Source organism: Talpa occidentalis, unplaced genomic scaffold (genome assembly GCF_014898055.3).
Source record: "Talpa occidentalis isolate TD23 unplaced genomic scaffold, MPIMG_talOcc4v2.1 talOcc4.4, whole genome shotgun sequence".
Taxonomy (NCBI): Eukaryota; Metazoa; Chordata; class Mammalia; order Eulipotyphla; family Talpidae; genus Talpa; species Talpa occidentalis.
Window position 1 is genome coordinate 38,810,491 of NW_023604295.1, and position 144,179 is coordinate 38,954,669.

General features: G+C 37.9%; 2 protein-coding genes, 1 long non-coding RNA gene and 1 pseudogene across 7 annotated transcripts in view; 3 read left to right on the forward strand and 1 right to left on the reverse strand.

The window, feature by feature from the left end:
• The window catches only part of ATP13A4 (ATPase 13A4), a 176,703-nt gene extending 168,607 nt beyond the window's left edge, over nt 1-8,096 (reverse strand). Inside the window, exon 1 of the mRNA XM_054700455.1 lies at nt 7,932-8,096. Coding sequence (XP_054556430.1) covers nt 7,932-7,994 — 63 coding nt within the window. The 5' untranslated portion in view covers nt 7,995-8,096. The remainder of the gene's footprint in view (nt 1-7,931) is intronic.
• Nucleotides 912-8,762, forward strand: LOC119257402 (uncharacterized). Of its 2 annotated transcripts, none has more exons than XR_005128025.2 (3): nt 912-1,043; nt 3,803-3,946; nt 8,289-8,762. It is a non-coding gene; the product is annotated as an uncharacterized LOC119257402 (long non-coding RNA). The 2 variants fall into 2 exon arrangements; XR_005128024.2 differs by lacking the exon at nt 8,289-8,762 and adding an exon at nt 5,250-5,560.
• Nucleotides 8,763-36,269: 27,507 nt separating this feature from the next.
• On the forward strand, nt 36,270-119,377 carry OPA1 (OPA1 mitochondrial dynamin like GTPase). 4 transcript variants are annotated; one of them, XM_037525299.2, is made up of 31 exons: nt 36,270-36,487; nt 43,994-44,312; nt 44,934-45,030; nt 47,140-47,247; nt 48,040-48,093; nt 48,767-48,834; nt 55,699-55,809; nt 60,532-60,585; nt 64,129-64,233; nt 72,113-72,199; nt 72,784-72,897; nt 75,663-75,743; nt 75,869-75,943; nt 76,507-76,578; nt 76,662-76,761; nt 77,097-77,227; nt 79,879-79,951; nt 80,040-80,112; nt 80,993-81,108; nt 81,961-82,025; nt 83,061-83,137; nt 85,281-85,446; nt 87,696-87,848; nt 89,173-89,281; nt 89,724-89,803; nt 92,958-93,098; nt 94,933-95,049; nt 96,624-96,717; nt 97,209-97,319; nt 116,713-116,786; nt 118,936-119,377. In XM_037525299.2, exons 1-30 carry the CDS (start codon nt 36,456-36,458, stop codon nt 116,775-116,777), a joined length of 3,048 nt encoding a protein of 1,015 aa, XP_037381196.1. In that variant the 5' UTR covers nt 36,270-36,455; the 3' UTR covers nt 116,778-116,786; nt 118,936-119,377. The 4 variants fall into 4 exon arrangements, with proteins under 4 accessions (XP_037381196.1, XP_037381198.1, XP_037381197.1 ...); XM_037525301.2 differs by lacking the exon at nt 55,699-55,809 and having other exon boundaries at nt 36,271-36,487; XM_037525300.2 differs by lacking the exon at nt 48,040-48,093 and having other exon boundaries at nt 36,271-36,487.
• Nucleotides 119,378-123,641: 4,264 nt separating this feature from the next.
• Nucleotides 123,642-125,288, forward strand: LOC119256795 (nucleophosmin-like; annotated as a pseudogene).
• Nucleotides 125,289-144,179: the final 18,891 nt, after the last annotated feature.

The following is a 144,179-nucleotide window of genomic DNA, read 5'->3' on the forward strand; positions in this document are numbered from 1 at the left end:
CTACTTTAAAACCTAGTGGACCTCACTATAACAAGAATTCAAACCTAATCCAGACAAGGCAGTGATTGAGTGATACAGGGTTATTAAGGTTGATATAGGGATCTCAGATGGCTTGATGAAGGGGTTTCAAGGCTTGGATGAGATGGGTTTCAATAGATGAACCAGATTCTGGTAGTCAAGTATCAGGGTAAAATACACGTGGTTAAAAACACCTACTATATTCTGGGAAGAACAAGTAGACCACATTTGGGTGATCATAGAAAACAGTAAATGGGAAAAAAAAAAGATCTCTTAGAATTGGCCAAAGAAACACCCACTTAGGGTGACATGGCCTCCAAGCTGAAAGATCCTTTCATACTTGATGATACCAAGATGAAGGCGAGCAAAGTTGACAGTAAATGTGTACCATAAAAATCATTTCTAGCGGGCCTCCCCTGGTGGTGCAGTGGTTGAGGGGTGGGCTGCAAAGCTGCCTGCAGCCTCTGCAGGGCCGGTTCGATCCCCGGCCACCGGCAAGGGTCCCACATGGCGTGCAGGCCTCTCCTGCCACCAGCTGCTCCCCTCAGCAGTGTATTTCATCAGTCTGCCTGTTCTGTTCCCCGCTGTGGCTCTGGTGAATTCTCTCACCCTCCCGCGCTTCTGACTGTACCCAGTGCTTGTATAAATACATAAATAAATCTTTAAAAAAAAATCAGTTCTAGCTTACCATTGAAAAAACAAGTAGAAGTAACCAAATATATTTAGGTTTCTGGATCTTTCTATCTACACAAACTTAATTTTGGAGCATTTTGTTTGGGTGGAACTGGTCTCAAAACATTGATTTTTTCCTCATAAACAGAGGTGACCATAATTTGCTTTAAGGTTCTAAGAATAAATAATGGCCAAGTCAACATCACAATGCTGGTCTCCAACCTTCTAATGTGCTTCTTTCAGTCACATGATGATATTTTTGCCACCCTTAACATCTGAAGCAGTCATCTAGAAGTCAGCAAAAGCAGGAAGGCATAAGCCACTATTTAAAGCAAGGACTTCCATCTCAGCCTGTAAGTTACTTAGCCAAATGAATCTGACAGTTCACTTAAACTCTCTATGCCTTAAAGTCCTCAAGTGAGACAATACCCTACAGGATTGCTAAAAGGAGTGAAAAAGTTATTATATGTAAAGTCCTTGGTTCAGAGAAGTTACCATGTAAATGTTTGCTATTACTATTGCTAGCCCCACTCCAAGTTGTTCCTACCTTTCCCTTGGGATAAACTTGTAACCCCATCTTCTCCCACTGGACAAACTAGGAAGTTTAGAGACATGTTTAATAACCACCACCCTGCTTATCTTTCTCTCTTATTCACAGTCTATGGATTATAAAGTCTTTTTAATTCTAATTTCTAAATCTCTCTCAAATTCATTCTCTACTCAACACCCTCTCTGACAAAATTAGTTTCACTCTAGTCCTCTGACCTGAACTATTTCCAACATATCTTTCTTGTCTCTCCTTCTCCAGTGAAATTTCCTCACCTCTTGACATAACATCCCTCAAGACTAGCCCTACCAAATCTTGTCTTGTTTCATATCTTCCCCTGTGGTTTCCCTTTTGCATCTGCTGGGCAAGCACCACAGTAATTCTGACCTAGTCCAGCTCCATCATTAAAGATTCTAATTCAGTAAGTCTGGAGCCAGGTCTAGGAATAAATTTTTATATACTCCCCAGCTTGATTGTGGTACAGTTTTTTCATGGACCAAACATTGAGAATCATTGCAAAAGAGATATAAAAGTATATTCACTAGGGTGTGTTATAAAGTCCTTCACAATCTGGCCCTCACTTGTTTCTACAAGGAAATGAAATACCTCCTTTCCCTTTGCAGTTCTCTTTAACCAAGTGTCCCCTTCTGGGCTCCCACATCTCTGGATGCATCACTCCACAATGACACCTATTTCATCTCAGGTTCATTATTTCTGCCCCCAGCCCCTCACGTGTAGGGTCAGCATGAAGGGCACACAGCCTGTGCAGTCACACAGGGCCTTGCTTTCAGAAAAGCCCTGAACATGGTTTCATGCTCTGTTAGAGCCACTGTGATAATAACCATTGAACAAGAGGCAACTCATTTTCATTTTGCACTGGGCCGGACAAATTATGTACGTGGTCCTGCCCACTCGACGATGAACTCCCTGAAAAGGGAAGTTGTTTGTTATTCACTTAAAATTCTCCTTGGCCAGCACAGAGGACTCCTGGCACAGAGTAGGAGTTTGGTAAATATTTGTTGAACTCACACATGAACAGACAAAAGGATAGAATAAAGTACCTCATAGAAAAATAGCATATTACGGCTAAATACTGAAGATTATGCTTGGGAGAGACAGAAGTCAGTTGATAAATCCACAAAATGATCAAGTAGTTCAAGCAAATAACATGAATGTTCCTAGGTTTTTGTTAAATTGTTCAAATTTCTATTTCTCTTCCTAAGCTCTGCTGCCTCCCTGTTCTTTTCAGAATGCAAAATTGTAGGTTAATGGAGCTTGTAGTTGTGCTATCAAATATGACCCAAGAGCTTGTGCCAAGCGCTGTGCTATATTCTGGGGGTAGTAGAAGAGGGTCATGGGGTGCTGTAGAAAGGTGAACCAAGCAGGGTCTCTGTCCTCAAGAGGGAAATAAATCAAAGATGAGTTGACTTCATGGGAGTTCTGTAGCAATGAATCAAGAATAAAGACACTCAGTTTGGCCAGTGGCCCAGCTTCCTGAACATTTCAACTCACAAAACATCTCAGTCTGAACACAATTCCTCCACTATGAGATCTGTGGGTTCACTAGTTAACATTGAAAACCAACTCGGAGGTGCTCAAGAAGCATAATAAATAAGTGGCTATTGAGGTGGGGGGCGGTGCTTTTGCTCCCTGGTGTTAGAGAAGAAAAGACAAACATTAGCTATCAAAGTGAGCCAAATAATTGAGGAGGACAGATGTCCCTAGCTCACGCTGGAGGCACGACAGGATTTTCAATGTGGCAAAGACCACACACCACCCTACTGTCACATTATGTGCCTGTAGCAATGCTAACTTCTTGTTCTCAGAAAATGCATGAACGTTGAAAAAGTTTCTCTTGCTTTTCACATTCACTAATTTTCAATTACCCGGCCTACAAGTTGACAGAACATCAGTGACAACATTAAGAGATTCCAACCAAAATATATACAAATGCCAAAAACATGTAGAGATGTGTTCAACTTCAAATCAGGGAAATGCAAAATTAATACAGTTGTAAAGTATCATTTTCACATATCAGATGAGCCAAAGTTAAAAATGTAATAATGCTCAACATTGGCAAGTATAGCAGAGAAAGCAAGTATTCTTAAAAAGGATTGCTAGTCTGAATATAAATTGGTACAACCACCACCTGGCAACGTGGCATTAAGTACCAATCAAAATTTAAAATATACATTCCTTTGATGCAGCAGGGCCATTTCTAGGGCTTCCACCTTTGGAAATAATTTGACAAATATGTAAAAATACACACACAAAGTCGTCCATCATAGTTAAAGAGATTTAGAAATAATAGAAATGTTCAACAGGGGAGATGTGCTTACCACAGCATAGTTCATCCAAACACAATTCAAATTTAAAATGGCTATGTGGAACTGTAATTATCTAAAAAAAATATTTATAATATACTTTTAGGTGTAATATAAAAGACCAGTCTTAAACAAAATATATAGATGGAATAATTTCATTTTTGTTTAAAAACTCCATAAATGCATATATGTGTGCATTCTTTAGAGAACAGATTGTGATCATTTTACTTCGCTTTGGCAGGATACAGTGTAAACAAATGACTGATATCTAAATCCAATATCCTTATTGTATTTGGACACAAAAGGAGAAAAACAGGAAAGTCTTAAGGAATTCATATATTCAATGGTGTTGCTGATAAGTATTGAAGAATACCCTTCAGATAGGGTAAGATGGAAGTCCCATGTAGCATTTACAGATTTCTATGGCATAAAATCCCCAACCTTATTCATTTTAAGCTATTATGTAAAGAAATATGCCATGGAAACCATTACTGAGTATTTCCAAGATACACATACACAGATCTAAATAATCTCAAATGATATTAAAATGTAGTAAAATGATATTAAAATGTTATAAAAATAATTGCAATAGGATAGGCTTTGTTTATGCATTTTTTATAAGTCTGAAAGGAGAGTCACCAAAATAATAATATTGATTGTGTTTGGGCAGAAAGCTCATGAATTGCATTTATTTCATTCTTTATACCTTTATGTGTCAGTTTTTCAATATTTTTACAACAAACATGTTAATTTTATAAATAGAAAAAAATTCAAGGTTTTGTTTTGTTTTTTTTTTTTTTTTTGGTAAAACCTGGGAGAGTTAAAAACAAATCAGGAAATATTATTTTAAAACATGGCTCCCTGAAACAAATGCTTCCCCCCAAAAGAGTATGACTTCATGAGGATGTACTTAAAGAGGTTACATAATGCTCAAACTAAACTATGAAATCTTTCCTGTGTCATGGTTAGGAAATGGGCATCAGTGTTTCCAGAGCCTTTCAAAATATTAATATATAGCATCAGAATTCAAAGGGATTTGAGTTTTTAGTCCATCTGTATCTCCCATTTTACAAATGAGAAAATAAAGTCCCAAGACACAAAATATTGTACTAAAGTAAGTACTACATGGCAGGAAGTAGGTAACTAGGCGCCTCTCCATTTATAAATGGGCTCTACCGCTTGTGGATAAAAGTATTTATTCTTCCTTGTCATTATTTAATGACAAGATCTGATGTTGAGTAGTCTTCATCCCATCAGCTATTTTTACGAAGCCCTGACTCTGCCTATCTTTGTTTAGGTAACAGTTGCTGACACTCCCCAGAATTTTATACTTCTCAAAAACTCCCACAGAGATTAGCTCAGTTAACCATCTTAAGAGCCCTGTGGGACAGGTCAGGTAAAAAGCGCTCCTCTTATCTTCCAAGTACAAAAGCTGAGCCTGGTGCAAGCTAGGGACTAGCCAAAGCTGATGGGAGCGGGACCTGGGGTCCTGTGCTGTGTGGGAGTCATTCTCCTCTGAGACAGCCATCTGGGTGAATGTTCTCTAAAGGTCACTTTCTTCACTTTTCTACCTTTTTCTTCCAATAAAATTCTTTCTCCCTTTGGCTCCTGTCTCATTTTGTGCTTAACAATATTACCTGCAGTTCTCCTTAGGGCTGCTCATTTAGTTCCTGTTTCTTTTATTCTAGAATGAAAAACATGTCAGGAATCTTTAGACCAGGAAACAGTTCTTCATGATTTGACATGAAAATTATACCTAAAATGCTGAGTCTCTTGAAATCTGAAAACATCTTTATCTTTTGAGGGATGGCTTCCTCTAAGGTCCAAACTTTGGATAAAATAAACCAAGAAATTGTAAATACTTTGATGTAACACATTTCTAGACAATTTTGGTTTTCGAAAGGTGATTAACATTAAAGTCAATGAAGAAAGACTTGTCTGGAAAATATACATCACAAACAACAAAACAGATCCCAGAGAATATTAAGAATATTAGATGTTGTCTTAACTTTTGTTTCAGTAAGAAAAGAAGTGTGTTCTCCTGTTAAGAGCACGATGACTTTAGGAAGAAATGGGTGCTATTGGAGCCTCCATGGTGGAGCAAGGGGCTAAGATGCAAGCTGTGAAGCTATCTGCAGCCACTGCAGCACAAGTTTGATCCCTGTCCAGGGAGCTACCCAAATGGCACAGCAGATCTCTCCTGACTCGCCCACGGCTCCCCTCAGCAGTATATTTCAGTTGGTCTGCCTGTTCTGTTCCCCACTCTGTCTCTGGTGAATCCTCTCACCACCACCCCCACCTCTGGCCTGTACCCCAGCTCTTGTATGCATAAATAAATAAATCTTAAAAAAAAAAAAAAGAAATGGGTGATATTCACATCCAAAGACAAAGAAGCTACCAACTCAAACTAACTTCCTTAGAGTTTCAGCTCCTGGACTTACTGGCTGATGCAAATTAGACAAGCAAATTCTGTCTCCAACAGTTTATTCAGCATCATGACACTGACTTAACAGGAAGTGGTAAAAACTAAATTAGTCATCTGCCAAGAAAATACTTTGTAAACTAAAAGTCACTATGAAAATATGTGAGGTACATTTAAGATATCTTTAATAAATTTTGAGGTTTACTGCTCTGAGTGAGGAGAATGGAGTTGTGAGTTCAAAGAGGACAGAGTGTCAGATGCAGCAACAGGCAGGTGGCCAGATTTCTCGGGCAGAACAGAATGGAGAGATCAAGAGTGCATACTAATTACTGCACCTCCACTGAGACTACTGGCCAAAGGACTCCTCTCCAGAACACACAGCGTTCCTTTCTAGTCAAAGAGGCCTTCGTAAGAGGGTTTTCAGCTGCATACAAAACCAAGTCAATACCTTGATGTGTTATAAAGATATTAACAGTATTGCTTTACTGGAAGGTGTAGGCTGGAGAAGGCGTTGTTTCCTAGAACTAGGAAAGTCAGCTCCCAAGAAGATGGAGCTTAATGACTCGCGAATGACAAGTGGTCGAAATGCAAAAATGAGTGTTTGGGAAAGAGTAGGTGTGTTTCCAAGTGAGGATGTGAGGGAGGGTCAAAAAAAAAAAAAAAAAAACAAAAACACCATTAGAAAGAAAGAGACCCTGCCTTCTGGTGAAAAGATACCAGATGAGGAGAATTTTTAAAATTAATTTAGAGAGCAGTGGAACATTCCCTGTCTAAAGATAACACTTGGGAGAAATAAGGATGCTATCCAACATGGGGGTCAAAAGGTCACTTCTGGTGATGGTGACATTGTGTCTGGTCTGAAAGCTCTTGTTATTTGGTGGTCAAATCTGAGAGAATTAAGGAGCCTACTAAAAAGGTCATCTAATTTTGAGTGCCTTTTATTTCCTTATAATGTTTCAGCTTTGATATAAAAAGGGATCTACTCTTGAAGGTCCAAAAAATGTTGTTGCTATAGGAACAGGTAAGCAGATTAGACTTGCAAAACCAGTTTAGGAACAAAGAATTTAATAGTCAGGGCTAAAGCAATTAGCCAAGTAAACAGTCTAAATATCTTTTGGGTTTGTTATTTATATATTAATTTCAGGAAGATAAAATGTTATTATGGAATGAAAGCATCACATTTTAACATTTTAATTACACCATTACTGGCATAAAAGACTATGCTTACACAATTAGCTGAAAGGCTTTATTAAATAGAAGTACACATTTCTAACTCTCTCTTGATTACATTGTAATTGAGAAATAAAGCTTTGAATTCAGTAAGAGCATAAAAATCATCTTTGATTTTCCTACAGCTCCCCAGGTGGGAACACATCCAAAATATAAAGGAGAGTAAGCACAGAAAGTTTTCTGACACCAATCTCTACAACTAGGGCACTACAAATACAATTCTAAAAGTAAAAAAAGAAATGCGTATGGGCTGATAATTGTTCATATTTTATAGGTTTTCCTCATCCAAAAGTCTTTGTGAACAAAAATATGATAAGGTCAAAGACCCAAATGCACTGCTACTGAACCACTGATGTCCCATCATCCTATCAGAGAATATTCTGCTCCCCAATTAGGGATTGGCTGAAATTATTATACATTTTAAACAGAACTTGCTGTGGGAGAATGAGAGTCTTCCTTTCTGATTTATTTTAGAAAAAAACTTTCTTGATAAAAGGAATACAATATTTTCAGCCTAGAAAAATGCTGCTGTCAGAAGTTACATTTATGGGATGGAGAGGTTTCTTGACCTTTACCTTTCCTCACATGATACCACAGTCAAATCACAGAGAAGCATGGTGTTTGTGTGAGAGACAGGAGGCGAGGGAGAAGAGCTGGGGATATAAGTGGGGAGGGGATATTTGGAAAGGCAAAGAGGGGAATGTAGCTGGAGTCTTACCATCTCATTCTCTTCTCCTTCATTGAGCAAAGCCTGCTGTCCCTTCTCAAAGCAGTCCCCCATGAAAAAGTTATTCTACTCCTCCTCCCTGACCTTCCAGAGCAGATGTTTCCAGGACAAACTTGCCCAGCCACTGCCGGAGGCCAGCTGACTGAAAGAGTTAATGATCCTCCAGGTTACAACTCCTTCTTGAGCGTACACCTTCTCTCAGCAAATGACAATACTTAGCAAACTGAACTCCTCCCACGAGTCACCCAGGCTAGGAATTTCTGCCTGCGCCCTGCTTACTGCATTCTCCCAGAGCAGCTATCCCAAAGAGGCTGCTCCCATGCTGATCTTTTTGTGCCCAACTTACAGGAAAAGAACTCATTGCCTGCCCAGTGCCTGTCAGCATAAGACATCTGACTGCAAATCTAAGAGGACAATGAAGAGTTGGCAGGACCCTTCCGAGGAGTGGGAACAGCCACATGCACTCCCAGATCACTGTTTTATTCACAGAGACTAAGGAATCAGGGGAAGAGGGTGCTAACAGAACTGCAGATTTTACTTGGTTAATATAAACCCAAATCCATCAGCATTTAATAGTACCCTCATTCCTTTTGCTTACAAAGATACAAATTATGACTAATCCTCTCCGAAAGGTATTTGTAATCATATTGTTTTGTGTATGCAAAAAAAAAATTCTACTTAATGTGTATGGGGAATTAAGTTTACAAATTTGAAAAACATGTAGAGAAAAAGTTATAATCCAACTATTCTATGTTGTCTCCTTTCACAAAGGCACTGGTGCTTAAACTTTTAAGGGAGTCTAGCAATAAAATACTTAGTGACTATTTGGCGAGACTTTTTTATTTCTTCAAACATTCATTACATACACCTTGAACCTAAGGAAAACATATAAATCAAGTTATATTTGCTACCCTTATACCCATAGGGATTCAAACATACAAAAAAAATAGGGTAGGAAGTGATTGGCTATTATGAGACCTGGAGCAGAAGTCTAAGCTAAGTGCCGAAGTCTCAGTGGGGTGCTAGTGAACTCACATCCATTCACCTTAGCTGTGGACTCTGCTGCTCCTCTGTGCTGGCCTAGTTCACTGATCCAGCCTGCAGGAGCTGGCTCTTCTCGTCGGGTAACAGGAGGATCTGAATGAGGACTTGTGACAGCATATTGCACAGCCCTGTTCAAGGGCTAAAGGAAACATGGCACTAACAGCAAGGTCAAAGGCATGTGCTCTGGATCTGGAGGTCCTCCATTCAAATTTGGACTTTGTTCGTTATGCAACCTTGGGAAAACACACATTTCATAAATTCCAGAAGTCTCCATTGGCTCACATGTTAAAATAAAGTTGATGATAATAGAACTTTCCTTCTAAAACTGGAGTCTCAGGGCTAGTGCCTGGGAAACAGTATTTGTTTGATAAAGGAGAGCTAGTTTTACCTTTACTGGGCCCACACACTGTCCTTCAGGCTAGATCCACCTTGTGGGTACTAATATCCTTGACCTGATACAAGACTAAACTCTGAATAGGAGTGGATGTGTGTGTGTGAATCCCTGAGCAAATGGTAATTTAGAAATAAGATAAACACTAAAAAGTAAGCTATTACAATATTAATTATAAATGTATGTTCATTTCTCTGATTTTCTAAAAACTATTAGCACCATTTAACCAAATAAGTAAAACTAAAGATAACTTTTTAATCACAAGATGAAATGAGGTTATGAAATGGAGTGTTGTGTTTCTTCTAATGTTTATAGGAAATGTTATGTACATAGGTTTAAAATTAGCCAGCCTTTCTAGATAATATTACAAGTTTATCCCTGGTTTTCTTAAACCCCTAAGTTAAGTCTTCTATTTCCTTTGGAATGTTATCTGAAATGAATGTGAAAATGTTCTGGAGTTAGGTAGTGGTTATGGTTGCACAATTTTGAGAATAAACTGAAATTCTCTCAAGCATATGCTTTACAGACGGTGAATTTTATGAATATATTGGTTATTTCTCAATAAAATACATCTCAAAAATAATAACATTTGGGGTCCAATAGGCAGTCAATTAAATATTTAGCAGAGAAAGAAATAAAGACAAGAAAATGTCAATCTCTGTCTCAGCTGATGGGGGTTGGGGAGGTTGGTTTGTGACATGGGAAAGCTGGTGTGCAATGGGAGAAGAGCATTTCCTTCTACTGTCTGCTGTTGGTGACATTTGCACTGTTTCCTTCTGGCCACTTTCCTGAATACACTTGGCAACTCATGACCATTGAACAGGGAAGGTTAGTGTGTAGTTGGTTAAGATTTATAGGAAAAGCTTCCCACAAAACCACCTCACTAAACAGTTCCGGTTATGCTCTAATAATATTTAAACCAAACTTGAATAGCAAAATAAATCCTTAAGAACATAGAAAACTTTTGTGAAAGTTCATAAAAATTTTCATTTTCAACAATATGGTCCATAAGAATTGAGGACTTGGAAATAGTGAGAGGCCCCTCATGTTCCCCAGGGAGTTCTAATGATAAATCACTCAAATGCTTCTAGGACAATGTACCTGTGGACAGTGCTCTCCCTCTTTTAACACTTTTGGCCTATAGGCAAGACCATATCCAGAAATGGACTAGATTGTGTGGGAACATTTCCTGAATACTTCCTATATTTGACCCAGCTGTAAGACGTTTATGCACTTCAGGTTTATCATAGCACAGCCTTTACAACAGCTTCCGAGGTTGGTGTTACGATCATCCCCACTTTGCACACAAGTTAATGCAGCTGCAGAAAGTAAGTCATTTACCTAAACTCAAACATTTAGTGAAATGAGTGTTTGGATAAGGCAAGGAATGCTCCCAATCCATGGTCATAGTTACTGTCACCACATCTACAGTTTCACTGACCATATCTAATGTGCTGTGCATTACATTATATGACTGGCAAAGTCTCTTTGTGGAGGAAGCATTTGGGACAGAAAAAGTCTTCACTAGGTGGAGATGCTGCACCCAGATTGGTAATGAGGTCATAGGAAAGAGTATTTGATTGGAAGAGACACAGAGTTTTTCCTTTTGTTCAGAGTAAGTCCATCATCACCTTAGTAGCAGTAGGGTTTATGTGAAGGAATAAGAGGGGAACAAGATGTGGCAGGAAAAACAGATCAACACCATTCCATAAATGTCTTGAATCTGAGATCTGCATCTGGCCTTGCAATGAGTAATGATGGCAATGAAGGAAAACTGATGTCATAAGTGGGGGTATTTTTCTGATCGGTCTATGCTTAAATATTATAGGAAATATTATATACACAGGTTTAAAATTAGCCAGCCTAAGTTGAGTCTTCTATTTCCTTTGGAATGCTATCTGAAAGCATTTTTTGTAAAAAAAAAAAAAAAAAAAAAAAATTTAATACACTTTCACTTTTAGAACTTAGATTCACACCAAAATTAAGTGGATGGTACAGAGATTTCTCATGTACCCCTTGCATATATGTATCCACCCCCACAGCAGCATCCCCCACCAGAAAAGCACATTTATTTCAATTGATGAACCTATATTGACATATCATTATCACCAATGTCCATAGTTTACATTAAGGTTCACTCTTGGTATTGTACATTTTACATACATATTGACATAGATATAATGTAATGACATGTACCCACCATTATATTATCATACAGAGTAGTTTCAGACCTGAACATTCTGCTCTTCTTATTCACCCCTACTCTAACTTTCCTAACTATTAACCACTGGTTTTTACTGTCTCCATAGTTTGCCTTTCCAGAATGGCTTATAGTTAGAATCACATAGTATGCTGTCTTTTCAGATTGACTTATTTTTACTTAGTAATATGCATATAAATTTCCTCCATGTCTTTTTGTAGCTTGATGACACATTTGTTCTTTAGAACTGAGTAACACTCCATTATTCAGGTATATGTTCTGTACATACTACAGTTTATTTATCCATTCACCTACAAAAAGACATCTTGGTTATTTCCAAGTTTTGGCAGTTATATATAAAACTGCTATAAACATTAATGTGCAGGGTTTTGTATTGACATGTATCTTCAATTCATTGATAATGTCACTAGGGAGTTGCAAATTAAACCACTATACATCTATTAAAATAGTCAAAATCCAAAATACTGACAATATCAAATACTGCAAGGATATAAAACAACAAGAACTCTCACTCATTACTGATAGGAATTCAAAATGTACAGTCCCTTTGGAAGACAGTTTTGCAAAATTAAACATCTGATCCAGCAATTGCTCACCTTGGTATTTACCTGAAAGAGTTGGATTTCTTTTCTTTAAATCAACTCCTCTTTCCCTTATTTTTTTTACCTGTTTATTATTTCTTTTCTGCACTACATATGTCATACAGGGTGTGAGATGGTGTGATGGGAATAGCAGAGGTGAATTTAATGCTGTCTGAATTCAAATCTTGACATTCTGCTGACAGAGTCCATTCATTCCTTTATTAAACATTTACTTTTTTAACTTCAGTGCCAAGACCTGTACCAAATGAAGACTATACCTTAATAAAATAAGCCCTGAAAGAGTTAAGTCTGTGAGGAAGCAAGATCAACACCAAAATATAAATTCCAAAACATGTACTGATTACAAAAGAATGACAGAGGAAGTTTAGGTAAGGGGTTAGACCAGAAGACTTCATAGAGTAGGGAGGGTGTTGGTCTACATAAATGGATCTAGATGCAGAAAAGATTATTGACAAAGAAAACTGAAAGCAAAGGCACAGAAGACCATCTGCATACGAGCCCGTTCTCAAGACTATGCATTACACACATATATTGATAACTTAGAAAGGAATGTTCAAGAGGAAAAGTCATTTCAGTCACTCCCTGATTCTCTCTCTGCACTCATTTCCTTTTGTAACAGGGTGGTCCCCAGGAAAGGGGGAGGTTCCTTGCCCCACCCAAGGGAGGGTGGAGCTGAGCAGGAAGAGGAGAAGGAGAAGAGACTGAGGAAGGAAGGAGCAGGATGGAGCCAGAAGACCTGAAGGAGGTGCATGGAGCCTAGAGACACGTGAAGAAGCTGCGCTTGTCTTTTGGTCGTGGACTGGGTGACACAGATGTGGGTGAGACCCGTGGGGAGGTGACCATGGCAGCTTTTATCTTGATGTTGATTTTGCTCTTTTCCTTCCGGGCTTGTCCAGTTGTTTGTGACCCTTTTCTGTGGGTCCCCACTGGAAGATGCTTTAGACTTGTGGCAGGCTTTGGGGCCTTGCTCTGGGCCAATCCCATTTGGATGGACTTTTACCCACGAGGGGATGGGTAACTTTAGGTGCTTCATTTAGAAACTAGACTCTTTGCCTTACCTGTATTGTTTCCTAGTTTTATTAAAGTTCCTTCCCATTAAAGCGTCATATGTTTTGTGTTGATGCGGCGGATGGCAGAACCCATGTAGAATAGGCAGGTTTGCAGGGTTTGGGCTGACCCTCTCCCTGTCCTATAACACTTTCAAATGTACTATCTCAAATAAAAGAAATGGAAAAAGAAGAAAATAAAAATTAGCTACCTCTTTGTTGTTCTGGTATCTCAGCTTGCTTTCATTTATCCCCAAAGCACGTCTGTGCGCTGAGTAATCCTCAACCTCTTTGGGTGGGTATAATAGATGTTAAATAGAAATAATGGCAGTCCTGGTTTCTGCCAGGACTGTGGAGATGCTATACTTCACTTGCCTAACCCATTTAGATGGTGTAAAGATAAGTGGTAATAATGTTTCATCATATATTAATTTCCACCTTTCATCTGAGAACACCACAGCATATTACAAACATTATTCCTTGCAACATCTCTGTGAAGTAGGAAGGTGACTAATATTATTGCCCCCACTTGAGAGCTGCAGGAATTGAGTCACAAAGGGGTCACGAGGGAACTATTCACGTTTGCTGTGTCCTCATCATGGAGTGAAACCCAAAACAAGTGCAATATTTCTGTCTTGTCATCATTGGCAATGAGTTGCCTCAAGCTCACTCTTCAGTACTCATTACCCAAATCTGATATTTGTAAAGTACTTAAGTACTTTAGTTACTGAACTTTATCTAAACTTGACTGTTATTATTAATTATCCTAATCTACATTAATGCATTATTTGTGGATGATACTGGAGCAACCAAACATGGGATGTCCCAAAGAGGAATTATCTGCCTCAAGGTCGTGATGTGAGGTTAATTGAATTAATTAATGTCTGTAAAATATTTAGCAACCCTTGGATTAAAAGGTCCAATACAAAGACACAAGATCTCCTTAATAATTACAAAAGAAAAGAGCAGGCTAATGGCTATTTCTACTTCTCAAAGGATTTGCTTTCAACTATCCCTACTCAACACTGACCTTCTTTGAGGAGACTTGGGGTGAACCATTGCTCCTCCTCCCCCACCCAACATCCCTGGTAGCACAGGGGTTAAAGTCTCAGCACTATCACCAGGCACTGCAGCAAGAGTTCAATCCTAGGCAGGGAGCTGACCTACATAGCACGGCAGACCTCTCCTGCCTCACCCGCTGCTCCCCTCAGCAGTGTATTTCAGTCAGTCTGCCTTTTCTGCTCCCAACTCTGTCTCTAGTGAATCCTCTCACCGCCCCTCTTCTGCACCTCTGGCCTACACCCCAGTTCTTGTATGCATAAATAAAAAAATCTTCAAAATAACTCCCTCTTGGAGTCCAACAGATGCCTGAAGACTGAAGCTATAAATCTTTCATGTATTTACAACCAAATTATATGTAAATAAAGACAATAGTCCTTGGATGACTGACGACCATTGTATTCATAAACACTTCAGAAAGGGTAGGAAAGACTGAAATTTAAATATGTTTGGAGGTTACGGGGGCAGCACAACCCAAGAGATAGGCAGCTGAGATAGAGATCTATCTATTATTGTTAACTGAAGGGCTCACACCCACATTGGAACTTTCGCACCTTGAAACTGCCCTGGAGAGAGGGACACACATAGTCAGTGTGCAAGAGGGAAGTCTCTACCTGTGGAGAACAGCAAGGGAAAGGGAGCAGAGACTCAGGACAGAAGGTTGCAGTAGTAGATCAGTGTCTGGGAAGGGAGACTATACTGCTTAATAGCAACTAAGCTGCCAAAGCCTGAGAGTGAAACACGCTGTATCCCTAAATAGAGGAGTTGAGGACAGTAGATAGCCTTGATGACTGCCAGTGTGGGGTCTGTGTAAGGTGGCAGCTTACACAGCTTGAGCTTGTGGCTCCCAGATATGAAAAACTAAATTCCAAATTGGTAGGGAAGCTTAGATTGGCTCATTTATGCCCCCATAGGAAGAGGCTACTTTCTATAACTGGTAGTAATGTTATACAAAAAACTGCCTCATCCTCATCCCAGACCAAACCCAAGATAACAACTACATAGGGCACACACTGTCATTAACCGGAGTTCAAAGTACCTTGACCCTAGCAACAGGAGCAAACACCTCATGGCAAAGCACCTCATGGCAATGCTCTGTACTTGAAAGGCAAAGGGAACAAATACCTTGACTATATCCCAGCCATAGCCCCTCCAAGTGCCACAAGTATTGAGAGAAGTCTGCAGGGGAGTGAGTCTTTTGTGGAAACACATGCAAACCTTGAGAAACACACAGCCTTCATTTGCTTATGGCCAGAACCAGGACAATAGCCTGCCTGCAGTGAGAACAAGCAGCTCTCATATCATTCCACATCGGCACACAACTATTGTCCAAATCTACTGGCCACAGAACCCATATTCCAGAGTTGAGTGACAGATGGGTGTTTGAGTCCACGATTATTTGAGATGCTTTAGTTGAGGAACTAAATTCTCTAGAGGCGAGGGTCACATCCTCCCTCACCTTGCCTCAATTTCAGGAGGCTTGAATTCTTGCTACTCTCTAGCTGCAATCTCCTGATACCCTGCTGCCTTGGCTGTGGTCTCCCACCTCCTGCTGGCATAGAGCTCTAGTCATCTGAACAGGTGTAGAGGCATCAATCTATAAGCAACAGACATCTAGATCCCAGGTAAACAACCCAGGATTATATCCTGCAATCTGTAAACGTAACTCAAGGCCAATTAACCAAGAGAGAAAGAAATCCTTATCTCAACCCATGAAAGCAAAAATGAGACAGAGAAACATATCACAAATGATGGGGGTGGGGGGAACCTAAGAGATATTTGAATCCAGCAGAACTACATAACTTGACTGATGAGGAATTTAAAGTAACAGCCATCCTGTGGAAATAAGAAAAACAATGAATGAACCAAAGTAGGAATAGAAGGACAGAGAAAATATGAGGTTGCAGCAAAAGGTATCAATAGACTAAAAAAATAACAAAACTGAACTAAAAAATTTGGTAAAGGATCTCCATAGTAGATACACACAAGTAGCTAATAGAATCAGCAAGTTTGGGGTTTTTTTAAAGACTTATTTTATTTACTTATGCATACAAGAGCTGGGGTGTAGGCCAGAGATGCAGGGGGATGAGAGGATTCATCAGAGACAGAGTGGGGAGCAGAACAGACAGATCCACTGAAATATCCTGCTGAAGGGAGCAGTGGGTGAGACAGGAGAGGTCTGCTGGGTCATGTGGGTTAGCTCCCTAGCCGGGGATCCAACTTGTGCTGCAGTGGCTGCAGATAGCTTCACAGTGCTGAGACTTAACCCCTTGTGCCACCAGGGAGGCCCAGGGAAGTCCATGGAAAGGAACCAGATATCCTGATCCGAGAAAACCAAAGAGTACCAAACAGAATAATTCCACACAGACCCCAAGACACATTGCTAAAAACAGTTGACAAGGCAAGAAAAGAGCACTGAGATCATCCAGAAAAAGAAGAGTTACATACAAGGAACACCTATTAAACTATCCATTAAACTTAATGAAAACCTTACAGGCAAAAAGGAATGGCAGGAAATATTTAAAGACTTCAGAAAAGTATTTCTAACCTAGAATAACTTTATCTGGCCAGACTATTATTCAAGACTGAAGGAGGTATAGGAATTTTATAGAAAAATATAAGTAATAGAATACATCACCACTAAGGCATCCTTGAAAGAAATATTAAACATACTATTACAAATAACAAGTTTCTTCTACAAGTAATAGACACCAAAATTATACAATATGGAGGAAGAGGAGGAGATTAAAAATGTGCACTATTAGAATTAGTTAATATAAAGCAATTCAATAGGTCACAAACATTGAACATCACATATAAATCTCAGTATAAAGAAATGGATTGGGGTCCTCCCTGGTGGTGCAGACAGTTGAGCACCGCACTGAGAAGCTGTCCGCAGCCTCTGGGGCGCCAGTTCGCTCCTGACCAGCCATTGAGAAACCCACATGGCACAGCTGACCTCTCTTGTCTCACCCGCTGCTTCCCTCAGCAGTGTATTTCAGTCAGTCTGCCTGTTCTGTTCTCCGCTCTGTCTCTGGTGAATTCTCTCACCCTCCCCCACATCTGGCCTGTACCCTGGTTATTATATAAATAAATAAATCTTTTTTTAAAAAAAAAAGTGGATTGGATTGGAAAAGAAGTTAAACTATCATTATTTACAGGCAATATGATATTCTATAGAGAAAATCCTAAAAAGTCTACCAAAATTCTTGTAGAAACAATAAATGAATATTGTAAAGTGGCAAATTACAAAATTAATTCACAAAACCTCTTGCACTTTTACATACAAATAATGTAAAGAAAATTAAGAAAACAATCCCATGTACAGTCACATCAAAAAGAATTACTAACCAGAAATGAATTAAGGAAGTGGAATGGAAACCACAAGACAGTAGTAAAAAATATTGAACAAGACATAAAGAGATGGAAAAATATTCCATATTCATAGATGGGGAAAATTAATATGGTAACTATTTTACCAGAAACGATATATAGATTTTACACAATGACCATTGAAATTCTAATGACATTCTTCAAGGAAATAGAACCAAAAATACCAAAATTTATATGAAATGATGAAAGACCACAAAGCAATCTTGAGGAAAAAAGAAGAAAAATGGAAGCATCATGTTACCTAATTTTACATTATATTATAAAGCATTATATTAAAAGCATTGAGGTAAAAATAGATATAGGGATCAATGGAACAGAATTAAAAGCCCAGAAATAAATCCACACATATCAATACTTAATTTATGACATTACAGGCAGGACCATACAGTAGAGAAAGGACAATCTTTTTGAAAATTGGGGCTGGGGAAACTGGATGGACACATGTAAAAGAATGAAATTGGATTACTCTCTTAACTCCATACACAAAAACAATTTCAAAATGGATTAGAGACATAGGTATAAGACCTGCAACAATAAAACACATAGAAGAAAGCCTTGGTGATATGTTTCATGACATCAATGATAGAGATGTCTTTGGGGACTCAACCACTACAATAGGACATGAAAGCAAAAATAAACAATTGAGACACCTCAAATTAAAAGTCTTTTACACAGCAAAAGAAAATATTAGCAGGTTAAAAAATCTTCCTTCTGAATGGGAGATATTTACATATCACACAATTGAAAACGAGTTAACATCCAAGATACACAAAGAACTAACCTTAACAATAGCAACAACAACAAAGAAGCAATCCAATTGAAAAATGGGCAACAGAACTGAATAGACAATTACCAAAGAGGATATACAGAGAGCCAAAAAATATATGAAAAAGTCTCATCATCACTTTTAATAAGGGAGTTGCAAGACAAAACCACTACTAGATGTCATCTCACACCTGTGAGAATAGCTTACATCAAAAAGACCTCCAGGGCCTCCCTGGTGGCACAAGGGTTTAAGCACAACACTGTGAAACTATCCGCAGCCTTTGTAGCACCAATTTTATCCCTGGCTGGCCAGGGAACTACTCATATGGCACAGCAGACCTCTCTTGTCTTGCCAGCGGCTCCCCTCAGCAGTGTACTTCAGTCAGTCTTCCTGTTCTGCTCCCCACTCTGTCTCTGGTGAATCCTCTCAGCTCCCACACCTCTGGCCTGTACCCCAGTTCTTGTATGCATAAATAAATAAATTCTTTTTTTAAAAAAATGACCTCCAACAAATGCTGAAAAGGATGTGAAAAAGAGGAACCCTAATATCAACTAGTGTTGTTACAGGGCAGGGAGAGGGGCACCCCAGTGTGGAACCAAGCATAAGTATTCTTAGCCATTGCTTTGTCATTTTGTGTGTGTGTAACTGCCATTTTAGAATTTCAGGTCTTGCAGGTCTTGCTGTCCTGGGAAGAACTGCATTCCAGAGATAGATAGTTTCGACCCTCACTCCACCCTTCACCAATGAGGGTGAACTTGCTGTAATTGGAGCTGCAGGTTGGAGCTGCATCTTGGCCTGGCCAGTCAGCTTAGAATGATAGCCTGTCAAAGTTGGAGAACGCATCCTTGTAGCCAATGAGTAACAGCCAGCATAATTTAACCTTATTAAAAGACCCCTGCTTCCTTTGTTTGGGGCTCTCGGGATCTGCCACTGCATTGGTAGGTCCCATGAGCCCGCACTGGAGTCTGAAAATAAACTCCCTTTTGTGTTTGCATCAGCTGTCTTTGGATTCTTGGAGGCTATGCTCGCCGAGTCTGCTAACCCTGGGCACAACACCCAGACCTTGCAAACCTGTCTGCTCTAAACAGGTTCTGCTATCCACCACATCAACACAAAACATATGCAACTTTAATGAAAAGGAACTTTAATACAATTTGTAAACAATACAGGAGAGGCAAAGAATATAGTTTCTAAATCAGGCACCCAAAGTTACCCATCCCCTCATGAGTAAAAGTCCACCCAAACGGGATTGGCCCAGAGTAAGGCCCCAAAGCCTGCCCAAAGCCCACCTTCCAGTGGGGACCCACAGAAAAGGATCAGTAACAACCAGACAAGTCCGAGAGGAAAGGAGCAAAATCAAACTCAAGATAAAAGCTGCCATTTTTACCCTCCCCATGCATCTCTCACCCACATCTGTTTCAATCAGTCCTGGACCAAAAGGCAAGCGCAGTTTCTTCACATGTCTCTCTGCTCCATGTGCCTCCTCCAGGTCTCCTTCTGGCTCTCCATTCTGCTTCCTTCCTCAGTCTCCTCTGCAGCTTCTTCTTCTCCCTGCTCAGCTCCACTCTCCCTGGGGTGGGCCAGGAAACCTCCAACCTCCCCCTTTCCTGGGGACCATCCTGTTACAGAGTAACCATCTTATAAAGCAGCCTCCACCTTCAAAACCTAAAGGAAAAACCCATATGATGCAATAGTCCCACTATTGGGTATCTATCCAGAGGACAGGAAATCATCAACTCAAAATACGATATGCTCTACAATGTTTATTGCCGCATTATTTACAATAACTAGGATTTGGAAACAAATAAGGGCCCACTGACAGAGGAGTGGATAAGGAAGTTGTGGTATATACATACAATGGGATACTATTCAGCTCTGAGAAAAGAGGAAATGTTACCATTTACCAACAGAATGCATGGAACTCAGGGGATTGTAAGAAGCAAAGCAAGCCAAATATTGGATGATCTCACATAGAGAAGTATTATAAGGAAACAAAGCAGTTGAACTGATAAAGAAAAATAATTATAAACTAGCAGACACTGATTTTCATACTGAGATTTTTGAGGTTAAGAGTAAGGAGGAGGGAGAAAGCATCAAAGGAGTATGAGGGGTAGTGGTGGAAGAAAAAAAAGATAATGGAAAATTTCACTGAGAATATTATTTGTAATGAGGATATCAATGAATTGTACCCTATTTATTTGATTGGTATAGATACAGACTAAATAAATATTCGTGATAATTAAAAAAAAAAGAAAACAGAAAAACTCCCTTCCTCCATTTTCTGTTACTTTGAAAAATTAAATATAAAAAATTCCTCTCTGGAGATAAGGGAGCTCTCCATCTGTGAAACTGCCCTTCAACTCCAGGTCACTAAGGTCAGTCTATAAAAACAAAGCCAAATGAGTAAATCCCAGGCAGAAAGTGCATGCAAACGTACTTAATTTTGAGAACTTTTAACCTGAATATTTCAATATACAAAATAATACATGTTACAGTGTAACGATTAAGAGTCACAGACTGCTACAGCTAACTAGGCAGGACCTTAGAAATTTGACTGCAGAATGGAGGTCACTACAGGGAGGTGGGAACTAAGCGGGTAGGGACCCCATAGTATACAATGAAAGGATATGGGTGCTCTGGGGTGGGTGGGGTGCAGTGATGCACATTGAGGAAGTATGAACCTAGTTCCTGAATCATATTCAGTGATGTAATCCAATGTTACCACAATTAATTAATTAAAATTAAATAAAATATAAATTGCTATCAATATTTAAAAAGTAAGAAATTGCTAAATTATCCTCCTTGTTTCTCAGGTGAAGAAAAACTTCCTTTTAGAATGACTGTATAATGATTGTCCAAGCTCACACAATCTGTGAGAGCTGGGACTCAAATTAAGGACTCAAGTCTTTTATGATATACTTTACAAAGCACCAACTTTGTGAAGCACTCAGAGTAAGATTCTTTGAAATATTCTCTCTAGAATAGTTTAAAAAAGAATTTTATCTGGAAAGTTTGATTTAAACAGAACTTTTCCAGAACCCACCAATTGTGTAAAACCATGGCCATATCAGAATTGTCAGTCATAGACTTCGGTGGATGGGGAGACCTTGAAATGTGCTGTTCGACAAGCCCACCGAGGTCAAAATCTACCCTGGGGGAACTGATGAAATGGCAGGTGCTATTTACAAAGCAAGTTAGCAGGTGGTGCAGTTTACTGCAATCTTTACATAAACAACTCAAAAAAGCAGTTGGCCAAGGAGGGAAGGGAAGTTTAAACATTTCCATGAAGCAGTTAAAATCCAATGATGAGGAACATAGGGAGGTCATACCTGGAAATCCAGACAGGAAGCTGGCTCCAGCAGCCTGTCGTCTAGTGGCCAAACCCAGCGATTCTCTCTGAGCCTGGGGCAGTGTTCTGGGCTGAAGCCTGGCAAAAGAAAAACTAGTCTTCACTTCTAAGCTAGAGGCAGGCTGCCAGACAGGAGTTTGGGTACAGTAGTTGCAACCAGGGGCCTTGGGCTGGGATGAGGCAGGAGCCCAATTAGCAGCATCTACCTCCCTTCCCCGCCCGCCCCCCCCCCCCCCCCGCACCATGTCACCAGACTGCTCAGAGCATGACTTGGTGCAGAGAGGTGGAAAGTGAGGCTGGGCTGGATTCAATCCCCTTGCCTTGTGTCTGGGATGGCCTGGAACTGGACTCCCTTTGGTGGGAGTTGTAGGGTAAGGAAAAATGTCAGGCTTTTCTGCCCTCCCGCTATCAGGATAGAAGATGGATCCTTTCGGTCCTGAATGCATGCCTGATGGCGGGCACCTGGAATAGGGTGTGGGCATAGGTAGATGGGATTCACCTGGGCTGAGACTGGGCTTTTAAGGGCAGCGTCATGGAGTCGCCAGCAGAAGCCTAAAGAGAAGCCGAGAAAGCAGCAGCAGAATCTGAGAGAGAAAGAGAGAACTCCGGAGAACCCAGATAGAGTGAAGACTTGCTGGGGGCTGGGAGGCCTGCCAGCCTCCCGGGCCCCCAGCACCCCTGCCTGCTGTGTACCTGGTAATCCCAATAAAAAGACCTGCAAAAAGCCACTAAGGACTCTGACTCCTCCTTTACCCGATCTGCATGGGATCAGAAAACCTGTCCTGTGTCCAGTCCTGTCCTCTACAATTGGCGTAAGTCGGCAGGATGATCCATGCAGACGGGTATTGGAGCCCTCCGAAGACCTGGAGGGACTAAGGAGTAACAGACTGTGTTTGACTGTGACAACCTGGAGACGCCATGGCAGCACAGAAGGTGGACACCATCTGGGAGCTGCAGGACAAGACCTCATCTGGAGGAGGAGACGCCCAAGAGGACCAGCCAACTACCCCAGAGGCAGCAAGAATCATCGGGAAGAGAGGGCCACGATTTGGAGCTCACCAGTGCTGATGGCAGGGAGAGGTCTAATGGACTAATGGACTTGGATTTGGACTAATGGACTTGGACTGAAAATCCCACCAGAAGGCGGAGGACCTTGGCGGTTTATGTCTTTTGGGAATCTGGGGGTGGCCAGTGGGATGGCCAAAAGCAGCCTGTGTATGCCCAGCAGCTAGGCGGAGGAGAAAAGCCAACTGAGTAGGCAAAAGCTGGTGCTGATGCTAAGTTGAGAAGCCCTGAGTGGCTATTAAGCAGCCTAAGAATGCTGAAGACCAGTAAGTCTCTTAAAATCACCTGTGGGTGATGCCCTGCTCATTCTTGAGTGAGGGTGAGGAGCTGAGGAACCCGTCCTTGGGGGATGGGTGGGGAACGTGGCTTGGGGTGGAGCCCAAGCCGAATGCAGAGTTTGGATCCCCGACCCATGTGCTTGTGCAGTGGGTTGGCCTGAGTGCAGGGGTCTGCGAGTCGCATTGGTGGCTATGAAGGCCGAGTGTTGGAGCAACTGCAGACAGAAACCCTGAGGGTTGGCGATTACCCCCAACAGAATAGAATCGCCAATCCCAGAGTGAGTGCATCTTGGGGGTGGATGCGGTGTGTGCCTTGTAGCTGAGACTACAGCCAGAGAAAGTCAGGAAGCCTGAGGGCTCCTGGCGTGTGTTCCTCGTACGAGCAGTGCCTTCGGCAGCAGATTTGGTGGCTCATCTGCTGGTACCAATAATTGTCTTTTGCCACTAGGTTGGTGCCCTGCCTGGACTTATTTGTGTTCTGTTGCATTTTGTTATGTATTTTCTTTTGTGGGCCATGGCTGCATTGTTTATGTTTGTTAAGAAAATTGTATATATGAAGACTATATGGCAGAAAACTCTGAGGGGGTGGACTGTAGGGTAAGGAAAATGTCAGGCTTTTCTGCCCTCCTGCCATCAGGATATATGATGGATCCTTTCGGTCCTGAATGCATGCCTGATGGCGGGTACCTGGAATAGGGTGTGGGCATAGGTAGATGGGATTCACCTGGGCTAAGACTGTGCTTTTAAGGGCAGCGTCATGGAGTCGCCAGCAGAAGCCTAAAGAGAAGCCGAGAAAGCAGCAGCAGAATCTGAGAGAGAGAGAGAGAGAACTCCGGAGAGCCCAGATAGAGTGAAGACTTGCTGGGGGCTGGGAGGCCTGCCAGCCTCCCGGCCCCCCAGCACCCCTGCCTGCTGTGTACCTGATAATCCCAAAAAAAAGACCTGCAAAAAGCCACTAAGGATTCTGACTCCTCCTTTACACGGTCTGCATGGGATCAGAAAACCTGCACTGTGTCCTTTCCTGCCTCTTGCAGGAGTCAAGAACAAGTCCTGGTTGGATATGGAGGAGAATGGGGGTGGGGGAAGGGGTAAGGTGGAGAAAAAACTGGGACGGACTATTGGGCCTCCTTGTTTATCACTCTTACTGTGGGAGGATTTATGCTAGTTATCTGTTTCATCAGCAAGTAAGATACTGCACATAAGGGATGAGAAGTTCAAGTGGCTCTGTCAATGATACTTGGGAAGGAGAAGGGACTGAAATGAATGACTAATGAAGTTTTAGCATGTTTATTTGCTCATGTTGGCACATGTCTTTCAATGCCCTAAACAAATGGGTAATGGGAGATGTTACTTTCTGAAAAAAGAATGTAAAGTGGAACTAATGCACTCCCAGTGTTCAGATCTTCCCAGTTAGTGTAGTACCAAAGGGGGCTCTGGGATCTAAGTCTCCCACCTCCTCCATTAACTCTGCAAAACACCTTGAGTTAACAATCTAAGTGAAAACCAAGTTTGCCATGCAAATGCAGTTTTAACCCAAGTCCCCCAGCTTCCAGCCCCACCTCTCTTCTTCATGTCCTTCCAACCTTCTCTGCCACGGCCCTCCACCCTCCCCACTCCCGTTCCTGCACAGGGCATCATCCCAGGTGGGCACTCTCTGCTGGCATCTAACAGGTGGGAGCTCACATACAAAACACTATTCAATAGTCAAGTTTTTGGAATAAGAGGTGGAAAACACATTCATTCACTTGCTGTTGGAGTAGTCTGCTGTGTGATCTTTAACAAATTGCTTTAGTGCTCTGAGTATGAAATCACATTTCATCCATCCTTGTGACACTGTGAAGCACTTAGAAGTGCTCAGCAGGGAGTTAAGTGCTTGTGAATGTCAGGTCAGGAGACTGTCCTGAGTGAGCATCCTGCCAGGTAGCAGAGGTAAAAGCATAGATGGCAGTGTCCATGTCCTGCACACTGGACAACTCACAAGCCTATGTAGTTGCTGAAAGGAACAAACAAACCTAAGTGCTTTCTTCCCCTCTAGGTCACAGATGCATTTTAGACAAAGATGTATGGTTCTCTGCAGGCAATGCACCTGCCTTTGTTCTTGTAAACTGCTCTTTTTGCTCTAAATTCCAGTTTTATTTATTGAAATTTAACACCTCAGTGATTATCCTTAATTTTGGATCACCAGGCTTTTCTTTGATCTTTTAAACCCCAATAATAGAACAGATGGTCTCCAGCTTATACCTTCTCTACATCTAAACACTCCATGAGTCTGGAAAGCAGCTGGCCTGTCTCCTTCCTTAAAGCACTGGTGACCCTCTCGGCCTGTATTTTGCCTTCAATAATCTGGGATCACTCCTGGATGTGCAGCCCAAACCTGTTCTGCTGAAGCAATAGTTTCTTCTTTCTAGGGGAAGGAGGGAGGAAGGAATAAAGGTACATGCAAAATCTTTCATCCAATTGCAGGCAAAAATGGGCCCTCTTCTTCCATTTTAGCTACCATTTCTATTTCTGGATACATTGAAAGGAGCATGGATTTGTAGTCACCCCAAATCTAGACCTGAGGCCAGGCTCTACAATTAGTTGAGGAAGCTTGGGCAAGACTGCAAAGGCTGCTCATCTGTAAGATAGGACAAATAACTACACAGGGCTGTTGGAAGAACAAAAGTGTATAAACTGTGATATAAACTGTGTGCATAAACCTAGAGCCCACCTCTCTCTTCCTAACACTACTCTCTGCTAAAAGGAACCAGGGCTCTTTGAGGGGGTGGGCAGGGAAAATTGTCAATTCCAGGATGATGGCAACAAAAATGCAAGATAAGCCTAGACCTTTTATGGACTTACCACAAAGTAAGAAAGCACACAAAAATAAAACAATAGTGGGGTGGAATCAAAAAGCACTGGAGCAACTGGAAGAGGCCCCAATGGCCAAACTAAAACAATCTGAGTCACAAATTTAAAAATGGATTTGGATTTTAACCCCAACTGTAAAATAACTACCCACATCCCCATGGATATAAAGAACAGAGTAAATAAATGGTAGAGACAAATCTCCTGGGCAGAAGAATCCAGATGCCCCTTGAGGAGTTACCCAGCTGGCCACTTCTTAAGAGTGAACTACTCCCAGTGACCTCCTTTCAAAGAGTGTGGTTTGGGAAGGGGAGAGAAAAGAGGAACTTTGCGGTGACAAATCCTGAGAAGCACTACCTAGCCAGGTGATCAAAGTCAACCACAACAGTCATAAAATCCTATTGATAATATGTGCCCTTAATATGATGAGATGAGAATGAGAAATTATTGCTGTTCCAATCTACGAAGGAGAAAAACATCAACACAGCCCAATGGAAGGATGCTACAGAATAACAGATTTGTATTTATCAAAATAACCCCTTCGCCTAAAATAAGGAAAGTTTCAGCAAATGTCACAGACAAGAGGAGACAAAGAAGCCATGACAGCTCAGTGTGATGTGATATCCTGAAACTAATACAGAACAGTGGGTTACAACTAAGAAAATCTGAATAAACTATACACCTTAACTTCTAACTTTTAGTTCATTAGTTGTGATAAAATACCACACCAAGGTAACATGTTAGCAATAGGAGAGACTGGGTTTGCATCATATAGGAACTCCCTGTGCTATTCTCATGATTCTTTCAATAAATCTAAAGCTATCCTAAAATAAAAAAGTATATATTCTTTCAAAAAATACTGTGAATTCAACGTGTTACCGTGATTGAGAACTGCCTGTTTTAAATTTATAGCGTCTCTGTCTTTTTTATTACCTTGTTAAAATAATTGAAGCCACCTTGATGGCAATGTCAGAGTTGAGATCTAGATTGATGGCACTATAAACTGGCTTTGGCTTTAAAAAAAAATTTTTTTAAGTAAAAATAAACACCTTGGTTTAGTGAGATAACTCTGCCCCCTAGTGGCTTAACATATAATCTTTATATAATGGCAAAGGACAGCCTTCATGCTCCAGTCACTTTTAATGTTTTACGGCCCAGACAAAAGTCAATATACACTCAGAATATTTGATCTGCTGGGACCGTACCCCACTTTGTTCAAATACACAAAACTTTACAATCCCCGGTGGTCTCTAAAGAAAGAAAATCCATGTGAGGGAACCATGGGCAGGTGGGAACATAAACAACATAGCTAAATGGGGGTAGTTTGACAATGTGAATGAGAAGACTGAAAAATATTTACACAGGGAACTAAAGGATATTATTCTAAGTGAAATAACCCAGATGGAGAAAAACAAACAGCATGATTTCACTCATATGTGGTGGATAAAGAAATAAAACAAATGAACAAACTAAATAAAACAAAAATAAACTCTTAGACTATAACAACAAAATAGTGGTTTCCAGAAGGGAACAGTAAGATAGGGTGACAGGGGTCAACTGCATGGTGATGGATAGAAACCAGAATTCTGGTGGGAAACATAATGTGATACATTCAGACCTTAATCTACAGACCTGAAACCCAATAATGTTATAAACCAATGTTACTTCAACTTAAAAAATGTAAAATACCACACTAATATCTTTTCTAATTAATTGTACATTGAAATGATATTTTACATGCATAGGATTAAAAAAACATTATTAATGTTTTTAAACTATACTCCTTCACCCGGTGATTTCACTTTTGGCAACTGTTCCTCAAAGAACAATTTTATATTTAAAATATAAAATAAAATGTTAAATTTAACAGTGAAAAGTTAGAAACAAAGTTAACAATCAGAGAATTGTGGAAGAAAAGAGAGAAGTAGGAAAAGAAAGGAGGGAGGGAGAGGGGAGAAAGAAGAAGGAAAACTATGGCCATCCTTAGACAATTATGAAGTCAATAAAGGTGTTTCCCAAAAAAGAATATTTGGTGGTTAAACTGCTCCTGATATAATATTTAGTAAAACTATAAACAGTGTAGTTAAACTTTTGGAACTAATATAGATGAACATAGGTATACATACACATCAACAAAAATATAGATTTAGTCACAGTGTGCAGAAAATGTAATTTTATATTTCAAATTGATATTTGTTTTAATCCCTCATATTGTCTGATGGTAGAAAATAAATCTAGTCAACTATGAATTAGCTCAGTCACCTCAGAGGATTAAACAGCCAGTGAAGGATTTCCCCCTGCTCCCTTCCCCCTAATAGACTGGAGTCAATGTCCAATGTCATTGCAACAGTGAGGAAAAGCTTCACTCAGTCCTTCCCTCACGTGAGCTTTCACTTGTCATTGCTTATCTGGTCATTTGCATGCCATGTGCTTGCATCTGTTGAGTCATCCGGCTCGCCTTGGCTTTTATTTCAGCTTCCTCTCAGTCCTTCTACACCACCTTTGGGGGACTGGAAACTTTAAGGCATGTTCCCAAGTCCTCTGAGCCACAAGCAACCTGGGGTGTGCTCTCTTCCCAGACTTGCCCTGCTTTGCCCATTTCTTCTCCCCTGTTGCTGTGACATGTTAGCACCGGAGCCTTTTCTGTGAACACCACTTCCCCCTCGGTTTTCCCCTGGACTCAGGACATAGCTCTATGCTTGAATCCCCCATCGTAATAACCGCTCTGGGACTTGTATCTCCCTCCACAAGGTCTGGGGGTGTTGGAGACCTACTCGGGCACTGAACCCCATCAGATGTCCCAAATCTTTCTTCTGTGGAAGCTTTATCAAATCCATGTCAGGGAAACTGACTTTTCATTATTCATTCTGCCAAAGTCTATTATTTATAGAATAAAATTTAGCTTTTGTACACAAAATCAGACTTTGAGACTCAAAAAAAAAAAATATTCTTTCTTCCTAAGTCATGTCTCTTTCAGGAATCAATCCTGGAAAGTCAGATGCTGGTAATCGTGTCATTTCTTTCATGTTGCATTTCTGATATCACCTTATTCTGAGTATGTGTGGAGAAAAGTGTTGCCAGTGATTGAACATCAAGGAAGTATTGGAGTAAAAGGAATGAGCATCTGTGCATGTGCAGAGACATAGACATGCTGAGGGCTCTGGGTGTGGTGTTGATCCCAAAGATAGAGGATATCAGGATATAGAAAACTTCAAATGAAAGAAAAAACTAAATGGCAAAAAATTTCAATAATAGCAAGGTAAAAATAGAGTGAAGAAAAGCAGTAGTGTGCTGGTAAATATTTAACAGCTGGCTCTATGAAAATAATATGAAGCAAGATGTAAAAGTTCATTATAAATTTTACTATGAACAAGAACCTAATTATTACAATTATCTACTTCAGTAAAAAAAAAACACAACTTGTTCACATCATTGACCTATACATTTAGATCTGAGTATTAGTTGATGTTTTCCTACACATTAACAAATGAAAGAAAAATGAAACAGCAAAGACATATGTCAGAACTTCAAAAATTTGTGATAATGTGCAAGGCTTCTTTATTTATTTTTATAACTGTGTATTATCCCATAATATAGTATTCCATTATGTAGTATTCCATTATATTCCATCATTATTCCATTATGTATATCTCACAGCTTCCTAGTCCATTCATCTGTGTTTGGCCACCTAAGTTGTTCCTACAACCTGATTATTGTAATAAGATCTTCTGAAGGGGGGTGGTCCTATACCTCTAAATTGTATACAATTTACATGCATGGGATTACCTCAATAAACCATGTTACCTCAATAAAAATAAGTGAAAGAATGAATTTTCTATTACAATAGTAATAATTTAAGAAAAAAAAAACTTCTTTGCCGAACTAGATAATGGTTTTGAAATATGGAAAGACTATTTCTTTAATTTTTTGTGCCACTCCCAATGAAGAGCAACAGACATAAGACTCATGTAAATGTAACCTGCAGGATGGAAATGGAGGGGAGGATGATAAGTGAGAGAAGTCAGTAGGAGGAAGACATACCTAATGATTTCACTCATATGTGGAAATACAGTGGAACAAAAAGGAACTGACAAAACTAAACCAAAACAAAGCCTAGAAGCATGACTGCAGAATTGAGGCTGTTGGAAGGGGAGAAGGGTGGGGAGTGAGGACCAAGCAGGGAGGGTGCTCGGTGGTCATAGGGACTACAGGTGTGTGGGTGGGGGGTTGATGTGGTGACTTACATCTGAGCAGGTGTGAACCTGTTCCTGTAAATCATGTACAATGTTAGAAAACAATGTTTCTGAAATTTTTTAAAATTAAAAAAAATTTAATTTAAACCAAACAATCAACAAAACAATAAACCAATCCCAGATTTGTAGTGTTTGCTGATTTCTATGGTATATATACAGTCACCATAAATAATTTCAAGCTTCCAACAAGATGTCACTGGAAACAGAATTTGGAAGACATGCATGGGAGCACGCTACTGTGTATTATCCCACCATACAAATGTAATAAACAAACATATGTATCCTACTGTGAATGGGTATTTTTTTTTTCATTTAGTTTTCAGATTGTGTTAGTTTCCTGTGGCTGCTATAACAAATGATCAAAAACTGGGTGGTTTAAAAGAACAGCAAACTATTCTTTCACTGGTGTGGTGATCAGTTGTGCACAGACAGTGGTGTGAGGCTGAGGTGACAATATCGACAGGGCTGTGCTGGCAAATGGAGGCGCTAAGAGGAGTCACTCCTGATTCTTCCTTCTGGTGATCACTTGTGTTCTAGCTTCACTCCAATCCCTGTCCATCTTTGCATTATCTTCTCCCCTGTGTGCATTCAGGGTCCAGCAAAGACACTTTTTCCAAACAAGGTAACATTGAAGAACTACAAGGATTAGGATCCACTATCTACACAGGTATTTTTGTAACTATATAGAAATGTAACTTTTTAATTGGGTTTGTGCCCTGAGACTTTCCTGAATTCAATTAATTCTAGTAATTTATTATTGGTTTCTTGGGGTTTTCAATGTAAACAATCATGTCATCTGAAAATGTTGTATCTTATATGTCCTTTTCTTACATTATTGCACTACATAATATTTTGTCTTAAAATATAAACATTATAAAATGATGTGAATTTAATCATTTTCAAATAATTTCAAATTATTGCAGTTTCACAAAGGTTGACGTAACTCAGGATCACCTTTTATACAGACAACTCTCAATTTTTTTTAGGATTTATTTATTTATACAAGAACTGGGGTACAGGCCAGATGAGCAGGAGGGTGAGAGGATTCACCAGAGAGAGTGGGGAACAGAACAGGCAGACTGATGAAATACACTGCTGAGGGGAGCAGCAGGTGCGACAAGAAAGGTCTGCTCACCATGTGGGACCCTCACTGGCCATCTAGGATCGAACCCGCGCTGCAGAGGCTGCGCACAGCTTCACAGTGCAGTGCCCAACCGCCTGCGCCACCAGGGGAAGCCCACAACTCTCAATTTTTTATTGCAAGTGCCACCTCCTAGAATTTCATCTGGGTAGCTCATTATAGCACTGCATCAATCATCAACACAAAGCCAAGATTGTAGTGTCCCCTCCAAATCAACTTCCCTAGGTCTGTGACTATCATTAGCATTGTTGATTCACTATGACTTAAAATAGCAATCATCTTTGATTCCTCTCATTAATTCCTCCATTAAATTTTCCATTGCTTTAAACACTCCAAAATGTCCTTTCAAATGACATTTTGTACTGTAGCTCAGACCCCTTACAGATGACATTCTCAGTAACCATGTAATCTTCTTGACCTCAGTGTCTCTTCCTTACAAATACATCTTTTTCTGGTTTTTCAGAATTGTATTTCTTAAGCTCACTTGATGATGTGAAAATTCTGTGTTATAGCAGAACTGTGTGCTGTCTTACGTGTTCCACGGCTTATAATCCTTCATATTATTTTTTTACATATGTGTCTGTCTCCTAACACAGACCAAAGCTACTTGAGAGCAGGAACTGGGCTTTACTCTTTATACACCAAGACCAAAGTTCACAGGAAATACATTTATAAATGTTTGTTGATTGGGGATTATGACTTTTTTCTGAGGTGTAGGGAAAGTTTGCTAATAATTTTGTTACAAATATGTGTGGTTTAGCTAGTTTCTCTCTCCATGAAACAGCCAAGGGAGATTGCAGAGTCAGGAATTTGTGGCATCTTCTGTTGTAAACATTTCAAAACAAAACTTAAGAAAACAATGCAAATATTTCGGTTTCCATAAACATTATTCATTATCTCCAAGAATATGAGCTATATATGGTAGGCCAAGGCCTGCTGGTCAGATTCTTCTCTGTGTTCCTTTGCTTCTATATAACATGGCAAACATTTATTTACCAAATACTTGTTTTTCCCACCTTCCTTTAAATTATCTTCTTCCCATTTTAATTTTTAGACCAGGAAATAACCTAGATGGTAGAGGAAAAATTTCTCCTTTCCGGGCCTCCCTGGTGCTGCAGGCGGTCGAGTGCAGCACTGTGAACCTGTCTGCAGCCTCTGCAGTGCATGTTTGAGCCCAGCCAGCCAGGGAGATACCCACATGGAGCAGCAGAACTCTCTTGTCTCACCCGCTGTTCCCCTCAGCAGTGTATTTCAGTCATTCTGCCTGTTCTGTTCCCCACTCTGTCTCTGGTAAATCCTCTCACCCTCACGCACATCTGGCCTGTACCCCGGTTCTTGTATGCGTAAATAAATCAATCTTCAAAAAAAAAATTTTCTTCTTTCCAACATAGCAAATCTCCCTTCCATTCATGACCCATCCACAACTCAAGTCCTTCCTTGGACCCCTCTTGTGTGACTACGCTCAATGATCGCTGAGCACTCTACTCTACTTTGGATACTTCTGCTCAAAGTATGATGTATGTATATTGGGAAGTGGGAGGGAGGTTCCCACACACACAACAGTCCTCAGATTCTCCAGACACATCTGGGTATCCCTCAACTTAATTCAATTCTGAAAATAGCTGCTCGGAGATCATGACAGATCCTATAAGTTAATGCCTCTGTCCCATGAGACTCCCTCACTTCATTTCCAATCACAAATTCATGTTGTTACCTGTGCTTCAGATTGACTGGCTATAAAATCAAAGGTGCCATGGTCCCCTTCTTCAGATTTGATTAATTTGCTATAATAGCTCCAGGACTCAGGAAAACAGTAATCTTACCAGATTACCACTTTATTACAAAGGTTGTTAAAGGATATGAATAAACACCCAAATGAAGAAATAAGTCAAAAGGAAAAAGATAAATAGTGGATGGTTTCACTTATATGTGGAATATAGAGAAACCAAATAATAGGTCAAGAAAAAGACAAAACTAGCAAGCCAACCATAGATCTGAGGCATATAGCAGGGAGGAGAGGGGGGCAAAACAAGGGAGGGAAGAGCATAAAGAAGATCTACAGGTACTACACCCCTTAATTGGAGAGAAACCAATTACTGTACAAAAAATGAACAACAATATAAGAAAATAAAATAAATTTAAAGAGATACTTTCCTGAGGCACAGAAGATGAATGAGTAGCACAGGTGTGTTTGTTGTATAATGCCATCTTAAATTGCATCCTTTCAACATCACATAATTTACTTGCATAGTTATGATCTTGACTTCTGCAACTAAAAAATTCTCTTGATTCTCTTTTTGCTGTTTTGGAAACACCTGACCCTCTTAGTCGGTCACTTCTCAATTTTGATATAGTTTTCCCCTTCCTCTGATTTTACTAAGGAAAATAAATAGTAATTGATGTCCTCTTCAATCTCAAGAAGAGACTTTAGGTAGGAATGTGAACAGCTGGACAGGACATGCATGTTTGAAGGATAGAACCACAACTTGACTCCGTGTTCCAAATGATTTCTTAAATCAAGGCCTGATGTTGTTAGAATTTTTGATATTTTAAGAGAATCTGTTAGTGGGTAGGGTGAGGGGCACTCCAGGACCCCCAAAGCTGCCTGCTGTAAATGGGTTCTGCCATCCACCACATAAAAACTATACATACCATTAGTGTGTAAAACCCTCACTAGAAAAGAGCTTTAATAGAAATAGTGTGCAATAGATGGAAGAGAAAGAATATAGTTAAAATAGTTTCCAATTACACACCCAAAGTTGGGGCCTCCCTGGTGGCACAAGGGGTTAAGTCTGAGCACTATGAAGCTATTGGCAGCCACTGCAGCACAAGTTTGATCCCTGCCCAGGGAGCTAACCCACACTGCGTAGCAGACTGCTCCTGTCTTGCCCACTGCTACCCTTAGCTGTGTATTTCAGTCAATCTTCCTGTTCTGCTCCCCAGTTCTGTCTCTGGTGAATCAACTCATCCTGCCCTCTCACCCCACCCCTACCTCTGGCTTACCCCCCAGTTTTTGTATTGCATGCATAACAAATATATCTTCAAACACCCAAAGTTACTCATCCCCTTGTGGGGAAGTGCCCAGCCAAACAGGGCTGGCCCAGAGCAGGGCCATGATACCCAAAAGTTTGCTCCAGAGCTAAGGGACCCATAGGAAAGGGGCAGAAGGGACCAGATAATTCTGGAAGGAAAAGAACAAAATCAAAATACAAATCAAGGGCCTCCCTGGTGGCGCAGCGGTTGAGTGCTGGGTTGAGAAACTGCCTGCAGCCTCTGCAGCGCCCATTGATCCCCAGCTGTTCCCCGCCCACCGGAGGAGGGTCCCACATGGTGCGCAGACCTCTCCTGCCGCCCACTACTCCCCTCAGTAGTGTACTTCAGCCCTTCTGCCTGTTCTGCTCCCTACTCTGGCTCTGGTGAATTCTCACTCTCCTGCGCTTCTAACTGTACCCAGTGCTTGTATAAATAAATAGATCTTTAAAAATATATAAATAGGGCCTCCCTGGTGGCGTAGCGGTTGAGCGCTGGGTTGCGAAGCTGCCCGCGGCCTCTGCAGCGCCTGTTCCATCCCCGGCTGCTCCCCAGCCGGAGGAGGGTCCCACATGGGCCGCAGACCTCTCCTGCCGCCCGCTGCTCCCCTCAGCAGTGTACTTTGGTCCTTCTGCCTGCTCTGCTCCCCGCTCTGGCTCTGGTGAATTCTCTCACCCTCCTGCGCTTCTGACTGTACCCAGTGCTTGTATAAATAAATAAACAAATCTTTAAAAAAAAAAAATAAACAAAATACAAATCAAGATTTGTACAAATCAAGCCTCCTCAAGTGTCTCTTTCCATGTTCCCCAGGTCCCTGGTGCAAGGTCAAGCAAGGGCAGTTTCTTTCTCACACTGTTACAATACCAGAATAATGATTTGGTTTTTAAATGTCAAGTCCAATATTATTTTTAAAACACTTGTTAGGGCAATTCAAGCTGAGCAAAACATAGAGCTGACTTGATTAATTAGAAGAAAATTAAGATGCAGAAGGGAACGAGTCCAAAATGGTTGACACCCTCCAACATTGAGACGTTTGGGAAAGAAAGAACCAGTGAAGGAGACTGGGGAGCAATAGTTTCTGAAGTAAAAAGAGAATGTGATGTCTTGAAAACTAAGAGAGGGATGTAGACTAAGAAGGGGAGTGCCCTACTTTCTGAGCTGAATGCTGTGAGGTCCTTATCAATATGGAACTGTTAAAGACCTTGACAAGGACATTTGAACAAATTGTTGATATGAAAAACCAGATGAGTGCAGTGAATGTACAAAGTCATTCTGACACCTTTGTAAAAGGTTAGTCTGCAGCTTCCACAGCCTAACTGACCTGGGCTCCTTTCAAATCTAATCTGAGATTCTAAAACACTTAAGCTGTCCTTGACTCTTCCTACCTTCCAAGATTGCTCTATGGATATAAAGTGCTTTGTAAACAATCACTTGTTAAGACAAAAGGTTGGGACAATGGGGCAACCATTGGGTTTTCATTACTTCATTCTATTACTAGATTACTGCACTCCTTTTATACTTTCTTAATTCCCTCAATGCTCCCTCAATGCTGAATTTTTCTTAAATTGGTAGCCACATAGAAAGTATTTATAAATACGATTTTTCAAATCCTTCACCCCACCAGTTCCAGAACAACGCTCCACTCCCCCCCTCTCCAAGACTTCAACCTCGGAGAACGGAGTTCAGAATTCCAACCCGGAAACAAAAAGAGTGGGGCGGGGTGGGAGGAGAGAGTCTATTTGTGTTCCCTCTAGGCTCTAAGCGCATGCGTCAGTCTTCCTCAGAGCGGACCGTTTGTGCTGCCGGCCTAGGAAGGGGGGGGGGTTATTTGCTTGACGGACTGACTACGGGTGCCGTGCGGGCTCTTGCGGAAGTCCGTGCGCCATAGGGAGGGCCGCAGTGGCTGCTCGGTGCCCTTGTTATCGAGGGCCTGTTCCTAGGTCATTCCTGGAGCGGGAACTGGAGTGGAGCTGACACCGGGGGCCTGCGCGTGGCCGTCTCGGTGCCTGCGTGGCCTCGTCGCTGGCGGGATGTGGCGCCTACGCCGGGCCGGTGTGGCCTGGTAAGTGCGGGTTGCGACCTGGCCCCGTTATTTTGGGGGCTTCTGGATAACTGTGTTGTGTCATCACTACCTCCAGAATATGCAGATAAGTCTCAGGCCAGGCAGAAGGCGATTGAAGGATTCTGGGATATTTTTAAGTACTTGGAGTGACATAGGCCCTGACTGGGCTTACCTGGGGTGCCGGCTTTGGTACTAGCCCTTGTGTCTGTTCCAGTGTCGCTGGAAGATTCTGAGCGCCTTTCAGTCTTGGCCTATTGTCCTTTTGACCCTGCCCCTTTCACCTTTTTACCCGTGCTATTAAGTCTCTGGTTGCTTTTTGTTTCAGCCTCTCCTCCCCCACCTCTGGCTATAAGTGTTGCCCTTCCCACGTCTTTCTTAACTCTTTGTTGTCTTTTTTCACTTCTGCCTCCGCTGTAGTTGTACATTGCTCCCGCAGCTACTCCCTCTTCTCCGGGAGTGAAGGGGACTCTGCCTCCTTCCCCAGTCTGTTAAATGAAAGTGATTGGCAGTTGGGACTGGACTAGTGAAGCATACGGTGTCAGATATGGTGATTAGAGATAACCTGTTAATTGCAGCTTTATTTTTATTTGTTTTATTTTTGCAGTGTGTAGGGAGGGAGACTTGCTTTTGAATACTAAGTGGTGAATGTGGCACCAGCTTTCAAATCATATTGCTATTGTTGCCCTGTCCTTGTTTAGTCCTAACTAGAAAATCAAAGAATATTTTCATTTCTACGGGTTACTATATGCATTTTAATGAGGTTACATTGGGCTTTAGCTATACACCTAGCTGCATTCCACTATCTTCAGATATTTTCAGGCTTAACTCACTGTTGCTGACATTTGGTAAGAAGTAGTACGCATCAGGCAAAGTTCGGTAAACTTGATCTTGATTCACTCCTAAATGCCCATCTTGATTTTATTTTTCAGCGTGTTTTAAATGGTGTAGATCATTTGTAGCTTTTATAAGAAATTGTATATATTTGTTTTATGAAGGTTAGCAAGTTAAATTCAGAACTGAATGACATATAATAGTTATAGTTTTAGTCAATTGGAATCATTATTTCTAGTGTCATGAGATTTTATTGTCTGAGTAAATCAACAGCCTTTGGCATTGAAATAGGTTATTCACAATCTTTTTATTTCTACTCTTAAGTTTTTTACTGAGGAAATGTATTTATTCCATTTAAATAAAAAGAGAAAAGACATTGCAGAAAACAGCAACTTTGTTGGAACAATTAATATATGAAGGAAAGACTTTAAACATTGAATTTAAAAAAAGAAACTGATTGGTAACTGCTATTAGTTTATTCAGTTGGATGCTGCTGGGCTAAATTGTTTCTAAAGTTATTGTAAATTCCAGCGTCATGACTTAGAAGTGTCTACCTTTAGGTTAACTACCTTCAGAAGTAGATATGTGGAAGATCAGGAGCTTGAAGCTTTGAAATTTGTCTTTTACTATAGTTCCTCTGCATGTTATGGGAAGGAGTATATTTAAAAGTTCATATTCTTTAATAGATGGTAATATAAATATTTCTGACATGCGTATCTAAATACATGCTGTTAGATATATAAGAAGACCAATGACCAACATTTATTTAGATGCAATGAATGTGTAACATTGTTGGAAAAATAATTATACACTAGGAAGTGGTATATAGGCTAATAGAGATGGTAAATGGGAGAGACTAGATGATTTCAGTGGTGAGACCTTGTTTTGTGTCACATTGATTTTTAGTTTGACTATATGGAAATCTGGTCCAAAAAATTCTTTCAGAACTGTGAAGGCATTGCTACATTTTTTTCTAGCATCCTTTGTTACAAACTCTGAGGACAATAAAATTTTTGTATTTTTGTGAATATCCTGTTTTTCCCTTTGTGGAAGCTTTTATGATCTTGACTTCATCTTTTAAAAAAAAAAAAAAGATTTATTTATTTATTTATACAAGCACTGTTGAGGGGAGCAGTGGGCGTGGCAGGAGAGGTCTGCACGCCATGGGAGACCCTCACCCATGGGCCAGGGAACAACTGGGGAACGAACTAGCGCTGCAGAGGCTGTGGGCAGCTTCGCAAACCAACGCTCAACCGCTGCGCCACCAGGGAGGCCCTTGGCTTCATCTTACATCTCAGATTTTGTCCAGGTTTTGGCCTCCTCTCTCCCACCCCTTCCATCATCTGGTGTAGCACTTAGTAGGCCTTTCTGTTAAAAAGATTCTTTTTTCAGCTCTGAGAAATACTTCTCTTATTTTCTTCCTTTCATTTTTTTGTTCTTTTTCTTTTTAGATGCCTTTTAGTTGAATATTGATCTACTTAGATTGATACTGTATGTCCATGATTTCCAAAATTTCTTTTATCTTCACCTGCTTTTAAAAAAAAAATGCATATACCGGGATCTCCCCTGGTGGCGCAGGCGGTTGTGCGCAGCGTTGTGAAGCTCTCCTCAGCCTCTGCAGTGTGGGCTTGATCCTGGACGGCTGGCGAGAATCCCCCATGGGGCGGCAAACCTCTCCTGTCTCGCCCACTGCTTCCCTCAGCAGTGTATTTCAGTCATTCTGCCTGTTCTGATCCCCGTTCTGTCTCTGGTGAGTCCTCTCACCCTCCTGCACATCTGGACTGTACCCTGGTTCTTGTATGCATGAATAAATAAATCTTTTTAAAAAATGCATATACCACAATATATGTAAATGCATACTTATTTTTAAATTATAAATATATATATAAAACACACACACACACACACACACACACACACGGTTTAAATCTTCCCTTCCAGATTGCTCAGCCTGGGAGCAAGTGCTGCTCTACTCTTTGTATTGGAATGGGGTGGAGAGTGACCCAATCAGTAAATCACTTCTCAGTTGCTTTTGTCTTCACTCTCTCATCTGTATCTCAAAAGGACTGTAGTGAGGGCCTCCCCGGTGGTGCAGCGGTTGAGCGCTGGGTTGCGAAGCTGCCCGCGGCCTCTGCGGCGCCGGTTCGATCCCCGGCTGCTCCCCGGCCACCGGAGGAGGGTCCCACATGGCGCGCAGACCTCTCCTGCCGCCCGCTGCTCCCCTCAGCAGTGTACTTCTGTCCTTCTGCCTGCTCTGCTCCCCATTCTGGCTCTGGTGAATTCTCTCACCCTCCCGCGCTTCTGACTGTACCCAGTGCATGTATAAACAAAACAAACAAACAAACAAATAAATAAATAAAACATGCCTCTATAAATAAAAAAAAAAAAAAAAAAAAGGACTGTAGTGAGAAAAAAATCTCTCCTGTGCATCACAGTGAATTGGAAATTCGACAAGTATATTCCTTGAGGATGCATTTCTCTACTAGGATTTTGCTTTGAGACAGTTACCTTTTCTTTTTTAAAGATTCTCTTTTTTTTTTTTTATTATTATTTATGCATACAAGAGCTGGGGTGCAGTCCAGAGATGCAGGACAGGGGGTGGGGGTGGTGAGAGGATTCACCAGAGACAAAGTGGGGAACAGGCAGACTGACTGAAATACACTGCTGAGGGGAGCAGCGGGTGAGACAGGAGAGGTCTGCTTCGCCATGTGGGTTTCTCTCTGGCCGACTAGGGATCAAACTCGTGCTGCAGAGGCTGCGGATTGCTTCATAGTGCGGTGCTTAACCCCATGAGCCACCAGGGAGGCCTGAGACAGTTACCTTTTCTGTGAGACTAGTTGAAGAACATCTTACATGTTGTTCCTGACTTGGACATTCATGTGTTCTGTCTCTGTCCTTGCCCTTACCTGCACCTATTGCTGCCACCATTGTGGAAACAGGAACTTTAGGGGGTTGGAAGTAAAAGAGAAAGAAAGTAATGAAAAGCAAAACCACCTTAGGGATATGACCACTCACACCTGGAGTTCATCTAGTTGGATATATATTTGGATTAATTCCTATTAAAAAAAGAAAGAAAGGAGAGTTAGAGTATTTGTAAAATGAATTATTAAAGCTATAAACCAGGGAATCTAAGGTGAGATAGTAAATGTGGTAGAGATTAATGAGGAAAAGACAGAAAAGTATTTGTAGCTTGTGTCTGTCCTGATAGGGACAGGATGGTTATAGTGAAATGGGGTTATGGACATATGAATAAGATACTTAAATTCATAATTATTGAAAATAACTCAACTATAGCACTTACCTTATTTTTAACAGATTTTTTAAAAAACTGGGACTTTAGTAAATTCATAATTTGTCCTTGATTGCAGAGATAACAAGCTATGAAATGGTGATTACATCCAAAGTTTGACCCCAAAGACTTAAGTGGATGTAGGGATAGTGTTGAAAAAAGTTTAAGTATGTTATGAGGCCAAATGATTCCCTGGAAATAGTGCATAGAATCAGAGAAGTGGATTTAAAAATCAAGCCTGATGGCCTCCCAGCATTTAGAATCCTCTAGTTAATGTGCACTTGTGTAAGCTTTATGCCTGTGATTACATTAGTTATTCAGGTAAAACCTCATGATTATTACTCTTCTTTTCCCTTGCCGCCCATGCCTAGTCAGTCATTCTGGTGTCTACCTTTCCCTTTTCCATTCTCACTGCTGTTTCCTCACTTCAGTCTCTTTATCTCATATTTGGGCCTCTGAAATAAGATCACCTTTTCTCTCACCTGTGATCTGCTTTACCAAACATTGTGTCTTTGTCATTTTGGGCTTCTATATCAAATTACCATACACTGGGTGGCTTAAAAAGCAAGCATTTATTTCTCAGTTCAGAGGCCGGGAAGTCCAAGTTCAAGACACCAGCAGGTTTGGGGTCTAGTGAAGGCCAACTTCCTTGTTCGGAGATGACCATCTTGCTGTGTCCTCAACCGGCAGAGAGACAGAAACAGATTGACTGACTTCTGGGCCTTGTATTCCATAGTAAGGGCAACAGTCCCATCACAGAGCTCTATCCCAAGACCATGCGCAAACCCTATTACCTCCAAAGGCCCCACCTCCAAATATAAAATCACACTGGAAATTAGGCTACAACATATCGATTTAGGGTAGGGGTGGGACCACAGATTTAGAGTTCATGGCACCTTCCCTTAATGTCTTCTTTAATTGTTCACTAGAATCTAATGCTAGTCAGAAACTTTTGCTGGCTCCCTTTTGCCTACAAAATTAAGTTCACTGTCAGCCTGATAGTGCCTCTGGAATTTCTTCTTAGACCTCTTTCCAATTTCATCTCCTACAGTGAACCTTCTTGGCCAACTCACTGGATTTCTTGCCCTTTCCTTGTCTCACCACTGTACATTTCTCCCTAACTGCAATTTCTTCCCCCATTTTTAACTCTTCCCACCCTTAAGTTTTACTTTATCTGGGAAATTTTCACTGAACAATTTCACTCCGTTACCTCTTTTTTTTTTTTTTTTTTTTGTGGGACCCTCGCTGGCGACCGGGGAACGAACTGGCGCTGCAGAGGCTGTGGGCAGCCTCGCAGCCCAGCGCTCAACCGCTGCACCACCAGGGGAGGCCCACTCTCCGTTACCTCTTGTATCACTTAACACTTGTCTCTTGCTTTTTGGCATGCATGTGTTTCCTGTGTTAGTGATTTTCTTCTGTGTATTATGCCTGGGGTAGAGGCCATTTTAAAGCTAAGATGAGAACTTTGCTTTTTGTATTTGCTAAGTTTGTGGTCAGAAGAAATTAATTTCTTAGTTAATAAAAGAAGACAGAAACTTGCTTTTTTTTTTTTTTTGGTGGGACCCTCGCCAGTGGCCGGGGATCGAACAGGCCCTGCAGAGGCTGTGGGCAGCCTCGCAACCCAGCCCTCAACCACTGTGCCACCAGGGGAGGCCCGAAACTTGCTTTTTTGATGATGAGGAAGTTATGACTTATCTTAGACATAGATTTTTTTAAAAGATATATAGAATATTTACCAACTTGTGAAAGGAAGATGACAATGTTTTTATGGCTAGAGTAACTTGTACTTGTGCTATCACAAATGGTCAGTGTGCCTAAATCCAGATTTTGTATTTTCTTCTACATTTAAAACCCCTTTGTCAAAGATTTCCTGAGGTCAGAGCAAGCCCCACTGTCATCTTGAGGGTTCCAGAACAGGTGGCAGGTACTGTAGAATATCTTTTTAGTCCCTGTAGAAGTACTCTTCCCCTCCTCCCCACGCCTTGCTTCCCACACTCTTACCCACTAGTGTCTTGTAGAAAGAATTTGGAATTTACTGTCAGGTTGACCTGACTTTCAATCCATCTTCCACTTCTTAGTAGTCGTTCCACCTCAGGCAAGACAGTTAAAAAAAGAAAATTGGTAAAATAAGGATGCTTGCCTTTTTGGGTGTTCCTGAGCATTTGTGAGAACATCTAGCTTAGTGCCTAAGATACCCCACTAAGCTTTATCACAACATTGTTTCTGTGCTCCTTGAATCCCTTTTCTTAAGGTTTTTGTATTATGTAACTGAATTAATTTTTTAGGATTACTTTGAGCAAGGCTTACCCATAGTAAGCACCATGAATGTTTGGAATAAGATAATCAGGCATGGTTGTTGCTGCTGAACTTTCATTTGCTCCCAAACAGAAGAGGGAAGAGCTCAGACAGTAGTGTGTACATTTAGATTCTTTTCCTGTTGGGGTTTTGTTTGGTTGTTTTTTTGTTATTGTTGCTATTTTCATTTTTCTGGGAATCTAGGTGACTGAGATGTTAATGTTTTTTTTCCTCTTAATTTCCACTCCTGGGGGCCTTCCTAGTGGCACAGGGGGTTGTCTCAACACTGGGAAGTTATCCCCAGCCACTGCAGCATGAGTTTGATTACCTGGCCTGGGAGCTAACCCACATATGGTGCAGCAGACCTCTCCTGTCTCGCCAGCTGTTCCCCTCAGCAGTGTATTTCAGTCAGTCTGCCTGACCTGTTCCCCACTCTGTCTCTGGTGACTCCTTTCACCGCCTCCCCTCTCTCTGGCCTGCACTCCAGCTCTTGTATGCATAAATAAATAAATCTTAAAATAATTTCCGCTCCTGGGCTATCAGGATTCTGAGACACAGATGAAGGGGGTAAAGAAAGCTGTTGTAAGCTGCAGCAATATTTTTGCTTGGAAGCAAAAGTGTGTATGCATTTTGTTTTCAACTTTCTAGACAGTGAGTAGCAGTTCATAAAATAAGTACCTGCATTTTTTTTGTTGGGGGGGGGGTGTTCAGTTTCAGGTTCTTAAATCAGGATTATAACCCACATGTATTGAATTAAAGGACAGGCACTTTTGTCTCACTTCTTGAGTTTGAATCCATTTTTACTCCTGACATTAGTGTACATTTCCACAGGTTTCTTAGGTCTGTGTACTGCTTTTCCCTTGTCTGTAAAATGGGGATAATACTAGTGCTTTCATCATAGGATTATTAGCAGGATTAAATAACACATGCTGCAGCTATGCCTGGGTACAGTAAATAGTAACTGTGAGCTGTTGTATGACGCATGTTAGTTATATGTGCACATGTATTTTCTCTTTAGTAGATATTGCTCTTTTAATTTCCTTTGCATTGTTACCTGTCTGATGTTTTCCCCACGCCCATTTTTCTTTCAGTGAGGTCTGCCAATCTTTAGTGAAACATAATTCTGGAGTAAAAGGAAACTTACCACTACAAAAACTACATCTGGTTTCACGAAGTATTTATCATTCTCATCATCCTACCTTAAAACTTCCAAGACCTCAATTAAGGACATCATTTCAGCAGTTCTCCTCTCTCACTAACCCTCCTTTACGTAAATTGAAACTTTCTCCAATTAAATATGGCTACCAGCCCCGCAGGAATTTTTGGCCAGCAAGATTAGCTGCAAGACTCTTAAAACTTCGATATCTCATACTAGGATCTGCTGTTGGAGGTGGCTATACAGCCAAAAAGGTGGGTTTAACATCTTTTTTCTTTTTCAATTATACCAGCATGATTAATTTAAGGCTCTATAGCTCAAATTATTTTTCTTTAATGCTGTAGAATGTATGTAGTTGGATATTAAAGTATTTGTGTATCTATTGTATGCTAAATTATTTTAATGGTGCTGCTAGGAAAATGCCTTCTGAATCTTAGCTATGACTAAGTGTTGAAAAGAGCCTGGTGGAAGGAGACTGGGCTGGGAGTGAGAACACTTAGGTTTGATTTTCACCTTTGCCATTTAGTAGCACAGGCAAGAAAGCAAGCGGCATGTTCAAACCAATTCTTGGCAGACCTGGGACCAAAGACAAGGTGTCTGTCTTCCCTGTATTCCACAGTGTTGCTTAAAACCAAATTGTGAAATCTGTTTGAAAGGGGAGTGTATTTTGAATTTTTACATTTTTCATATTTAGTAAAGGAACATTTGCATGTTAAAGTTTGCTGCTAATTTGTTTTTAGAAAGCTGAAGCCACTTTGTTTCTAAAAGTTGAACATAATGCATTGCTCTTAGATTGGCATGTTTTAATAAAAGTTTTTCTTTATGTCCTTATATGCATTCAGAGCATTTGATCTGTGTACTTTCTTATTTTTTAGACTTTTGACCAGTGGAAAGATATGATACCTGATCTTAGTGACTATAAATGGATTGTACCTGACATTGTATGGGAGATTGATGAGTATATTGATTTAGGTTTGTATCATCAACATTGAACTATTTTTCTTTTTTTTTTTCTAAAGATTTATTTATATAAGAACGGGGGTACAGGCCAGAGGCTCGGGAGGGTGAGAGAATTCACCAGAGACAGAGAGGGGAGCAGAACAGTCAGGCTGACTGAAATACGCTGCTGAGGGGAGCAGCGGGTGAGATAGGAGAGGTCTACCATGCCATGTGGGTATTTCCCTGGCCAGCCAGGATCAAACCCATGCTACAGAGGCTGTGGACGCCGTCACAGTGCTGCGCTCAACCCACTGCGCCACCGGGGAGGCCCTGAACTGTTTTTCTTGACCATATCTTTAGGAAAGAGAAATTGTTGTGTTGAAATAATTTAACTTAAGTTTAATATATAGCAGTTTTATTTTAATGATAAAGTTAAAAAAAATCAAAGAAAATATTTTTAAGAAAAAAAGTCACTACTAGCCCATCATTTTAACACACCCACCACTTATAGAGAGCCATTTTCTTTTAATTGTTCTATGTATGTGGTTAATATTTTTAAATACATAATTTCCTTTTTAAAAATTACATAGTCATAGTGAGCATACACTTTGGTATCTTGGTTTTTCTTTTTTTGCCCTACTTAACACATTTTATGAGCATACACTTTGGCATCTTGTTTTTTTCTTTTTTTGCCCTACTTAACACATTTTATGAGCATTTTCCATAATGCCAGGCAGCCTTCCCAAATATTATATCCATTGTTGTATAGCATTACCCAGAGCAGATGCGCAGTCACCATCCTAATTAACTTTTTTTTGATTGGATACCTTTATTACCTGCACTTTTTGTAACCAGATCCCTTAAAAGCCTACTAGTGTCTAGCATAATTTACCCCCGTAGTCAGCCACTGTCCTCCTTTTCTAGTGATAGAGAGATGAGGAAATGATATAGTTGATAGTCTTGCCAGTAGGTCATGGGATCTTTTAAAAATTTATTTTTAGTGAAATATTTCAGTCTTTGTTTTTAGATTTTTGTCTAATTTTTTAGCTTAATTGTATATGGGGTAGAATTAATCTCTATATGCACATACTCACACTTATTTAAAGATAAAACTATGCTTAATTTTATCTAAAGATATTTGATAAGGATATTTGCAGGAAAAACATTCTTTGACAGTATTTTTCTCATATGATGAAAAGGGCATTTTAACTTGACACATTTACTAGTATCACAGTGTAGTGACTGACAGCTGGATTGTGGAGCTAGACTATGTAGGCTTAAACTCAAAATCCCTACTTCTTTTTTGTGTGCTCAGATCTGCTTACTTAACCTTGCTGCCCCAGTCCCTCATCTTTAAAATGGGATTGATTATAGCTATTTTGTAGGGAGGCTATGAAGATTAAGTAAGTTATTACTTTCAAAATGTTTGGAGTAATACCTGACACACACTCTTTTTTTTTTTTAAATATTTGTGCTTTGGTCTTCAGAAAAAAATTAGAAAATCCCTTTCTAGTTCAGAAGACCCTGTAAAATTGTACCAGACAGAAAAAATTATTGAGTGTTTGTAAGTAAAAATATTTTAATACTGTAAATAAAGCCAGAAAAAGATAAAATAAAAGCTTGCTCTGTGTTCTTAGTTATTTCCAGTTGGTGACAATTGTGAATCTTCTAAGAGACTTTGTAAGAAGGAAAAAAGTAATAGAATTACGTTTTTCACCTGAGATTTCATCACTTTTTTATTTAGTTCAAACCAGGAGTTTAAAGAAATAGTTTTCCCTTTTTTTCTTTGATTCTTTGTCATTTTGCTATGATTTCCTCCAAAAAAGTACTTCTGATTCCATTCCAGTGTAAACGTCACTACAGTGCTTCTATCTTGAAGCATTTACTCAACTTTGTTTGATTGTTTAAATCAAAGCTATCCATCTAAGCCAGGTGTTTGGTCTTTTTCCAAAAAATTCATGGCACATACATATCATTAGAATAATGTGTTTTTTCAAATATATTGTAGAAGTTGTAGTTACTATGGGAGAAAAAAATGAAAATGTTATAATTTAAATTTATATATTGATTATTTAAATTTTACGAATATTTTAATAGACAAATTCTTATTTTGAAAGTATGTATCTTGTTCTGTCTTCTCAGAGAAAATTAGAAAAGCCCTTCCAGATTCAGAAGATCTTGCAAAGTTGGCACCTGACTTTGATAAGATTGTTGAAAGCCTTAGCTTATTGAAGGACTTTTTCACAACAGGTAAGGAATGATCCATGTTTGATCTCATTCAATATGTTAGGAACCCCAGAGAAAAAAATATAGTCTTTTGCTTATGATTATGATTTTTGCACTAAATGATGGTATGAAAATTATACATATTTAATAATAATCATACTTAAAATTTTGATCTTTTCCAGGCTAGTGGTATGCCCTAGGTTACTCTCTCATGATGCTGGGCCAAGCAGTAACCCACAGCTTCCTGTCAGCCATGCCATCACGAATGTAGGCAGCTGACACTCTATAGGTGTACTGTGTTGCACACATTTCCACCTTCAGATATTTACAACTCACAAAGGTCTTTTGAAGGTGTAACTCCATCGTAATCTAGAGAAGATCTGTACATGAGAGTTTGCTTGCTTATGCCCAACTTTTAAATAAAAGCATTTAGTAGATATGAGAAACAATTCTTAGAAAAAAAGATAAAGTTTTGTGTGGTAGTTTTAATTATTTTTTTAGTCCAACAAAATGAAAATTTGTAAGAAATTTAAAAAGCTTGGCTTTATTCAGTGGAGGGTAGTAATCACTTGTTCTTGACAAGTAGATGAGACTTCCTATGCCTTTGCTTTTCATAATTGGATAGAGCCAATTTGATGATTGTATAAAATATTTAATTATGATGAACCATTATGAATAGAATTTACTAAGTCAATCTTGGCATATTTGCCCAGTTACTGCCCTATCATGATATAAATCTGAGATCTCAGACATCTTTGTTTGATCATTCCTGTTAAATTTTACATTTCTATTTCCCCTTCTGCTGATTTTTCACAGGTCACAAATTGGTTAGTGAAGTCATAGGAGCTTCTGACCTACTTCTCTTGTTAGGTGTGTAAACAGACATTTTTGCTGACCTTAACATGCCTTGTAAATGCTTCTAATAATCTAGTTGAAAATAAAATTGCAGACCAAATTTATAATGCTGCTTATGCTGAATTTTAAAACCCCAGAACTATATTGGGCAAATTCATTATCCTTTAGGTGGAAATAATAAAATAATTATTTTATGGTAAAACTAAAATTCCTAAATATGTATCTACCTTGTAAGGTTATAGTTGATAAGCAAAAAAAGTTTGCTTAATAGAAATATTTTGAAATTTATCTGATTCTTTCTGATAATGGAAATGAAAAGTAATTTTAGCTTGTCTCATCTGTTCTGTCATAGTTGACATTTTAAGTTTTTTTTAAATGTGTGTGGTCTGTAATGGCAGAGGTATATGGCTGAACTGTAAGTACTCTTATGTAAAATAATCCTTGTCAAAGATTGTCTTAATTTATTATTGTATCTTCAGTGGTATTTTAAAAAATTGATTAAATGTGTGTTGTATATTTTTTAAACTTACTAGTATATATATTTATTAAAATAAGAATAATTTTCCAAAAAGTGATTTTTTTTTTGCTCTAAAAGTTCTATTACCGTTTAATTGACCTGAGAATTGGAATTTCATTTAGGCTCTTGGCATCACTGGAGAATTTAAAGGATTGTATATTTATCTTTAAGGTTCACCTGGAGAAACTGCATTTAGAGCAACAGATCGTGGATCTGAAAGTGACAAGCTTTATAGAAAGGTAAGCATAATGGAGAATTCTTCAAGTAGTCTTGAATAATTGTTAAAAGTTTTCATCTACCTGAAAGATTTAAAAATGATAACATCTGAGGAGCAAATTTAAAAACACCTCCATAGAGGCATTGTTACTAATCTTGATACAAAATACAGGTACTCTCTGGCAGTTCTGGAAATGTAGCTGCAGGAGCCCATTTTCTAAAAATATTTTCTGTGGAAATTGTTTCAAGGGATGTCCCCAACAAAGGATTTTGTTGTTGAACATGTGTGAGAAAGCTGGTATAAATAAAACAAGCAGGCTTCTTTTTCCCCTAGAATTTCTGAGACTTTAATATACTTGAGTATGCTGTAAGCCTCCGAGAGAAGTGAGAGTGTACAGGGTTTTCTAGATTTATTTAACAACAGAACCCCCTTTCCATGAAATATATTCTAGGGACTGATGTTCCATGGCTTAGGGGAAATATCAGGGGAACACATAGGGAAAATATTAAGTGGGTTGGGGGGATAAATTGATTGTTACATTGATAACCAATAAAATAATGTATGTTACTTTCAACACATGCATTAATAAAATCCACATGAAAGACTTAGGAGAATTGCTGATGTAGAATAACATACATTATTCTGTATTTATATTCATATGTTATCCTGGTATTTTCTTAGTCTTCACTTTTTTATCTTTTGGAATTGGTAAGAAAACTGATTCCTAGAAAGTTGTTTTTTTAAAAATACCTAGATAAATTGATTTCTGGGAAAAAAAATTATGAATATTCAATATTAAATTTGTAGCTTTTTTTTTTCCTTTGTACACATGGCCCTGCCAGCTTATAATGTAATAGAATGTCTTGCTCTGTTTCTCTTTCTCATTTTTTTTTTAATATGTAGCTTTGAAACTGAAGATTATTATGGTTTTAATACATTGAAGGAAAATATTTTCATGTTTATTTGGGAATCAGAGAGAAGAAAATTTATATAGGCCCACTCTTTCCCTGTCCTTCAACTTTGAACATTTTATTTGATATTTCAAGTTTTAATTACATTTATTCTTTTGTCTTTTGCAGAAAGCATTTCAAAACGTGTGTGTATGTGTATTTACCTTATAACTTGATTGTTTTAACAATCAAGTGTTATTTTAACCAAGGGACACTCTTGTCTATTCATGTTGCTGTGAAGCAAAATTAGAATAGAAATAAGCCTGGTCTACACAGCTTATTTTGAGTCAAGGCCTTAGCCTTTAATGAAGATAGACTTAACATGCAAAGACATACTAATCTAACTGGTCAGAAGGATCTTTGTTACAGGTATGTTAGTGTAGCTTTCAAATGACAAGATTTCTTATTGCCTAGATCAGTTAGGGGATATTTTCATCTCTGATCTTCCCTTACATGGGTGGAGCATTGTTTTTGATGAATGAGATGAATAATTGATAAATTGATGAATAATTCCCTTAAAATCCTGCTCAGTGATAAATCTATGGAGATTGAAGCAAGAAATAGATCTCTGGGAATTTAATTAATGTTATAGATTGTATTTTATACAATAGACATCATAGTAAATTTATTCTTTATAATTTATTCCTGTATTTGTTTGAAAGTAAATTCCCTGATAAACTGTTTCTTATTAATTTTTCCTTAATTTTTGGTAATGATTTTAGCCATTAAAAACAATTATTTGCAACGGTCTGTTTCAAATTTTCAGTCTAAAGTTGTTATTAAGTTGCTTTCATTACAGATTAGATCAGATTATTGCAAATGCTAGTTTAAAAATTTACTGTACAGAAAAATGTTTGTTTCAGCTAAAACTAAACTGGTTTTAAATTCTATTAATATGTTGTATTCTGTTTTCAAAGCTTGGCTGTTATCTGTGATACTTGAGAATAATAAAACAGACAAGTTGGTGATAAACTGGTTTTGAGAGATTTGTCTACAAATTGATAGTTGAATATAAGATTGGAAGGAGAGACCTTAATTTAGCAACCATTGTGAAATTGTTCTAAAACATTAAGTTTGAAAAATTTGGCAATAATCAGAGGTAGTAGGATGGCATTCAGAGTTGGCTTTTGTTTTTATTTTTATTTTTATTTTGGGGGTTACATTTTTGCTCTTTCATATATGCATATCTTTTACTCACCCTCCACCAAACCATTTGTGGTACCTTTTGATTCATGCTGATGTTTCTGAAATCCCCAGATTCAAAACAGTATTCAGGGTTGAAGCAGTAATGACTTAGCCTAATGGTTATCTGGTTTGTAAAGTTTTTATAGCTAAACTTCTACTAGGAATGTAAAAATAAATGTCAATCAGATTTTTTAAAGTAAAAATAAATCTGAAACATTTATACAACTGATGCAAAAAAAATTGTCATTCTAATAGTACACATCTGGAGAAGCACAGGCATTAGGGGAACAGCAAGGAGCGTTAAAGTCAACTGAGGTGAAAGTAATGGGGAGTTAAGGGAACACAGATGTCAGGTTGTTTCACTTGAGTCAGACAGAATGTACAACACGATGAACTGATTATCTGTGGTTCTCAGTCTGAGGTCACTAGATTTTTAGGTGTTCTGAAAGTCTACAAAAGGGATATATTGTTGCTCAGGTTGAATAAACATCACACTTTGATTTTGCCTGAATTTATATCCAGTTTGTGGACAGTGGTTATTTATGTTATGTTGATAAATGTTCTGATTGTATCTTTGATAAATAAAAAATGGAAAGTTACTGAAACCACCTAAATAAATGCTTTTTGTAAATCAAAAATTTTAAAACTTGTATTCACTGGAGAAAATATTAGAAAAGAGCTGTTGGTGTGAACTGAATAGTATTCTGAGATTTGGAAACCTTCAGAACTACCTGAAGACAAATTGGCAATTGTAGTGGTAAACCTATTTAAGTGAATTAATGGGCTCATCTGATTTATAAATCAACAGATTTCTGTATATTAACCATAATGTAGATAGGCGACAAGACCATTTAGTGTATCTCCTTTATTAGATTCAGTAAAATTGTTGTCTTCTGATTGTTGTTAATCTTATTAATTTGCAAAATGAGACATTTTACTCTCTGTGTCTCTATGTTTCTGATTGGTCATAATCATCTCACAGAAGCAAGGTATATGGTCATTTTGAAGATTATAAGCAGTTTCATAATTTATAGAAAATATTTGGAGGCCCTTTTAAAAATTTATACAAGTGGTATTACTGTTTTAAATATAATTTCTTAACAGTAATACATTAATGCGCTCTGTTTCCACGTCACTCCAATTCTTACTTGTATGCCTTTACTTTTCGTATACCTCACAACTGAAACATCTCTTTCTGTTTCTCGTCCAATTTCCACTGCTCCGTACAGCCAGCTGAGTTCATTTGTCACCTTCAGGAAGCTTCTATAGTCATTCAGTTCCAAATATTATGTTCTTATTGTTTAAAATAATTGCCATAAGAACATTATTTACTTTTGCTTTCCTTCTTACTGTTTAATGGGCTATTTGTCTCAAAATATCTGTTCTCAGAGCACCTAGGATAGTCCTGAACTTTTAACAAAAGTAATTTGTTGACTTAAATCAGTAAAAGAGGCCAATTTTAAAGTAAATAAATTTAGTCAATGCCAACATGAGTGAGTGCAACGACTTTATATAATAGCTCTTTTTGCTTTGATTACCTGTTAATTTCTCTTGGCCTTTACTGTTTGGCATCTAGTATTTTAAATGTACTCACTTTTAACTGAGTTATAGTTACTTATAAATGAGTTATAAAATCTTTTCTACCAAATGATTAACTTTCAGATTATGGCAACATTTTCAGTTGATAATTTTGATTTTTGGAGTTATCACTGTTTTTTTGGACTAATATTATAATTTTTTTTAAAACTGAGAACAGTATACATGAAATATGAGACAATGAAAACTGCAGTGTCAAATTAACAATAACCAGGAGATTTTTGGAGTATTGCTATAATTTATAGTAACTGTTATTAAAATAATTATTGAATATGTAGCAGTTAAGGATAATTATGTACTATTTCTTGAGAGAAAAATGTCTATACTTTGGTAAAGTATTTTCAAAAATGTATTTTGTCCACTTAAGGAGTATAACTTTCACAGTAGGTACACACATTTCTCCCCCTTGCTTAGCCTACACTAGCCTTAGCTTAGGAGCTATATATCTGATCACTTGGTATTTAGAGTGAGATAAAGGTAACTTCCTTAAGTTGTATAGCGTAGTGTAAACAGCTTTTTTGGTGTCTAATTTTTGTTTTCTTCCTACTTTTTTCAGGAGGTAACAGTTAATTTCAACTATCTTCCGATAACAGTGCTTCAGTAACAGACTTGGAAAGAAAGTGAGGTGTCACTAGGAAGAGGGTGTTTTCTTGAAATGTAATGAATATCAGAGCATTTGCTAACAATTTGTATATAGATATAAGCAATGTACTAGGGAGGGAGTATTTAAGCTAAAAATAAAAAAAAGTCTTGTGTATGGTAAACCAGCACAATCAAAGAATGTGGAATATTTTCTCATTGTTTTGGCATCTTATAAACTAAAATACTGGTGGTATGTTAATTAAAGCAGGAACACTGCTGTATATGCTGAAATGGGCAGTCTTCTTTAAAGGAAATAGATGTGAGAAATCATAATACTTGGATGATTAGCAGAAGTGACCCTGCTAAATGACTAAAAACATATTGAATTACTTTTCTTTCTGCTTGGTGAAAAGCAGTGATATACTTTTAATAAGTCATTAAGAATATACACACTGACTCATTTTTGCTGATTTCCATCCTTTGTTTCCGCATGAACCTCTGAGGTCTCTTCTAACACCTTGACAAATGGTGATTTGAACCCAAAAATCCCCACCTTGACCTCATTTTTCATTTAATGACTTAAAATGAAAAACTAACTTAAATTTATAGGAGTGATGAGGGTAGTGAGTTAGTTGGTATGGTCATTGATACATTTATCAATGACCATAAAAATGGTTGTAGAGAGATAACTTCAGGCTTTTTATCTTGTACTATTGAATCTATATGTGTCAAATTTGAAACAAATGTTGAAATGTTAATTATGCTACTTGCCACTCTGATGAGCTCTTAGTTGTCACACAGAAATATCAACTAGTTTCAACTATGATTTATTGTAAATCAGTCAGGTTTGTTATTGTTAGTAGTCATCATAGCCCAAGGTTTTAAAACTAAGAATTAACGAATAAAAAGTGCCTTTAGTTTTGTGCTAATATTTTACCTTGATTTAAAATGCATTACTGTAATACTAGATTTTCTGTTTGTATTTACTTCTTTTCTGGAAGAAATTATATAACTCTTTGGGTTATATAAAGTAAACTCAATAATTAAGTAATTAAAATTTGAATGTAATGTTAACTACTATTTTATTTTAAGAAATTTTCTAATTGTATTTATTTAATTGTACTTATTTTAAGTACAATTAGAAAATTTTCTACTTGTAAAAATAAAATATTTTTGGCAATTATCAAAAAGAAAACCTTTGAAGCTATTTGAAACTTCTTGTTTAGATTATCTTAATAAATATTAGATTTCCTAACTTTTTCTTCTATAACTTGGTAAAAATTGAACCTTTGTTCTTCCAGACGCTGTTCTTATGCAAGTAAAATCTTAACCTCATTTAATGGAACTTTGCCTTTTTATTTCTAATTGAGAAAATAATTAGACTTGCAACATTGTCAGTTCTTATTTTCTCTACATCTGGAAGTTGATTATCTATGCCAACAATCAAAACAACTACAGAAAATGACCATGTACCATACCACATGTGAAATTTATGAATAAAAGTTCCACCAGAGTAACAATTCATGATTATTAAATGGAATGAATTTTAAACAAAAAGAGATTGTTTTGTACATAGATCCAGACTAGGTTTTGTTTCATTTTAAGTTTTCATGACTTTATTATCTCCATATCTTCATTATATTCTTTTATAGTGCTTTTGCTTTAGTAACTGGTATGCTCTTGGTTATATTCTCAGGCTATTTATATTTAGCGTCAGAACAGCTCATAAGAAGTGAAAATTTGGTCAAATTATTTATTTGATGTTGAATAAAGTTAAAACTATCTAAAAAATAATTTTTAATCTTTGCAAAAGAACCCTAAACTTCAGTCAAATAAGCTTGCATGCATAGACATATAGAAATATAAATTAATGTAAAACCTCGATTAATTTTATGCCCAGAAACTCAAATTAATAGCATTTTTTGAGACGCTTTCATCTTTAGGTGGAGACATGAGATATTAAGAACAAATGCTTACTTAAGAATAATAATTTAATAACTAAATAAGCTGTTATGTATCCTTCACTCAGTCCTGTGATAACCATTGTTGAGAATTAAAAGGTTGAGGCATATAGGATCAGCACTGTTTAAAAAAAAATCAGTTTTGTTTTTTCCCTATATTTAATACATCAGGACCATGCTTATTGGGAGCATACTTTTGAATTGGCAGTGCAAAAATAAGGATTGAAGTATTTCTTTTCCTGATCTTCCTGTTACAAGGAAATTTGGTTAAATACTTAGTGCCCCTTTCCTTGAGCATTCCAGTTAGTATAGATTTTATTGTATGTTGATATCTGGCTTATTTTATTCAGCAGTCACACTACATTTTCCTTTTCACTTTTTAAACTATGCTGTTTTATATTTCAAAGACATCTAATTTTACTAAGGGGAAAAATGGAAATAAGGTAGAGTCCATTTGTATTGTGGCTCTCCAAGTACATACATCAGTTTCCATTTTTGTTATAAGCTGTCCATTCCTCCCTAACTTTACATCTGTTCCCTTCTTGTGCCCTTTGATTTAACATTGTTCTCCTCCCCAATTTTCCTCTTCTCCTCATTGTAAACTCATGGCAGGGTCTGCTTGGTGAGCTCATTCTCTTACAACAGCAAATTCAAGAGCATGAAGAGGAAGCGCGCAGAGCCGCTGGCCAATATAGCACGAGCTATGCCCAACAGAAGCGCAAGGTGATGGATGGTTTAAGGGGGCTACTGACACGTGCACGCTAATCAGCCATATCTGCCAAGATCTTATCGCTTTAATCTATTCATGGACTCTAATTGTGAGAGATTATGTTTGGCAAAGTAAAAATATGAGAGATATATAAAACATGTATGTAACCTTCCTGTTACATTATAGTGGGTAAGCAAATTCCAAAATATTAAAAATAGGAATTTAGTTACTGAAAATTAGATTATCTGTGAGGACTATGGATTTGTATTTAGAGAGAATAATGAATTGCTGTTTACTTGGTTCAGTTATTGAGACACCCTAAGCTTATAGTTAACTTGTGTGCTCCAAGTTTTCATTTCTAAAATGAAGAGGATTACTGTAGATGACCTTACTAAATTATTGAAAGGATGAAATTTATTTGTTGTAGCTAAAATTGATCATTCTTGTTTCTTATGGATGAAAACTATTTTGACTTAACTTTTGGGCAAAAATATTCTTATGTATTTTTATAAACTTGCATAAATTAATACTAATTATAATCAGTAAAGTCAGAGGAAATAAATTTTCAACTTGGGCTACTGAAGACCTGAACATTGGAAATTTTGTATAATTCTGGTCATTAAAGAATGGGTTCTAATAAAAGCATATATTTCTATAAATACTTGGTCATAGGTACAACCAAGAAATCATTAAAACCATGCTTTGGCTGTTAGGTGATCATGCAGAATAGATTCCCAAATTAATGTTCTAAAGAGACTTTATTCACAATAAAATGAATGTAATCACTTTAAAGTTATACTCTGAGATCTTAAAGTTGTGTACAAACCTTACCCAGGAAGGAAGATGCAGTCATAGAATTAGCTTCCTGTAGGTTCTGGTATTGAAATCAACATATATTATACATAATGACTTAGTGCCCTGATTGTGCTGGCTAACCTATTTCATTTGGTGGTGGTTAATACTTGAGCATACTTATTATGGTGCCATTTATATTTTGCCAACTTTTCTCAATTCCATGGCTGTGGAATCAATTCCTCTATACAGTTTAACTTGGTGGTGAATAAATAAAATAGGTAGAAATAGAGAATGAGTTGTTTTCCTCCTTGGTTAAATTAAATGTTTAAGCCAAGGAAGGGCTTCTGATTGGTGCTTTGTCATTCTCTGTTTTGTATGCTGTTGAAAGTACCCTTAAATATTCTAACAAATTGGATGCTTACACTGTGGCATCCTTTCCTTAGTTTTGTTACAGAAAGAGAAAGAGCTACTATGTTGTAAAATGTTAGAAATATGAATAAAATTCTAAATGCTTTTTCATAATGATAAAAAAATTTTAATTAAACCTATAGGACTGCCATTTTAAGATTCTAATGTGTGGTTTATCATTATTGATAAACTTTTGAATTTAATGATTTAAGGGATATTAGTAGTAAATATATTCATTTTCTACATTGCCAAAAATTAACATTCATTGTAGACCTACTTTACTAGCCTTTTTTCAGGCTTACAGATATCATTCCTATTTCTAATATTTATTGGATTATCCATTTAAACCTCTTCTGCCTTCCCTTCCCCTTTTGTAAAATAGTGACTGACAGGACTACATCTTCATCTGTTTCATTAAGGTATACTTAATGGAACGCATAACAGGTCTTTTTCCTCCCTATTTTGGAGTTACCATGTATGAGAGTAAATGGGACTTTAGAAACAATTTGCAGTTTTCTGTAATAACATCATTCCCCTTACTCTCTGGAAGGACGGTGTCCATACTGTATCCTGCCTCCTTACCTCACTTAAGTTAGTAAAGGAACAACTTTTCAACTTTCAGTCAAATGACCAAAATCCTAATTGATAGATTTTTATCATTCCAGTATTTGAGATTTACTTGAGACTTAAACAGCACAGGTACTTTTTGTTGTATTTTTATCATTCTTTTCTCCCTTGCCTTTTTGAAAATATAAATAAATAGGTCTTCATTTTTCTTTTTAATCTACCTGTATATTCTGAGCAACATTTCCTTGTATATTCTGAGCAAAGGAACTCACACAAAGACAGTAGATTAAAATGGCCTTTGGTAATTTTGCCTTATATAAATATGTACACATATATAGAAATTTTTTAGTTTTATATAGGTATTTAGGTATTTAAGAATGGCCACAGTTTCTTGGTAAAAAGAAATACTTAAACAGTAAATTCAGGCTTGATTTCTTGAGGAGCTAGTAAAGGTTTTTCTCTTTCAGCTTTAACTTGTTTCTGCGGAGGATTCCGCTCTTTCTCCATCATTTTCACAGCCCTGGAATTGTAGAAAAGCTCTGGTTTCAAGACCATTTGATTCCCATTTCTGTCAGGGTGAGTTCTAAATTAATTTCATAATGCAAACTGAATCTATTAAGCAACAGGACAAGAACTTATTCTGTTTGTAAGTAATTGAATTTTCCATTGAAGTGCAGCAAAATAAAATGTACCCAAATTACTATTGAAGTCCTTGGGTTAAGTGACAGATTGAAAAAAAGCTTTTGCGATTTTCTTAAGAAATCTTCAAAAGCATCTTCTTATTAATCTTTAATATTTATTTTGGAAACCTAAAGGTGTTTATCTTGTTTCCTAGAAAATATTAGGTCCAATTCTTGACTCCACCACCTGTTTTTTAATAATAGCATTGAGATTAATTTTGATGTTCCATTAAACTGAGTAGATAGAAAATGTACATTTAGTAAAACTTTGCATGATTTACTCCTTTCAGTCATACCAGAGGATAAATGATAACTCTAATTACTCATAGAAACCTGAATTTAACAATCATGGTTATTCAATACTAATATTAGCATAAAGATTCTATTTGTAGTATTCTAATATCTTATATCATTTAACTTTTCATTTACCCTTTTTTGTTTTAGCAAGATACTAAGTTAGCCTTTTACAGCTCTTAGCTTATAGTAAACATTTTAACTTTTTTGTATATTTCTTAATAATTGCCCCAGATGAAATGTTGGATTTTCTATTGTAATTTAGGATATAGTGCATGAAATCATTAAATATTCACATTCAAAACTAAAACAATTTATACTAATATTATTTATACATATACTGATTTAGCTGCTGTTGGGTGAATATTTAATGATACAAAGTAAATCAAAGTACCTTTTCAAATGAGTTGGGAATTTGCTTAACAAAATTTTGATGACTACATTATTATAGTATGATGGCATGCCATATGACAAGAATACGAAATTATTTCTTCATTGGCCTTTAAGATTTTGTCCTTTGATTATGGGCTCCTACACAATTCGCTTGTTTCCTTACATTTTAGAAGACAATAATTCTTATCCATTTTATACAAATACGAAGTCAAATGAAATGTTTCTATTACACATCTCTGCTTGCTATATAGGAATGAGAAGCCAGTAACACAAAGTTTGTTTTGTTTATATTATCTATTATCTAATCACTGAATTGTATTTGGAGATTTTAGGCATAAGCCTTTAAAGAAGAAAGTATGTTCCTATTTCTATTAAGCATTGGCATTTTTAAAAAAAGAATGTTAGGAAAATTTTGAGAAAGTGTTTGGAAATAGGAATTAAAATCCAAAAATAATTATTTCATTGGATAAGACTTATTAATGTCTACCTCAATAAGTAAATCATTTAAATTTTTTCATATACATTTACTACCATGATGCCTTGATTTAGACAGCCTGTGAATAAAGATGAACAAAGTTTTACATGAATTTTAACTTTTTGTATCCTTTGAGATAAATTCATGTTTTCCAATATTGATTATCAGAAATTACACAATTATTTTGACAGAGGATGGCACCTTTTGCATCTCACCAAGGCGTCAAAGCAGTTATGTGGATTTGTCATAAATGACATCATTTTAATTATAATTGATCATTGTGTTTTATATTTATAATTGTGTTATGACTACTTTAAAGCCTACTTTACACTAAAATCTTTGTTTTGGGATATTTTATCTTTTAGCCATTATCATTAACAATAATTTGAAATAATTTCCGCAATATCTGTGGATTTCATCCCCCTTTTATTTTTATGTTCAAATCAATTGTAGTTGCTTTACACTGCTTCATTGCTACTGATGCCTTTGCCTATTTTGGATTAGCAGATTTTGCACTGGAATTAAATTAAAAAACAAGCATTTGTATCCATTTAAAGCTTGAAAATGCAAGTTGTCCTTTGCATTTTATAAACACTTTCCTACTTACAAAATAGAACTGGATCATAATTGCTTAGAAGAAACTTTATGACCAATTAACTTGTTCAGTAGGTATAAATGATAGCATGTATCTGACTTCCCAAAACATTTCTGTAGGTACACTAATGCTTTATTTTTGCAAGCACCCATGTTTCTCTGAGTATAAAACAATCTGTGGATGTATTAGTTACCATGTATCTTGATTTCTTTTTTTTCTAACAAGCCCTTCATATGAAATGACTAGATGGCAGCAAAAATTACTGTTTTTTGACTAGATGGCAGCAGAAAAATTATTGCTTTTTAAGGATTTTCCTTAACATAAGATTTTAATGAACTATTTTTATTGATGAATATTGGTGTTTTTTCTGTCTTTAATTTTATTTGATTTGAAGTTTGCTTTGATTAAAATATGCATGTAAAGCAAGTAATTTTTACTCTTAAAATTGCTTTTTGAAAACTTTAGCTTACTGTATCTTCTATGTAGACCTAACTTTACTCAAATTAAAAAAATTATTTCAAATATTTAGGTGTCAGACAAAGAGAAAATCGACCAACTTCAAGAAGAACTTCTACATACTCAGGTAATTCTGATGGGTACAAAAAAAAAAAACCAAAAAGATGACTTTTTTCTTTTATTCTAATGTAAGTTTGGTGATTTAATTTTTTTTTTCAACAAAGCAAAATTTGGAGTGGCTCAATGATAGAAACATCAGTAAGTGCAAAAAAATGTAGAAGCGAATTGAAAAAATAAGGGATAAAAGGGAACTTGAATAGTGGGGAGTTAACTCATTTGCGTGTAAAACCTATTTTTAAGTGAATTTTGTGCTTCTGATTTTAAAGCAAAGCTGTGAGAAAAAAGTAGAGGAAAGTGACTTGTCTTATATATACACCTGTGCTTGCATATTTACATTGATTGCTAAATAACTTACATAAAAAGTTAAAGAAATTGCAGGTGAGTCTACCATAGTTATAATGAGGCCTCTGGAACCTTTTCCTTTACATTTTTAAAATCCAAAAACAATGCGATAATAACTTTTCTAAAGGTATTTCTAGTGCTGCTTTGAAAAGCTGTTCTCTTACAGTTGATTATAAAATTGGCTTATTTTAAGATCTGTTGTTCTGTCAGTGTGAAGACTAAGTAACATCATTGCCCTCTCACCCATTTGATCTATCATTGGTTATTCTATATAGATAACAGTGATATTCAGTCGTTATGTTGTTTTAAATTAAAGATTTATTCTCTTGGGTTGCTCTTTTTAGGGGAGAAACCAAGGGACAATCTAGATGAAATTAAACAACTAGCGTTTTTGAGTCCTGAGTTTGCTTCATGCCTTGCACTGATTCTCAGATTTGTTTATACATCAGAATCATCTGTTCCTTGGAATCACCTTGTATTTTTTAGGGCTTCCCAGCCAGGCAATTCTAAACTGCATCCAGAGGCTAAGAGTCTTTGGTTTCAAACTATACTCTCTGGAGTAGTTAGCATATGTATCCTTTGGGAACTTGTTAAAAATGCAAATTAATATCCTCCATTTCAGACCCACGGAATCTGAAATTCTGGGAGTGGAACCCAGTGATCTTAGTTTTTACAAGCTCTCAAATAATTGTGATATATCATAAATTTGAGAATTATTGGCCTAGAGCTTTGACAGACAGCACAGTAGCACATCTATGTCAAGTTACTCCAAATTAGCGCCTGTATAAAAATATTTCCATCCTCAGAAAAATGTGGACTCTCTAACTGATTCCATATTTACAAGGAAATGAGCCAGTGAAAAACCTACCACCTTTATGTATCCACTGATACCAACCCTTCAGCTTGTAAAGTTGTAGTTGTCAGCTCATTGGGCATTGACACAAACGGTGTAGAGAATTTGTGATATAATAAACCGTGGGCATAGCTATGTCATTGATATCAAGTAGAAATATAATGCAAGGGCCTCCCCTGGTGATGCAGGCAGTTGAGTGCAGCACTGTGAAGCTGTCCACAGCCTCTGTAGCGCGGATTTGCTCCCAGGAGGCCAGAGAGATACCCACATGGCGCAGCAGACCTCTCCTGTCTCTCCCGTTGCTCCCCTCAGCAGTGTATGTCAGTCAGTCTGCCTGTTCTGTTCCCTGCTCTGTCTCTGGTGAACCCTTTCACCCTCCCACGCATCTGGCCTGTGGTCTGGTTCTTGTATGCATGAATAAATAAATATTTAAAAAAAATATAATGTAAACCATATGTATAATTTAAAATTTTCACATTAAAAATAAAACAAGAGAAGTGGATTTTAGTAATATATCTTGTTTAATCCAATAAAATCCCAAAAGTGTTTTGACCTGTGTTGAAAACATGTTTACTGAGTCATATAAATCTAGTATGTAATTTACATGTAAAAGAGTATCTCAACTGATACTAGTCACATTTCAAGTGCTTAATAGCTTAATGTGGTTAGTGGTTACTATATTAGACAGCAAAGATCTAATTTTTAGATACTATGAGAATTTTGTTGTGTAGATTATGGTTACACATAAATGAACAAAGTTCTATAAAAATATGTTTATAGTAGAATCTAGCCTGTCATTTTGCCCATCTTATTCTATATGGTTCAACTACATGTTTTTCCTTAATTTAGCTAAAGTTGGACACTCTGAGGAAAGGATCATGATTTCTAGTTATTTACTTGGTTCTTGGAAGATCATAACAACCTAAAAATTTTCTAAGAAATATTTTCCATTAAAAAGTCATGATAGGGCCTCCCTGGTGGTGCAAGGGTTAAGACGCAACCTATGAAGCTATCCGCAGCCACTGAAGCATGAGTTCAGTTCCCAGCCAGCCAGGGAGCAACCCACATGGCACAGCAGACCTCTCCTGACTCACCCACTGCTCCTCTCAGCAGTGTACTTCGGTCAGTCTGCCTGTTCTGTTCCTCACTCTGTCTCTAGTGAATCCTCTCACCCCACACCTCTGGCCTGTTCCCCAGCTCTTGTATGCATAAATAAATAATTTTTTTTAAAAAAAAGGTCATGATACTATAACCTGGATATAAATATTCTGCTAATGATTGGAGTAATTCTTAATAGTTTTCTGAACGTTATTAGTATTTAGGGAAAAAATAATAATGTTAAAAATGGGAAGTTAGAAAAGGATCACATTTATTGAGAGAAATGTGTGGGCCAACCAACCTGTCTAAACTTAGGTCTTATTTAAATCTGCTTTTATATCAATATCTGTTCCAACTTGTAAAAGTTTGAGCCTTCAACTCTGACCTATATTCAGAACTCTGTGTCCTTAGCTAGGCTGCCAAGTGTTCCTAGCCTCAGGTTCCTTGTCTGTATAATCTTGTCTTATGTAAAGTTTTTTTGTTTTTTTTTTTTTTTTAAAGATTTATTTATGTATACAAGAATGGGGTATAGGCCAGAGGTATGGGGGGCATGAGAGGATTCACCAGAGACAGAGTGGGGAACAGAACAGGAAGACTGACTGAAATACACAGCTGAGGGGAGCAGTGGGCAAGCCAGGAGAGGTCTGCTGTGCCATGTGGGTATCTCCCTGCCCGGGGATTGAACTCCTGCTGCAGTGGCTATGGATAGCTTCATAGGTTACATCTTAACCCCTTGCACCATCAGGGAGGCCCTATGTAAAGTTTTAAAGGAGTTAACGCAAATGAAAAACCGCTAAAGAGCCTGTCACATAATACATACTCAAGTACTATTAGCTGTTAATATTTTATATTACTTTAATTAAAACACAATAATATGAGGAATGAGAGAATTGAGTTTTGTCAAATGTCCCTTAAAATGAAGACCAATGTAATAGGAAATACTGCTTTAGAGTAAGAACTTGCTATTTTAATCTCTTCCATATTTAGTATTTTAAATAATCTGAATTCTTGATTGTATGTAGCAGAGAATTCTCCAAATTAAATCCCCTATTATAATAGAAAACTAATGAATGCACTATATAAAATAATATTAATAATTAATTTTATTTTCTCAGCATTTTCACAGAAGCTTTTTAAAGGAAATAGTCCATTTTAAATAGGGGATAAAACTTCAGGATTTTGCAAGGTTTATTTTTAGACTTAGTTTTATATATTAACTCACCTTTTTCTAATACTGTTGTATTATTTTTTTTGCAGTTAAAGTACCAGAGAATCTTGGAACGGTTGGAAAAGGAGAACAAAGAATTAAGAAAAATAGTATTGCAGAAAGATGACAAAGGCATCCATCATAGAAAACTTAAGGTATTTTAACTTGAACTTAATTTGTTAATTCTCTCAACTTTTCCACACACATTGTACATTCATCAAAACCAGTTTTTTAGCATTCTGTCATTCTTTCTGACTGGATATCCTTAGGGGTAGGGAGGTCTCTTCCTATATTTAGACCAGCGACAAATGGTAGACTCCTAGCATTTGTGCTATGCTATGTCCATAAATTCTTCATGCTGCTTTTGTTGTTACGTTACTTTTATCGGGGTAACAGCTGTTTGCAACATTGTTTATAATTTAGGGGTATGAATTTTTGAAAAGCATAGGCTGGTATTGTTATCATCAAACATTGGTAAATACCTTTGTCAGTAAAAATAATTTACAATAAGTAAATTAAATCTTGGGCCTCCCCAGTGGTGCAGCAGGTTGAGCACAGAGAAACCCACATGTGCTGCAGCCCTCTCTTGTCTCACCCTTTGTTCCCCTCAGCAGTGTTTTGGATCTGTCTGCCTAGTCTACTCCCTGCTCTGTCTCTGGTGAATTCTCTCACCCTCCCATGCCTCTGGCCTGTACCCCAGTTCTTGTATAAATAAAATAAATCTTAAAAAAAATTAATTAAAAAGATTAATATTATTCCCCACTAAACCAAGCTGTATGTGACAAATTAAATGACAGTGATTCTTTTATCTTACATCTCATATAAGTGAACAAGATTTATGTGTAGCAAAACAGCAACACGATGGCACATGCATTCTGTAGCCAAGGTCCAGTGATACATAGTTGTAGTTTAAAGAACATGTGTTTCACACAGTCTCCACCAAAGAAAGGTCCCTGCTGCAAAATGGCGATGCAGGGGACGTGCTCCCCTGCGCACCAGGTCTGCCCCAGCGGTGGGTGCTGCTCCCCCGCATCGCCATTTTGCAGCAGGAACCTTTCTTTGGTGGAGACTGTGTGAAACCAGCAGAAGGCTCCCTGAGGAGCCAGAGGTAAGCTGGGAGGCTTGCCCATGCCAGGCCCCTTCTAGCCTGCAGTCCCAGCCCACAGGGGAGTGGCACCCACCGCTGGGGCAGACCAGGCGCGCAGGGGAGCGTGTCCCCACATCGGCGTTTTGCAGCAGGGACCTTTCTTTGGTGGAGACTGTGTGAAACCAGCAGAAGGCTCCCTGAGGAGCCAGAGGTGAGCTGGGAAGTTCGCCCAAGATGCCGGCCAGTACCAGCAACACAGTGTCCCAAGGAATACGGCAAATTAGAAAACAGGCAGTAGGGAGTAGAAAAACCACATGCAACCCAGCAACTCCTCAGGAAAAAAGCACACCACAAAAAGAAAACCACCTACCAGATTGCAATGACAGTAATTTGGAAGAACTTCTGAGCCTTCCAGATAGAGAATTTAAAATTGCCGTGATTAAAAAACTGACAGAAGTCATAAAGGAAAACAATGATAAGGGAAAAATAATTAATGACCAGAAGAATGAAATGGAGTCCCTAAAGAGGGAAGTAAAAGAAATGCAGGAGATCAAAGAATTAATGGAGGCGCTAAAGAACTCTGGGAAAAGCAATGAAAGCAGAATAGATGAAATGGAAGAACGAATAAGTACTCTTGAAGACACAGAAATAAAAAGAACTACAACAGAAAAGGAAGGAGAAGTACGAAGGAAAAAGATCGAAGAAAGACTTCGGGAACTATCTGACTCCATGAGGAAAGGAAATATAAGAGTTATAGGAATCCCAGAAGGAGAGGAGAGAGATGTAGGAACAGAGAAAATATTCAAGGAGATAATTGAAGAGAACTTCCCAAACGTGAAGAAGGAGCTGAAAATTGATACACAAGAAGCAAGAAGAACACCAAACTTCCATGACGAAAGGAAAAATACAGCAAGACACATAACAGTAAAGCTCCCAAGAATCCAAGACAAGGAAAAAATAATGAAACTGACAAGAGGGAAGAAACAGATAACATTCAAAGGAAAACCAATCAGACTGACATCAGACTTCTCTGAAGAAACACTACGGGCAAGGAGAGAGTGGAGGGACATAGTCAACAGACTCCAAGAAAACAGATGCCAACCAAGAATACTCTATCCCACAAAGCTCTCCTTCCTCTATGAAGAAAGAATAAGGACCTTCCCAGACAAACAGAAACTCTGGAATTTCATTACGACTAAACCCCCACTCCAAAAAATACTACAAGGAGTCCTAAAGCCAGAACCGCAGAGGGATGAATAACAACAAAAGAAGGCCAAAAAAAAAGTTATTAAAATAATAAATAAATAAAATCAAAGGAAAGACAAACACAATGGCAAATACAGATGCTAACATATCAATACTAACTCTAAATGTAAATGGACAAACTCTTCAATAAAAAGACACAGAGTCGCAGGCTGGATTAAGAAACAAAACCCAACCTTTTGCTGTCTCCAGGAAACACATTTAGCTGCAACAGATAAAAATAGACTCAAAGTTAAAGGATGGAAAACAATTCTACAAGCAAATGGACCAAAAAAGAAGGCAGGAACAGCTATACTCATATCAGATAAAACAGATTTCAAACTCAAAAACATAAAAAGAGACCCCAGTGGTCATTACATTATGATCAAGGGGACAATACTTCAAGAAGAAATAACGCTCATTAACATATATTCACCAAGTGAAGGAGCACCAAAATATATCAGACAACTATTGGCATCTCTGAAAACAGACATCAGAGAAAACACATACGTAGTGGGAGACTTCAACACACCACTATCAACAATGGATAGATCAATGAGACAAAAAATAAGTAAAGACACTGAAGCTCTAAATAAGGATCTAGAGAGCTTGGGCTTAACAGACATCTATAGAACACTAAACCCAAAAAAATCTGAGTATACATTTTTCTCAAGCGCACATGGATCATTCTCCAGGATCGATCACATACTGGGGCACAAGACAAACATCAACAGATACACCAAGATTGAAATCATACCAACCATCTTTTCTGACCATGAAGGCATCAAACTACAAATAAACCATAAAAAGAAGGCAAGGTACTCTCCTACCTCATGGAGATTGAAACCCACACTACTGGAAGTCCACTGGACTAACGAGGAGATCAAAGAAAAAGTTAAAAAATTCTTTGAATTGAATGACAAGGAGGACACCAATATCCTAAATGTAGGGGATGCAGCAAAAGCAGTAATAAGAGGAAAATATATAGCAATAGAGGCTCACATCAAGAAACAAGAAAGAACTCAAAGAAACAACCTAATCTTGAAGCTCAGATCTAGAAAAAGAACAACAAAAAAAAACCCAAAACCAGTAGAAGAAAAGAAATAATAAAAACCAAAGCAGAAATAAATGAAATCAAAATTAAAAAACAATCCAAAAGATCAATGAAACCAAGAGCTGGTTCTTCGAAAAAATAAATAAAATAGACAAACCCCTACCCAGGCTCACAAGGGAAAAAAGGGAGAAAGCACAAATAAACAGGATCATAAATGAAAGAGGAGAAATCACAACGGACACAGCAGAAATCAAAAGAATAATCAGTAACTACTATGAACAGTTATATGGAAACAAGTTCAACAATCTAGAGGAGATAGACAAATTCCTACAACTCTACAATCACCCAAAGCTGGATAAAGAAGAAATAGAACACCTAAACAGACCAATTACAAGTAGCGAAATTGAAATGGTAATCAAAAACCTCCCCAAAAACAAAAGCCCGGGACCTGATGGATTTACAAATGAATTCTACCAAACATTCAGAGACGAATTAGTGCCTGTCCTTCACAAACTCTTCCAAAAAATTGAGAAAGAAGGTATAATACCTAACACGTTCTATGAAGCCAACATTACACTAATACCAAAACCAAACAAGGACAACACAAAAAAAGAAAACTATAGGCCAATCTCCCTAATGAACACTGATGCAAAAATCCTCAATAAAATTTTAGCTATCAGAATCCAACAGTGTATCCATAAGATAATTCACCACGACCAAGTAGGATTCATTCCAGGGACACAAGGATGGTTCAACATCCGAAAATCAATCAACGTTATCCAACACATCAACAAAAAGAAATATAAAAACCATATGATAATATCAATAGATGCCAAGAAAGCTTTTGACAAAGTGCAACACCCATTCATGATAAAAGCCCTTGAAATTCTTGGGATACAAGGAACATACCTCAACATCATAAAGGCCATATACGACAAGCCAACAGCCAGTATCATTCTCAGTGGTGAAAAGCTGAAAGCATTTCCATTAAGATCTGGAACAAGACAAGGATGTCCACTCTCACCATTGCTTTTCAATATAATACTGGAAGTCCTGGCCAGAGCAATAAGACAAGAGAAAGACATACAAGGAATCCAAATAGGAAAAGAAGAAGTCAAACTATCACTATTTGCAGATGATATGATAATCTACATAGGGAACCCCAAAAACTCCATAGAAAAACTAATTAAACTCATAAATCAGTTCAGCAAAGTGGCAGGATACAAAATCAACATGCAAAAGTCAGTAGCCTTCCTATACACAAACAATAAATCTGAAGAAGAAATGAAAAAAAAAAATCCCTTTTATTATTGAAACAAAAAAAAAGTCAAATACTTGGGAATAAATCTAACAAAAGAGGTAAAGGACCTTTACAAAGAAAACTATAAAACACTGTTAAAAGAAATAGAAGAAGATACAAAGAAATGGAAAGACATCCCCTGCTCATGGATTAGAAGAATAAACATTATTAAAATGGCCATCCTACCAAAAGCAATATACCGATTCAATGCTATTCCAATAAAAATTTCAATGATATTCTTCAAATAAATAGAACAATTATTGATGAAATTCATATGGAATCACCAAAAACCCCGAATAGCCAAATCTCTCCTGAAAAAAAAGTAGGGAATGGAGGCATCACACTCCCAGATTTCAAACTATACTACAAAGCCATAATCATCAAAACTGCATGGTATTGGAACAAGAACAGACACACAGACCAATGGAATCGAATAGAAAATCCAGAAATAAACCCACAGCTTTATGGTCAACTAATCTTTGACAAAGGAACAAAGAACATGCATTGGAGCAAAGAGAAAGTTTGTTCAATAAATGGTGCTGGGAAAACTGGGTCACTACATGCAAAAGAATGAAGCTTGACTCCTACCTCACACCATACACAAAAACCAACTCAAAATGGATTAAAGAAATAGACATAAGACCTGAAACCATAAAATACATAGAAGGAAATATAGGCGAAACACTACGGGATATGCACATCAAAGACATCTTTACAGACACATCACCCAAAGCAGTGATAGTGAAGGCAAAGATCAACAGCTGGGACTACATCAAATTAAAGAGCTTCTGCACAGCAAAAGAGACAATAACAAAAACTAAGAGAAACCCTACCAACTGGGAGAACATTTTTGCACCCAACACTAATGATAAAGGACTGATCACAAAAATCTGCAAAGAGCTGATGAGACTCAACAACAACAAAGAAAATAATCCTGTCAAAAAATGGGCAGAAGAGCTAAAAAGAAACTTCTCTGAAGAGGAAATGCAAATGGCCAACAGGCATATGAAAAAATGTTCACCATCACTCGTAATCAGGGAAATACAAATCAAAACTACCATGAGATACCATCTCACACCAGTGAGAATGGCACATATTAAAAAAACTAGCAACAACAAATGTTGGTGAGGTTGTGGAGAAAAAGGAACTCTCCTGCATTGTTGGTGGGAGTGCAAACTGGTCCAACCACTATGGAGAGCTGTGTGGAGATTTTCTGACCTACTAAAGATAGAGCTTCCATATGATCCAGCCATTCCACTCCTAGGTATTTACCCAAACGACACAGAAACATCAACTCCAAAGAGCACCTGCACCCCTGTGTTTATAGCAGCACTGTTTACAATAGCTAAGCTTTGGAATCAACCCAAATGGCCAAAAATAGATGACTGGATCAAGAAGATGTGGTACATATACACCATGGAATATTATTCAGCCTTCAAAAAAGATAATCACATGCAATTTGCAGCAACATGGATGGCACTGGAAGGGATCATGCTCAGCGAAATAAGCCAGAAAGAAAAAGAAAAATACCGGATGGTCTCACTCATTGCAGGAATCTAGAAAACTTAAATAAGGGACCAGGAAAATGAATATCTGTAAGAAAGTGAAAATCATAATCAACAAGCAACTATGAACCTGAGACACTCTGTGAGGGGTAGGGGGCCTGAGGGGGGGGGAGGGATTGGGGTCAAAATAAGGGGGTTGCAATTGTATAGGGAATATAAAAATAAAATTTAAAAAAAAAATAAAGAACATGTATTAGGGCCTCCCTGGTGACGCAGTGGTTGAGCGCTGGATTGCGAAGCTGCACGCAGCGCCAGTTTGATCCCCGGCTGCTCCCCGGCCACCGGAGGAGGGTCCCACATGGCCGCAGACCTCTCCTGCCGCCTGCCGCTCCCCTCAGCAGTGTACTTCAGTCCTTCTGCCTGCTCTGCTCCCCGCTCTGGCTCTGGTGAATTCTTTCACCCTCCCGCGCTTCTGACTGTACCCAGTGATTGTATAAATAAATAAATAAATCTTCAAATCCTTTAAAAAAAAAAAAAGAACATGTGTTAGTAGTTCTGACTCTTTACATGACTCTGTAAAACAGAGAAACAGTATGACTTTATTTGCAAGTTAAATGTGGCAATTGTGAAGTCAGTTAATGTTTTGAGAGTTTACTTCAGGGACAGTATTTTCTCTTATAAAACAAAATGGTGGGCCTCCCCGGTGGCGCAGCGGTTGTGCGCTGGGTTGCGAAGTCGCCCGCGGCCTCTGCGGCGCCAGTTCGATCCCCGGCTGCTCCCCGGCCACCGGAGGAGGGTCCCACATGGCGCGCAGACCTCTCCTGCCGCCCGCTGCTCCCCTCAGCAGTGTACTTCGGTCCTTCTGCCTGCTCTGCTCCCCGCTCTGGCTCTGGTGAATTCTCTAACCCTCCCGCGCTTCTGACTGTACCCAGTGCATGTACAAACAAAAAAAAAAAACAGCAAACAAACAAATCAATAAATAAATAAAACATGCCTCTATTAAAAAAACAAAACAAAACAAAATGGTAAGATAAGTTGAAGTTTTTTTGTTTTTGTTTTTTTTTTTTTATTTTTAGGTGAATAGTAGGAATAGGAGTTACTTTCCATCTAATTATGTTTAGGTGTTAAGGGAACCATAGACCTTCAGTTTGTTCCTATCTTCATATTAAAATATCTTTAATTTTTAAATGTTTGATAATAGCCTTTTTTCCAGGCCCGTTTATTTGTTCATTCATAGCTAAATATATAGTCGAAGCTTGTTATTTCCCAGGCACCTTGTTTCAATCTTCATTCTACAAAGAGAAGCAACATAGGATTCTCTGCTCCTAGTGATTTCACATTGTAGTCTTTCCAGTTGTCAAAGTGCACTTAATCATTCTTACTGATTTAGAAATCTTTTTGGTGACTATTTTCCTGCTTTTATCTTTTTTCAGTTCCCTCACTTCTGTTTTCCTGTCTCTCTCATACACCCAGATTTGGTAGATGGTAACAAGAAATCTCCGTCATTTGGTTACCTGATTTCTTATTTGACCTTTTAGTGTTAATGATCTCCGTTTGTTGGATATTTAATATTACTTCCTCAATATTAAATATTTCCCTCTTACCACTTAATTTGATTAGAAAATCTTTAATGTGCTTTAGTAAATCAATATATCTCTAAATAAAATAAGTTGAATAGGAAGAAAGGGAACTTTATTCTATATTTAACTTTTACTATGATTATACATTTATATATATGAATAAATACAATGATTACGGAAAAATATTTTTATCAGCTTTTTTTCTTGACAAGTCTGTGGTATTAATGTTTAATGTTTTCACTGTTATTAATTTTTTCACTTTTTAGAAATCATTGATTGACATGTATTCTGAAGTTCTGGATGTTCTGTCAGATTATGATGCCAGCTATAATACGCAAGATCACTTGCCAAGGGTAAGTGAAAAACTGATAAGCGGTAAATTTGCCAACTAGCAAAACAAAGACATGTATATGTAACGTGGCATTTTTATTTAAGTGCACTAGATGACATTTTAAGTATTGAATATTGTTTGACTATTTTGGCCATTAATTTACTTATTTTTATGTGTAATAAAGGAAGGCTGTCCATTATATGGCATTATGTATTTATAATCTCCATGATTCTAAAATACTTGAACAATATATTAAATTAGATGCATCATGAGTGAAAGTTAACCTCATAGAACTGAAAATGTCTTTGTAATGAGTAAATTAACTATGGAAAAGATTTATGGAACATTAATGGCTTGGTTTCAGAAATAGTGATTTAAATTAAACAAGGTTTTAATAAAAATTTGACTGTAAGTAATGGATCTAACTAATGTTTTGCTTTCTATATTTTCAATATTCATACATGTATCACCCATCATTTTTTCATGGACTATTTTAAAAATCATGTAACTGTAGATATTTTAAAAGACTAATAAATCTCAGCAACATTACAAATTATTTAAGTTGCTATTAAAAATGTGAATAAATGTTACTTACTTTGTTGTAAGGTTGTTGTGGTTGGAGATCAGAGTGCTGGAAAAACTAGTGTGTTGGAAATGATTGCTCAAGCACGAATATTCCCTCGAGGATCTGGGGAGATGATGACTCGTTCTCCAGTTAAGGTAAGAAAATAAGCCATCTGGAAAGGGGCTGCTTGGATGAAATTCATTTGTTGTGTTGAAGTAAAGAATTTTAACCCAAGAAAGAATCAATATGTAGTATTTGGATTTGTTCCTAGAATGGAAATCAGTAGGAGGCACAGACAGGAGACCTGTGTGGCAGGAGCTGAGTGAAGAAGGTGAAAATTGGTATCCCGAGGAGACATCTCGGCTAGAGGTCACGCTAGACTGAGCCATTATTACCCCTTTGGCATTTATTCTTATTAAGAAAGAGGCTAAAAATGAGAGTATTTTAAGTGAAATCAATAAATAGGGATATTTTCTACTTCTGCTATAAAAATAGTAGAGAAATGGAACAATAACATGTTACATATGTTTGGTCAAGGAAATGTTTTAAAGCTATTTATATGCTGATTGTAACAATCACTGGAGGGAAAAAAATGATGATGCAAGAGAGGGAGCAGTTGCAAGAGCAGAATTGTTGAGGTGAAAGAGACTAGGACTCAACTTTCTGTTCACATTTGACTCTGACAGTCCACTTGCGGTCACAGGTACAAAGTGTGTGAATACTGAGTCTTTCACTCTGCAGACATTTGTTGAATGTGCCCTACCTGCCAGCACTGTTCTGGCAGTGTGTTAAACAAAACAGAGATCTTGTCAGAATGGAGGATTTGTTCTAGTAGAGAGGCAATACATAGTAAGGGGAATAAAGTAATAAATTACATAGAATTTGTCCTAAGTTTTGTGCAAAAAAAGAAAAAGTGGAGCCAGACAAGGGAGATGGGAGTGGTAGAGTTAGTAGACTATGTTGAAACGGTGACATTTGAACCACAACTTGCAGAAAGCAAGGGGGGTTATATGGATAGTGCAAGAGTGTTCAATGCAGAGAGGAAATTAGTGTAGAGCCCATTGTTTCCTGAACATGATCGCCACCCCATTCACCTCAGGGGCAGGAGAAATAGCTCATTAGGGCTTTGTAAGTCATTTTGTAGACTTTGGTTTTTATTTTGAATAAAATGGGCAGTTATTGTAGGAATTTGTGCAGAGTATCAGTATTATTTTTTTTTTTAAGATTTATTTATTTATTTATAAAGCACTGGGTACAGTCAGAAGCACAGGAGGGTGAGAGAATTCACCAGAGACAGAGCCAGGAGCAGAACAGGCAGACTGATGAAATACACTGCTGAGGAGAACAGTGGGTGTGGCAGGAGAGGTCGGCTGCGCCATGTGGGACCCTCACCCTGCAGCTGGGGATCAAACTGGCACTGCAGAGGCTGTGGGCAGCTTTGCAGCCCAGCGCTCAACCACTGGGCCACCAGGGAGGCCCCCAGTATTATTTTTTAAAAGGCTAATTGACCGCTGTAATGAAAGTAAATATAGACAAGATGGGTAGAAACAGGTTGCTGGGGGAGGCTAGTAGAATATCCAAATGATACTTGGGCCAGGAAGGTAGCTGTGACGAAGATAAGAAATGGTTGTATTGTACAACATTTACTGACAGATTTGACGTGGAGGAAAGCACTTGTCAGGATGACTGAGGTTTTCGGCTTGAGAAAATTGAAGATGTATTAATAGTTTGCATGGGGAAGTCTGGTTTAAAGTGGTTTAGAGATGAACATCAAGAATTTTGGTCTTGCTGAAGGGTGTTTACAAATGAGCACTATAAATAGCTGCAAGAATCTCCCTCCAGAACCCATTGGGTTTTTGAACCCAGTCCAAGCTGCCATGGTGGCTTTGCATTCTGTTTATTGCCTCGCCTATTTATCTAATCTGAGTAGAAGGAATTGTGTTTTTAAAGTGAAATCAAATAATTATAGAGAAGCTTAAAAAGTTACAGAATATGAAGTTGTGAAGTTCTCATGAAACCACTATGTTATATGTAAGCTGTTTGAGAGTGTATGGGCCTTAAGTCACTCCTGGTATAAAGGCTGCCTTAGCTCTCCCAGAGTCAGCAACTCTCTCTGTAATAGCCTAGGTTTTGCTACAGTGTCATGTTTTATGTCTGTGTATAGTTCTCCCAAGATGTTGTAAGATCTGAAACAGTTAATTCTTTATTTCCCCTCTACCCATAATACTCTTAATAAATAGATGTTCAGTAAGTGAATTGTCCTTTACCTAAATTTACCTTTGAAGTTAAATGCAAGGATTTTCTTTTGGTTTTTTCAGGTTTTTCACTGATGGTTTTGTGCTCAGTATTTTGTATGACGTTGTCTGGGAAATGAGAGGGGCAGAAACATTTTACTTTTTTTTTTAAAGATTTATTTATTTATGAATACAAGAGCTGGGGTACCGGCCAGAGGTTTGGGGGTGGTGAGAGGACTCACCAGAGACAGAGTGGGTAACAGAACAGGTAGACTGACCAAAGTACACTGCTGAGGGGAGCAGCGGGCAAGTCAGGAGAGGTCAGCTGTGCCATGTGGGTTGCTCCGTGGCCGGCCGAGGATCGAACTCGTGCTGCAGTGGCTGCAGACAGTTTCATAGGTTGCTTCTTAACCCTTGTGCCACCAGGGAGACCCCTGGGGCAGTAACATTTTAGACCATGAAAACTATAAAGTAGCAAAATGTCCTTTTGGGAAATCAGCTTAACAGACATTTGTGAACACTATTGAGAAATCTATGGTCTCTGCTTCACCATAGTGACATCCCTGGGGATGTTCCTGGTGTGCAGTGTAAAGGATCGCTGGATTTGTGCAATGCTATGAGCCTGTCTAGACCCTGGGAATTAATTTGAATTATAAATCTGTGTCTCAACTTTCTATTAATTTCAGGTAACTCTGAGTGAAGGTCCTCATCATGTCGCATTGTTTAAAGATAGTTCTCGAGAGTTTGATCTTAACAAAGAGGAAGATGTAAGTAGAAATCTTATGAGCTCCATGTGAACAAACGTTATAACCCATGTGAGCTTTTAAGACAGTTAAATGTAATATTTGTTAACTGCACATTTTCTTGGGATTTTGTTGTTTTCCATTAACAGCTTGCAGCATTAAGACATGAAATAGAACTCCGAATGAGGAAAAATGTGAAAGAAGGCTGTACTGTGAGCCCTGAGGTAAGCCTTGCCATTCATTTCAACAGTGTTTTATGGCAATCCATTGTTTATGATTGGAAATATATCATGATACTGGCATCAATGTTAAGATTTCAGCTGTTTTAAGATACATAATTTTTTTTTTTAAAGATCCATTCACCTATTCATATAAGAACTGGGTACCAGCCAGAGGTGCGGGGGGTAAGAGGACTCACCAGAGACAGAGTGGGGAGCAGAACAGGCAGACTGAGTGAAATACACTGCTGAGGGGAGCAGCAGGCGAGCCAGGAGAGGTCTGCGCCATGTGGGTTGCTCCCTAGCCGCGGACAGCTTCACAGTTGCATCTCAACCCCTTGCGCCACCAGGGAGGCCCCAATACATAATTTTTTTAATGTTCCAAATAATGTATCATTTTGTGTATAATTTTCTACATTAATTATATTTAAGATCAGGGAAATAATAACTTTTTCTGAGCACATATCTGAATGGATGAGTCATAGAATTTTCAGACTATGTATTCCCAGAAGTTTCCTAACAGATTGGTCCAAAAAAAATTTTGTTTGTGTTTTGTTGTTTTTGAGTAGACCATATCATTAAATGTAAAAGGCCCTGGACTGCAGAGGATGGTACTTGTTGACTTACCAGGTGTGATTAATGTAAGTGTATATACAAAGCATGTATTTGATCTTATTCTTACTGTGGAAAACATTTATAATGACTTAAAACCTTCTTCTTCAAGACTGTGACATCTGGCATGGCTCCTGACACAAAAGAAACTATTTTCAGTATCAGCAAAGCTTATATGCAGAATCCAAATGCCATCATACTATGTATTCAAGGTAAATCTTTTCAAAAAATTTGAATCACGCTATTATGCTTCCTTAGCAATCCAAGCCTTGCTTTAAATATGCATGTTATATAAACATACAAGATAAATTTGTTTTGCCATCTCCTAGTTGTTCTTTCATTTTATTAGTAACTAGAATTGAAATTGGGAATATTTTAGTAAATTTCACTACAGGCATCTTAGAAATTTTTATTGGCTAGAATTTATTTTCATAACTAAGATAAATATATTAAGAAAACTTTTCTTGCCTGGTAGACACCAGGGCATGTGGAAATTTTTCAAATCCACTTCACAATTATTACAGTGTCATTTTTCACTTTTTTCCAGATGGCTCTGTTGATGCTGAACGCAGTATTGTTACAGACTTGGTCAGTCAAATGGATCCTCATGGCAGAAGGACCATCTTTGTTTTGACCAAAGTAGACCTCGCAGAGAAAAACGTGGCTAGTCCAAGCAGGGTGAGGGCAAGTTTTTATTGTGAAAGATGATAGTCATTGTAGTTTCAAAAAAAAATTCCTCACAGAATACTTTATTAGAGAGTAGTATCGAGATTTTCTTCATTCTCATTTAAAACAAAAGATTGGAAAGTGAAAGTGATAGTATATTAAGCTTTGAGCTTATAAGTAAAATTATCATTAGTTTGCTTCAGAAATATTCAGGATTGCTATATTGTTTATTCTAATTTAAATAATTTTTATGCCAGCACATAGTCATTAAGCTTATTTGTGGTATTTCTTTGATTTTACTTTTAGCTGATGTTCATAAATTAGTGTTAAAACTAATGACAATATAAATTCCTTTTGAAGTTTATTTATGCCTTCCCCCCCACCCCGAAACATTACCTTTACTAACTCATCAGACTATATAATATAACTGATTTTTATAATAGAGAAGGTACTATATTGGGTGTCAGGCCTCAACAGTCTTATTCATGCTCCTCCACTAATTGACTGTGTCCTTGGGCAAATACCACTCAGTGCACAGTCCAACCTATTAGTCAGTTGATCTCTAGGGGTCATTTTCCATTTCTGAAATTCTGTGAATTTAGTGTCCCTTTCAGAAACAGGAAAGAATTTTCTTTCAAGGTACCATTGTGTAAGTCCTATTAGATCTTCCCTTAAGGCATGCTGTTTATGTAATTATAAAGGCATAAAGTAGTCATTAAGAGTACAAAATTTGCCATCAGATTGCTTGGTTTCAAATCCTGGCTCTATCTGCCATTGGCCAGCTATGTAACCTTAAGCAAGTTATTTAACTTTCCAGTGCGTTTGACTCCCTCATGTGTTGATAATAAAGCTCTTAATGAGACTGTCTCATAGATTGTGAAGGTTTAATGAGTGTCATACTTGTAAAGTGGTTGAAATAGTGCTTGGCACAAGTGTTATATGCGTGATGGTTGTCTTCTGAAATTACTGACTATTCCGCATAGAGCAACTTCAGACTGTAAATACCTATCCTTTGTGCTACTTAAGAGATTTCTCCTTCTTCCCTGATACTTCCTGAGACCTTCTGTGTTAGGAATTTCCAAGACAGACCACCCCTGTGTTCAGTGACCCACTAAAAGAACTCACCCAAACTCAGCATAAAATCATACTTGCACCTAAGATTTAATACAATGATGGAATACAAAGCAACATCAGAGAGGGGAAGGTTTCAAGAGCTGAAGTGTGGTGGAAACCAGACGGCAGTGTCCCAGGTGCTCTCTTAGTATAGTCACACAGGACTTGTAATCCCTGCAGCAGCAAGCTATTCATTAGACACCTAGCACCTAAAGATTTTATTTGGAACTGGTCATATAGGCACCTCAAGTATCAAAATTCCAGATGCCCAAAAGGAAAACAGATGGTCAGCATATACTACATTGCTTGCATAAGGAGCACTGTTGTTTCGGGAAGTTTTATGTCAATGTAGGAAATTGTTTACCAGTTCCCAGATGCCAGCAGGGGACAAGCAAGCCTTTTCTTAAAGATAGCATTCTCAAGCCTTATATATTAACTCCTTTCTACACAGCCCCATTTACCTTCACTTTGTCTTATTTTTAAGGCTGTGGATTGGTTGGTCCTGAAATAGAGAAGGGGAGAAATGAGGATTTGTGACTTCATCTCCCTTAATTCCTTTCATTTTTTTCCACTCTTCTCTAGATAATGAGTATTATTTTTGAAATGCAATTGAGGCTTATTTTAATTCTTTTGTGTACCAAACATTGAGCATTTTTGGGAGGCTGTAACTTACAGTATTAATCTGAACAGATTCCTTATATTGTGTGTGGTTGATCGATCTCTCAACAAATGTGCATTTTTTCTGGACAGAGTTTGTAGTTTTTATTATGTTTAAAAAGGATTTTTACTTTAATATAGATGATCCAAATATTAGAGAGATAGAAGTGAAAAAACGAATTCACTTGGAGAGAATTTAGGTTCAGATGACCCTTGAACAAGAGGGTGGTTGGAGACACCAATTTCCCCCCCACCCTTCAGCCCCCATACCATACCAAAATCTGGATGCTCAAGTCCCTTATAGTCACCCTTCCATATCTGCAGGTTCCATATCTATAGATTCAACCAACTGATGTGCATTATTGATTGACTCTATAAATACAGAAAATAGATAGGAAACAAAATCCATGTTGAAGTGTACTCATGCAGTTCAAACCCATGTTGTTCAGTGGCCAAGTGAATTTAAAGAATATGGGGAAATGATAATAATAGTTCCCACTGAGTGTCTACTTGTGTGGCACTGTGTCAAGCACTACATCATCCATCTTATCAAACAACAACTTTTTTTTTTAATTAGGTGCTTTCTTAAGACCACATAGCTAGTAAATAGCAGAGTAGAAATTCAGACTAAAACCTGACTCCAAAGCTCTATACATCATTCCAAGTTTTCATTTTGGTACGCCTGTTTTAAAAAACATTGTTCAGTATAGTAAAATTAAATGTATCTTTTCTCAAATAGCAATTAAGCATTTTAATGTTTTTGTACAGATTTATATATTTAACTAAACAGATACATATGTATCACTAAATTGTTTTCTGCATTATATTTATGTTTTTTGAAATTATGTATACCTGTATCTTACATTTATTGTTTTCTACTTTTTAAAAAATAGATTCAGCAGATAATTGAAGGAAAGCTCTTCCCAATGAAAGCTCTAGGTTATTTTGCTGTTGTAACAGGAAAAGGTATGCAAAGATGGATTATTATTATTTACTTTTGGTTTTTGTGTTATCACATAATAAAGATGAAAACTTTGCCATCATCTTTCCCTAGGAAACAGCTCTGAAAGCATAGAAGCCATAAAAGAGTATGAAGAAGAATTTTTTCAGAATTCAAAACTACTAAAGTAGGTATATTGTTTAAATACTGAAAGATTTTACTTATGGTTAGAGTAGCTTAACTCAAGCTGGTTTCACTTACAATTTGTTTTATAGCTTTTAGTTTAACATTGAATTTCCAGAACTTTTCCCAAATAGTGATCTGTATCTAACGAGTGAGTCCTTAGGCCTTGGGAGCAGGACATCTCTTAGGACAATAGATACTGGCATAACCAGTCCCTTGGGATGTGGGCCCTGAAAGATAACACAGACACCTCTTAAGTAGTTTTACTAATAAAGTGACTTTTAAAACTCAACACTGAATTTTTAAATATGTGTACACTTTTCTCTTACAAGTTGAAATAAGGGTATGGATCAAAGAAGTAAACAGATATTCACAGAAATTAACAAAAAAATAAGGTATTGACAAAAAAGTAAAAGAGCAACTGAATTATGCCAAAACTTTGTATGTAGAGAGTTTCCTGAAATAGAAAAAAGTGTGTTTCCCTCTGACAATATAGTAAGTCAAGATAGTTTGCAGTTTTGCTTATTGTCTATTGGGAAGGGAGGAAGCTGCAAAATGTGTACAACTGTCCTGTCTAATATCGTGCTCACTAGCCTCGTATAATTAAATTAATTAATATTAAATAAAATTAAAAGTTCATCTCCTTAGACACACTAGCTATATACCTCAGGGACTCAAAACCCCATGTGACTGGTAGTTACAATAATGGGTAACCCAAACACATTTTCTTCATCACATAGTTTTACTGGACAGTGCTGTTATAAAATGAGTAAGTAAATATTCTCATAACAAGCACACTAGTGATAATATTATTCTCATGCTAATGATAATATTATTGTCTTTTTTGCCATTTTGATTTACTTTAACTCTTGGTTTTTTTATAGAACAAGCATGCTAAAGGCACACCAAGTGACTACAAGAAATTTAAGCCTTGCTGTGTCAGACTGCTTCTGGAAAATGGTACGAGAGTCAGTTGAACAACAGGCTGATAGTTTCAAAGGTAAATTTTAAACTAAGCAGACAAAATTTAAACATTTCATTAATGGTCAGTTTTGGCATACATGAACTTCTTACTCCTTTTCTCTAACAGTTCATTATTCATTCACTTACTATTAGTTTGTGGAAAATGGAAAAAATAAAAATCTTTTCTTGTTGTATAAAAACAGTGCTCTCCTTTCTGAGGAAATACCACGTGGAGCACTTTGCAAAATTTGGACAGATAAAAAGTTTGTCATAATATTTGGAAGAAAGAACTTAATAAACTACAGAGGACTCATATTCCCTTCTCTTTAGGGGAAGGAGAGGAATGGTGTTGGGCAGCACAGCCTCTGTGCTTCAGCTTTATTGCACTCTTTTCTGAACCCCAGTTTCTTGTTCCATGGCTTTGTTTTCATAGTTTCTTTGATGAAGATATACCTTCCTTCCCTTTTCCTATTTGGAAACTCTACCTGTTAATCCCATTTAGTCCCTTAGCAGCCTTGTAAGTATTATTATTATTGTGGTGGTTGCTAGTATCCCCATTTTACAAAGGAAACTGAGGCAGACTAATTTACCCAAGTCATACAGCAACAGATAATAGACTACAGATTGGTGGTACTACCCCAAGATCTAGCTCTTAGCAGCTGGACCACACTGCAGCAGTTGTGAATTTTGTGGATTAAAAAAATGGAGAAACTAAAATCAAGTAGTTTAGAAAGCTGATGCAATAATCAAATTCAGAGATATTGAAAGCCCAGAATAATCAGAAGCCGTAAGTGAACTATCCGGTTTAGTTAGTACAGAAGATATGATATAACCTCTAACCCCTACTTCTGGAAAGAAGGAGAATAAAACATTTCTCTTTCTTTCATAGCAACACGTTTTAACCTTGAAACTGAATGGAAGAATAATTATCCTCGCCTGAGAGAACTTGACCGGGTAATGTTTATATATTTCAGTGCTTTGTCTATACCTAATTTATTGATAATATTGTGTTCTAAAGAAGTATATGTTGATGAGAACAGTTTGATAAGCTAAACCACTTTGATTTTAGCCATAACTACTAGTTTAAAGCTGCAAATACTTTTCCAGGAGCAGTTATCTAAAACATTTTAAATTATTACAAAATATAAAAAATAACTAGGAAACATAGTATGTCAAAAGAAGTGTGTAAAATGTTTTATTGTATATCAACTTTTTACCTTTCAACATCTGCTGTGGAAAATATACTTGTCTAATGAATCTAAATATGGCTTTTCCGGGCCTCCCCGGTGGCGCAGCGGTTGAGCGCTGGGTTGCGAAGCTGCCAGCAGCCTCTGCAGCGCCGGTTCGATCCCCGGCTGCTCCCTGGCCACCGGAGGAGGGTCCCACATGGCGCGCAGACCTCTCCTGCCGCCCACTGCTCCCCTCAGCAGTGTACTTCGGTCCTTCTGCCTGCTCTGCTCCCCGCTCTGGCTCTGGTGAATTCTCTCACCCTCCCGTGCTTCTGACTGTACCCAGTGCATGTATAAACAAAAACAAACAAATGAATAAATAAATAAATAAAACATGCCTCTATTAAAAAAAAATAAATAGTTTAAAAAAAAATAAATAAATAAATATGGCTTTTCCTTTATTTTAAATGTCATCAGTTGCAAAAACACAACACTCTAATAAGTTAATATGAATTGATGTTATCATGTAGCTTTCGTTATGTGAAAATCGTATGTGAACAAATACCATGTGAAAAACTGCATTCAGGATTGAGTGAATAAGGTAGACATTTTATAGATTTCTTTGTTTTTATCTGGATGTTGGCATTCCTCAAAAAAAAGTAAAAGGAAAAATATTATTTGCTGGTCATGCATGCTTCAAACTTAGGCTCAACCTTCTCCGCCAGTCAGAGGCCTTCCTTATAATTAGCTCTGAAAATTGTGACAGGGAAAATTGACTATTGAATGAAAATCTCATTTTCCTTCTATCTATATTGCCTAGAATGAACTATTTGAAAAAGCTAAAAATGAAATCCTCGATGAAGTTATCAGTCTGAGCCAGGTTACACCAAAACATTGGTGAGTATTTGACCTTTATTCAGTAATTTGACTGTGAATTATTATAAAGTAATAAAATATAGATTGATAAAGCAATGACATTGTGGCCTGGGCTCATCCTACAAAAACAGTATGGCAAAAAGATAAAAATAGGTTATTTTACAAAATTTACCCACTGTTTTTTAACCAATTATGTATTGTATTATGGATTTACCAAGTATCTTGCTGAAGAGACATTCTAAAAAATAACTCTCTCCATGCCTTTTTAAATCTTGATTGTCTTTGGCATTTCTTTACCTTATACTTAGTAAATTCATAATTTTGGTTTCTATAAAATCATTCAGACAAATTTTATCAAATTGTGTTTAGGTAAATATCAGTCTTGTCAGAACAGTTGCTGATGTTGCATTAATTGTAGAGATCAAAACTATAGAAAAAAAGGATTTGTAAAGGAAGACATTCTCATTTCTCAGGAGGAACAATTGGTACTTCTTGTACTATGTACCAAGTATACTGTGTACAAATCACATTTCAAATAGAAGCCTATTTTGAGATTTCTTTTCTAGTAGGAAGTAAATGCATCCTTTTGAAAAGCACTCATGCAAGTCTCTTTTAAGGCAGATAATCTTATGTTTTATGTAAATTTTGGCATAGCCTGTTGGAATGGGGCACTGTAACCAAAATAGGCTCTTTGTACCTCAAGATATGTATAAATGGCTTTGAAATTTTTGCAGTCGTTTTAATTAACAAATTCCTTGTGCTCAGTTTATGTTTCTAATGCAGTCTGTGTACTAGTTGAAAATTACCAAAATTGAACCTAGATAACAGTGTCTAGTCCTTAAGTTTGATTGTAGTATCTCTAGTTTCTCCATCTCAGTGCCCTTTGTTTCTCAGTAGCAAACCCTTTTCTCTCTTCGGGTAGTCAAAATTTGCTTATTTTTAATTTCTTCTCCTTAGCCACAAAAGAATACAGGTTTTACCTATACTTACTAATTGATTAATCAGGTATATACACAACACGACTTATCTTTGTTATTTGTATTTTCAGCCAATCCTATGGCTTTCTGTAAGCCAAGTAGCTTTTGAAGTTGCAAGAAATGGATATGTGTATGTACACCCAATATATATATGCATATATATACATACACACATGCAGAATGAATATACTACTACTTATTTTACTAGGTTATATGTTATGTACTTAAAAAGTGACTGTAAACTATAGTGCTTTTTATGGGAGAAAAATATGATACCTCTATTTCTGAAATCAAATGGAATAGGTAGTTTTGTTTGGTCAGAGCAAGCGTGAAATCAGAATATATCTACATGAGCTTTGAAATGGATTAAATCTAATTTATCTAACACAGGTTACCAAAGGGAATTTTGAAGGGACAAGAAATCTGTATTGTCAGACTGAGAGGGCAAAGGAGAGAAGTCAGACATCTGGCTATTAGAGGTTTATGAGGAACATGAAAAGATGCTACCAATTATTAGTCATTAGGCAAACACAAATTGAATCCACAATGTGTTACCACTTAAAACTTAAAATGATTAAAATTTAAATGACTAACCATACCATGTGCTGGCAAGATGCACAGGATATAGAATTCTCATACTCTGCTGGTAGGAATGGGTCAACTATTAAGAAAACAGTTTGATAGTAACTTAAAAAGCTGAATGTACAATGACCATATGATCCAAACATCTCACTCCTATGTATTTTCCAAGGGGAGCAAAAACATAAGTTCAGGCAAAGACTTGTACATGATAACAACTTTACTTGTAAGAGTCAGCTACCAGAAATAACCCAAATGTCTAGCAATGGATCGCTATTCAGCCAGCAAAAAAAAAAAAAAAAAAAAATTTAAGTGAAATATTATATACACAATAGCATGGATGAGTCTTAATTATTCTGAGTGAAAGAATCAGAAGAAGAGTGCATGCTGTATAATTACACTTATATAAAATTCTGGAAATATAAACTGTTGTGGTGATAGAAAACAGATCCAGTTGTTAGAATTTGGGGTAATGATGGATATGTTTATTACCTCAATTGCAGTGATGCACAGGTGTGTATGTATATCAAAACTTTAAATATGTACAGTTTATTATCAGTTAATGATACTTCGGTAAAACTTTTAAAAACTAATTTTTTTAATTTCAGGGAGGAAATACTTCAACAATCTTTGTGGGAAAGAGTGTCAAGTCATGTGATTGAAAACATCTACCTTCCAGCTGCACAGACCATGAACTCAGGGACTTTTAATACTACAGTGGACATCAAGCTTAAACAGTGGACTGATAAACAGCTTCCTAATAAAGCAGTAGAGGTTAGGATATAATTTAATTAAATGGGTAAGAAGCATTATCTGAAAAGGAGTAGGAGCTCTGAATTTAAGGTTTTAGTCCCATTACAGCACTGTCTTCTTTTTTAGTCTTTATACTCCATTTATTCTTTATTCCTAGTCTTTATGTTGGGACTAACCTTAATGCTGCTACAGTTACCACTGTTCCAAAATGTACTAATTGGTAGGATGTCAGTCTGAGGGCATTGGTTCTTTCAGAGAGCATTTATCAAAACCAGCTGACTTTGCTTGAGTGTGAAATGTTTTTAACTTCTTTTGTGGATAGAGATTCCCTAAGGAAATGTCTAATGAATGAAACATTTCATTTATTGATTTTATGCAGGATTCAATTATACCTAAATAATCATTTCCTTACATTTGGGTCTTGACAAAAGATTAGAACATACCTGAAAGAATCCATTTCTGTTATCCATGTGTCTTGACTTCTGTTATCCATTTAGTAACTGTATGGTCTCTGGGCTAGATTTTAAACCTTTCTGTTTCCTCATCTGTAAGTTAAAGATAATAGTGTTGCTTGCCTTATAGATTTTTTTTTTTAAGATTTATTTATTTATGCATACAAGAACTGGGGTACAGGTCAGAGTGCAGGAGGTGAGAGGATTCACCAGAGACAGAGTAGGGAACAGAACAGGCAGACTAACTGAAATACACTGCTGAGAGGAGCAGCGGGGGCGACAAGAGAGGTCTGTTGCACCATGTAGGTAGCTCCCTGTCCGGGGATCTAACTTGTGCTGCAGAGGCTGCGGATAGCTTCATAGTGCTGTGCTTAACCCCTTGCGCCACCAGGAGGCCCACCTTATAGATTGTTTTAAGGAGTAAATGAGTCAATACATGTAAAATACATGACCAGCTGTATTTTAGTAGCTACTCAGTAAATGCCAGCAGCTGTTATGATGATCATGATCATCATCCGAGTTGATCTGCCCTGCTGTTAACCTATGAATGGTTGTTCCAGCTGAGAGTCAGTATGCTCTGTGCTCCTGGGTGAGGTTGTCCACAAAATTAGAATAAATGCTAAAATTTACTGTTTTTCATATCTACCTTAGAAACAAAATGCCACCACTGTTACAGTGTATCACATCTTTCCTGTCCTGCTCCAGTTCTAACCTCTTTACCTCCTTGCTCAGTTTCCTCAGGGTTCTTTTTCTAACAACTATTACAGTCTCTTTGCCTAAGCTGAATGTTGTCAACCCCTGATCTGTTGTCAACACATTAACCCCAAAAGTAGTTCAAGAGATTCTGCCACCATTTCACTAGCTCCCTTCGCTGCTGGCCCTGACCTTTTCTGGGCTCTGTCTATCATAGGATATTTTCATAACCCAATGTTCAAGCAGAAGTGTTCATAAGAGGGCAATGACTTTCCTGCTGCTTCATCCTCAGGACTGAGTGTGGTAGAACCTGATGAAAGTCAGAAAACATCCAATTTAATGGCAGCCAGTGTATTCTTGGATAGTCATCTTTTCTTTACATTGTAATTTGTGTTTAAAATGAAAAAGGCTAAATTAAAAAATACAGCATTAATCTTAAGTAGATTGAGTTCTTAATTCTGTTACCACTTTCCCTTTCATTATTCAGATAATTAGAAGTTATCTCTAATATAAGCTGGGTAATGCTCAATGTTAGAAAGTAGTAATAATGTTAGAAAGTAGTAATACATTTATTTCTATATTTGCTTAAAGGCAAGATGTGAAGTAGTCCAAGTCATTCAGAAATTTTAAATGTACGATGGTGTAGGAGGAACAAGCAAACACGCAAACTCAGCTGTTACACAAGATGAAATAAATAGTAAACTGAGTCTGATGATGAACTAAACTGTTTGCTTTATCCAAAGAGGGGAGCTCCAACAGGTGAAGTTATATAGGAATATGGGTCCAGTGTTGCTAGATAGTTCAGAAGGACCTGGAAATGAAAAATTTTAAATGTTGCCAACTAATTTTTTGTTTTTAGTTTTAAACACTCTGTCTCTAGGGAAAATGTCAGGAAGCCAGATCTTTCTCACTGGTTGGTACCCATGTGAGAGCTCTAGAACAGAGTTTGTTTGTACTTGCTGCCTTTTCTTCTTTTTTTTTTTTTTCCTTTTAAACTTCATATAAATGTAGTTTCTGATAACCCAATATGTCAGTTTGGCTTGAATTCATGTATTATATTTCATGTCATACATTAAATAAGAGTATGTAGTGTAATTACAGCTTTTTTCTTTCAAATAATTCCAGGTTGCTTGGGAGACTCTACAACAAGAGTTTTCCCGCTTCATGACAGAACCAAAAGGAAAAGAACATGATGACATATTTGATAAGCTTAAAGAGGCTGTTAAGGAAGAAAGTATTAAACGCCACAAGTGGAATGATTTTGCAGAGGACAGCCTGGTATGTCATTTGTATATTAAAGTGTCGGCCTCCATTTTATATAATTTTTCAAACTGATTCTCTTTTGTGGGCAACTACTTTTATTTGATTATTTAAATTAGATTCTGAATTTTTTAAAAATGAAGGGGAAAAGTGGATTTATAATCTGTAATCAGCCCTTTGACATTTCATTGTCCTTCTAGAATCATCCCTTGCTATTTCTTTCTTGATTATTTTTAGGAAAAAAAAATCAAACTTTTCAGCAGACTAAGCAGACTTCTATAAATGTCCACTAATTGTCATCTACTAACCATTGCGTGCATCTCAACTACAGATCACTGCTTTTCATTTGCTCCTTTGTGGCATAATGAAAGGAATTAGGTGCACTGGTTTTCAGTGGATTCAAGTCATAAAATATTATGCTTCTACAACCATTAAACTAATTATTCTGTATTGAAGACTTACAAGGAGTACCAGGAACTCTGTTAGTTATTTTGTAAGCGATATTTTTCTTAGTTATTAAATAGTCCTGTTATTGTCATTGACAACACTGAGATACAAGCCCTGCTCTAACTCCAAAGTCTGGTTTCTGACCTCCACTCTCTGATAAATCATTAGAATGTTCTCATCACTATACTTAAACCTTATTAAGCACCTGTTCTGCTTAGACAGGAAAGGCACTATTGAACAAGATGAGCAGTTTTCTGGGAAAATAAATGTCTCACTGTGGGCTGGATGTAACTATAATTTTGCTTTGAAGAAATGTTTATATTCTCACTTAAAAAGCATGTTCATTCTTGTTAAATGATTTCAAGACTGGCTTTCTGAGAGAATGGTGCCATTTTCATTCAAAATAGTAAAAATTGGAAACCAATTTTGTTTCAACAAATAACATCTGTTTGCGATTGTTTAGCCCTTAAAATTTTTTTCCGTTAGATATTTCATTGCTTTGACAGTGAGATGTTGGTTACAATTTCTTTATTCCCTCTTTTTTGAAATGCCAGTAGGTCATATGGCAAAAAGGAAAGGAAGAGATGATCTGTATTATTAACTCCTGGATACTAGGGTTCTTGATTTTCGATTTTATTTAATTACAATTGTAATGTGCTGCTCTTTATCTTAGAGATGGTCACATTATATCATTAAGGCAAGAAAACTTTTGAGTTTTAAAACAGGAAACTAACAAGGCAGATAGTAGAACTTCCTATACTTGTATGAGAGGAACATACTTCTATGTTTCAGATACAGCCGATATTTTGGATATTTGTAAGCTATCAATTTGAATGAGATTAATAAAGAGTTAAGAATAAATCAAAAGAGCTGTTTCTCTTTCCTCGTATTTCAGAGGGTTATTCAACACAATGCTTTAGAAGATCGGTCCATATCTGATAAACAGCAGTGGGATGCAGCAATTTATTTTATGGAGGAGGCTCTTCAGGCTCGTCTCAAAGATAGTAAGTAAGAACATGGGTTCTTGAGTTTTAAGTATTCCCAAGGTGAAGGAATCATCCAACTTCAGTGGACATTAATATAAATAAAATTAGTATTTTAAGGTCTTGGTCATTAATACAATAGTTGAGTATAATTTGTGAGATTTTTTGGTGAAGTGTTTAGTAACTGAAAATGTTAAATTGTACACATGATATTTACATGTACTCATTCTAAAAAGCTGTAATTTGGACTATTTTAGTGTTTGCTACTACACTTACAGAAACTTTATAAGCAATTCATATGTTATAAATATATAATTATATATGTACCATAATAATCCTATATTTTTTTCTTTATTTCAACTGACTTTATATTGATAGAATACTTAGAAATAGATAAGAAACCAAAACTGATATTATTTACCTGGTAATAAAATTCTTAATAAAATTTTTAAAATTTTTTTAGCTGAAAATGCAATTGAAAACATGATTGGTCCAGATTGGAAAAAGAGATGGTTATACTGGAAGAATCGGACCCAAGAACAGGTAAAAACAGGCATTTCTCTGGTCCTGTGATGCTCATTTTAATTCAGTCATTAAAATATAATCTTTGTATATTTCTAGGCCGATCTTAAGAATTTTGTGTTTTATGTCAGTATTTCTAAAAGAAAATGAATCTTTAGAATTAGTAAGCTACAAGAGAAATTATTTTTTAAAAAATTAGTTAGCTGTGTTATTGAAAGAAAGAAAAGATAGAATATGATCCTTTTGTGGTTAATTACTTTATTTCAATTCCCTGTTTGAGGCAAAAATGAAGATTAATCTTAGGAACAGAAATAAAAATGATACGGATTTCCAAATATGTAGAATGAAGATTAGAATGAAAGATACAGTGACTTTTTTGTTTTATCTTATTATCTTTGGATTTTTCTGTTTATTCAAATTATTTTACTCTTACATTCACAAAATTATAAAATTTAAGAGAGAAGTAGAATTGTAGAATTCATTTGTTTAAGAAGCATTTAATGTATACTTCAGAAACACAAAATGATAAAAGCAAATATAAATGACTTTATAAATGAGGGAAATTTATAGATAAAATTTATAAATCATTAAAGTCCCCATGCCCTACTTCTACCCCTTTTTATTCCTTCTTTATTATTACACATTTTTTTCCTATCTAGCATTCAGTCTTACACCACTATCTAATTCATGTTTATTCCTCAAATGTTTATGTAAATAGAATAATAAAATCAAATATAAAAATGAAGTAAGGAAGAAAAAAAGAGCTGGCATTCAAATCTACTTTCTTTTCTTCCTCAATTCATGAAATTAGAGAAAAATTAAAATATGAAAACATTGAGGAGATACAGAATATAAGAAAGTTATCAAATAATTCCTATTTTTAAGTTATTGAGAAAAATTACCAAATATCATTCCTATTTACTTATTTCTTATGTTGTTGCTTTCATTCTAGACATGGAGTTAATTTATATAACCAAGATTATTTTCTAATTTCATACATTTCTTATTTCATAAGCTGTCACATGTGAGTCTTAATTTGTCTTAAAATAGTAAATAGTAGTTCTCATCCCTTTTTTTGTTAAGATACTTGTGGTAAAAATGTGTGATTAGGAGACTCAAGAGAAGCTAAGGGTTTTGTGGTTGGGTTGTGCCTGTGTTAAGGGTTATCACCAGTTATCTCTGCAAATGGCAGAGGGGAGAGGGTCTGTTAGAGAACTTCTAGGGGAACCATCAGAGATTTCTGACTAAGACAGGAAGAGGCTTTGGAGTTTATCTGCCTTATACCAAAGGAAAATGGTGTCTGACCTTCAAAGCTTAGTGAAATTAGGCCTAAATTCTACAGAACAATCAATGATGACAGAATGAGTGTTAGCAACTAGTGATAAGTATGCTTTGGCTAAACATTCTCAAAGAGAAATGACTCCTTGTTATAAGTTATTTTTCTCAATAACTTGAACCCATAGGATCCCTTTAAAAGAAATGGCGACCTTAAAGCCATTAATTTTAAGGTCAACACAAGGGTGTGTAGTCTAGAAGAGGAATTTGGAAACACTTCAGAGAAAAGCCTTCTCTCAAGGTAGCATGCGAAGACCGAGGCTGACTGGAGAACACAGGTCATAGTTGGGAGTGTGAGAGGAAGGACATCAGAGAGTCACCTGGAAGGAAGTGTTAGTATGTGTGTTTGGTTTTCTCTTTCAGAAGCTTCACACAAAATCATGTCAGACTAAATCAAGTTCTCACTAACCTTTCTCTCACTTGAAAATTCCCAGACCTCATACCTGGAGGTTATCATGAGACACCTGTCTTAAAGAAGTTAAAAATGTCCCTAGGTCTCACTTTGCAACTTTAGGTAGCTGTATAACCCTTTCTTCTGCTTCTTGAGTGACCAGATTGAATATGAAAAGAAACTGAAGATTATCCATTATTAAAGATGAGAAATTTTTGCTCTGGAAACTCTTTTGTGCCTTTGTGATACTACTTTTTCCTCCGTTTCCAGGAAAGGTCCATTCCTTTTTAAATATTCTCATCTTGTCTCAAGCTGAACTAATGAGAGTATTGGTCAGAATGGAGGGTGGAATAGTGTTCTCCTGGATACTAGGTGAGCAGCGGTAGCAGTAGAATTGAGGAAAGGTAGAAGTGGAAACAGGATAGTAAGAATTGGAGAATAACATTAATTAGAGATTTCCTTTTTATCTCAGACCAAATAGCAGATGTTTAAGGAAACAGTAAAATTTCTCTTTATTAAATAATAAGGTGTCTGAAGTGGTTCATAATGTATTAATTAGTAGTTCCACTTACAAGACAGTTATTTTGTTGTGTAAGTATAGTTTTTTGTAGATACTCAGTTTCCATAGCTTGATAACAGTTTGGGGCAAAATACTGTGGTAGTAACTTGCTTAGAAGTAATCAGTGAATTTGAACTAGTCTCTTTTACCATACAATTGGGAAAGAAAGATTGAAAATGAAAAAATAAACTTAGTCTGACACCATATAAGACTCTGCATTTCAAACATCACTATTGTGTATATATTTTCCTCCTTTGTTGAAGAAACTGTGAACAATTTTAGAGAGACTGGAAGTGAATTTAAGAAGACCAAGGCTGACTGGAGAACACAAGTCATAATTGGGAGTGTAGAGAGGAAGGCTATCAGAGAGTTGCCTGGAAGGAGGTGTTAGTATGTGTGTTTGGTTTTCTCTTTCAGAAGCCTCACACGAAGTGTGTTTTTTAATGAAAAGATGTTTAAAATTAAACTGAATTTTATATTTATCAGAAAAAAAACATATCAACAGTTACAAATTCCTATAGTTATGTAGTCCTTAAATATGAGGCCTTAACTCTCCCGTATATTCAGGATACTTTTTCTGAGAGTGAAATCCTATCCTAGGGCCAAGAGAGAAAGGAAGTGCCTGGTGCTTTCAATTTCAACAGTAAAACATTTTAACAAAAATGAAATATTATAAACAGTACTAATCCTTTTTTATTCTTTTTATTTTTCATCTCTCATAAGTCTGGGTTCTGTGCTTGTAAGCAAGATCCTATGGTCTTTCTTGTTTACTGGGACTGTGTCATTTATTATGCAATAGCAATGTATTTATTAAAACTGGAGCTCTGTTTTTACACGTATGTCAAATCCAGGAACCGTCTAAAAATAATCTTCTTTTAAACATTTTAAAGTGCGTTCACAATGAAACCAAGAATGAGTTGGAGAAGATGTTAAAATGTAATGAGGAACACCCTGCTTATCTTGCAAGTGATGAAATAACTACTGTCCGAAAGAACCTTGAATCCCGGGGAGTAGAAGTAGATCCAAGCTTGGTAATAAATATTCTTGAAAAGCATGACTATGCTTTCTTAATCTTTGTTTCCTACAGTAAAGTGTTCCTTCTAATTTGTTACTTAACTATTTAAGTGCTTAATTTGACCTTGATCATATATGCTTCTGCTAGCAGTAAAAATTCAGTGATTTTCATTATGGAAAGAGTGGAAATTGTATTCTTGCTATTCCATGTTTAAGTGTATTGCTTTAATTAGCAAATTGGGAAATTAGGATTTAGAAAGTGAAGTACTTGGGCAAGTTCAGTGGTTAGTTCTGGCAAAAGGGGATGAGTGATGAGCCCAACAAGACCTGTGAACATTATACTGCTTCAGATTGCAAAATAGAATTTTCTGCTTACATGTGGCCCATTTATAAATGTGGTTTTTTTCCCCCAAATCAATGTAGCTTAAAGCAGATATAAGTTAATTTAGGAGAAATAGGGATGTTGTATTTTTATTAAGTTGAGTAGGACCTTTGTGTTCCATCTCATTTTCCTCATTTATAATAAATGTGAAGATAAACTTAGTTACACTTCACATTTTGCTTACCTTCATCATGTTTGTTTGGGGAGAAATTTTGTATAAAACTGTAGGCCTATGTTTCCTACTATTTAGTTGGGGTACAGAGAACAAAAACTCTCATTGATATTAGTTTACATTATCTTAAGTGAAATCTAATTAGAAAAGGTAATTCTAGTGGGGGAAACAGCCATATTAGAGAGTTCAGAGCCATCCATAACTTCTTTTATAGATGATCTGTTTATGTTTCTGCAGCAGAGAAGTAAATACTTACTTTAAATTCCACCAGAGGTCAGAATAAAAAAAAGTGGTAAAACGCAAAGCATTTGATGCTGTTACACTTCTGGCATTTTTTATAATTGAAAATGAAGTTAAAACTAGTGATTACATGAAATTATTACTTGAATATAGACTGGGTTTATCACCATTGGTCCTAGCTCTCAACAGTAAGTTGTTCATAATTTGATACTTTTAAACTCTAAGTGTTAATAGCTGTAAGTGTTGACACTTGGATACAATAGGAACTACTTTGCTTATATTTTAGGATATAGATTGGCTGTACCTTAATTTGAACAAGAAAATTCCAGGTTTTCAAGAGACACTTTGTTCAATATACTCCACTAAGCTATTAAATAAGGTAGCAAAGTACTAGGACAAGCATATATAGAACATAAACAGATGTCAGGAGATGTTAACTTTATCAGTTCCACTCTATTGGCTAGTACTGTTAATATTAAAAATTGATATTATCTATCTGAGTCTCACTTTTCTCATCTGTCAAATGGTGTTAGTGATACTTGCTCTACCAGTTTAGCATTGTTGTTCTTATGCTCCCAAATAAGACAATAGTTTGAAAAAAGCAGTTAGAACTTTTAACAGCCTATGTAGTAATGATGTGGTGGAGGTCATATTGCTGCAGTTATGGTGAAATTTCATAATCAGAAAAGAAATATAACTGTCCTTAGACAAGGCTCTCCATGGCTCTTTTGCCTTGATCTCCTTACCTCAAAGTAGGAGGAGATAATCCCCACCCTATCAACTCTACAGTGTCAATGTTTGAGTATAATAGCATTGCTTATTAAAAAATACTGCAAATGTTAAAACACACTAACTAGTAAGGGATCAGAGTGGTAATAAAGCTAATCTTTGTCTTAAAAATATGTACATGGATTAAAAAGGTTAGTGTGGTAACGTTGCCAGTACAACAATTACAACTTTTTCATAAATAAACTCTGTGTATGACTTCAGAGAATGTTTGATCAACCTGCAAAGTATATAGTAACTCTTTGGTCTTTGTTTTCTTTATCCATTTTAGATTAAAGATACTTGGCACCAAGTTTATAGAAGACATTTCTTGAAAACAGCTCTGAACCACTGTAACCTTTGTCGAAGAGGCTTTTATTACTACCAAAGGCATTTTGTAGATTCTGAAGTAAGATTTCCAAATCCAAATACTTTGTAGCAATAATGTTTAAATGCTTAAAAGTAAACTTTAGCTTGACTGTTAATTATAAGTCTTGATTTTTCTGGAAAAAAGTATGTGTGATTTATAAAAAGTAACATAACTCATATCTTTCTAAAGGTATTTACTACTTTGTGGCAACTGCATCTTTACATAAGTAGCATTCAGTGCCTATAAAATTGTGTATGTGTATAGTAGGCAGTAAACCACATAAAATACATTTTCTTAAAAATTAGCATTTTATGTTAGGAAATAACACATTTTTATTGTAGAAAGTAAATGTAATAATTAAGTATAAAAAATGTACAAAAATGAAATGACCACTTATAAACCCCTGACTTACAAGTAATTTTAGTTAACATTTGTATGTATATCTGTTAAATTCTTTCTGTACACATCATACTTGTATATGTGTATGTAACATTCCACTGCATTTGGAAATCATACTGCAAAATTATTTTATTGTATCATATTATAATCATATCATCATTCCTTTATATCACTCAAATCTTGCTTTAGGTAATTTAAAAGAACTATTATTAGTTCGTGGAATACAGTTGTACGTAGTTCAATGTCATATCTCACAAGATAGCCCCTAGGTGGCAGCAGACTGATATATTTCAAGCATTTTCTTACAAGTGAAAATGCTTTTTAAACTATCTTCTGTAAGAGCTCTATTAGTCAGTAACTTACTTGAGATCCCCTGACATGCTTGTTTCTAGTTATCGCAGTTTATATATTTCTACTTAAATGCACTTATGTAAAAAGAGGCAAGGTTTTTTTTTGCATGACCTTAGTTGTTGAGAAGACAGTATAAGTTTCTTTTTAAAAATGTAATTTAGGGCCTCCCCTGGTGGTGTAGGCAGTTGAGCGCAGCACTGTGAAGCTGCCCGCAGCCTCTGCAGTGCCAGTTCAATCCCGGCCAGCCAGCGAGGGTCCCACATGGCGCGGCAGATCTCTCCTGTCTCGCCTGCTGCTCCCCTCAGCAATGTATTTCGTCAGTCTGCCTGTTCTGTTCCCAGCTCGGTCTCTGGTGAATCCTCTCACCATCCTGTGCATCTGGCCTGTACCCTGGTTCTTGTATAAATTAAAAAAAAAAATCTTTAAAAAAAATAAATTAAAAAAAATGTAATTTATTTTCACATACAGCTGAATTTCAAAAATGACGAGTGAGATTCAAAGAAAAGAGGTTAACCTGAGGACTCCTGTGAATAACAGGATTGTCAGTTGAAACTGAATACAAATTTAGGGTCTGTGCGATGAATTTCTATTTGTACATGACATAATGAAATTCTGTATTTCCCAAGTTTATTTGCTGTGTCACCTGAATCAAAACAAAACTATATAGGTATGGGGCATACTTGGATCCCTTGCAGAAAACATTCAGTAGCCTATCTCTACAATAGGAATAAATGTATTAGGTAAATCTGATTTTTTATTAAAACTTAGGATTTAGGTACTGACTCTAGTATTTACATGTGTTCATTATCATGATTTTCATTTTTAAATTTGCATCTGGTAATCTTAATTACCTAATATTTCAGTTGGAATGCAATGACGTGGTCCTGTTTTGGCGAATACAGCGTATGCTTGCTATCACAGCAAATACTTTAAGGCAGCAACTAACAAACACTGAAGGTAAGCCACTTTCTAACTTTGATGTCAAAAATAATAATGATAACATCCATGTCTAATGGAAGGATACCACAGTTCTTCATTAAAACTTATTGGAAAAACAAATTTTTAATTTTCCCTTAAATTATTATGACAATAAATCATAATTTGAAAAAGATGGAAGAAAGACGTTCCAGGAGTCTCTACATTATACCAAAACTATGTGAGAAATGGACTCCTTAACATCACTTAGTTTTTTAGGAAATCTGTACTCATTAAAGTTTCAGTCACGTATTTTGGGAATAGAACTTTCTTTCCGAGACTCTGTCAGTTTCATGTTGATTAAAAGCACTGTATAACAGATAGAGATCCTCCCTTTAATTGTGAGAAGTATGAATTTAACTAAAGATCTGACATGATATAAAATAAAAGAACTCTTCTCCAAATAGTATTTTATCATCTTTGTACATTCATAAAAATGGTGCTCCTTAGGCTTTTTTGTTTACTTTGAACAGTCAGGCGATTAGAGAAAAATGTCAAAGAGGTTTTGGAAGATTTTGCTGAAGACAGCGAGAAGAAAATTAAATTGCTTACTGGTAAACGAGTTCAGCTGGCTGAAGACCTCAGTAAGTAGTTCTTCCTGCTTTCACCTTGCTCCCTCTTCACCTTCTCCATGTCCATTTATTTATCATTTAGTCTCAAACTGGTAGAAAAGCTACATGTATATACAAAGAAATTGTTTACTCTGATGTATTTGAGAGTAAGTGACTGACCTGAAACCTCCAAGTACTTTAATATACTTTTCTTAGAAATAGGGTTTCCAGGGCCTCCCTGGTGGAGCAAGGGATTAAGCACCTCACTATGAAGCAGTCCGCAGCCTCTGCAGCACGAGTTTGATCCCCAGCCGGCCAGGGAGAAACCCATATGGCGAAGTAGACCCCTCCTGTCTCACCTGCTGCTCCCCTCAGCAGTGTATTTCAATCAGTCTACCTGTTCTGCTCCCCACTTTGTCTCTGGTGGCTCCTCTCACCCCCCATCAACCCCCCTGCATCTCTGGCTTGTACCCCAGCTCTTGAATACATACATAAATAAATGTTTAAAAAAAGAAAAATTAAAAAAAAGGGCCTCCCTGGTGGCGCAGGCGGTTGAGCGCCGCACTGTGAAGCTGTCTGCAGCCTCTGCAGTGCGAGTTCGATCCCGGCTGGCGGGTGAGAATCCCACGTGGTGAAGCAGACCTCTCCTGTCTTGCCCACTGCTCCCCTCAGCAGTGTATTTCTTCAGTCTGCCTCTTCTGTTCCCCGCTCTGTCTCTAGTGAATCCTCTCACCCTCCCGCACATCTGGCCTGTATCCTGGTTCTTGTATAAATAAATAAATCTTCAAAAAAAAAAAAAAAAAGAAAGAAAAGAAATCGGGTTCCCAGTACCCTTAATACACTTACTTACTTGGAATAGTGGCTGGTGGTAGCTTGATAGCCCTGAGACTTTAACCCCTGCTCCACCAGGGAGGCCCGGACTCTTCTTTTTTTTTTTCCATGCTGCTTTGGCAGTACAACTAAGCCTGTGCTAACTTACAGGAGATCTTTGAGCCTTCTAGCTGTATTAACTTAGGCAGAGTATCTCCCAGGGCCTTAGGGTCTTTGTAATGCAATTAATATAATAGTTACTTCACAGGATTGTTAGGAGAATTAGTTCAAAAAAACATTAAGCAGTGCCTGGTTCATAGTTGTATGCTAAATTAGTTCTACTATAGGAGGAAGTGTGTCAGTTTCACAGTGTATAAGATATACTTCTTTTGTGTCCTTCAGGACATAGTTATCACACAGTGAAATGCTTAAATGTATTTTAGCAACATATGCATTTGTGATTAAAAAGCAGTGTTTTTTCTTACATTTTATAAGAGTGTTTTGTAATCCCATCATGCTGCACTCCCCATTTGACTTGAAGAAAGTGCATTACTCATGTGAATTTATGCACCCTCAAGATATGTGTTACATTCTACCGGTGGTTTTCCTAAAGAGTACTCCTGTGATTCCCTTAAATTGATTTATTACTTTTGTACATGTAAAATTATGGAAGTGTTAATGTACCAAATAATGTCCTTGGAAGCAAGTGTTTCACCAGTGACTCAACTTCCACAGTCACACTAAAAGAGATGAGCCATGACTGTCTGTTAGTTGAAAAAGAATCTGGAGAGTACCTTTTCCTTACAGTTTAACTCTTGGGAATTTGATTATGGATACTTTGAGTCAGAAAACTTTGTAAGTTTAATAGTTACACTGCATTTCATGGGTCAAAGTTTCTAGGAAGTTTCTGTATTCAATTAGAATATAGTGTGTTGGTGTATGGAATTTGGAGAAAAGGCGGCCATCTAGAGAGTTTTTACTACAATTTCAAAGTAGATCAGGGTAGATATTGTAGAGGTTGGTAAAAGTTTGCATCCTTTTTGTTAATCTTAATTTTTTTGCCTATTTTAAATCATTTTGTCACTTTACTTTGGAAGTTCAACTAGTTGTTCTTTAACATGAGTGCATAAGCTATCAGACAAACCCAAATTAAAGTACTGCATACAGAATAGCAGGCCCATAACCTTCAAATATAGTGAGATCAAAGAAAGACTGAGGAACTGTTCCAGGTGGAAGGATACCAAAAAACAAACTTGAAATGTAATGTGTGATCCTGAACTGCATTTCTTTGCTCTGAAAGAACATTAATGGGACAGCTGGTAAAGTTTGAATGGGGTCTAGGGTTAAATGATAGTAATACATCAGTGTTAATTTTTAAATTTTGATCGTTAAATTGGGATTATTTAGGAAATTATCCTTATTTACAATATACATTTGGGGGTGATAGTGCATAGTGATAATAACTGATCTTTGTAGTGTTCCTGCATCTTTTCTCTGAGTTTGAGATTATTTTTACATAAAGAGGGTAAAAAGGGATTTGTTTAGTTTTGTTGTTTTTATTTTTAAACTGATAATGGATCAGGGCCATGTGAAACTAATTTGGAAAAGAAAACTTGAAAATATTTCTGAAGATGTTGAAATTTTGAGTTATTTCATGAACAATTTAGTAAGATACATATCCCTCCTTTCCATCTTCATTCCTTATCATCACTACCAAGTCACACATTAAACTACCTAGTCTTTTAAAATGCCTATTGTGACCTTTATGAAATTTCTTTTGATTTTGTAGCAAATTTTATTTCAGAGGATTTTTTAATAGAAATTTAAATACACTGTTGACTTAAATAATGTCTATCTGGATTCCCAGCATGCATTTAATAATGTTTCCAATCATTTATTGAAATAGACCGTAACCTAAAAAAAAATTTTTAGAGAGGGCAAGATAGGTATGTTATAGATCAATTCAAAGTTGGCCTTTCTGTTGTGATTTATAAAATATATTTTATGATTATATAAAGCAATGAATACTGCTAACATCTCACAGACCTTTGTTGGGCTGTGTTGTCTATCCCATCCCAAAACTGAGTGTCTGGGCCCTGGTAACAATTACTGGTGATGCTACCAAATTGATTTGCATCAGCACAGCATGGGATTGTTCTGTGAATGTGCTGTAGGTTAAAAACAGTCAGTTTTTAGACTTTTATATCACTCACTTGGGATTTAGAGTTTAGGGCCATTTTGTTTTTCTTTTTGAAATTCTTGTCCAATAAAACCTGAGTTACACTTTTTATTCTCTGTGTACCTTGAGAACCATTAATAAACAGGAATTGAAGGGGCTTTCCCAGTCATTTAGATCAGATCTATAGTCTTTTCCTCCTTATTTTGTAATAAATTTCTTTTTTGTTTTTGTGTTAGACCTTGAAACAGTTTTTGAATGCTTTTCCTATGCCAGATATTAGTTTAAGTGTTTTGCATTCATTCTCATAGATACAGGTGTTTTTCTCATTTAACAGATGAGGAAATGGAAATGTTAAAACTGAAACAGTAAAGCCAACATTTGAACCCAGGTCTTGTGACCACAGTGCTCAACTAGTTTGAGAAAAAACCTCTAATTGCTAAAAAATGTGAATCACATTAAATGTGTATTTGGAAGCTCCCCTAGTTAACAGTAGCCTTCATGGGGTAGGTGAGAAAGACTAATCATAACCATCCTATGTGACTTCCTATAATATAACAAACTTTGGAATTTAAACTTTCAAACTATGTGAAAACTTTGGTAGATGAAAATGGGTAAAGTCACTAAGCAGAGAGAATTTTCTTTGTGTTACTTGTAAACATGTCTTGAAGTATAGTCGTCAAATTCCTCAATAGTCAAGTAGTATCTATTGATAAGTTGCCCAAAATTTAGGCAGAAATTTTTTTTTTTAAACCCCCTCCCTCACCAGCAACTGAACCCCCGCTCACATACCAGTATCCTATGTTCTGGCTTCCAGGACAGCTTGGGGTCTTGTGTGGACCAGACAGGTCCCATCACAGGGTTTTTCTTTTTTTATTATTCACTTTATTTTTTTTTAATTTTTATTATTTTTAAAAATTTTATTTTTTTTACATAATTTTTCATTTTTGTATAATGTACGCATTTTCCTCTTGGTTATAGTCCCCATGCAATTACCCCCCCTTGTTTAATCCTACTTGCTCCCTCTGCCCCACCCCGTGATCCATCCCCCCCCCCCCCCCCGCGTTCCTCCTCCCCATAGTGTGTGTCTGGTTTATAGTTGCTTGTTGATTTTGATTTTTACTGTATTATAATTAGTCTTTTTCCTGGTCCCTTATTTAGGTTTTCTAAATTCCTGCTATGACTGAGACCATCTGGTATTTTTCTTTTTCTTTCTGGCTTATTTCTTTGAGCATGATCCCTTCCAGCTCCATCCATGTTCCTGCACATTACATGAATTTATCTTTTTTGATTGCTGAGTAATATTCCATTGTGTATATGTACCACATCTTCTTGATCCAGTCATCTATTTTTGGGCATTCAGATCATTTTATAGCTTAGCTATTGAAAATAGTGCTGTGATAAACATAGGAGTGCAGGTGCCCTTTTGTATTAATGTTTCTGTGTCCTTTGGGTAAATACCTAGGAGTGGAATTGCTGGATCATATGGAAGCTCCATCTTTGCAGGTTGAGGAATCTCCACACAGCTTTCCATAGTGGTTGGACCAGTTTCCACTCCCACCAGCAATGCAGGAGAGCTCCTTTTTCTCCATATCCTTGCCAACATTTGTTGTTGCTATTTTTTTTAATTTGTGCCATTCTTACTGGTGTAAGATGGTATCTCATTGTAGTTTTGATTTGCATTTCCCTGATTACAAGTGATGCTGAATTTTTTTTCATATGCCGTGTTTTCTCTTTGAAAAAGTTTCTTTTTAGCTCTTCTGCCCATTTTTTGACTGGATTATTTACTTTGGTTTTTGTTCAGTTTCATCAGCTCTTTGTAGATTTTTGTGATCAGTCCTTTATCACTAGTGTTGTGTGCAAAAATTTTTTCCCAATCAGTGAGGTGTCTCTTTGTTTTGGTTTCTGTCTCTTTTGCAGTACAGAAGCTCTTTAATTTGATGTAGTCCCAGCTGTTCATCTTTGCCTTCACTATCACTGCTTTGGGTGATGTGTCTTTAAAGATGTTACTGAGGTATATGTCATGTAGTGTTTTGCCTATATTTCCTTCCATATATTTTATAGTTGCAGGTCTTATGTCTAGTTCTTTATTCCATTTTGAGTTGGTTTTTGTTAGGCAGAACTTTTTAGTGTCGTGTGTTCATGTTTAGCATTTTAAGATCTGGCTGTAAGAGAGAGAGAGACAATCTTTGATTTGATTGCCTACAATGGCTGTTATTCTAAATTGAGAAGCTTTGTTAAGCTGGAATAGAAGTATTAAAATGTTTTCTAATAAACTTCAATGTATTTCTTCATATTTCTTGTATGAGTATCTTTTAGAAGATACATTTATGTTAAAACTGAGTACTTTATATCTACATCTCGTTTACCAGTGAAATATGAAAACAGTGGTAAATGTCTTTGCTCCGCTACCCTTGTATAGGTTTGTTTTAATGATATAGTTGGATGTTTTTAATGTTAAAAACAGTGTAGCTTAAAGAGGCTGGTAAATTAGAATTTTCCAATATCCGCAGCTTTTTTCTCCTGTAGTTAATTTGCTTTGCTGACTCCCTACACAAGGTGGCAACAGCTGGCCTTTTTACTAGAGCTTGGGGGGATTAGAGAGCAGGAATTGCAGCAGCGTGCTCGGCCTCTTGCCTCTGTTGACTGTTCTTTATTGTTTGATGCCTGAGCATCTCCCAGACAGCAAGCAATTGTTTCTTGAAACTTAAAGTTTGTTTCTCTTGGAAGTATACAATGCTGCTGGAGCTTGTCTTTGTGTCTCTTCACTTTCCTAGTCTCTTCTTATCCTCCATCCTGTGCATTTGCTTGATAATTAGAAAGGAGCAGTGGATACAAGTTTTGTATCTTAGTGTGCATGAGATTTCAGTTTTAACTCTAAAACTTAGAGAATATTCCACTGATGAAAATTTATTTTTTTCTTTGAGCCACCAGCTTTTGAATAACAGAAATCATTTTTATAATGAAAACTTTGTTTTTCATAATGTACTAGATTTCTGAAGTTAAGGTGATAGAAATGGAGCAGCCACACAATGAGAAATGCACCAGAGCTGCTTAAATTTCAAAAAAAAAACCTTTCATTAACTTCAAAGCATAGTTCCAGTTTATATGATGTTTACAAGAATATTTCATGCTATTTCATGAATAAACAGTAGTCAGAACATATCTAGATGGAAACTGCATCCAGAATAATTTTGTTCTTCATTTAGAAAAGAAAAAATATCAAGATACTCTTGATTTAATTTCCACTGATTGCTCTACATTGCTAAACTTCTCTCATACCTGCCATATCCTTGAGAGTCATGGGATGAAAATAGTTTGAGACAGAATCATTATAGAAAGATACATAGGATCTGGAATTTTAAATTATAGGAAAGGCAGTTGGTATCCACAACTGTTTTTACAACTAGAGAAGTAAGTCTCTAACATGTTTAGATAAGTGTCCATAAGTGATTCTTGCATGCAGCTGTGCCACACACCCTTCTGCTTCTGAGCCACTGCTCTAGGATTCCTCCTGTCCACAGTAACATGACTCACCATTGTACTAATTCAGATAAAATTAACATGTATCTTCTTTTAGTCTAGTCTGATACCATGTGTTGAAAATTGATAGTTCATTTAAACTGTATAGTAGCATGTGTGTTTTGTTTCTCTAGCGGTAGCCAATGAAAATGGTTTTTAAATGATTTAGAAGAGAAGAGGGTGGCATTGAATTATGGAATTCTAGGTACCTAGTCTGAGAGAATTTTTTTTAAGTATGGTCACAGAGATAAGAGTAAGGAGAGCAGGCACAAATCGTAAGATTCATAATCTCTATAGCCTCATTTATAACTAAATACTGTTACTGCATTTCTTTGGCCAACAATTATAAGACCTCAGTATGGCTTTTCTTATCTCTCCTAGCTTTTAGCACTTTGCTTGGTCCTCAACCAGTATTTTTCCTGCCGTGTACTTTTTTACCTACCTTCAGTCACCTACCAGTGATTGAAAACCTCACTGAGGTACTGCCAGTATTGTTTAATTGAGCAGAAGGTAGGATTCCCATTATAGGCAACTATAGATCAGCCAAAAACACATGTAAGAAAATAGAACTGTCATGTCTGTTATCATGATCTATTCTGCCAAAATGTTTGGGTTCTTTCGTAAATTCACCGTAACCTTGTATGTTAAATATTTTACATAATGTGCGCACACATACACACACGCAATCGTGACTTGTTAATGCAAGCTCTTCATTAATTCCTTTCTCTTGAAAATAAAAAATTGGGAGAAGGAAGCTCTTTTTGCCCTAAAGAACCTTGTCATGCCAGGAATTTCCATCTCATTTCTCTTCTAGAGCAGCTTGATTTTGCTGCATTTATCCCTGTACCCATCCACTAACTCACTAACAACTTAGAATCTGCCTTTCATCTAGCAAAACCACTTCTTTCTTCATCTCCAGTGATCTCTCTAATTGCTAACCCACCCAATTTATCAGAATATTTCAATAATCTTTTGTTTATTAGGACTATTTAAATTGACTGCAATTTTTCTCTCTTTTACATTTATGTACTTTTTTGGAGTGGTTATTAGTAGAAATGAGTTTTTGGAAAATGGAAAGATTGAAATGTTTTCTTCACTACAAAGTAAATAAAATTTCTTGAGCTCTTTAAGACATCTTTTCAGGATGAAAATAATTGAATTTTTAAATTCTGCTTTAGTGAAGTAAATTTTATAGCAAGGTGAAATTGTCAAATTAAAGCAGTCAAATGAAATTACTGAATTAAAAGCAAGGTGAAATTGTGAAAATATAGCTAAAGCTAAGAAAGATAGTGAAGGATTATTTTTACCTTGAATCTGTATAGATGAAGCAGATTCTGCTTTGTGTTGTACTGGGGGAGGGGGAGTAACACAAAGAATAATCCTCAGGGAGAGTCTTCTGTGTTAGAGAAGTAGTTATTTACACTCAAGAGTTCCACATGATAAGCCTGAGTTGTGTGCTTTCCAGGTTATTGATGTGAAATTCCAGACGCAAAATGGGGCTTTAGAATCAAGCACATTTTTCATAGTCTGAAGTCTATCTTTTAAAGCCAACAGTGAAGGAAATTGATAAATTGGTACAAGATTAAACGGACATTTACTTTTCAATAATCTTATGTGGGCTACTGGTGCTGCTTTACCAGCAAATGTATTCTTCTTGCTGTAAACTCACATTTTAATCCATTAAAGTAAGAAAAAGGTGAGAAATGTCTCTTCAATAATATGGGTTGAATTTTGTGTTCATCATTTTAAAATATATTTTAAATTTCATATTCTTAATTATTGTATTCATAGAAATAACAAAACTACACATGATATGATCCTTTTTTCCTTTTTTTTAGTAGTATCTCCTTTTTTTTTTTTTTCTTTATTGAGGAAACATTGGTTTGCCATATTGTATATGATTTAGAGGTACAGGTTCACTCCTTTCAAATACTGGATGGTATCACTTACATGTAGAAAATAGAGAAACAGGGGCCTCCATGGTGGCGCAAGGAGTTAAGTCTCAGCACTGTGAAACTGTTGGCAGTTACTGCAGCAGCACAAGTTCAATCCCTGTCCAGAGAGGTGACCCACATGGTGCAGCAGACCACTCCTGTCTTGCCCGCTACTCCCCTCAGCAGTGTATTTCAGTAGATCTGCCTGTTTTGCTCCCCACTCTGTCTCTGGTGAATCCTCTCACCCCATGCATCTCTGGCCTGCACCCCCCTATTGTGTGCATAAATAAATAAATATTTAAAGAAAATAGAGAAACAAAACAAACAGATAAAGTCAAACCTGTATGATCAGTCCCAAAAATGACAGAATATTTTTCCAAATAACAGTTTGGTGATTATGACTCCAGGATTATGATTTCACAGGAACACATAGTAGTTGCTTATAATAGTATCATCTCACTGTTTTAATTCTCTCATTTTTGGTAACTATCTGTCAGGGATCTGTCATCTGTGAATGAATTGAAATCTTTATTGAACTAGTGAAGTTTTCAAGCTTATGCAACCCATCTAAGGTAATCAATTTTCTCTGCTTTATTGTTACCTGAGTGTGGAAATAGTCCATTTTAATTTCTCCTAGAACAACTGCTTCATCTATCTCCTAGTTTTATTATACTGAGCTGTAGAGAGATGTTTGCCATTTTTTACTCACTTCAGTTCGATCTCCTTTCTGGGCCATGGAATTCAAGTCTTTCTAGTCTCCTTTTATTGTCACCACTTCATATTCTGAGTCACATGTGCGGACTGTACTGTCTTCACTCAGTACACTATCAGAATTGTAGGAGCTTTTGTTTTAAACCTTTTTCCTGTCACTGAACTAATTGTATGCATTGCAGAAATTAGAAAACCTAGATGGCATAATATTTAAAACAATTGCCACTACTCAGAGATAATGACAGTAACTGTATCCTAACAAATTTTTCAATTATTTATGTTCTTAAGGACATAACTTCTGTAACATTTCTGAACAGTTGTTCATGAAGAGATCTTGGTTTGGCTCCTTCTTATACCCACAGATCATCAGTTTGTTGTCATTGCTCCTATTTCTGGTTTCTCAATATCAGAGAAGGCTAAGTTTCTCTTCCTTCATATAAATGTATTTCAAAATAGACAGCATTAGTAAAAATAAAACATATGGTGCCAGTTATTTTAAAAAGGTCAAGTATCCAAAAGGCTATATTGTGGCTTAACAGGTACTAAAAATCACTCTCCTTTCAAAGTCTCCCCACCTGTTCTCAGGCTCCTGTACTTTCTGTGTGTGCTTAAGGTTCCATTATATCACTCCTTTTCATCAAAGATGTTCGAATCATTCCCATCTTAAAACTATTAGATATTTTTCCATGTACTCCAACTATTTTCAATATTGTTTCTCCTTTACACTGGAAACCCTTTTAATGTTTGCCTGCTGTCTCCACTTGTAACTATGAAATTGCTTCTTAACTGTAATCTTTCATTCTCACTTATACTGTCCAAGACTGCTGACAATCAAGAGAAAGCAATGAGCTAGGCAGCATTCAGGAAATGAAAGCATTCTCATTTAGCGGTATCATTTGGTACTTTGGAATCCAAATGCTGCTTGGAACTCTGTATCTGTCCCTTACCTTTGCACAGGCCATTACACTTTATAAGTTGTGTTATGTTTGTCCATATGCTTCATAAAAGCATGAGACTTGCAAGGTATTTCCCCCATTGTTCAAATGAGGAAATTAGTGTACATTGAGGGTAATAATTTAAAGTTACATAAATACTCATGACAAACTTGGAACTAGATCGTATCTTTTAGATTTGTTTTGGGATTCTGTTCAACTTCAGTCTCTGAGCTTTGTGCTTGTGTGGGACCCTGAAAAAACAGGTTTGTATAATTTGGCTTCCTTTTTCTGTTATTTTCAGTGTGTTAGCTTTTAGAGCTAAACTAATCATCAAGAATCTGGAACCAAGAACTTGCCTCCTAAAGACATATATAGTGGTTTCATTCTTTAAAAAGGATAACCCAAGTTTATAAATCTGTGTATTCTTACCATTATTTGAATTTTGTGATTTTTTTTCTACAGAAAATAAAACAATATCTGAAAATTAAAATGTGATTTTCTGAATCAATGAATATGTGAAATTAGTTCTGAACTTATTTTCACTTCTTTCAGCCTTCTTCTGCATTACAGCCAGTATCAGTAATAATACTTACAGAGTTGTGAGAAAGAACTGAAAACTTATGAAATCAGCCTAACAAAACATCAAGGCCTATTGTCTCCTTGTGATAAGTTCAATAATACTTTGTCCTAATCTAATTTAAGAGATGTAATTTTATTTCTTTTTTTATCTCATTTAATTCATAACTTTACTAAAGCCTGTGATTTTTAATTCCATATTTTTACATAAACTTTTAGTTTTGTTCATAAATCAGAATTGCATTCTCCATTCTTATATTATTTGCTTTCAATTTTAAAATTACATTAATGAGCTGTTTAAGAATCATTCTTATGATTCATTTGTCTGTTACGCCTCCTTTTTTAAAGCTTCAGCACTGAAGGTCTTTTGACAAACCAATATTTATAACAGTTTGACAGCCGCATGAGGAACAGCATTTGTCTTTGTAACAGCTTGAAGAAAGACCCTTTCCAGGACCCAGTCATGCAGTTACAATCTTGACCTCTTTCTTATGCTGGGAACATACATACAGCAGCACCTCCCATGTGTTTTCTTGTCCCATTGACTGTCCATTCACTTCCCATCTGTTTTGCAGTCTTAAAGGAACAGAAGGGGCCCTCTTCTTATAAATCTGTCTTTACTGGTGATAAATGATGTCCTGTCTCTTTAAGGGCTGCTTGGGTGGTTTTCTTTTTCTTAAAATGTTTCAACTTTACTCCTAACAAAATTCAAAGTGATACGTACTTTTTAAGAGTAAGAGGAAAGAGAAAATGGTGGATTATTTTTAAATATTTTTGCTTTCTTAAGACAAAATATTTTACTCATCAGAGTAAAGCTTTTTTAGCCTTTTCAATTACCTAAATCATATTTTTATAATTGCATTGATATTTAGATTTCTCTGTGATAACAAAAGGAATGCATTCATTTTGAAATAGTGTATTAAACTTTATTTTTTGAAGAAAATAAAGCAAGGTATTGATAAGTTAGCATATAAAATAACTTAAAGCTTTTTCCATCATAATTTGAGTTGATAAATGTAATTAATATAGAATATTTTATGTACTGAAAATAGAATAAAGTAGTAAATAGTAGACAATTGTGGTGTTATGGTAGATATTATCTAACTTCTACATTTAACTCCATAAAAATTTATAATTTTTCTTATGTTGCTGAAAATACTATATATATTTATATCATTAAGCAGAAATAAAAATACTTTTCTCCCATAAAGAAATTATTCATAAGACATAAAAAGTGACAAATATTATTGTCTCCCAAAATTTTTCCTAATTTTACTGATACAAAATTCAAAAATCAACCAGTGTAAAAAGTCTGCTTTTAGAATATTACTGTTGTATGATTCACCTATCTAATGGTATATCATCTATAAGCTAACTAATTCATCTGTCAATTCACTGCTTTATCCTAAAAATGATTGAAGGCAGCTAACAAAGGCCTATCCTGTATAAAAGGTAAAAAATATTTAAAAGTAAAAAGTTGCACAAAAGGGGAAAAAAGTGAAATAATGTGAAACCTAACATAAAATTAGTATCCCCTCAAAATACATGCCTACAGGTTCTGTGTACTTGTAAGTAATTTACAAATTTTGGCTTGAGCTTCCTAGCATCAGATGCAAACTAGAAAGCAAAGTTGACTATATGATTTATGGGAGCTATCAGATAACATAGATATTGCATTGGAGAAACTTAGATCTTCTCAAACACACCTGAGAAAACTGTCCCCTTGTAAAAGGGATATTGAGTTACATGACACAGTGAATCAGGTGGCTATATATAATCATGAATTTCATGGAACTCTATTATAATGTTCCTTAATGTAAGTTGACCACATAAGCAATTCTGGGGGAAGTCAAAATGATGTAGTCTAGATACATAATTATTTGGTTTGGCTTTTATCTCAAGTTGAAAAAATATATAGAAAAACAGAAAAACTGTACATTCCCTATATAACCTTCCATAAATATTTATTGCAACTGAGCCTTTTAGTGAGTATTCGGTAGCAAAAAGTTTAAGGTTTTGCACTCATTGATATTAACAAGCATTTGGAATGGTGCTACTCATTATTAGGTAAGGGTAGATCCATAAGAATTAAATAGCTAGCTGAGCTGAAATTAGGGTTGCCATCCACTTAGGAAAGTTGGAGAGCCTAGCCAATACAAAAGCCTGAATATAAGGCTATTCTGTGTTCATCTGTACTGAAGTCCTTGGGGGAATAGGCTTCAAAATATCAGGAAAGGATTTGAAGAGATTTTGATTGTACTAGCCAAAGGGAGTCTGATAGAAATGCTCACAGTAAAGAGTTCAGAAAAGGAAAGCTGAATTTATCTATAAGTCACTCACTGTTGAGCTGTTCACATATTCAGTAGATGTAAGTTACTTTACAGACCTTATTATGGGAGTTTTTTACCTAAATAATCATTCTGGGATTTGAAAATAGCAAATTGTTTTAATAATCATCTTTAATGTTTGAATTAAGTATTGACTCTGTCAGATCACTGAACAATGAATGAATGAATGAACAGTGAATGAATTATTCATGGACCTCTATTACATAGCAAGTGCTGTACTAGGGTGACTGATTTTAAATGACAGACTTTTGTAAGTAGGTAAATTCATACAAGCAGTCTGACTGATTCTGCTGGGGCGGGGGTGGGGAACAGTATAATACTGATCTTTCCAAGATGAATTATGTAGTCTTGTGAGAACAATATAATTTGTGATTGCATTTTTTTATTGACAGTGTGACATAAATAAGAAGATGCTAAGGAATAAACAAAAGACCGCTATCATGTGTAAAAAGATGTAATGAAAACATATGATCAGTTAGAATAGTACATTTCAGTCCTAAAATTTAATGTATAGGCTTTGAATTCTTCTGGACAGAGTCCCTCTTTTTATAGATAAAGAAAGTAGGACTGTAACTGATCTACAGCCAAAAAGTTAAGGGCAAAGCTGGTACTAGAAACTTAATTCTCTGATCACATTATTGTATAACTTTCAATATGTTATGCTGTTATCTTTATAAAAATGATATAAAGTAACTACCCCCATTTACTATTAGAGGCATTAGACCAGGGATCCCTAACATTTATTTTTACTTCAAATTCCTTTCATTATTGTATATGCCTATGAAGTCCAGGATTTAGTAGATTTGTGTACATTAATACACTTAATACTCTTTATAATTAGAACCAGTTACAATCATCTCCCCTACTTAGCCTAAATATATCATTATGAGAATAGATGTAGTTCTAGGCCAGATATTTTCATTTGAACTTTTGAAGCAATGGAAATAGCTTAGAGAACTATATTACCATCTTCTCAGACCCCAGAAGTCTGGGACCCCACCCAGCTTTGAAATTCTGTAGAGTAGTGTCCCTCACTCCATCTGTGGGTTCACTTTCTATGGTTTCACTTACCATAGTCAACAGAGGTCTGAAAATATGTGCAATAAGATATTTTGAGAGAGAGAGGTATCATGTTCATGTTATTTTTATTGCAATTTATTTTTATAATTTTTTATTGGTTATTGTTATTTATCATAGGTATGCATGTATAGGAAAAAAAAAAAACATAGTATATGTAGGGTTTGGTACATCCAGAGTTTCAGGTATCTACTGGGTTTCTCGGAAAGTATCCCCCAGGAATAAGGGGGAGGAAGACAACTATACCTTTCTTAAGCAGGAAATGATGCCTCCTTCTGTGACAAGGAGTGTTCTGTTTATCTTCATTAGTGAGTTTGTTTTATGACTTGTCGTAGCTATTTGTGGGGGAAAAACAACAGTGCCAGGACTCCAAAGGTGTTAAATTTAGCTATATGCTTTTGACTGTAAGTACATCTCTGGTTCTTCCTTTTATCTGGTGTAAAAGGTGCACATTTTTTCTTGTGTCAAATTTAATATATTTTTTAAAGATTTATTTACTTATGCATACAAGAACTGGGGTCAAAGCCAGAGGTGGGGGGGGTGGTGATTCACCAGAGAGAGTGGGGAGCAGAATCGGCAGATGTCCTGAAATAACACTGCTGAGGGGAGCAACAGGCGAGACCGGAGAGGTCTACTGTGCCATGTGGGTAGCTCCCTGGATGGCCTGTAGGTAGTGCTGCCAGTAGCTTGATAGCACTGTCTTTAATTCCTGTGCCACCAGGGAGGCCCTAAATTTAATATTTTGAATGTAATTTTTGAGAATCATATATCTGCTCTCTTATTTACTTTTTCTTTCCTTTCTTCCCCATGCCCCAGATGATTCCTTTAAATACTGAACTTCTGAAGGACACTTATAGTGTAACGATTTAATAAAAAGCAAGCCCTTTCAGGAATAAATGAACATGTATTTCATAAAGAAGTGTTGATTTTCAGTCCCTTAGTAAACATTTTTTTACAGTTGAATTTCATATGTAAGGTGTCCTTGATCTGTATATAAGGTATGTGTGCAGCATGTTATAAAACAGGTCTGCTAAGGTATGTTTGGGTCTTTGGATGTGTGGCTTGCTTAAAGTACACTGCTTTAGTAAGTTTGCAGCTTTTTTCTTCATGCTTTCTTTAAAAACATCAAAAGTTATAAAAGGTTTATTCCAGGGCATATGGTAGTGTTTTGTGTGTGGTTCTTTGTTGCTGTTCTAAACTGTTATTAACCACTGACGTGAACCTTCTCCTGGGTTTGGCCTCTTGGTATTCACAGTGTATTCAAAACCTAATTACAGATTAGTTTATATTTGAGACTTTTAGAGCAAGTATCAGGAGACTCTAAAAGAAAATGAGAGTAGCAGTATCATTTCATGTGGAGATAAAGAGACCTAAACCATGAATGGGTGTCAAGTCATCTGAAGAAAAGAAAAAAGAGAAGGAACTTCATTCACTGAGACTGACGGTTTATGAGTTGGGGATTATGGGTATATATTCATGACTCAATCAAGAAACACAATGAATTGATGTTTGAGATAGTTCATCTTTTAAGTAAACATTGGATAAATGGAAAGTAGATTCAGTATTCACTACATGTGGAATTGACTAGTTCAGTGTAATAGAAATAACAGCTTGTTAATCCCTTCCTGGGTTGGTTTAATTTATCCAGTAAATCACAGATTTTCTAAGAATTCTCTTGGAGTATTTAGTACACATAGTTAATGGAAAAGGGAGTTTGCTTTATGATTCGTCATACTATCACTACACATATTTCTGTAAGAAAGTAATTTCTAATGAAATAGTTAAATGCAGTAAGATACTGGAATTTGGAAATAGTATAATACAGGGACATTAAAAGGATAAAGTTTTAGTTGCTATCATTCAGCCTCAATTTTCTTGAATAACTCTGTGTAGTCAAGTGGCATGATTAATATATGAGACAATGTTGAAAAATGACTTTACAGAATTTAAAATGAATGAATTCAAATATGTGAAGTAATGCTGCTTATATTTGTATTATATAGTTTCCTGGCAGAGCATGAAATCTACTCAGTTTCTAAAGTTGTGTGTCTATGGTCATCATGTATAAGGTCCTTCCTTCCTAATAAGGTGCAGTAAATTAGGTTGAAGTTTCTTTTTTCCACTGGTATTATGTTGGGAGATCTGAGTCTTTTCTGCTCATGTCTGTGTGGTGCAGAGTGACCCACCAGCTTTCATGACCTTCATTGTCCTTATGCCTCTTGTCCCCGGACTTGCTTTATCTCTTGTGGTCCTTGCTTCTGCATTCTTAGTCACTGATATAACATCCAGGAAGCTTGTCATGTGTTTTTTTTCTTCTTCTTGGTAGACTGCAGAGTTATTTTCTGTGCCATATTTTTGTCATTTATCAATTAAGTATTGAATATGTATTGTGAGCCAGACATTGGTCACCTTTCTTTGTCTTAAATTGTTGTTCAAATGTGCCTAGTCTTCTGAAGAGATAATAATATTCAACAGAGTACAATTGTATATTGTACATTTTTTAGTTATTCCTAGATACAGAACTATGAAGTAGTGCTCCATAACTATTCCACTCCTGATTTTGACCAAAATATGTGTTATTTCACATAAAACTAAAACTTACAACACACATACTTAAAATAATAACATTCATTTTGTTACCATTTACAGTCTGCAACTTTAAACTGTGTTTCTGAGGCAGGAATATGGACAAGGTTTACTCTGCAGGTTTAATGTCCTGAGCTTTGGCAGTGAAACCTGAGGGACTGTGTGAAGACCAAATGAAATGTAGAATTTGAAATTACCCAAAGCGCAATAGATAACTTCATACATAGACTTAGAACGCAGTTAGAGAGAAAGCAAGAAATGCTTCCTAAAGGCAGGCTATCATCTGTGTCTTCATGTAACTCCATTAAGTGTGTTTTATAAGTGAAGAAATAACAAAGAAATTGTTTTATTTTGTGTTAATAGGACACATTGATCACAGGTATTCTTTTTGAACATTTACTTCCTTCCCCTACCCCCATTACTTCCTAGAAATTTACTCCAAGACCCTTTGTTTCATTCCTGAGGTTTCAGGGCATTGTGGTAGAGTCCTGATATTCTAAGCTATTTTATAAAAACATAGCTTTTTAAAGGGAAATTTGGTAATTTTTTATTTTGTGGTTTTCATTTTGAAGTCAATAGTACTTTTAAGAAAAACATTGCTTATCTAATTTTAGAAGAATTTGATTTAGAGTCAGACTTCACAGAGTTAGACTAAGTCTGCCTCAGCATGGCTTTTGGTCTCTTCAGCACAAGTGGGTCTTGCTCTGAATGCTCTTTCCAGGGATGCTGCTGTGCTAGCGCACAGATAGTGTCCCCCTGAAGGTGGAGGTCGTGGACAGGGTGAAAGAATAGAGAGCTGGCCCTGCAGCTGCCTGATTGTACTCAGATCAGGGAGCAAATAGAATCAGATTTCTCTCTTCACATAATACAGTTTTCCCAGGTAGAAAGAATCCTGGGGGGAATGTTTAGAGAAGCTGCTAAAGCTCTAAGCACCCATTTTAGACTTCCATATGTTGTGCTACTTAAGGTAGATAATTTTTTAGAAACCCATCCATTTCTAAAACTGAGGTGATTTAAAATTTTTTTTTTTCCTATTGTCTTCCTTTTTAAAAATTCTTCAACTAAGGAACTGCATTTCTGTAGGATTTACCAAATACTCATTTAAGAAAATAGGTGAAGCTGTTCCTAAAGAACTAGATGAATTGATTTAAAAATAAGAATGTGGCCTTATTTTGAGAAAGAAAGTGTGTTTACTGGTGTGACTGTTGGGGAAAAAAATACACACCACCAAAAGTACTTCTAAGTGATGGATCGGGATTATTTTTCTAGTTTGTTTAGTTTGATTTTATATATAAGGAGTTAGTGCTACCTTTGTGGTGACTCTTAGCGTATTTTCTCAGTGAAGTATTTGATCAAAAACAATAGCACTCTTTTCCTATAGATTCGTATACATCTCAGTCTAATACCAATGACTAGAAGTGTTAAACTATTGGAAAAAGAATGCGAAGACGTGATATTCTATATATGCAGACCTTGCAAGCGCTGTTGAGTTCCTACAGTGCTAATAAGCACTCACAAAAAGGGCCATTCTTCCTTTTATTGTGTACTCATCATTAGCACTGGCTCACTGATTAAAAAGGGGGATACTTATATCTTCAGTTGCAGATGATTTCTTTTTAAATGAAGAATATAAATGTTGAATATCAAATGCATCTTAAATGATATTTCTGTAGTATAAAGTAGAATGCTTTGCAGTTTGCCTCTAAATCACTAGTTCTGAAATAGTCACTTCATTTTAATTGATAATTCCCAGTAATATGTTTAACAATGATAAATGAACAAAAATATTTATTAATATGCTCAGTGCAACCTATATTTTAAAATAGTAGTTGTACGATTAAGTCAGCAATGAAATAATAACTTTTAATATTATGAGGTTGACATGTACAATAAATAGTTTATATTTGTGAAGCAATTCTTTATATCACAAAGAGAAATTACAGATTTTGTTTGGAACTCTATAAACATAAAAATCCACAATCAATTAAAATGTAAATTTGTCTTTAGTGGCTCTGGTTTTTTAAACTTTCCTCATTCACAGCTGGGAAAGTATAGTTTTATGTATAATGCAAGTTATTATTGCCCTTTTTATGTTTGTTGCAAATATTTCCTACATTTTGTTTCATCTTTTAATTTTAGGGCATTTTGATATAGAACATGCACATAGAAATTTGCTCAGATTGGTTGCTCTTTTTCTTTGTAATTCTTCCATTACTTTACACCTAGAAAGTCACTTAACCAATTTAAGTTTAAAACCCAACTGTATTTGCTTTGATTTTTAAAGATGCTTTAATTATTTTACATATTCCTCTTTTCCAAATATTGCTAACTGTGAGTCCATGAACTCTAGAGAATCTGAGATCTCCTTTAAATTCTGTATATAATTATAAATTCTGTATATAATTATTCTGTATATAATTATGCATATAAATTCTGTATATAATTATAATATGTAATCTACATGTTCTTTTCTCTATGAAACATTCCATAACTTTTACTAGACTCTCAGAGACACTTGTCAAAAATCTACCTCCCTTCTCTTCTTTCCAAAAAATTGCTGAGTTACTACTACCATACATAAGAACTTTATTTGGGGAAAAAAATAAAAGTTTGCTTTTTGGGAGGAAAAAAATTACTTCTCCCAAATAGTTTAAGCATCCCAGATAATTTATTGACTAATTATCTCCTATGATATGTAATGTCTTGAAAAATAAATTTGTTTTTAACTATTTATTATCTCTATTTCCACAGAGAAAGTTAGAGAAATTCAAGAAAAACTTGATGCTTTCATTGAAGCCCTTCATCAGGAGAAGTAAATTATAATAGTGAGTGAAATTCTATAGTACTTTGGTACTGACTAAATGCAAAATTTTTATTTTAAACGTCACTTAATAGTTTATCAATCTATCTTGCTTGCCTGTTAGTAGTAAATAAAAAATTAAATAATATTAATGCCAGAAATCTCTGAAGCTAGAGTCTAAGTTTTATATGTACAAGTCAAATAACTTGATTGAATTCTGGCTGGACGGAAAATACTTGCTACAATGCATTTTGAACAGAACAAAGGTGAACACAGCTAACATTTTTTATATGTAGGTGGCTCAAATTTTTGCTTGTAGTAACTAAATTATAACTGTTCATGTTCACTGGATTTTTATGTATGTTAACTTGCAAAGCATTTTAATTGACTTGAAAAATTTTAATTCTTAATTTTATTCTCTTATGTTTAAAAACATAGATAATTCTTTTTCCTATTTAAAGTAATATTATATGACCTTAGAATTTGTACTCTACTGAATGTGTGGACTCTATTGTCTAATTCTATATTATTATATGCACACTTCCAATAAAATACTGTATATTTTAAAACTTATTCATAGCATAGCCAATTAATTATCACCAAAGAATTATAATTAGTAAGTTTTTTGTTTTTATTGAAGAAGTTGAAAAAGGGGACATACTATAGATCAGTTATATAAAATATTTACTTAAATCATTTTATTGGTTACCCTTACTCCATAGACAGCCTACAACCAAGTAAGACGGGGAAAAGTAGAACTATGAAAGATTTCCTCCCTAGCAACACTTATTCAAAAAGGTCCTTAAACCAAACTGCCTACTTTGTTCTATAGAGGAAATGTATTTGCAAAAGCAAGCTAGAAAGGGAAGCACAGCTCAGATTGGGCATCACTCAGAATAGGACGCTAGCAATCAGTAAGAGAAGTTAGAAAGCTTTAGAGTAATGCTTTGTTTGTATCTTCCTTAAGTTTTAAGACGTGTGTGTGTATGTGTGTGTATATATAATACCCTCATAACTAAATATCAATCATTTCTAATTCAAGTCAAAAATAACTCAATATTTATCTGTATAGGTTTATAAATGTTTTATACATCTTCTGTGTATGAACATTTTCTTTCAGAACTATCAAGTGTTATAACAACTTCCTTGTTGTCATAATTACTATTAATAGTTAATGTTAGAGATAAATGTTTTTAGGCGCCTCTTGACTTGGAGATTTTCCACTTCAGCACCAAAGGACACTTGATATTTTTCACTATTAGTGGGTTATCGGACGTCAGAGCTTGGTGGGATTTGTGAATGTCATAGTTGCCTCATTAACGATAGGAACTAATTATCTTTTTTAATGAAAGGAGAAGGCACAAAGCTAACTACTGCTTTACAGAATAGTTAGTGACACTTCCTTGAGCTGGTCAGTAGTTAGATCCAGAGTCACTGTTACTGCTGATAACATACGTTTTCCTGTATGAGCGTCTGGTCTGAGAGCAATAGGGCAATTCTACCAGCCAGACTATGGCGAGCCTCATTTATGGGGAGCCCAAGTCCTGAATAACTGCCCCAGCTTTCCTTGTTCCCTGCTTGTCTACATTCTCTGAGATCTTCCAACCCTTGAGATTTATGAACTGTTAAAAATACTGTGAATTTGGATCTATAAGAATTGATCTATTTTATACCCTGCACTGCCATTTAACAGAATAAATCTGACAGCATGATAGTGTTGCTTCATTCTGAGCATTTTATAAAAGTTACCAAGCATCTTAACTGATAGTTTCACAGTCATCATTTCAACATGTGTGGAGTAATCCTCATCCTGATAGTTTTTACCTCTTTTTAAATAGATTTAAATAACTAAATCTGATACTTATTTAAGTTGTTTACATTCAACATAACCATACCTTTACCATAAATTCCTGCTACTGGTTAATTTTACATACTATTCTTATAGCATTTTTTTCTATATGAAATGAATTCCAGTTTTTTTTATTTGTACATCATGTTTGATACAATTATGTTATATTGTTATGATAGGTGATATTTTAAGTAATTCTAATAAAACTAGCAAATTAAGCATTTAATCTATAGTATTTTTATGATCATGCAGTGGTAAAGTTTGCTTAAAAATTTTGCACTTGTCTCCCCATACCTAAATTTATCAAATGTGTTTATTTTTACAGAATCCTGCTCATAATATAATTGCCTCTGCCTACATTTGAAGAAAGGAAACTCCAAAGTCTTTTTGTTGTTGTTGTTCTGCTATTCTACCTTTCTAACATAAAATAAAGTCATGGGATAAAAATAATTTTATGTGTGTTAGAGGCACTTCAACCGTCAGGTGCCTTTTGAATGGAAGAACAGTGGAAACGGCATTAGCATGCTATTTTATTGCATCAAAGTGACAAATTGGGATAATATAAGTGGTGTGGCCATTAGATTTAATCTTTGAAGATAAGAAACTTGCCCTTATGCTTGTCTCATTTATGGTGGCACAGGTTCAATGGATTCATTAGCTGATGCTACTTGATGTCAGTTTCTTTTCCAGAAAAAGAATGCTAGGTGTTTTAAAATAAAATTTAGAATTTTCTTAAAGCTGTCAATGTATATAAAATGATGGTAACCCACAAAGTTGGTGTCTATAGCTGTAATGTTCTATATCCAGAAACTATTTGACCATGATAATTCAGTTTATATTCACCATGTAAAAGTAAACCAATTAATAGAAAAATCCCTCAAATAGGTTAATTTGGATTACAGCAATGCCATGTACATTCAGAGGAGATTCCCGTCCTTAACTCACAGTTTAGAGAGTTAGCTTAGAATCCAAGTCAATAGCAGCTGCCCTGTTTGGTTCAATTGTTTTTGTACTCTCTGTGTCTATTTGAAATTAATTCATTTTAGATGTTGTATGCTTAAGTAAGGCTTTCTGTTAACTGGGGTTTTTTACCTGTTGACAGAGCTATTGGATTATGACACAGGATAGGGAAGATTAAGAATAATCAGTTGACTAATTTCATTTAGACTGTTTTCAAACATTTCAGCTAGGTATCAAGAAAAGGCTTTCTTTCAGAAGACTGTGTTTTAAATAGAAATTATTTAAACAATTAGATCAATGTTGACCATCCCCACTTTGTGCTGAACATTTAAAGATAAAAAGAAAGTTGAGTTCATTGTAGTTCAGCCATAATAATACCCTCATAACATTTTCATGTGATTTATATAAATATTTTTTTATTGACTAAAGGACCTCAAAGCAAAGAATTATGCCATTTTTCACTTAAAATGTCTTTCCCATTTAATTCTTTTTGCTGCCATTTCACTAAGCCTTTGTTATTCTAATAAAAATGCTCATAGTGAATAGCTTTTGCTCTATAGTTTACCTAATTTTACAGTTTTCTTGGAGTTGTATTTTGGTAGCAGTTCCTTTGCTACCCTGCATGTTTTGTTTTGTTTTTTTTTTTCAATTTAACATCAATACTGTCTTTATTGTGACCTCTCTAAAGATCTGACACTTAATACACAAGGCTGAAGGATATCACAAACTATTTCAGAAATTGAGAATTCAATTTTCAATATTTCTTTCATGCTGTTTGATAAAAAAATATATATAATTTTAAACAACTAGTAGCAGTACCCGTTGTTTTTCAGGAAGTAAGTAGTCAGGAACATTTCATCTTTCTTTTAGATCTAGGGATAGTGGTGAGCAGAAAGGGAGTAGAAGACCCTATGTTCTGTACAGGTTAGGAGATGACTTCTCTGGTTAACTCCGTCCATCCAGTTCTGGCCAGCAGGTAAGCCTCCTCACTGAAGCAGACATCATGCAGTGTTAATATTTATGCATTATAAAACACAATCACTTTAAAACTAAAAATCTATGTCTACAGAAGAAATAGAACTAGAACCATATTTATTTATGTGAGTTATGGGCAGGAAGGAAAAAATGCCCTCAGCTGTATTTCCACAGATTCTCCCAAGCAAAAGGCTGATGTGAGTCAGACTTTAGTCACATCCCTTTGTATAAATTTAAGAAAGGTAGGTTGTCTTCATTTCTTTGAGATCAGTATTTATAATTTAAATATAAATAGATAATAAAAATTAATATTATTAAAAATCATATGAGTCCAGACATTCCTCTATCCCCATTAATAATATGACTTTCATGGGTATTATTTTTTTCCTTTTTAGTTGATCTCATACTAAGCATGTTTGTTTTTTTTTTTTCTTGAAAGCTAGGTATTTATTAAATGCAGATGTTACTAAAAGAGAAAATAAAATTCAGTTTCCCAACAGTAAACCCTGTGTGTTGTGTCTATAGTTCAAAAATTACAAATGATTCAAATTTAAACAAAACACTTCAGAAATTCAATATACAAAAGTTAACTTCTAAGACCAGAAATCATTTGTTTTTCTATGTCAGAATTTGTGAAAAGTGAACAGAACTCTGTATGGAAGACTGAACAAATGTAAATAAATGATATCTAAAATGTATTTGGTATTGGTATCAATTTAAAAAGTCAGTATGTAAGCCATGGAAATAGAAAACAAGTGGTTTTACTCCTTCACAACTGAGCTATTGTTACAGGTGGAGCAACCAGCCTTTCCTAGAAGTTTAATTCTATTCTCTCTTCTTTGTATTACCCCTTTTGCCAGCTTTACTCCAGTGGACTCCTCCCCATACTTGCCTCCAGATGCAAGTAAATTGTGTACAAATGAGTAGGGAGCATTACAGAGAGTGGTACTTGCTAACCTAATTAATCTGTAAGATTTGGTGTAGATTTAAAAGAAATCTTTAACTAGTTAGTAATTTTATATTTATTTTAGATGTATTTGTGAAAGAAAATGAAGGGTATTTTAGTTTTTCAATAAAGGGGATCAAAGTAATGCTTTTTATCTCCATTCTCTGAGCTGACCTATGTTGTAGTTTCAGGTACTTCTAGCAGTATGGAAATAAGCTTACAGATATGCTTATCTCTTAAAAAATCATGGCTTTGTGTTTGATATTTAAAACTTAATCTTGTTTTTACTTGTGTACTGTGAATGAACTTTGTATTATTCTTAAAAACCTCACTACATGTAGATGTTATTGCAATTTATATATTGCCTGTGCTTGATCTAAGGTCATTTGTATAGATGAGTAATTAAAGATCTTTAAATCACATTATAATGCTAATATTGGAGAGCATCTTTTTAATTTTCTGTTTAGTAATGGGAAGAGAAAGACCTGTCCACAAAGTAATTTGACCCCACAGTATAATCAAATTAATGGTCTAAAAAAACCTCTTAATGTGACTCTTCTCTAAGCGTTTGAATTTCACATGCCTCATATTTCACTTTTAACCCATGGTCAGCCAACGTTGTTGTTTTTATGTCTTGATACTTGTCAAACATTTTGGTATTTGGCAAAATATATTCAAAATATTTAATAGCATTTTGCTGACATAGTCACCATTTTCATTAATGATACTAATATGCCCATTATCTTAAAGTTCTAACGAGGCATTAGAACTGGGAAAGAAAAACATAAATCGTTTGATTCTATCTACCATCTGATTATGAACCCCCATTTATCACTTTATTTCTCATTTTCTCCCACTACCCTTAAATGTTGCTTATTAAGTACTTGTTGATTATCAGATCTGTAAAATAAGCCTGGGTAGGTGTGCCTTCTTCAGGATTCACAGGGTTGGCTTAAGTCAAAACTGGGAAAAGACTCAAAGTCTTGATTACTCCAATAAGTAGTACATTGTAGGGTGTACATGAATAAGTGTCAAGAAATGAGCTGGATTCTTTATTTATAGGGAGGAACATGTTTCAGTCATATCAGTATTTATTTCACTTATCAGTGCTAACAGACCAACCCTAGTGTAAAGCCCAAACATTTTAAGTTTTCAAACTTTGTACAGTTCACATTCAAAATTCTCACGTATCATAAACATGCCAGTACTTTACTTCCTGAAGATTTAATCTGCTTTCTTCTAATACTTTCAGTTGAAGAATTAATCTTTATCCAAGTGAAGTAGCTACCTGTGCTTGTAAATATTACACGTTATTTAACATTGTAAAATGTTTTAATACAAGCATACTCATTTGTGATAACTACCATAGTCATTTTTCTGCCACATTATACTAAGTTGATAGGGGTAGAAAACTTTAGAGTTAATACTAATACTTGAAGATGGTCGAATATTAAAAAGCAGGATGGTACCAGGAAAATTTAAAGATGAGTGACTTTTAGACTGAAGTAGTTTTGCAAAATAATAAGAAAAACCTTATCATAAGGCATTGAGTCAAATCTGCCTTGAAATGAGGATTGAGTTACAAGCTTGAAAATTGAGAGTGTGTATATATGATCACTCTCTGAAAGAATTCTTGTAAGTTCTGTTCACATTCTGTAGGACCAGTGTTAAGGTTCATTTGGGGCCAGGTCTAACAGGGAGATAATCACAACTTTTTAGCCTTTTTTGATCAGTTGCTCATTCTGTTTTGTTTTTAGGTTTTTTTGTATGTTTGCTTGTTTTTTACTTATCCAGAGTATAATTAATTCCTGTGGAAGCATTCAGTTATTTTTTAAAAGCTACGCCAGAGACCCCACTGAAAACATAGTCACCATGTTGCGACACTGCCAGCAGTCTCCTAGAGGCATGTGTTATGGTTGTGTGGAGAAAGCAATTTACAATTCTTAATGTTCAAAGAGGAATGTCTATTCTGCTTCTGTTGGAGTGACTAAATCACATAGCACCAACTTGGAAATCAGAATTTTATCCACTTTTCAGAAAATACAGCCGTGGTTTAGGTGAGCTAGAGCTTGCCAAAAGCTGATAAGATCGCTAATGTTTGTGAGAAATATATAGGAATAGGCCAGTTCCTCTTCCCTTGCTGAACTTTATCTGACAATTAGGCCAATTCATCAGAAATCAATTATTTTCTAAAATATTTTTACATGTATCTATTTATCTAATGCCATTGACTTTCACAAACAGTATACAATGCATCAATTTGGGGAAAATACACAGTATCTTTTGCAGAAGTAAAACCTATTGGCAGGTCCTGTTATCACAAGTTCATTACAGTAGCAATTACTAGGTAATTCAGTGCAAGCAACTTGCCATGCCAGACATCTGCCACTTGCCTTGTGTCAAAAAGACTACCTATTTCTTTGCTTCAGCTGTCAGGATGTGCTAAATTAACTTTCCTCTTAAGAAATGAACCTATCCATTTTTCTGCTCCCTTAGTTTGTGTTTCACTTTTGTTTTTAATCTTTTTCATACATCTTAACACAACATAGCCATGTATCATTAACAAAGTGCAGCATTTTGCTTTCTCCATTAAGAGATAAATGTATGGTCCCTGGTGTGATTCCACTCCGCGCAGCTGTTTTTCAGGTAAGGAGTTGTTTGTCTCTGCCTTCTCTCCCACCGAACTAGTGCATGCCACACCCCATGGAAGATTCAGTGGACACAAACCTGAGCCCCCTGAGGACCAGGAACTATCCTTTCAGTTGTATAGTAAAGGCCAACAAAGGTGATCACTTTAAGGTGAATAATGGCAATGAGCACCAGTTAACTTTAAGAACATCAGTTTAGAGGCTGGTGCAAAAGATGAACTGCACATTGTCAAAGTAGAGGCAGTGAAGGGTGAAGGCAGTAAGGTTTTACTGGCGACTGAATGCTCCTGCACAGCCAATGGCTTCCCTTGGGGGCTTTGAAATCACCACCTGTGGTCCCTGGGTTGAAGTGTGGCTCGGGGCCTGGGCCCATCAGTGGGCAGCACTTGGTGACTGTGAGGGAAGGAGGATATGAAACTCCTATGTGTGCAATCATTCTGCCCCTGGAAGTAGTAGCAAGTTCCCAATGAAAAAAGTAAAAAATGTGCTGCAGATGAAGATGGTGATGGTACTTTTGACTGTGAGGAAGCTATGGAAAAAGCACCCGTAAAGAAATCTATACTAGGTACTCCAGCCCCAAATGCACAAAAGTCTAACATGAGTGGAAAAGACTCAAAACCATCAACACCAAGATCAAAGAGTCAAGAATCCTTCAGAAAACAGGAAAAACTGCAAAAATGCCAAAAGGACCTAAGGGGATAGAAGACATAGGAGTACCTATATGTCTATACTTGCTTTCCTTTTTGCAACTCTCATCCCAAAGTAGAAACCAAGTTCACCGATTATGTGAAGAATTGCTCCTGGATGACAGATGAGGAGCCTATTTAAGATCTCTGGCAGTAGAGGGAATTTCTTTAAGAAAATTATTGAAACAGTTTGTTAAAATTTTCCATCTTATTTCATTTCCATACCAGTTGGCACCTGGCTATCCTTTTTATAATGCAGTGAGAACTTTCCCTACCATGTCTGATAAATGTTGCCTAGGTTCCATTGCCAAGAATGTATTTTCCAAAATGCCAGTTTAGTTTTTCAAGATGAAACTCCACCCTCTGCTTAGTTTTAAGTGTGCATGGAATGTTATGATAGGACCTAGCAGCAGTGGTCAGACCAATGCAAATGGTGGAGACAAACATGTACATGTGAAATAAACTCAGCATTTTAATGAAATGAAAAAATAAATTTGTTTAAAGAGCTTAAGTCTAAAGTTCTCACTTGCAGTGAATCCCTTTGTATACAAATACATAGATTTTTTTTTTTTCCACCACAATTTATATATAGTAAAAACCAGAAGGCACCTACCTAGACCTTAAGAAGAGCACACATCCAATAACAACAGTGAATCCGCCTCTGCTGCCACAAACAACACTGACGGGAGGAGGTGCCTAGTACCTCCCAGGAGAAAAGGTGCAGCTACGTGCCTCAGTCCGAGGCCCTTCCAGAGATAGTAACACACTCTTACTAAGGGCCAATTATAAAGATCTTTACAAGACTCAGGACACTCCAACGAAGTGTGCCTACTGGCCATTAGCTTTTAGCACCCATCTAAGACCCCCCTCAAAGCTTTTATCATGGTCAATATTCTGTCTTCCCAAGGGTTGAAACAATTTTGGTTTCCCTTTAAATTTTTGTTTTGTTTCATGGAGGTAGCATTGATTTACAACATCATATATGATTCAGAGATACAGGTTCACATCTTCAGGTGTAACTATACTCACCACCAAGACACCCATGTTCCTCCCCTATAGTCCTTTAAATTTTTGAAGTTAAAAACAGCTTGAATCTAGAGCAAAGGACCCAGTATGTCTTGTGTTTTGCATCCCATTTTCACAGGCAGTAGGATTTCCATTTCATAGATGAGGAAATAGGTTCAAAATGTTTTAAGTAATGTTAGCCCAAAGTGTCCAGTGAGTAGCAAAGTCTACAGCTGAAAACAAATCTGATTACAAGCCTGTGCACTGTACAAAATGTACTCTCTCAGAAATAATTTTAGGTAAAGGTGCCTATTTATGAAATTATGAGTACATTAGGGCACTGACACACCTAGAAAGTACAAAATGAACTAACTTTACAAAAATGGCTCAGATTGGTTTTCTCTAAGTGAGGCTGGTTTTGCATCGCGAGAATGGCAATATCAGCAGGTATAAGCACTCCCCTTTAAGGCCCTAGGCGACAAGACAATTTTGAGATTCAGGGGTTTCTAATCTTCTGTCTACTGGACCTAGCATCCTAGGAATGAAAGTGAGTACTTAACAGTTTCCCCTCAGCTCCTTAATCATCTAACTTTCCCATCTTACCTGTGCACCTTCTCTAAACCTTTTTAAGATAGCCCACCTCTTAAAAGATACAGAATTATTCTTAACCCAGTTTTAAAACTTTGATTAGACATTTCATCTTCCCAATTTTGACTGCCTTTTTTGTAACTAGCGAACACTTTAAAAGAAAACCATTAGAAAGAAGCCTTTGTTACACAATTTTCACTAGCTTCATATTTAGGAATATCATATATATTATTTACTTAGTTTTCTTGCTCTGAGTTTCTAAAGTGTTTCCCCAAGACTGTTAGAATGGAGGTCGGCCCTTTCCTGACAACATTCTCATGAGTGTGTCTCATGTGTCAGAACACCCCTAATACGAATCACACTTTGCAGCTCCGGATGGGGAGGCTCCCTGGCACAAGCACAAAGCCACTCCTGTTTTCATACCTGCAGGCTTCTCTTTCTAATATCTGAGACATTTATGCTCTTGCTAATTATACTAATTGCTGTGGTCCTCACTGAATCAGATTGTGAGGTTGTGGTTCCATTCATGTCAAAAATACTGTGCTTTGTCACCGAATGGGTGGAGGAGGCATTTGAGCCTCTAGTTCCCCCCACTCCGGGCGCCCCCGTGGGTGCGTTTTGCCAGCTGTGTGCTCCATGATTGGCTGGGCTTTTGATGTGCAGATACAACAAGTTGGTCACAAACTTGTGTACAATGGGCCTGTTCTGGTTCATGTGAAAATCAACATCCTTTTTTGTGTTCCTGGGTGACAGGATGCTACAATACTATTAGCATTTGCAAAGAGTGTGCTCTGTCCAAGGGTGTAACCACAGATCGTGTGCTGCTCAGTTTGTGTTTCTCTATTATGTGAGAGACACAAAGAAGCTGAAGGCTGGCAAAGGCCTGTCAAATCTTGTAATGTAGCGCTCGACCCCCAAACTCCACTTGGCCTCCTAGCATCTCTTGTTCCCGGTCCCACCCCTTCCTCTGAATGGGCTCTGAGGTAGGTAAATGAATTCAGAGGCCTGGAAGGCGGGGGATTCCTTTCTGACCTCATTCCTGTACCATTTGTTTGCAGGCTTGTAGGGGGAGAGGAGGACATTTTGGAATCCTTTGTGTCAAATAATTTTCTTGCAGGTTGGGGAGTTAATGGTAACTTTGTCTGAAGCCAACCAAGCAGAAAACTTCCAGAGAGGCGTGGCATGCCCAACCTCCTCAAAACTACAAGATAAGAATGTGGAAACAGGGCCATTTCTAGAGCAGATGGATATGCGGCATGTCTGCATGGTGGACATCTGGTTCTCCAAAGCTTACATCTCCTCGTGTGTAAGATAGAATGGTTCTTTCTTAAAAATCTTTTTCCTTTTTCTGAACTATCATGGCTTATATACTGATGCCAGAGTTTGGAAACCCTTTTATGCAACCAGTTATGCATTCTGAATTGAAAGCCACCTACAACCTGGCTAATTGTATAGAGTATGATGTGATTTCCAGAAGAGTTATATCATTTTATTACCCTTGGATTTGTTTGTTTATCTAGAAAGTGAATTATTGTTTCAGCTCAACAATAGCTCTTGTTTTACAAAAAGAAAGAAAAGAGGTCCAGAAAGAAGAAGCCATTTGCTCAATTGGTGGGAGAGCTAGCATTCTTCTGACTCCCAGGCAAGTTTCTGTTCTGTGAAAATTTAGATACAGGGCTACAGTATAATGCATTCAAAGCCAGGCATTTTGTAAAAGCAGTTGGGAATCTGGGTATTCATGTGAAACATCCCTGTTTTTAAATGTCAGTAGCTAATTTAAAAAATCTTAAACAGTTTGTGAATCAAACAAATATCTAGATCCAGTATGCCGCTAACAAACCACGGCCGCCTGAGACCTCTGGTTTAAGCTGCAGTTGTCTGTCCCACTCTGACCTCAGTGCACTTGAATGACAAGACTCAGGTCTTCTGACAATAACTTGATTTCTTCTCATCTTAGAGATGCACACATTTTTAGCTTCATTGTGATGTTTCGAACTTTAATTTATGATGAGTCTGTAAGAGAAAAATCTCATTTATTAACTGCCCATAGTATTCCAGGCACTGCTAATATATTACCTTACCTATTCTACAACTTCCTAAGGTAGCTTCATCACCATGTTACCAGCAGGTCAACCCCAGCTCTGAGAGATTGCCTGAAGATCCAAGGCTAGATTGGATTAGCAAGGATTTTCTGGGATCCCACATAGGTGTGGCTGCAGAACCTAGAAAAAAGAGCAAATCTAGAATGAACAGGGCAAGAGCTCCCACTCCTTATCCACTAACGTATCTGGAGGCAGCAACTCCTTTTCATGCTGTGAGTTGGCTGGTAAAAAAAGAAGTATGCATATTCATAAATAACTGTACGCTACTTCCAGAACAATGGATAGGCCAGTGACGAGAGAACCCCCGATTGAGTAAGATGCAAATACTTATTTAAGTTTTGTTCTAAACATCAAACTTTTTCAAGTTCTGGAAATAACAGTGGTGAATGTCCACAAGGGAAAATGATGCTTGTCCCACCAATCTACACATTTTCAATGAAGGATGAGTGTTCAGAGCACATTCTATTGTGAACGTTTACTCAAGATGACATAGCCCAGACTTAACCTTTGTAATTATTTGTATATATATGTTGCACAACTTGAATAAAATCATCTAAGTAATCAGTTGGTGCTTTATCATAAAGGAGAGTCAATTGTCTGCTAAGTGTGCCCATGTGTGCATATCCCTCTGTGTGTATCTTGGGAATTTATAACATAGAGTTCATCCCTGGTTCCAGGAAAGGCAATCCTACCTGGAGAAATTCTGCACAGTACAGCAAAGACTGGCACACACATAAGTGATCAAACCTCTGTGTTTGTATCTACGAGCAAAGGCAGAGCACAGGACCAGGAAGCAGAAGAGGTATGCTTCTCCCCTGCTGGAGGAGACAAGGGCCTTACAAGAGCACTACCTTCCAGGAGCAGCTGTGAGAAGGCCAGTGTGGGGTGAGTGACTTAATCAGTCTTTCCCCCGCCCCCCCCCCCACTAGCCTCTATGGCTATCACCTGTGGCCTTGATGGTGTTGCTGCCGAAGGCACTTAGGAGCGTGGGCACAGGACACGCGTGCCTGATTGTGGACACCTGGAGCATGGGTGTGTGCATGTGCGAGTGTGCACACCTGAGCCTCGAGGCAGGAATAAAAGCTGCAGCAGGGAAGGCTACAGGAAGACCAGCAGTGTGATGACAGGAGAGGCGAGAACACACGATGATGAGAGAGAATGCCAGAGAGCCCAGAGAAGGAGCTGAAAGATTGGCCAGGGACTGGGGGACTTGGTTGCTGCCAACCTCCTGGCCCCCTGGCCTCCAGGCCCCCTGCTGCCTAGTCTGCCTGCCTTACCAGCCTGCAGGCTGGCTGGCCCTTCAGCTGGCAAGCAGTTGTTTCTGGTCCAGGCGGCCTTTAAGTTTCCACTGTTGATCAAACCTGGCATCCAAAGATGCTCTTTTGAAACAGAGGGAAAATGCCTCCTGGTTCAACGAAGTCAGCAAGACATTTTCCAGTGAAAACTGCTCCAAGAGCTGCCAACCCAGGTGCACGTTGTTCCTCTTGATTCCTTCGAAGTGACGTAACTAACGCCAATGCTTATCATGGGTCAGTGCAGCTGTAAGCCCAGAACATATGTGAGTGTTGTTAATTTCCACAACTCTGTGATTTCCCCCATTTTACACATGAAAAAATAAATGGAGTCTCTGAGTTGTTCCACTTGTCAGGTGTTGCTTTGTTTCTAACTGGCAATGCTGGGAGTCCCCCTGAAAGTCTGGTTCCTGGCCTGCAAGCACAAGGGAGAAGTTGGCAAAGGTTGTCAAAAGTTTGAGCAGTTATGAATTCAGACAGCAGTCACTGGGGGGCTGGAGATAAGAGGGCCCCTCCTTCTTTGGGAACATTTGTAAGTGGAAGCAGCTTTCCAGACTCACTGGCAGTCCTCACCACCCCCAAGTCCATAGGAACCAGCAACCCCAACCTGGGACACCCCTGACTGCCAAGGAGACAGCTCACATCCAGCAGCTCCTCCCTGGCAAAGGCAAGGACAAGGGCCTGAGCCTGGGCTAACATGTTAATCTGCAGAGAATCCTGAAATCAAGGCAAGTTTGTAAAGGGACTATTGATTGGCTGCCTGAGAGGGCACAGTGAGTTGTGTGAATACTTCTGTTCATGTCCAGGCAGCAAAGGGATTGGCCAATTATTTATTAAGAGCGCTGCTATCAGACCATGCTTTATCTAGCATGTGGCTATAAGGAAGTTTGGATTTCTGGCATTTGAGAGAATTCAGTATGGTGGCTGCACCACTTATTTTTTATATCTTTCTCAATTTAATGGGTTAGGCTTCACTCTCATTCTATGCCTCCACTTAGATGGTGTTCTGGGTGCTCTGTGTGTAGCTACCTGGAAAGAAAGCAAATGAACTTGTAAAATTTCCTTCAATCCCAGCCTCTAAAACTAAATTGGTATCTTCCATAAATTCTGTAATCTCTAAACTATGCACTGTCTTTCCTTTTATTCACAGTCCAGCTCCTTGAAAGAGAAATCACCCCCAGTCACGCTTCAGCTCACTCCAAGCTGGCTTGTTCTTTTACCATTTGGGTACCCGCCTCACCATGCCCTCACAGTCACTTCCTCCATCAGCCGACTGCCCCTCGCTAAGGCTGCCAGGGACCTCCAAGCAAATAATTCCCTCAAACACTCTGTACTCGTTTTGTTTAATCTCTTCAGGCCATTGAATACTTTGCAGGACTTATTTTTCTCTCTCTCCTCATTTTCCCCTTCAGCTCTTACTTCTCTGGCGTCTATACTTTCATGACATCAGTTTCACCTGGTTTTCCTTCTAAAGACAAAATGGCTGCTGATGTCCAACACCATTTGCAGACCTTCCTGAAACCTGAAGATGACTTTTCCTTTTCTCAATCACACATTCTTCCTGCCTGGTCAACTCCCTGCCACATATGTTCTCAGCTTTCTGTAGCACCGCCCTATTTCACTCTGTGCCAACCCATGTTTCCAACTGCCTGGCTGCATGTGCCACAGACACCCAAGACTCACTCCCCCTTCCATGGGAAACCCATATCTTCTCGAGATTTCCGTCATGGTAAGAGACACTGTGGTGATGCAGAAGACAGACATCTAGGACTCTCCTTTCTGATACAAAGGATCAAACTGATATAAGGATCAAACCCAGCCACCAATTTCTATAATTATTGTTATCTTTTGTAGCCAACCTGTCTTTGTACACTTAGATGCCCCACAAGTCTCACCTCCATTATTACCACCAGCCTTCATTTTCACCCCTCTTCTAATGAAACCCTCTTGCCAAAATGAAGTATTTAAAATGCAAATGTGATTGCTTGATAAAAATCTGTCTCCAGATAGTTTCCAATTAATATTCAAAATCTTTAGCTCATAGTTTTTCATGGTAATTCCAACCATCCCCTCATTCCGAACCCATATCTAGAGCCACTTGTAATTGCTCAGACCCTCCTGCTCTGCCAGGTTCCCTTCCTGCACATACATTCCATTTGGAATATCTTCCTTGTTCAGGTAAACCTCACCTATGTCTGGGGATCCTGACCCAGAATCACCTCCTCTGGGAAACCCTGAGTCCTTCCTCCCTGGCCTCTGCTTGTGAGCTGCCTTTCACACCACTCCCAACAGACACCTGTCCCAACACAATATCTTGTACTGGAATTGCCACTCCAGACTGAGTGATCTTTGAGGGCAGTGCACTTAAGTATTCATACAACTTCACCAACCAGTGCTCACTATATTTGACTCTATTTCAGTAAATGCCAATACCACTACTCTTGCACAGCCAAAAGCTAGGCATCATCCTTTCCTCTTCACCCTATCTCAATGTTCACATCGTATTATCCACCAAGGCTTATTAATTACACCCAAGAGCATCCCTCCACCACGCCGCTCCATCCGCATTGTCCCCCTCCTACCCCTGACTGCTAGCTCCTGCAGCGCCTCCTAACTCATTTCCTCTCTTGCTTCCCTCCAAAAAGCTAGAGGGTTTTTAAAGCACATGTTACTCTGCTTAAAACCTTTCCACTGATTGTTGCTATCCTTATCATAAAGTCCCAAATCAGCAAGAACATTTTCTAGGATCCAATAAGATCCTGCCCTCCTCAGCCTCAGTCACATGAATTTTAGGTCTTTAAATAACACCCTTCAAATAAATATACTTTATTCCACCTGTGCTTTTGCACATTCTCTCCTTAACCCACAACCTTCCATTTGCCTAACTGCCACTTAGCTCAGGGCTCAGCTTAAATATCACCACCTTTGGGAGCTCTTCCTGACCCAGCCCCAACTCAGACTAATGTAGTTTTCCTGGTTGGGCCTTGTTACACCCTAAACTTTGCCCACCTACTACATGTCACATTTCTACTTACTTATCCGGTGTTCATCTCTCCCATTTAGACTGCATGTTCCGAGAGGCCAGAGGTACCATCTGATCTTCCCATAATACAATCTGGCACATTGATTATCATTGCATGAATGAATGAATGAATGAATGTGTTAGTTCTGTAAAGGATTTCAGAGATTCTCAGCCTGTTTGAAAATATGGTAAAACAAGTGCCTGAGGAAGAACTCAGCAAAGGTAGTTTGTTGCAGCAATGATCTCAGAGCCAAAAACACCCAGTGTTTCAGGCCTACTGATTCCCATATGGTTATACCCAGGATGGTATGTTGGGGGGACCTTGGACCCTGCAAACAGACAGAAATGGATTGAGTTCTGGTCATGCTTCTTGCTAACTCTGTGAATGTCAGACAGATTCTCCTCTAAGTCTCGGTTTCCTCATCTCTTTAAAAGAAAAAAATATGTGCGCATGTGTATATGTGTGTACAGAGTTACAAGGTATAGAGTGTTTAAGGTTAAAATAAGATAGTACATTTAAAGCACTTTCAAAGTGGCTAGTTCATGTATAGTAAAAAGCATTAGCTCTTATACCATAGTATTATATGGTATATATCATTTTACCATAGATAACCGTGTTAGTTTACACAACAAAAGTTCAGACAAAACCAAGGCCATAAAAACCCTTGACTTCAAAAATGAAGCAACTGGAATGGGAGGCTGGTGGGCTGGGAGTGAAAGAGGGAGGGGCCCAATGGAGCACTGTAGAGGATTTTTGGGACTTCAACGGTGGGTATGGCGTGGGAACATGCATTTGTAGAGGTTTGAACTATAACCCCTAAAACAAATACAATGATGTAAACCAACTTGATCTCAATTGAACAACAACAAAGAAAGAAAGAAACATTAAGATCCAATCCACAGCTGTTTCCAAACCAAAGACAAGAATGGCATCAGAAACATAGAGGGGATGCTGCCCTTGCCTGCAGCGTCTGCTCACTGACACATGGATATCTTTCTCCAGAAATGTTCCCTCGCACTCTCTGCCTCCTAGCCTGGCCCTGGAAGGTCACATTGCTGCTTAGTCCCAGCACTGCTCTGTAGATTCACCACCTTCCAATCCACATGCTGGAGCTGGGCGCTGGGGGGCTGGGCCTTGAAAAGTCATCAGTCCAGCCACAGGGCCAGCTGTCCCCTGGGAGACCCCTGAGGGCATTGCTGCGAAAGGCTGACTCAGCCAGCTGCGCTTCTGGATTCTAGGGTCCCCCTGGGGCCTCTATTTTTCTTGAGAACTTGCATAGAATGTAGTCTTCAACCACTTTAATGCAAAGATCAATGAAAGTCTTCGGTTGCAGAGGACACTCTTAAGTCAGCACACAGGCCCTTGTGTGTGGACCAACAGCTGGCAGAGAGGCCCTCAGAGCTCAGTGTCAGGTAGAACTGTAGTTCCCCAAGCCGGTGTGCTGTGACCTTCTACTGACCATTTTCCTCCCTTTTCTTTGGCTACCAGGAAGCCCCCAAATCAATTCTTATCAAGTAGCCTATCATTGTTCTCACATGGCAGCTTCTATTTCTATAGCTGCTGTATTAAATTTTCCACTGATTTCATTCCTTTTTGCTGCCCCCCCTATATCTCTCTTTAATTTCTTCGTCTGAATTTTTGTGGGTATTTCCAAAAGCTGTCTGAAAGCCTTTTGCCAGATGAGGTAACGTGGAACAGGTGGGTGCATGCAACCACCAGGTACGCACACGCTCACGCTCACCTGTGTTCTAGAACCAGCTCCTCTCAAAGCAGTGGGGTGCCTGTCCGTAACTTTTTTCCTTTAATTCAGCACTAAAATAATTACCTGGACTAGTGATGGAACGCAGCACAGCAATGCCTTGTGAAAAGCTGGTTCCCCTTCCAGCCTACGCCAAGGATGAAGAAGCCCGCAGGACTCAGAGGCTGGGGAGGATGGGAGGGGGGGTTGTGGAAGGAGCCCCAGCCCTCCTGGAGGAATCTGCTCTACTAATGAAAGGGTCCTTCTTTCCAGGGATTATAAGAATATTCATGACCCTTGAGATCAGCAGGTGAGGCTCAGCCCTCCCTACTCATCCTTTGGGCAAATAGTCCAGAAAGCCGAGGTTGCCAGGAGGAGAAAGGAACAGTGGGAGCTGGGAGCTTTTCCTGCTTCCCTTGGTCCCCAACTCCCTTTATTTTCAGAGAAGGGCAGGGTGGGGGGCACTGTCCCGAGGTGAAGCCAGGACTGTGTCTTTCATTTCTAAAGAGTAGGCAGTGAAGCCGAGGCAGAAGTCCCGTGACATGACTTGAGACACAAAATGGTATCTTAGCATCGAAGACCCCCTTTGACAACAAGAAGAAAAGCCCTTTTCTTCCCTGCCCGGATTAGCCGAGGAGGGAATTCTCCGGAACATGTGTGCATTGTTTCGTGGAGGGCAGCCAGGCCGGCCCGGGGCTTGCCTCCCAAAGTCAGTCCAAGGAAGCTTGTCCCGTGTAATTAAAAGGGAAGGGAAACAGCAGGGAGTCTTGTTCCGCCCCTGCCCACCAAAGTGGGGTCCCCAGGGGATGGTGTGGCCCAGGAAATTGGCTAAATTAATGGTTACTAGAGGCTTCACTGAATGTGTGAGCCCTGGAGGCAGAGAAAGGGCAAGGCAGGGAGTGTTCTCAGAGTTCTGATAAAATGGGAAAAAGAGAAACATTCTCAGAGAGCAGAAATGTCGGAATCCCTTGCCACCTGACCCAGCAGCAAGGCAGCAAGGGGACTGGGCACCTGCAGCGAGGGGTCAGCGCCCCGTGGAAAGCAGGGCCTCAAGGCAGTGTTTCCAGGTCCTCCTTTGTCTGCTGACGCGGGCGGCCCCTGCCCTCTCCAGCTGACAGGGAGGCTGGGAGCCAGGAGGTCACAGGTCGTGGCCGGGCACTGTGGTCAGCAGCTCACAAAGGGGGCCGGGGCTTCCCCTGGCAACACATGTTTCTGGAAAGTAGACTCTTGTATTTGTCAGTGGTAAAGTGTCTCACTCAGAAATTATGGGAAGAAGGGAAACCCCGAGCTAGAGGTTAACATGATGGAATTTATAGGGTTTAACTGAGCTATGAAAAAAGAAAGTTCTTTATCTTATGAAGAAGGAAATTCTTTTTCTTATAAAATGGAAAAGTTCCTCATGAAGAAAAATGTTCTCATTGCCCTTTCCTAAAGACTTCACTTCAAGAAAGTAAACTTTATACTTCATTTTCTTTTTTTTAATTATTTCTTATTGAGGCAACATTGGTTTACACACTGCATATGGTTTGGGGGTACAGGTTCACACCCCTATGTTACTACACCACACCCACCAAGACACCCATAACCACACATCATTGTCCCTGGTTCCTTTCCCTCCCAAGTCAGCAGGTTGAATTTACAGCAGATTTTAGGCAGTCTTCATCAGAAGTCTGGGAATCCGTGACTCCTCCTCACTGCCTGCCTCCCAGGACATATAGGAAAATAACAGTCATGATAATTGTGAAACCAAGCAGCGTTGGTTTTCCAAGATCCCACCTACTCAGGCCCAGATCACATATTTCCGAAGAACGCAGCGGCTGAGCAGACAGCCTAGACTCTTGCTTCTTCTGCTAAGTGATGAATCTAAGTCAATATTGCAAAATAGACTGGGTCCTCTGGCTCCACAAATATTGGACCAAAGACTTGAGCTCCGAGATGCTGTTGACAATTACGAGATGGTGGCATTGTTGTCTTTGTCACCATGAAGTGCAGCTTGGTGAGGCCTGGCCTAACACCCTGTGTACACAGAGGGGCAGTGAACTCAGAGGCCCGTGTGTTTGCTCTGCCAACATGCACGGGTGCGGCCCTCCACCCGTCCCCCTCCCAAGGCGCAGCTGGGGCTGTTAGACATGCACCTCCCTTTCCTGCATGCCTGGGGTAGGGGCACCCAGCACTGTGCCTAAGCTACATGCCTCCTTTCCTCTTTTTTTTTTTTTATTGATTTTTTTTTCAGTTATTGAAATATACTTGTAACAGCTGTAGGATTTGAAGGATTTTCACAAACCACCACATCCTTGCACTGTCAACCAGGTTAAGAGCCTGAGTGTTTCTAGCATCCATCCCATAAGCCCCCCTGTGCTTCTTCCCAGGCCTCAAGTCCCTGTTTACCTTTGCATTTCATATCAACCTCTGCACCTCCCCCACTCACTCAGAGCTTTTACAGAGGCTGCTATTCCAACAGCCCCGTGCTCTACTCCTGTGTTCCTCATTGCAAATCCTGGAAGTGTGTGGCCCAATATCACATTTGTGGCCAAGAAGCTGACTTGGAGATGGCATGTTCTGCAGAGACTCCAGCTGCCTGCTACTGTCAACCCAGTCAGGGGCAATGCCCCTGGGTTCCCTGCACACTGAATCCACAGCTTGATTCTCACAAGTCCTACTCTCCTTCCCGAGGGCACAGGCTGGATCAGCTATTGCCAGAAAGTCAAGTGCACAACCCACCAGAGGCAAAATGCCTTGCAGACACTTCCAGCCCACAGCCTCCACGTGGGGACACAGATGCCCTACAGGCCCATAATCCTGAGAATCTCGTAACGCCCCTTGTCCTTAGACCTTTGCTTCACTTGCCTCTAAAGCATGTGCCTGCAATACCCCTGGCCTCACTAGGCAGAGGTGGGTGCTGCGTCTACTCTTGCCAGGAACCCTTGGGAGGCACCATAGATCAGCAAGCTTGGCAGGAGCTTGCTCCAGGAACACAAGACTCTGTGTCTTTCATTTCTGATTGAGTTGGGCCCTGTTCCGGTAGACAGAGGAGAACAAAATTTGGTAAGGATTAAACATGAGAAAGAAGAATAATCCTGGGTCAAGTCAAGAAATAACTTTAGAGAACCAACACTGTGAAGGGGGGCAGAGAGTGCAGTGGGAAGACGGAAGACATAGAGAGTACTTTCAACCTAGGGGGACTTTCCGGAGGAGGTAGCATGTGGGCAGAAACTAGCTTGGTGTCTAATGCTTAGTAGAGGCTCCCCAAATACCATGTAAGGTAGTGGAAACTGACATGCTGAGATTAGAGACAAGCATGTGTCAAGGAGGGAGACATTGTGCCAGATGATGCTGAAGAGTGGGTTTAAGTTAAGTCATGGCACACTAAGCAGTTTATATTTTTATCATGATGATGTTAGGAAGTCATGGAAAGATTTGGTGTAAGAAGAAAATTTGATTAGATTTGCTTTTTTGGAGGTTCATTCTGACTAATTTGGAGAGGAGAATGGATTTGAGAGATGAAGCGCTGGGGGTCAGACGAAAACCGGAGGTGTGGCAACCATTTGGATCTTTTACCATCATTTGGGTGTGAAGTGACAAGGGTTTTAACCCCATGTGGTAGCAAGAATGAAGGACGGGACCAACTTGGGGTTCACTATTTGTCTGTGGCTGGACATCTTCCCCTCAGTGCTGGTTAGAACGTGGGGAGGGGGCACTGGTGGATCTCGCCCTTGACTGGTTCTAGAGAAGATGCCCTAGGGTGGACAAGGGAAGCTGGTGAGCCAGACCAAGCACTAGCTGCCATGGGCAGCATCCTGCTCTGGCCTTGGCCTGAGCTCCAGAGATGAGGTCCTTCCCAGCTGCACCTGGAATGCAGCTAGAATGGAATCCAGCTGAGATGGAATCCAGCTCAGGAACCCTGGGTTTAGGCTCTTTCTTGGGCAATATATCTTCACTGAGCACCTTGCCTGCATGAGGCATCCTTCTCTTCCCCTCCCCCCACACCCCTGCCCTCCACCGAGCCCAGAGTCACAGGCCAGAGGCCCCTTCCTGCAGTGTGGGTCTAAATGCCCTCTCCTCACTGCCTGGTCCCCATCCCACCTGACCCCTGCATCACCTGTTCACGGTGGCACTGCCTCAGTGTCTCCCTCCCCAGTCCCAAGCATCCCCCATACTGCCACACTCAAACAGAGCTTTCTACACCTCACTTCTTTGCTCAAAATCCTCCAGGGCTCCACTAGTGTGCGTGTGAGCCCTCTGCATACACAGCTCTCCCCTTCCTGTCCACACTTTTCTTGTGTGTCCCCTGGGCTCCAGTAAAATTGGTGACCATTTTGCAGGCAGCCCTGCATGGCTCCCTTCCCTGATGTCCTCCTGTCCCGCCCCATGTCCAGCACTGGGACAAGCATAACTTCATGTACAGTTTCTTTCTTTTTTTAACCTGTCGTCTATTCTATTAATTCTCAAACTCGTTTCTAACTATTGACAGTCATTGCTTAAGGGGCGACACTCTCCTGCACCACAAACCTTGCTTTGCAGTCATTTCTACTAACTTTTACCAAGTGCTCTTCCCGACATTTACTCCTCCCCCTCTGGAAAGCGGGCAGGGTGAAAGTGTCATGTTATTATCATCATCATCATTAATATTATTACCATTTTACAGATGAGGACATAAGATCAAAGAGTTAAGGGCAGTGCCCAAATGACTAAATGGACCAGTTAAAGTGCAGACTCTGTGCACTCACATTCCATCCCCACCTTCACCCTCCCCACCCCACACACAACCTAGAGACCAAATGAGCTCTCTTCATTGGGGAGATTCACATCATTAATACACGCTTGTTTTACAAAGTGGCAGAAGAAACTTCCAGTCAGTGTGGCGGATGTCCTGCCAGATGCAGTATGGCTCCAGCCGGGGTCAGCCTGTCTAGAGACACAGCCTCCTGTTGGCCACCTGCAATTCGGCAGACGCACCAGGTGCCTAGGATGCCTCAGGTGAGCACTGGGCTTTCTTGGTCTCTCGCATGCCCCATTTCTAACTTCAAAGAGTAAGTAGTCCTAGGAGTTGACGGATAGGCCAGATATGCAGAGTGACTCTTAGAAGATGGGGTACAAAATGTATAGGAGATAAGGGCTATGGTGATGCAGAAATTTCTGTCAGAGGGGTCAGGGCAGAATCCAGATATGCTCTGAAGAGCCAGTAGGACTAAAAGAGCCAGAGGGAGGGACCCACTGATTCACAATGGGTAGAAGGAGCAAAAGACAGGACAGTGTGTTCTAGATTAAAGGAAAAATGGCTGGAATTGAGGGGAGGGGAGTGGGAGGAGCTTCTCATTCCAGAAAAGCTTGCTCTCCTGCTCTCCTTCGTTCCTTACCTGAATTCCCTTCATTTCTAACTGGGTCTGAGGTCTAGTTGAGACTATAGCTTCAGAGTTAAAATACACATCTTTTATGAAATTCCATGTTCCCATTCTATTCTCAGATAAATTGAAAATTCAGGATTTTTTTTCACAGAAATATTAGACGCTTTTGAATGCACACCATTCTTGATGGATCCCTAATAGAGAGAAAAAACAACAACAAGAAACAACCATTTCCTTGCTCCTGCTATAATCCAGCTTAACCCTTCAGATGAATTCCCTTTGCAACCACATAAAAGACACACGCAGCCAGTGCCAGGCTCTTCTGCATTCTTTCTGAATGGGCAGTCTTTCCTGGCTGGATCCAGGGCTCCCACATGCCTAGCATGGGCTCCTGTCGCTGGGAACACAATCCACAAGTCCAGAGAAGTCATTCTGGCCAGAAGAGGCAGCCCGGGAGAGGAGGGCGGGAAAGCAGAGAGGAAAGGCACTCCTAGCCAGTGACTGTCCTTGGGGCAGTCAGAGCCCCACAAAGCCCTGGAGGAGCTATTGGGATTTAATTGTGCAAACCCACGTGGCTGATGAGAAGGACATGGGAGGGCTCTAGGGGCTGCCTTTTCCTTTCTTCCCTTTCTTTTCTCTTTTTTACTTTTCCCCCCTGACTGATGAAATAAAAAGAAACGATGCGTCTGTCTGTTGCAGCCTGGGGACTTTCTTAGGGTTCTCTGTGTGGCGTTATTTGAAAAAACACAAAACCCCCAAACAAAACACATTTGTATTAACACAAAAGTCCAACTCCACGGTTGAAATCTCCCTTTCCATTCCCAGGGACAGGTTTCCCAAATGAACCGTGGCTCATCCCAGCAGACAATGGGTCCCCAGGGAACTGCACGTGATCTGACCAGTGAGTGGGGAGCCAGCGGGGTCAGTGGCAGGATGCCTCTCCCAAGCTGCCACCGCTGCCTGTGAGCCCCAGCTTTGTGAAGGGGGCATAAGAGTTTTCTACTTTTAGCCTTTGTCTCCTGTGTTCAACTGTGACCCCAAATGCCCCCAAAAAGTCAAGACCCGGGCATGGGCATGTTATCGGCCCCTGATGTCATTTTCTATTTGCTGGTTCTGTCTGCCTCCTGCAGGAGACTGTCTCGGGGCACCTGGCTCAGGGCCTGCCCTGAGGGTTATGGACACATTCTGTTGAACAAACCTGTGTGGATATGTGTAACTGCTGACATAGGAATCTTCTCATGCAGATTTAAAAGTTTATAATGATCCCTAAAAAGAAAAAAAAAAAGATACGCCTCAGCTTCTAGAATCTGGGTAAAGTAGAAACCTGGTACCAGGAGTTAAAACAGGAGATTTCAGACTTGCAGGAATATCAATGAGGATGATCCAGACAAAGCTTTGGCTGAATTAAAGGAAAGATGTAGGAACTGTTTCCTCAGTGCAGAGTGCAGCAGAATTTGGGGGCCATAAGGACACCATGAGAATATTACAGAAAAAAATGGAATTTTTTTGATACTAGGGAATTCTCAGTAAGCAGAGGCCTCCCTCTTACATAAAATCTCACAGATGTCCCACTGGAGCCACAGTGTTTAAGGACACAGACATGGTAGAGGTGGAGGCCTAGGGTTTGCAGAGTCACAGGAGAGCAGAGTGGAAGAGACTGGAAGGCTCCTCCAGCACCTTACTCTACAGCAGAAAGGCCCAGAAAGAACCCCTGCTTAGAAGAAGAATGCATTGGATGATTCTCCTTTGCCCTCTTAGCCCAGGAGACACTTGGGAAGCCACCCTCCCTTCCCCCTTCCATCACAGGTTCTCCATTTTATAGATGGCTTAAGTTAGGAAGATTCAACTGCCAGGCAAATAGTTTTCCCATTCTCAGGTTTGCCAGGGGCTGTGGCCGAATGAGAAATGTTTCAGAGTAGATCCTATTTGGGGACCCCCTCAGCCACAGTGGTAAGTGGCACCTCCCCAGTGACACTTTCCTATACAGGGACCCTTGGTGTAGGCCCGGACCACATGTCCAGGGGCATCAGGTCCACCTTGGGCAGTGGGCACCTGCCAGCATAATCCCAACGTGGGAAGTGCAGGGTAGACTCCCCACCTAGCGCGAAGGAGTCTGCTCATCCTTGGTGCTCTCAGATGCCGAGGGCCCTGGCCAGGGAGGCAATGCTCAGGCATGGGCACCACGTGGGGGCTAGTTCTCCCACTGCCCCCTCGATCTGTTTCTTACAAATGACACTGCTGAAGACAGTAGTGGTCCATGACCTTGGTTCCTTGATACAAAGACGGATGCATCCCTGCCCTTCTTCAAAGTGCTGTTTACAGGCACTAACGCGCCTGTGTGGCCTCAGTGTATGCACAGCAGTTTCAGAGAAGGCCTGACCATCCCTTTATCCTAACTCCACAGTGGAGCTTCCTTAGCAGGCCTTGGTTAAGCCTTGAGCAGAGTGACCAATCCCCAGTCAGACCCTCAGACTTGGGTTCAAGGCTGTGGGGCTTTCACAAAAGTACAATGTGGGCCTCTGTCTGCTTTTGCTACTCCCCTGGGCTCCCAGCTGTTTTCTGCTGTCATACTTTTCTTTCACCTTCCTTCTCCTAAAATAATATTTCTCTTCCCCCGTGATATTGAAGGATGGTAGATACTTGAAGGGAACAGCAAAACTGGGCCAGGAACAAAGAAATGAGGTAGCTCCTAAGGGGCCAACATTCAGTGAGGAGGAGGTAGACCTTAGGCAAGATGGAGCTGTGGGAACTTAGGCAAGAGGCTTCCTGTTCCTGTCTCAGTTTCCTCATCTGTAAAATGGGGATCAGGTAGGCCTACTAGGTGGGCTTATTGTAAGATTAAATTAAATGAATATGATGGAGCATCACACAGTCACATGACCCAGGTCTGCAGCCTTTCACTGGCCCACAGAAACTTCTCTGGCAGAAGTGATGCTAACAGACAAGGTGAGTATTCTCTCTATGCTAATGAGGTGATCATGTAATATGATGCCACGTCTCCTCAGGTGTGCTTGCAGAGAGGCAATCTGATTCCCCCTGTGGCCTGTGTAGGCGCCCTGGGTGGGTCTGTTATCCTCCCAGGACAATAGGCGATGCTGGGTGATTCTCTTGGAGTGCCTGGAAAAAAGGATGGCTAGGGATTTAACAGTATCTGATTTGCATGCCAATGTACTGTATGAGATACTTGACCAATTTTTGAGGTCTAAGAAATTTTTAAAATGATAAACTGGGGAATTCCCATCATTTCTGGATCACGAGCTTCATTCGAAAAACTGGTCTAAACCATTTCGTGAGGCCAGTGGGTTTCCTTTTGTCAAGCTCTGGGACTGACCCTCCCTGAAATGGGATTAGCAGTCAGCTGGGTGATTGGGTCAGCAAACACCTCCCCACCAAGCTCTGGGCCATCACTTTCCAGCCTGTCCTGCTGCCTAACACCACTGGGAGGACAATGTCTCTGGCTCCTTCTGGAAGTCACCCCCTAAAGAGTGGGGCTGATCTCATTACCAGTCGTTGAGCTGTCTAAGGGCTGAGTAGGGCAAATCCTATTTTTAAAATACATGTATTGTACTGCAAACTGATCATTGACTATATCGTAAATATTTTTCATTCCAGTAAATGTAGGCTTCCTACATATGTAGGCTTTTTAATCACTGTGTAGAGAAGGAAGAACCACCCAATCATGGGAGGTTTTGTTAACAGTAGTCTGGGGAGGAATGAGCTCGCTGTCACTACAAGTGGTCAAGGGAACATTAGCTGCACATTGGTCACAGAGGGGATTCCTGTGCTGGGTGAGCATGGTTATAAAAGCAATAGTTAGGAGCTAATACTTAGTGAAAAATTTCTGGGTATCAAGTGCCATTCTAAACATTCTCATAGGCTCTCTCATGTGATAAAAACTCTGTGAAGTAGGTACTGTTAAAGAAAAAGAGATGGTTTCACTTATAGCAGGAATATAGGGGAACCAAATAAGACATCAGGGGGAAAAATAATAACAGTACAAAACAAAACAAAAACAAACAGACAATTATAACCCAGAGACATCCTGCATGGGAGGAGGAGGGAGAGGGATCAGAGGGAGGGAGGGAGGGAGGGAGGAGCACAGGGGACTGAGGTGATGGTGCACGGATACATTGGTGAAGGAAATTCTATGGGGACTACACCGGGGGGTGGGGTGGGAAGCAAACATTGTTTAAAAAGGAACAATGATGTAAAATATAAATAAATAAATAAATTTATTAAAAAATTATTCCCACTACTTCCC

Excerpts from the sequence above, each read along its gene's own strand:
- OPA1 (XM_037525299.2), top strand. The coding sequence starts at position 36,456 with ATGTGGCGCCTACGCCGGGCCGGTGTGGCCTG. Across the intron at positions 75,944-76,506 it reads GCTGTACTGTGAGCCCTGAG|ACCATATCATTAAATGTAAA; the intron begins GTAAGCCTTGCC and ends GTTTTTGAGTAG. Across the intron at positions 83,138-85,280 it reads CAGGTTACACCAAAACATTG|GGAGGAAATACTTCAACAAT; the intron begins GTGAGTATTTGA and ends TTTTAATTTCAG.